The sequence below is a fragment of the Pleurodeles waltl genome, chromosome 7, assembly GCF_031143425.1.
Source record: "Pleurodeles waltl isolate 20211129_DDA chromosome 7, aPleWal1.hap1.20221129, whole genome shotgun sequence".
In the NCBI taxonomy this organism is placed as follows: Eukaryota; Metazoa; Chordata; class Amphibia; order Caudata; family Salamandridae; genus Pleurodeles; species Pleurodeles waltl.
Window position 1 is genome coordinate 863,195,252 of NC_090446.1, and position 144,179 is coordinate 863,339,430.

A 144,179-nucleotide genomic window follows, 5' to 3' on the forward strand; every position below is an offset into this window, starting at 1 on the left:
GACAATGTAAAAATGATGCCAATAATTGAAATAATGGGTGGAAGTTACGTGCATGTACCTTAGAGTAGGAGTAATATACTGCCATTTACTAATTGAGAGAAAAGCTAGGAAAGTGGTGCAAGAAGACAGAGAGATTTGTGAAACTTTCAAAATGTCTGTGGGAAGATTTGAATATTGTGGTTCCAGTTGATTTCTGGACCGAGTGCAATAGAAGTGTTGATTGGCCAGAGCGTGAACCTCCAAGAGATCCAGTAACAGATGCACCTTCTGAAGAGGTGATGAAAAAGTATTATAAGGTAATTGAATTCCTGAAGAACAAAGTGTTTCCGAAAAACATTGATTGGCAGAAACTTGACAGTACCACTTGGAAACTAAAGAGTTGATGCACGTGTATTATTAGAGGTTTTTGTGAGCTTTCAAGCAGGATAGTGGTACTGAAAACTTCGAGCCAAAAGATATGGGTCATTTTTTATTTAGTTTGTGAAAGGATTGAAGCCGACATTAGTGCAATGATCCTGCAGCATTTAATTTGGTGGCAGAAGAAGCCCATTAATGAGATCCAGCAGTATCTAGCAGTAGTGATGAAATTGCATTGAAGCAGCTAAAGTTGAGGGATAAGTTGATGGTGATGAAATTGAAGGCTGCGAGTAAAGGAAGTCAGAGTCCACAGATGAAGTGAATACAAGTGGAATGCAAGGAGTGCAACAGCAGGTTAACAATGTGGTTCAGTCTAGAGGTAGAGGACGTGGTGTTCATGTAAATCAGAGTGAAAACGTGGTCGATGTTCAGTCATTAAAGAAAATTAGTCCATGTCATGCTTATGGAAATTATGGTAATTGGTGGAGGGACTGTCCCTATAAGAATGTGAATAATTTGGTACAGAATGCTGGAGTTGCTCAGGCTCAAGGTAACAATCAGCTTCAAATTCAGAGAGTCCAAAGACCCCGAATTCCAAATGTACAAGTGTCCCCAGCACAACAAATGCAGGTACCACAAGCCCCGATGACACAGTAGCAGGTGATTATTCCTCAGCAAAATATGAATTAGATGGCAAAAGTAAAAAATAATCAATTGGCAAATGCAAATGTGAATCGGCTAGACTCACAATTTCCCTTAATCGATTTAAGTGATGAGGAATTCCTAGTAACATTTCATAGTGATAGTTCTGATGATGAAGATTGCATGTTAGCCTCATGGTTTGAAGTAGATCACCGTGGTGCCTATGTAAACGCAAAGGTTATGGGACATGATGTGCCATTCTTGGTTGACACCAGATCTACACGTTCCATTATCAGAAAAGAAGTGCCAGACTTGCCCCTATCAGGAAGAAGAATTCAGGTTGTAGGATTAGCAAAGAATCAGTTGACAAATTCAGTTATGACATGTTCCAGTAAAAATAGATAAATTTGAAGACAAACACCAATTTGTGATTTGGGATACATCTCCAGTAAATCTGTTAGGACATGACGTGTTGTGTGAGCTAAACTGTTCAGTTGGCTGCACACCCAAATGACTAGAAATACAAACAGATGAGGAAGAAGATGTCCCTTGTAAAATTGGAGAATAGTACCTACTTGTTTCTTTGTATCCAGTGATGACATGCAATGATTGCAAGAGATTTGCAAGAAACAGTTATTCCTGAGGTTTGGGATTTTCAGGAAAGGATATTGCTCTCATAAAAGGAGCCAGTCAAAATAACAGTGATGGCAAATGCAATTAATCCTATGATACCATGGGCCAGATGTAGGAAACACTTTGCGAGTCGCAAACGGCAAATTTTGCCGTTTGCGACTCGCAAATGCATGTTTCCTATGCAGAAATGCATTTTGCGAGTCGGGACCGACTCGCAAAATGCATTTCCGAATCGCAAATAGGAAGGGGTGTTCCCTTCCTATTTGCGAGTCGCAGTGGTATGCAACTCCATTTGCGACCGCGTACGTGGTCGCAAATGGAGTCGCAGTTACCATCCACTTCAAGTGGATGGTAACCCACTCGCAAATTGGAAGGGGTCCCCATGGGACCCCTTCCAGTTTGAGACTGGACCCCAGAATATTTTTTCAGGGCAGGGAGTGGTCCAAGGGACCACTCCCTGCCCTGAAAAAACCGAAACAAAAGGTTTTTTTTTTTTTTTAAATGCAGCTCGTTTTCCCTTAGGGAAAACGTGCTACATTTAAAAAAAAAAAAACTGCTTTATTGAAAAGCAGGTCGCTAACATGGAGGCCTGCTGACTACAGCAGGCCTCCATGTTAGCGAGTGCCTATACTCGCAATGGGGCCGCAATTTGCGACCCACCTCATGAATATTCATGAGGTGGTCATTGCGAGTCGCAGTCGGTGTCTGAGACACCGTACTGCATAGCAATTTGCGACTTGCAAATTGCGAGTCGCAGGGACTCGCAATTTGCAAGTCGCAAATTGCTATCTTCCTACATCTGGCCCCATATTCCCCCAGACACCCGAGATAGTTGCAAGTATAACACCCTTGATTGAGAGTCTGATCAAGGTGTTCTGAAGGAAATTTTGGGAAGCTCTTGTAATTCCATTATATTAGGATTGTGGAAGCCCAATGGAAAATACTGCATAGTTCAGGACTTGACAAATATGAACAAGATTGTCGCTCCATGTTGTCCTGTAATACCCAGCAGTCATTTTATTTCCGATTCCGTGTGAAGCAGAGTGGTTTACAGTCACCAACTTATGTCAGGTGTTCTTTTCTATTCCCTTGCAAGAGGAAAGCCAGTTCCTTTTTGCATTTAAATTTGGGAGTAGTATTTTAACATGGTGTCATACACCTCAGGGGTATACGGAATCACCATCAATCTTTAATCAGATTTTGAAAGAAGAACTTGTAGTCCCTTAAAAAGCCCTACCATTCAGTCTTGGTGCAGTATATTGATTACATTTTGGTTGCGTCAAATACTCGAGAAGCATGTAGAGATACCATAGCTCTCTTGATTTATTTAGGAGAAAAAAAGACATACAATTTCCCCACCAAAGTTGCAGTACTGTAAAAAGGTAGTCCTATACTTAGGCCACCACATAGAGAGAGGTGCGAGAAAGGTGCCCCAATAGAGAATTTCAGCAATCATGCACATGAATCTACCAGTTACTCAAAGGGATGTCAGAATGTTCTTGGGAATGGTTGGCTACTGGGCCAATGGATTCAGAATTTTTCCCTGTTGACCACGCCCTTACATAGATTAACACACAAGGAAGTGTCTGATTCTGTACCATTTGATGACGAATGCATGAAAGCCTTCACTGAGTTGAGAGGAAGCTTGTGTCAAGCCTCAGCATTGGGAATGCCTGATCACAATAAATGTTTTTCTTTGTTTTAGTGTGAGAAGGATGGATGTGCTCTCTGTGTTTTGACACAGTTACATGGAAATGGCAACAAGCTTGTGTCATATTTTTCAGCCACACTTGATCCTGTTGCTGCTATTTACACAGCTGTTTAAGAGCCGTGGCCACATTGAGCATCAGCATAGAGCAGTATGAAGGCATTGTTATGAGCCACCTGCTGAATGTTTTTATCCCCCATTCATTGGAATATTTGCTTACCCGCACAAAGACCTAATTCCTCACAAGTGCAGATTTGATCCTCTACAAGCAAGTAATTCTCTGTTCTTCTAACGCTAACTTTAAATGGTGTAATGTTTTGAATGTGTCTATTCTTTTGCCAGATCCTGTGGAAAGTGGAGGTAACCGCTGGGATGAGGTTGAGCATGACTGACTTGATGTGACTGAACTGTGCACCAAACCAAGACCCGATATTCAAGATGTCCCCTTGGATGAAAATGACTATGTCCTTTTCGTTGACGGCTCCTGTTTAAGAGATTCTGAAGGTGCCTTGAGAGCTGGTTATACAGCTTGCACAGTCTCATGTGTGATAGAAGCTTCTTGGCTTTGAGGAGTCTTTTCTATCCAAGTTGCTGAATTGATTGCTCTTACTAGAGCATGCTGTGTTTCTGAACAGCTCCAAGTGACCATACTCACAGATAGCCAATATGGGTTTGCTGTTGTTCATGACTTTGGACAGTTGTGGACCCAGAGAGGCTTCATGTGGTCTCAGAGAAGCTTAGTGAATGCTTCTGCATCACCTATCTGAAACGGTGACAAAGTTTATCAAATGCTGAAAGTATTACAGTTACCTGTGAATTCAAAATTTCTATATGACAGCTATTGATACTTGGGAAGAAGTCAAAAGATTGCAGGATGAAGTGACAGAAGAAAAGAAGCAGAGTTGGATTAGAGCAGGATGTGTCCAGAGGAATGAGGATGATGTTTGGGTTTCGAGTGAGGGTAAAGCAGTGTTGCCAAATTGCTAATTGTCCCTGATGGCAAGATACTACCATAGACAGGCTCACATTGGTAGAGACGCACTGATTAGAACATTCAGACAACCATGGCACAACAACAGATTTTAGATTAGTTGGAGAAGCAGTGTGTCACAGGTGTGTAACATATAAGCAGATTAATGTAGGAAAGCACACAGTCATATAGGCAGATCAGGAGGACCATTCAACCGCATGCACCTTGATTTCATTGAATTGCCAGTCTCCAATGGGCTGAGATATTTGTTAGTGGCTGTGTGTGGGTTCTCCAATTAGGTCGAGGCTTACCCAACTAGAATAAATGATAGCCTTAAAGTTGAAAAACTGATATTGAGGGAGTTGATATCCCAATTCGTTTTTCTGACTTCTTTGAAATCAGATTTTAGGAACTGATTTTAATAGTGAGATCCTTCAATTATTCTGTGCGCATTACAAGTTGAGCAAAGATTGCAGTTACAGATTAGAAGCTTCATGTCTGGTAGAGCACAAATAAATGGAACTCTGAAGCCTCAATTGGCAAACGTATGTGCATCTACAACACTGACATGGCCAGATGCATTGTATCTTATCCTGATCAGTATGCGCAGCACACCCGACAGAAAGACAGGCTTTTCGCCACATGAGATCATCATGGGATGAGCTACGAGATGGCCAGCAGTGCCTGTGAATGCTCTTGTGAACATTACGGATGACTTGGTTCTGGATTATTGCAAACTAGCTGATGTGGTTCACTCTTTGTCTCGCCCAGTTGGAGAAGCAGCTGCGTAATCGCAACAAGATCTTTGTCACAACGTGACTCCTGACACATGGGTGCTAGTGAAAAAGCATGTAAGAAAGTCATGCTTTGAGCCGCGTTAGAAAGGCCTGTACCAGATTGTTCTAGTAACAACAAAAGCTGTGAATTATGCTGGTCTTCCAAATTGGATCCAAGTGGCTGTTCCCAAAGAGTCGGTTACAGTGAGAGAAAGGGTCCAGGTTAGCCAAGCTGTGGAGACAGAACAAGTGGCTAATGCAGAGCATGCACAGTCTAGTGAAAATCTGAGTGTGTCAACAGCAGTTGAAGATACAGAAGGGTCGAGACAGAGCCGGACGACTCCTACTAGCTCAGATAACGTTGAAATCCCAGTCGTGCAAGAGAAAAGAGATGTTCATGGAGATCAGTGGCCTGAGAAAAGCCCAGAGACAGTGATAAAAGGGCCTCCTACTATTGCTGAAGTAACTGACGAATCAGATCAAAGTGACGGTGAAACTGAAGTTCGTGTGACAAGGAGATCAAAAAGAAAAAGACTGCCAAGTTTCAGGTACTCTGCTCCCGAATGGACTTACTTCACAACTGATGACTGGAGGAAGGAGTTTGTTGCCTTTTGTGTTAACAATTCGAACCCAGCTGAACATTTTGGAACTTATAATTGCTTTGGAACTGAACTTTTAAATTGCATTGCCTCTTGATGAACAGAGACACTATGGCCCTCATTATGACATTGGCGGTCTTTTCCCAAGACCGCCGATGCCATGGGCGCCAGAAGACTGCCAGTGCTGGTCGGTCTTCCGCCCCTCATAATATGGACACTGCCGGATTTCTGCCACAATTAGGGCGGAAATCTGGCAGTAGCAATGCTGGCGGGCGAGGCGCCTGGGTGGTGCTACCACCTGAACCTCCCCACCAGAAGGACGCCGCCAGCTGTATTATGGCCATTCATATGGCCTGGACGGCCTCCTCGCCGGACCAGGTAAGTCGGTCATCCATCAGGGGAGGGGGGTTGGAGTGTGGGGGGAGTTGTGTGTGAGTGTGTGGTGTCTGGGTGTGTGTATGAATGTGTGTGTGCGTGTGTGTTTGCGTCTGTGAGTGTTGTGGTGTATGCGTGGTTGTATGCATGTGAGTGAATGCGTGTATGAATGTTACAGTGAGTGCGTATCTGCATGTCAGTGTGTATGCGTGTGAGTATGTGTGAGTGAATGAGTGCATGGCTAAGTGTGAGTGAATGCGTGTATGGAAGTGGTGGTGCATGGGTGCATGCATCGTGCGTGTGTGCATGATTGCGGGGAGTGAGTGGGGTTTGGGGGGCACTGTGATTCTAGGGGGGAAGGGGTGCGCTGTAATTCTAGGGGGCTGGGGGTTGGGGAGGCGCTGCAATTCTAGGGGATGGGGGTTGGGGGGGCTGTAATTCTAGGGGGGTGGGGGGTTTAGGTGATTTCTGGGGGGAGTGAGGGAGCCTTCTACTGGTGACAGGGAAGGAATTCCCTGTCACTGATAGCCCTACCGCCATGGTTTTCGTGGCGGTGGTATCATCAATACTTCTATTCAAACTATGATTCAGTGTTTTCTTTCGTGCCTGTCTTGAAGCACCTGAGTAATATTGCTAAAGCAAAAAACATTGACATTGTGGGGGTGGGGGGTTGGGGGGGTTCTTTGAACCTACCTTGACATTTGGAACAGCATGTGCACACAAGAATAAATTTGACCTGCATACTTAGTTCAGTAGAAAAATAGTTCATTGGACACGTTGATGACAGAAGGAGGGCAATGAAAGCTAAAATAGAAAAGGGAGTAGTTTTACAAAATTTGGGAAAATATGCAACACATTCAGTGTCTGAGAGTCAAGGATTCTTAGCCTTAGATTGGCAACATGTAGGAAAATTATGAGTATATAGACCATAGTCAAACACAGACACACATTCAGCAACTAGTGAATGTAAACTTGTGTTTTGTTTTTAAACATACATAAACCCTTATGTTAAATGGACAGGATCCTGCGATATCACGTGTTTATTTTACATGTGTCTAGAAAACTTATAACAAACTGCCGAAAGGATGATATGAAACTTGCAACCTGGGAGCAGTTTTTTCACAAATGTGTCATGTGGACAGCATTAATGAACCATTCTGCGATGAGAAATCAAACCCCAGAGTCAAAAGAGGAGCAAGTACTTCAGAGATACTGGAAGATATATTTGGTGCCATAATTCCATCAGTGGGAATAATCTTGAATAATCTCAAGATTAGGAAATTGTCAACAATAGTAGATAAACTATCTACTGACACTGTAGAAGCTATGTGATTAATGGACATGGAGATGGTTGCTGTGAGATCAATGGTTTTGCAAAATCGTCTTGCATTAAACATCTTACTCGCGAAGGAGGGCGCAGTCTATAAAACATTACCTGTGCAACATTGTTGTACATACATACCTGATATTAGTTAGGAGATAAGAAAGTACATTGCAAACATGACTGACCTGAAGAGAGACCTGAAAGGTCTGACAGCCACACGTGCATTGGAAGCTATTGGAAGTGTTTTTTCAGGCATTTGAAAATGGTTTAGAGACACAGGAAAGAGGATATTAGGAACCATCTTGAGACCTCTATTGATTGTGGCTTTGTGTATTATAGGTACACTTGTATTTTACAAACTGTACATCATACTGAAGGAGAAAAAAGCAAAGAATAGGCAGATAAAAGAGGACATAGAAATGGAGAAAAGGAGAAGCATTTATTGTTGTAATCTCCAGAAAATGTAGACTTACCACAAACCTTATTGAAATAAGACATTGAAATTTTGAATTGTGTCATTGTAATGAGAATTTGGCCTTTTTGTAATGATGTGTTTCGCCATCAAAGGAGGGACTGATAGAACGTAACTTTTAGCTCTGTCTGTTGTGTCACTGAAATCATTGGACTGTGACAAGTGTAAGCTTATGGACGTAAATGAGAGAAAAACTCATGTAGAAAGCTATAATGATACATATCTTAAATGTGCAATTTGCCTGTATTTCGCAGTTCAACATGGGTGCCTTTTTGGTTAAATCACATGCTAGAAGGTTAAAGTTGATTTTAAAATGTAATTTTGGCTCTAAACTAGTAGTGTTTGTAGAAACTAATTTAGATTTCAGGGTTTCATGAAAGACTAAAGACTTTGAAATTATGTGCAAGTGAGAGAAATGCACTTCTTTGTTATACTTAATGTAATGCAATAACAAAGCTTTTCCATTTTATGAAATATTTTACTTACACTGATGAAATATTATTAATGATGACTTTTTAAGTTTGCTTATGATACATGTTTTATTAACAAATATAAATCAATTGCATTTTATAAATTTTCTTCTGTCAGCATAACTGAGGCCTACCGAGCTTGCATTTTACAGTCATGTAAAAGTGTTGAATTATTTTCTTCATAACGTGAAGTTGTCTTGCAGATTTTGTTACCATGAGAAGCAAAGTACCCCTTGTAAAAATTGTAATAAGTCTATTGTTTAACTTTAGGAGAACTGTACCCATCAGGCCTTGAGAGCCCGGTAATGCAGGAACATGGACTGAAATCATGTACCAATGTTACAACCCATTGGGGTCACATGGAAAATAAGATGTTTCCATGACAGACTTGGGAAAATGTTGTACTGTTGCACCCCAAAGTCTGATGACTGATTCTAATTGGATGATGCCCCTTCAATGTAAAGAGGTCTGACCCTAGACAAATCATAGGTTTGATAAGAATGTTTGCTGATGAAGATTCCCTTAATGCTGTATCTCTTGGAGAGGTATCTTCCTCTCTGCCATTTGCCCTTGCCTTTAGGAATGCCCTTTTAGATGCTTATTCTAGTTTTCTTATAGTTAGTGCCCTGTGGCCCGAATTATTCTTGTCCAAATTATTTTTGTCCTACTTGTATTTCTGTATTTTGCCCGCATGTGTCTCTCCCCACACTTGTATTTCCCTGATTTGGTTAGCTGTAGGGTTGACCTGTGCCCAGCCAAAGATTATTCACTTAATTGAATTTGAATTGACTAAATGATTGTGCAATATGACCCCCCCCCCCATGATTTCCATGTCTCAGATGCATCTACTGACGCTCTGTATCATTCTTCTTGAATGATTAGTTTTATTCATGTTAGTACGCTTAAATTTATATTGTGCCTTGGGCAACCCTTGGTGATTATGTATGTCCACAACTTGGTTTTGAGCATTATCTACTTGACTTTGAGCTTGTGTTTGTAATAAAGCTTTGAACTATATTCCTGATTAGAGCTTTCCTTCCGTGGCCACATTGGTCATGCTGTCTAAATTATTGGAGTGGTGCTGAAGTAATTGTGATGGTTTACCACACATGTTTCTGGGTCCAAAGGTCTGTCGACCTTGTTGTGCTTTTGATTCCTGCGAAGGATGAAAATGCATCCACAGTTCACACAAACAATCTGATTTACAGCAGATAAACTGTCATACATACATATGCAGACATGTACACACAAAAATTGAATCCCGTTCACACCATTTTAGGATAGCCACCAACATGACAGATTATGCCTGAAGAATTCCTACTCCCATCTCCACCACACTCCACCCCACTTGCAGCTGTTAGTCCCTTCATTAGTACAGCCCTCCCAATACGCCTCACTCCAGAACCGTTCCTCACTGTTAACCACCCACCTAATTCAGTATTCCTCCTGTGTGTCCCTTCTTCAGTGCTATCCACTGTAAACCCACATTGTGAAAACAAGTTTTCCCCAACAAGAAAGCTGTTGCCCAAGACCCCTAACAAATCTGAAGGCCAGCCCTCTTCTCATCCTAGAAGAGGAGTGTTCCAACCCTTTTGCTGGAGAAAATCACCAACTAGCTACAGAGTGGAAAATGGCAATATTTTAATTTGGGAATGTTCCCAAAAGTAGATGATTACAGGCTTTCCCAAATTTGCAAGATTAACCATTTCATATTACGCCTACTTTTCACTGATTACATTGAGACGTATTCCTGCTCATTTTCTTGCACTTATGCCAGAGAAATCTGCAGTAGTAAAGACATTTATGTGTTGACAGAAATTATTTTGTGAATTCCTGACACACGTGCAAGTCAGTTTTTTCAGCTGTACTTGTACATTTATACATGTCTTTGTGAATTAGGCCCTGGCGTTTAGTTGCCACGTCACAGATGTATCTGGTTTCTCATGTTGTATTCCACCTAAAAGCACCTGCTCTGTTTTGTACTATTCCCATCTACAATCTACTTTTGCCCTCATTTGGAGGTGGATGGGAAAGTGATGTCCACAAAAAAGTGGTAGATTCCCTCTCTGCCTACCACTCGGTTGGACCATCTCATTCAAATACATCATTTTCTCAATTGCAGAGCAGTTGTCGCAAGCTGGCATTGATGAAAATGTCCCCAGTGTAAAACTTATTTACAGTGACTGCTCCAAAGCTATTCTCAGTGGTGTCTTTCCTATCTTGCACCTACTTGTCATTTATGATGCTCCTGAACGCTTGATTCGCACTGGTAGTTGGTGTGGCCCGCTGGCACTCATTTTTGAGGATTACCTTTTATTTTTCCTGATCAGACATCGACCAAGAGCAATTGAGAGTAAAACATACAAAGGGGACGAAGGGGGAAGAGAAAGACGAAAATAAGTCACAAAGGGGAAGAACAGGAATCTCTAACAGTAAGATAAAGGGGCAGGGTGTATTTAGTGGTGCATTGAGGAGGCACAAGGTGGATTGAATTCTACACATTTGGCGCATCCATATTTAATTGCACCAACTGCTGGCTTCTGAGCAGAGCTTTGGGCACCAGCACTTATTATTTTACAAGTTAAACACTGATCCTAATGCAAATTAATTTAATCCTACCTCCGACATTTCATAATCACACATTACCCGATATTTGTACAATTAATTCTACAAATACATCTCTGAATACATATGAATATGTTTTTAAATTTGTTTCAACAAGAACCAGGTGAGTCCACTAATGTATTCCATGCATGCAATCCAGGAAGCCAGGCTTAGCCTGGCTTTGTATGGAGATTATTCAAACTCTGGTCATCAATGACCAGCATATTTCACCACAGGAAGGTTCAAGAACTAGTAAACACCTGAGTTGGTCTCACTGAGGTGACATTTGGCTTCACCTCTTCTAACAAGTAGAATGTGAAGTTGGTGGAATGTATAAATACAGAAATCATGCTCAAGGTTGAGCAAGGCAAAACAAGTTTAAGACAAGAGCAGAGGGTTTTGGTAGTGCAGGGCAATTTGTCACCTGAGACTCTGGCTTAGGACACGTGTACCACTAGTGTGAAAGGCTCACTATGAAAGAAATGAAGGACTTTTGAGTTTCGCAAAGGCAAGAGACCAAAGTTCAGGTGAGTGAGTAGGGTTGTCATCCGACATTAGTTAGAACACATTGAATTTCAAGTCTCTATTACACTACTTTTAAGGTGTGGGTATGGATAAACTGTAATCTCACATGCTAGGTTCTCTTCATAGATACTGGACCCATCATCAACAAGATCATCCTAAAGCAACTTAGAAGCTGAATGCCGGCCTTCACATTTTGACCTCATTAAATGCACACATTGGCACATGTGCCATTCCTATAATATTTACATTTGACGTCACAATTCAGTGTAGAAAACATTTTTGAGAATTTGTACTCCTACACACAGTCTAGACTATCTTTAAACTACATAGGCAGGTTTCAAATTTTTGGTCCTTCTATGACACAGATGGATAACATTCCACATGCATTCCAAATTAGATAACAAGCTCCACAAATTGGGATGGTTGAATATCAATGAAAAAGTTGTTTACCAGCATGTGTCAGACTCTGAGGTCACATAGACAGCCAAGCAACCTTTCAAAGTGGGGATTTGGGAGGATCTCTGGCCACCCAGTGATAGCCCACAGAAGTTAGAGATGCTTCATGCCACAGCTAGATGGCATCATCATGGCTAACCTCACTGCTGCAACCTGGTTCCCTAATCTTGACCGGCATGTCTGACGTCAAACGCTAATTACAAACTTCAGGTATATCACCACCTCCTTGAAATCTGGAGTTATGTCAGTATAAAAGGCTGAGCTTTATTACTTGTATGTGTGAGTGCTTGAGGTTAAACCTGAAGTTGTTCAGTTACATCTTTACAGATAACAGATCTGAAATGGGGGCATTAAGGCTGCAGACATCACACTGAAGATCCAACGAAGGTGCAAGACATCCATATGTCAACAAACCAGCACAGGATGCCAGCAGTAAGGAGCATCCTGATAATATAGGAAGATACAACCAATGCTGCCAAAGTTTTCTAAATTACCAGAGAGCTTGTACACAGAAACATTGAGTGAAGGTGTAAAACTTGCCGCAAGGAAGCTCTTCAAGCCACCAGAGTTATGCTTTTGGCTGTCATCACCATAGCCTCTTTTAATCGTAAACAAGCATCTGAGGTGCTGTAGACACCCATCACTGAGAGCTAAAGCTAAGGGCAGTGCTTTTATAAGAGAATAAGCAGACCTACAAGCTCTGCCATGACGATTATAAAAAAGGAATGGATGTTTTCAAATATAGCATTATCAGACTGTGAGGATTGTCTTGGAGACAGTGACCCATAAAGACCATCATGTTACCAGAAATTGTATGGGCTACCCACCACAGTTCTTTCAATGGAAATATAGAAATGCAGATACTCACTATTTAGAATACCCCTTTGTTGTTGAGAAGTGCCAGTACTCTCCTATTAAAAATATCGTAGGACTGCTGAGAAGTGCAGGTACTCTTCATTTCAAATTGGAGAAGTGCAGTTACTCAGTCCTGGACCGTACCTGCCCATTTAGAGCACTGGACTGGCCAGTCCGTTAAGTGTCTGCCGTCAGGGCTCACATTCTATCAGAAACACACAACTCGCCAAGGACTCCATAAGAGGTCGAATGATACACTAAAGAGCGATACGCATGAGGTGAGAGATAGAAGGCCGGAGTCAAATCTTACTTTATGTATATTTTAAAGAATGGGTAACAAAAGGTTTAGCAGGCAGCAGAGCTGTCAAGCTGGAGCTAAATACGGCACATGCCAAAAAAAATTCTTCATATTTGGAATCTGTGGGGCCTGTGTAAAATGCTGGCAAACTAGGAATGTGTGTAGTCACTGTTGTGCCTGCTTCCCTCTGGGTGATACCTAGGTCATGTCCCGGTCAGGAATTATCCACAGTAGATGGCACACAGCTACAAAGTCACACTTTGTTCAGCCACCAAAAGTTGTGAAAATTATGAAACTACCCATAATCACAGGACAGGGTAATCATAAAAACTGGGAGGTTATTGGCTATAGAGACGGGGGGGGGGGGGTCAAGAATATTTCCCTTCCTTCACCCAGGCGAGTGGGGGATGCAATACAACTGCGGCGATGATAGACGGCCCCTTCAGTTCTTCTCACAACAGGAGCGTGATGGATGTGCATGAATAACAGGAAGAACAACAGGTTAATCAGCAGAAGGTAGGATTTACTGGTTGTGGAAGTCAGTGAATATACTAGTGTTGATTGAAAAGATGCTGAGTGTGAACAAAGAGCTCCCATAACAGGTAGAATAAACAGAGATGGACAGCCACGTCAATACACAGAAGTATGCAGAAAGTACACTGCAAAGGTAGGCAGAAAGCTTCACGCAGAAACATATGTACATACAAAGACAAAATATATAGAAAGTAAAACATACAGACAAATACATATACAGGTTGACAGATAGGCCTGTAAATATCCAGATATTTTCATTGATACAGACATGCGTGCATATAAAGATGCATTCATGCATTGAGAGACAGGCACGTACATATATAGTGACAGACATATTTACAGAGCGGCAGACAGGTAAATAGACGAATACAGATCCAAATGCATACTAATACGTGGCATGCATACAAACAAACAGACAAATAAATGCATAACATCCTCAGATATATAGGCAAAGGGACAGAGTAATTCACAGAAACGAAACAAACAGATACAAGATATGGATGAAAAGATGGAAGAAAATTTATGTATTTTATATTACATACATATACGGATATTTATAAATGTGCGAGCCTGGTGCTTTTTTGTTCATGTGTTGTAGACGTACATGGGTGCGATGTATATACATTAGTAGGTGTGGTGTATGTAGATGTGGTGAGGATGTAAAGTATGTCTCAGCACACTTTATCACTTCCGCATTTGGTCAGAAGAGCAACAATCTCAGATATAATTAAAAGGAGCTGTCTCTGCTCTACATCCTCTTCTGTATGGACTCATTTCTCACTCAGTGAAATCACGATCCTTCATTGCCCAGACCCCATTACCATCCTGTCTCCAAAATGTGAAGCTCTGTCAGAGGGCCACTGACTCTGGCAGCCTCCCATTCCATACAGGAGAAATGAATGCTTTCTCATTGTCTTAGTTTCCACATGGGGGTGCATGTCTGTGACTTGCTAGCCCCTCTCCTCATCTACCTAAAATATTAGAATTGTGTTATTGTTCCAACTCTACTTCCCCTTTGTGAATGGAAGTGAAAATATTTTATCAGAGTTGGTAGTGGTCCCGTTTTCCTTTATTTTCCTTTAAGGAAAACAGGCTTCATTTCAATAAAAAAACAGCTTTATTTAAAAAGCAGTCACAGACATGTTGTTCTGCTGTCCCCAGCAGACCACCATCCATGGAAGTGCAGCCATTCCCAGTGGGGTCGCAAATTGGGACCTACCTCATGAATATTGATGAGGTAAGTCATTTGCGACCCAATTGGGAATCCCAAATATTGTCATTGACACTGTTGTACCTTTGGGTTTGGGACTCGCAAATGAATTGCAAATTGCAAGTCACAAAACATACCGTCCTACATCTGGTCCCAAATTACATGGATCACCTTTATTTCCAGATCAAATAGATTGGACTTGTAGTGGTGCAATATGGTACTCATCCATACTCGCTATTGTGTTTTTCAGGCAAGCTGACATAGCAACCATAGCCTCATAATTAGGGCCTGATTCAGAGTTTGCGGAGGGGGTAACTATATACCGTCCGCTGTATTACAATCACATTATCGCCTATGGAGATCGTAATAGGGAGGACGGGATATCTGTCACGTTAGTGACAGAATAACCCATCTGCCAAACTCTAAATCAGGCCCTTAGAGTTTGGCAGATGGGCTATTCCATCACAAATGTCACAATTTTGCTATAATGGATTTAAATTTTGCTGGTTCAGAACATGAATGTTGCAGCTCCACTTATAGCAACACTCCACCTTACCACTTTCTGAAATTCCATGTTGATGATTTTTTCTGGTGCACATCATTTAAAAAGTCTATTCAATTAATGTAGCTTTCAGAGATTGCAAGACAAAGGAGCAGTTGATCAGACTTTCCATCTTCCTGCTGGGGCCTCAAAGGTTCAGAAAAAAGTTGCACACCTAAGTAGCAGATAGGGGTGCTAGGTGCAGGGGCGGCAACTCCGTTATGGCAGAAGAGCATCGCCCTACTGCTTGAACCAACAGTTCAAAGCGTAAAACAAAATGTTAATAAAGCAATTAATAAAACTGCTTTATTATCATTTTATTGTACTTGTAGGAGCCACAGCCAAGTCTTGAGGGTGGGATTATCAGCAACTGGCGTGGCGGGCACAGGTCACTGCTAGTGCGCATGTTGGCTCTGTGGTTAGTAAATCGTGGGGAGCCAAGGCAGAGGGGTGGTGCGGGTGTGGGACAATATGGGACACCAAAGCATGTCATGTTCACTGCACCGTCCATAAACTGCAACTAAATTGTTTCTTAGGTGGACTACTACTACTATTGTCCAGTCAAACGCTGACTCCTGACAATCAGTGTGGGTATTGCCAACGACACCTCTGTACTATTCCGGAAACTTCCTTTTTAGGTTGGTAATATAAAGTCTAGAGACAGGCTGCATTTTAAAGTCTGACATAAAAAAAAACTAAAAAAATACATCATCTGGAAAAAGCAAATATTCTTAGAGAATTCAAGATAAATTAAAACATGTGAAAGTAAGTAGGGACTTCATCGCTGACATGGATTACCTTAAGGGCTTACAGTAATTTCTGAGGAATCGAAAGTTAAGGATGTGAATGCAAGACCGAGTAAAGGTCTGTTTGCAAACCAGTCATTAGTTACTGCAGGGTTTGAGACCTGACAAGACCCGCCCTACTTAAAGCCCTGGTCATCATGAATAGAACAAATCAGTACCTTCCATTTTGAGGCAGTACAACAGGAGGCAGAGGGTGTTTCCTTTCAAGGTCTGCTTTAAAATAGAAAGGAGCACGTCATCACTGCCGCCTTGGTCCTGATTTTGTAGGATCCTCAGAAGGGGAGGTGCACTGCAAAGAATAAACGGGCAGAATTGGAAATACATTACTGAAGGGTCAATTGCAGTTAAAATAGCTTAGCTCAACTTTTGGACTATATGATTGAGAACAAATAATACATTTAGGAGTATTCCATTAAGAATTGCTAACAATGAAAAAAAATGAATTGCTGGTAAAATAGGTAATTATAGCCCAGAAGTCCAAAATGCCCCACCACGTCCAAACATCCTGACTTATTTATCCTTATTGATTGTATCTATGTCCATGCCCATGTTTACTATTATTTAGTGCACCTGCTTGTTTGAAATTAAGTGACAATTGCAGCCAAAATAGAACTGTCATAGCACTTCAGCTGCAAAGTGCATTTTCTGCTGAACATTTCAAGTGAGTGCAGCACAAAATGGCTACCTGCAGGAAGCTGCGATCCCCAACCCTCCAAAATGACAGTATCAGAGCTATCAGCCTGGTGGTTCTTCCTTGTGGCCTGAAAATGCTTATGGCCTGATTTGTATATTATCGGTAACCATATTTCATCATCACGGAAGAGGCGTATGCTTACCTGCCAATATAATAGTCCATCTGCCGAATTTAGATGTGGGCAGACGCTAGATTGGCCATGGTAGAGATTGCTCGTCTCTGCCATAGCCACACATATGCAACGTCCCAAAGGTGTAAGGACTGTCAAAGAATTGGCTATACCACTGCCAACCTAATTTAGATGGCTGGACATTTAGCCGTTTTTCACTGCCTATCACTGCCAGGCAACCCTGGCTGTAAGGGACAGTAAGCAACTAAAAGTGCCATCTTCATCATGGGAGATAATTCCCATGGTGAAGGGGCATTTAAAAAAAAAAAAGAAAATACTGCTTCAAGATATTCTTATGGAAAATAAAAAACAAATATGTTTGAAGGACGGCTCTGTCATGCTAACAGTGCCATGCGTCAAATTTAAACCAGCATTAACAGGAACCCCCATGGAGGTGGTTCCTGCCAATGTTTTAGAAAAGCCATCTATAAATTTGGCTGGAGGGACTCCATCAGGTCAACAGAGTAACATACTCCACTGCCCCGACAGTGTTAAACCTGTCACCAATAGATAAATTATGCCTTTTGTCCTGAAGTTTGCAGCTATGCTGAAAGAAATGAAAGAGTGCCTGTGGTCTATAAATGGGAAAATAGACACTCTGATAACAAGAATGGATTACTTTGAGAATGCCTCAATAAACAAGACATGTGAGGCTGAAATGAGGATATCAGATGTAGAAGACCCTGCTTGTCAATCTGCAGACACCTTAGCCAACATGGTGCAAGAGATTGAAACTGTGAAACTGAAGAATTACTATTTTGAGGGTGCTCACACCATAATAACATCTATATCATGGGCATGTCAGAGGTTGAAGCTTCTAATATGGAGAAGCTTCTTAACTGCATGCTGGAACCACTGTTTGGTCATGAAGCCTTGTCCCAGGTATTCATTGTGGAATGTGCACACAGATCACTTGTGCCTAGGGCAGAGTCCATGGCCAATGTTTGCACGCCTGTTCAACTATAGGGACAGAGACACGGTGCTCCAACTAAATACAGTGATTTCAGACCTCCAGTACAATGGATCTAACATAGCATTCTATCCGGAATTCACATTGCTGGTCCCGAAAGCCAGATGTTTTCTGGAGATAAGGGGATGCTGCATAAGAGATCAGTCAGGCATTCCATGATATATCCCATCAAATAAAGAGCGAAGCATAACAGAAACGTTTTTTTTTTTAAAGTCCTAATGAATCAGCATTGCAGTTTTTTTAAACATACTTGAACCTCAACATGGAGCAAGATCGGGTTCCCGCAGTCCAACATCTACATAAGGAGACTAGTGAACCAAACCTACTGGTTCATGTGATGTTCTTTAGGTAATCGCCAGGCGCCCATTACTGGGCTATGTTCTTTTAGTTGCTAGGATGTACATGTATTATGCATGAAAGTATCTTAATGTGCAGGGAGTCCTCGAGATATGGCTGATTGACAAGTTGAATGCACTGCTACTGAGGCTTCTAATATTGCTTATCCACATTGAGTTCATAACATTTCAGTATTGTTTGGCTGCCTATCAACAGGTTCCTAAGTGATAGTGGCAAGGAGGTGTATGATTTAAAAGATTGTCTGTATGCATGAACTCAGTCGTGGTACATATGATACAAGATTCTCCCTGTGGCTGACCTAGGCATAGTGAGTAATATAGGCCCTCATTCTGACCTTGGCGGTCGGCGGAGAGGCGGCGGTCGGACCGCGAACAGACCGGCGGTATTAAAAATGGCATTCTGACCGCGGCGGTCACCGCCGCGACCGACCGCCACTTCCCCACTCCGACAGCCACGGCGGTCATGACCGACGGGCTGGAGTCTGCGCACTCCGGTCCGGCGGTCGACCCAAGACCGCCAACGGTATCATGACCCTGCTTACCGCTGCGGTTTCTGGCGGTCGGGAACCGCCATGCGAACCATGGCGGTAGGCACTATCGGGGCCAGGGAATTCCTTCCCTGGCACTGATAGGGGTCTCCCCCACCCCCCACTGCCCCCCCGAGTCCTCCCCCCACACCCTCCACCCCCCTGCCACCCCCCAGAGGTGGTACGAACCCCCTCCCCACCCCCACCCCGACATGCACATACACGCACCCCGACATGCACACACACCCAACATGCACATATACACACCCCCTACACACACACATACACAACTGGGACACATACCCGCACACATACATGCCGCCGAACTACACACATTGCCCATAGGCACAGCAGCACTCCCCGCCCGCATGCACGCACTCACACACCCCCTCTACACACTCACACGCACACCCCCATGCACGCACACATCACACAACACCCCCCCACCCCCTCCCCTCACGGACGATCAACTTACCTTGTGCGTTGGTCCTCCGGGAGGTGACAGGAGCCATGGGGAGGTGACCGCCAACAGAAGACCGCCAACAGAAGACCGCCACACAGAAATGTGGGTCGTAATTCTGTGGGCGGTGTTCTGCTGGCGTGGCGGTGGAGGTTGACCAGTCTCCACTTTCCCGCCGACCGCCAGTGTGGCTGCTGGCGGTTTTCCGGCGGAACGCTCCCAGCGGTCAGAATGCGCACAGCGGCATACCGCCGCGGTCGTCGGTCTTCACCGCGGCGGTAACTCGGCGGTCTTGCGAAAAGACCGCCAAGGTCAGAATGACCCCCATAGTGTTTTTCCACTTGGGAGGTCCCACATGTTGTCTTAGGTTTCAACGATCTATGTTTGTGTTATTACAGTTTGCGAGGAAGGCAGTGAAGTGAGTCACTGTGATGGTTCTTTCTTTGTTCTTCATTTGGGTGGGGTGGGGTTTATCACTGAGGTTTGGGGTAGGCCTGGTTGGTGGGAGGGGTTGGGCTGGTTATGGGATTTGAAACACAGATTTTGTGATTGTTTGAATGGCACTGGGAGGGCACACTACATCTGTATAAAGTGCACAGTGAGGATTTATTGTGGTACATTGGGAATCATATGACATCACAGAACAAGATTTGTTATTGCTACTATACCAACAATGGTAAATTGAAATAAAGGAGGTATTAGCAACCCTAGTAAAGCTCATCAAGTGCTCATGTACTTAGATCACCATACAGTAGATGTGGCTTTACTTGAGGAGACACATATATTGCCAGCATCACAGCCTACCTTTGTAGCAACCAGGAGTCATCATATGTACTTTTCCTTAAATTCAATTTATTCTAGGGAGGAAGCGACACATACGAAAATCAGTAACTTTTACTTGGCAGGAATGGTTTAGGGACACACAGGGATGGGTAGTCATAGTGGTGGTTTGGTTTTAATCACAGCTACTTGTAGTAGTTTATGGCCCTGATGTAGCAGAAGCTTTAGTGCTGGCCCTCATGTCACAGAAGTCATCTATATGTGACAGTTTATGCATTATGTTAGCCAAAGTACTAATGGTTTGATTGTAGAAAGATGCATTAGGAAGCCTTTTTAAATGTGCATTTGTTAAGACTAATGTTAGAAACCCTGGTGGTATTAAAGTTTAACTAAACGCTTGAAGGATTAAACTGATATCATGATATAGTTTAGGCATATGCATTGAAACAATATTGAATTTCTAGCGATTAATGACTTAACTACATGTGCATAAATAGAAAAATGTAGTTCCATGTTATACTGACTGAAATGTATTAACCGAGTTGTTTAGTTTCAAGTTACTGAAATCTGAATGCTAATGAAGAATTATTAATGGAGAATTAACAGCTGGAGTATTAAAATGTGTTTTATTTGATGTATTAATGTGCTGTAGTAATTCATTTGTAATAGCCTAAGTAAGGCCTACTAGGCCCTGTTTTTCATGATCGTGCAGAAAATGCTCAGTCATTTCCATAACATGAACTTTCTTTCAGACTTCTTTCCCATGAAAAGACTAGCGGCCATATGTACGAAAACATTTTCCCATTGACACAGAATGGGAAAAACCCTTTGCTACATCTGGCCCTAGATGTGGTAATAGACTTTTATTGTTTTTACACATAGAGGGTTGTACAAACTTGACCGTTAGTAAGGAAGATTATGGGCTGTGGACTACCAATTTAAACATTTGTTTCAATCTCGTGTGATGCTACATGGATGGACGCTGTTCTCTTGACAGACCTGGGAAGAAATGCAAATGTTGCAGCTTGGAGCTGTGTGATCGATTTCTATTGGATGATGTCCCTTTAATGTCAACTGAACTGTTGCTGTAAAAACAGTATTATGGGGTACAGGAGCACCATACACGTTTGATTTAATAGCAGTTGCAAACACCCACCCTCTTATACAAAACTACTGGGGTGACATATCTGCATGCCTATCACTGATGACAGAGACTGGCTTTGATCCGGACCCTTTACTGGCATTATTAGGTCACATGGCCAATGTCCCTCCATCAGTGCGTAGATACACAGCCATTGTGCCAAACAGGAAATAGCTAAACAGGAACTAGCCTTACAGTGGGGCAGTGGAATAAAACCCACAGTAAAAGCGTGGATTAATAGCTTGATCTATTCCGACACCACTAGTGAAGCGTATGCTACCCTACAGCCCCCTGTTTCATGACCTAAAGATATATGGCAACCTCTACGAGATTATATATTGACCCACACTACCAACTCACAAGATGGTTTCTCACTGAATACCGTTTCCTCTCAATTTCTATTAAATACCACGCCTGGCCACTCATTTACCATTGTGGAATATCCCACATCCTTGACTGTTGATATTGTAGATGCCTAGATCTATACTGTATATCTGCTGGCGGTGTCATTTATTTACCCATGCCCTTTTTCCCCTGGTATACTGATGATGTACCATTCAATTAATTATGGAAAGTTGTGTGATTTGTTCTGTGTTTTATTATTTGCAAATTAATAAATACATTTAAAAAAAAGGAAGTTGTTGGATACCCGTACATCGCTCCCAAAGGCTAGCAATGTGTTGGTCCATATTATGGTATTGTATAATTGTGTAAATTAGTACTTAGTATCCAGCAGTATCAGAATTCACATACTATTCAACAGCACATGATACGCGTTCCTGCATCCATCTGTGGTTTGTCTCACAATGCTATATGGAAAGGGTCTGAGATGTTAATATTCAGCTCAGGGCTCTTGCAGGTCACTCTAAGGAGGTGCTCACTTTGGATATACCTTCCCCTGTGCAGCAGTGTAAATACTTGAGCCTGAACTCTGCTAAACTTCATGATTCAGTATTTCGATCTGAGGTCAGATCCAGTATTTGTGAATATTTTAGGTTTAATGAGGGCTCTGTGTCTGAGGTGGAAACACTGTGGGGAGCATTCATGATATATATCTGGGGAATGTGCATATCTAAAGAGGTCGGTGTTTTCAGATCTTTACACACACAATTTGGTCAGTTGAATATAAGCCTGTCATGAAACTGTGTATCTCTTCAGCTGGGGTAATAGCATCTTGTCCAAATTACTAAACACTATGAAGGAGTTAGGGAACTGGCAAACTGCAAAGCCAGGGATTTTGAAGAGGGTGATCGGCCTGGCAAAATGCTGGAATGGATTGTGAAGGCCAGCTCTAGTTTTACTAAGGTACCAGGCATTTCCAGAGCTGACGGTTCAGTTACAACTATATCATTTGATATTTTGCGAATCTTTGGCCAGTACTACAAATGATTGTATGCATCTTGGTCATGCCTCTCATCAAGGGACATAGCTGGGTCCTTAAATGACGCTTTTGTACCCTTAGTTGATTGAGAGGTACGCAAGATACTCAATTACTCCTACACACTCAAGGACGTTAAAACTGTGATAGCTGGTCTCAATAGTGGTAAAACCTCGTGGGTGATGACCTCCTTGTGGAGTTCTAACAGGAGTTCTGTAATACTATAACTCCCACACTGCTAGAAGTATGTAACAAGGCTCTTGCTAATGGCAGGCTTCCTTTGTTGATGCTGGAGGCCATAATCACTGTACTTTTCAACCTGGGGAGTGATCCTTACCAGTGTAGGCCACTATCATTATTAAGAGTTGAGAAAATCTTAGGAAAAATCCTGGCTTTAATGGCCATCTTGCATGGAGTAGACCAGGGTTTACCAGCAGCAGCTGTCTTACTTGATGTATAACAGGCATGTGATGCACTGAAATGGTCATTTATGCAGGAAGTTCTCAACCACATGGACTAAGGGAAATATGTTTTAAACCTAGCAAACCCATTATACACTGATGCCCTCATTATGAGTGTGGCAGTCTTAAGACTGCTACACTCGCGGTGGCGGTCTTACTGCCCTAAAGACCGCGCATTACGAGTTCGGCGGTTTGGCCAAGCCAAACCGCCACAACACCGCAATCCCGCTAGTGTGGTCGCACCGGCGCAGCCATCTGCAAGCTCCTCCGGGCCGGCGGCATGCCTAAGACCGCCGGCCATATTACGAGGCAGCAAACCGCCAGGCTTTTTATGGCGGGTGCCCCACCAAGAAAAAACCCTGGTGGTAACGCACCCGGTGACAGGAATCCCCATTCCTGTCGCCGGCACACACATCCTCACAAATCCACGTATTTGCTTGCAGACACACACCCCCACTCGCCCATACACTTCCTGAGACACACCCCCACCCGACCATATGCATACATCCAAACACTCCCACCCAACTGCATGCATACATCCAGACACCTCCACTCAACCGCACGCATACATGCAAAAACACCCCACCCAATCGCATGCATACATACAGACACCCCCCACCACATGCATAAATATAGACAGCCCCACCCAACCGCACGCATACATACAGACACCCCCACCCAACCACACACAATCAGACACGCACCCCTACTCACTTGCACACAATCAGACACACATCCCCTCTCACTCGCACACAATCAGACATGCACCCCCACTCGCTCGCATACTCACCCCCTCCACATTCATACACACCCCCACCCCTAACCTCTGCATTCATACACACACACATCCAACCTCCGCATTCATGCACACCCCCACACCCACCCTCTGCATTCATGCACACCCAATGCCACACCGCTGTGCAATGACCACCATGCCATATTACTGCTTGTAATATGGCGGGCGTTCCTTCCGGCAAGGCAGTGCTGGTGGTGGAACTGCCTCTCACCCTCAGTCTGTCAGGCCATGGTGTCAGATTTCTGCCTATTTATGGGTGGAAATCCATAGGTGACACATAATATGGCAGTCTTTGGACCACCAACACTGGCAGTCTTTTGGCGCCCGCTTCGACGGCGGTCTTTGCAAGCGACCGCTGAAGTCGAAATGATGGCCTGAGTCTTCAGCCAATGTGAAAGTTAATAACCAATTTTCAGATGTGGTACCTATAAGCAAGAGCACCCAGCAGGGATTCCTTTTGTCCCACTCTGTATGTATGTATGTATGTCTGTATGCATATACGTACAAATATGGTATTTCTATAGCACAAACCTAGCCAAAAGACAGAGGACCATTGTACATGATCAAAGACAAGCATAAAGTGAATAAGTAAGAGAAGAGGAAGCAGGGTTGTGGATAGTTAATGCATTGTGATTTAAAGTGCTCTAAGGAGGTGAGGGTTCACCTCTGTCCCAAATTGAAGCAGCGTTGAGGCAGTCCTGATGGATTGATTTTGCCAATATAAACGTATTTACTAATACAAATTCTGACAGCATGCCACCTCTTTAAGTGTGGCAAAATGTGTTCCTTGGAGCGCGTTGTGGGCATTTCAGACCTATAGAAGTTGGTGAATACAATAGATTCACATGTATGTGGGTATTCCCAATCTTATGAAGCGTGTTCCCCAACAAAATAATGGGAAGTGATTTAGGTAGGTCAAGGACACGAACAACTCAGGGTGGAAAACGTCACGGAACACCACCAGAATTATTGGGAGTGCAGGGAAAGGGGGTTTCAAATGGGAAGATAGTGAAACAGTGCAAACACATTCATGGGTTACGAACCAGAATGTGGAAATGTGGACTTGTTACATTTGCTGTACGTGTAAATGGCTATGTATTAGAATACTTAACAAAATCTGTGACAGTTTCAGACAACTCAAATATTTGCCCATTTCAAGAAATCAGAAATGTGTGCCAAATGTAGGGTGAACCCTACGGGAACACATTTTAGGGCCATGTTAAGGTCAGTTATCTGTAGACCATTTTTATTTACTTCCATTTTGAACTGCACATGGGAAGTAGATGAAATGCTATGCCCCCTTCCATTACTACACCTACTTTATCCTTGGAGCTAGCACCAATATTTAGAATTACTGGACACAACAACATTTGTATTTCTGATCCTTGATGTCGTTCATATAAGGTGTCTCCTTATACATTTGTACAGACCAAGTTGAGGTTCACTTTTGACACAAGGGTAGCGTATCTTTCAAACTATTTGGCTGCTTGAGACAAAATCTAACTCCTTGAATGACTGAAGTGTACTTCTTTGACAATGAATACTTGGGCTGCTATATTTTAGATTTAGGAGCTATTTTAGCAGCCTTTATGTGATTGGTGGAGGGTGCTCCAAATTTAGACCACAGAATGAGGATATTGATACTTTATTATGCCACTGGTACAACACTGTATTTCATTCCAATGAACAGGACCAATTAGGATACCAGTGAAAAACTATGTTTTTCCTGCTGATACATGTACAAAGCTGTTTGTCAAGCTGAATGTCTGAATCCGCATAAATGATACTTCATAGAAGTAAAATTGAAAATACACTGAACCAGAAGCTGTCAAAGTAGATCCAAAAATACTTGAGAAATGCATTCTTTGAGGACGACAAAAATAGAATGTTAATTGTGGCAACTGGCTTGTCTGCTATCTGGGGCTTGTGGGATATCTTTCAAAACAAAGGAATGTAGAGCATTTAAAGATCTCAAAACTCCTGCAGACCATAATGGAACTATGTCTTCACTGCTGGGAAATTAAAGCTATATGTTGAATAAAACAAAGGACAAATGTTAACAGAAGTTTGTAATCAATATAATACTTTCACAACTTCAGTGGGGTGCGAATATTCTATGTTTGTGGGCCTTATCAGCTATGGGAAGCAATGGTGTGGGCGCGATGAAGTCAGAGTGTAAAGTGAGGAGTGCTGTGAAATTTAAGGATTTGTGTTTTAGGCATGGACTGATGGATCACATGGTCAACGGCAGAGATTTCCTTGCCATTAAAGTGATGTGCAATAGATGTGGAAAAAGAGGAAATCACAACAAATTCAGTCACAGCCCTATACAAGGAAAGAAAAGTAAAGAGATAAACAAGGTGTGTGATGAGGCTGTAATACAAGTTGGGTGTAATAGTGAAGGTATTCCCACGGTACACAGGAGAGATGGCCATCCAAATGATGTTCAATTCATGTTCCAAGTTGACAGTTAACTCCAGATATTTGTTTAATCAACAATTTAAGGGGATGTGAAGCTGAACAAGATGGGTATCAGACCCAATGATTATGGGGGTCATTCCGACTCCCGCCGGCGGCGGTAACCGCACGCCCGGCGGGAGCCGCCGAATGACCTCACCGCGGTCAAATTCTGGCTTTCCCGCTGGGCTGGCGGGCGACCGCCAGAAGTCCGCCCGCCGGCCCAGCGGGAAAGCACCTTCAACGAGGAAGCCGGCTCCGAATGGAGCCGGCGGAGTTGAAGGCGTGCGACGGGTGCAGTGGCACCCGTCGCGATTTTCAGTGTCTGCTTGGCAGACACTGAAAATCAATGTGGGGCCCTGTTAGGGGGCCCCTGCAGTGCCCATGCCAATGGCATGGGCAATGCAGGGGCCCCCTAGGGGCCCCACGACACCCGTTACCGCCATCCTGTTCCTGGCGGTGAAAACCGCCAGGAACAGGATGGCGGTAAGGGGGTCGGAATCCCCATGGCGGCGCTGCAAGCAGCGCCGCCGTGGAGGATTCCCTGGGGCAGCGGGAAACCGGCGGGACAGAATGCCCATGGAAGCACCGCCAGCCTGTTGGCGGTGCTTCCGCGGTTGTTGGCAGGTCAGAATGACCCCCTATGTGTGGTAAATAAATGCTTCTTAAACATCGAGGAAGGAACCAAGTGTATCTTTGTTGGAGCACTCACAATGACCGTCTGGTTGTAACGACAATCGAATCTCCTGACTGTTCGCTAGGAGGAATGTTAGCTCTGCAATCATTCTAGTAAAGACACTTTTACATTATGTGAGACAGGAAATCTGGATGAAGGGATTTTTGCAGCATACTTGAAAATTAAAGGTAGGGAATAGTAGGTAAGGTGTTGTCTGTTTCAAAGGTGACACCATAATTGGATGGCCCCACCATTGGGAGATGGAAATGCTCATCAACCATAATTCCACTCCACAGGTTCAAGTACAATAAACTAAAGGAACTTGTGAGTATTTTGAAAAACGACTACCTGTTATTTTTTACCACAGGCTAGGATGTTTGAAGATCTATGTACATAAAATCAAGTCAAGTAAGGAGGCCAAACCGGTGGTGTCAAAGGTTAGGGTGTTGTCTGTAAGTGTATTTGATGCACTAAATCTGAACTATACACACTTTACATCTTAAGTATCATTATACCTATTGAAGTCAGAAGTAGTGGCAAAAACCACCAGTACAAAGATTTATTTTTGCATTAGCCTGAGGGCTGTCAGTACAGAGGCAGCAGTGGACAATTTTCTCCTACTGAATGTAACTGGGATGCATTTATTTCTAATCTTCACTACACTTGATCTAACCTCAGACTATTACTAGATCAAACTTCATGAGGATTCGTTATACAGTTTGTAGAAAACTTTTTTCAGAGAGAGGTTCAATTCTGATAGGGTACAAATTTAGGGGGTCATTCCGACTCCCACCGGCGGCGGTAACTGCACGCCCGGTGGGAGTCGCCGAATGACCGCACCGCGGTCAAATGACCACAGCGGCCATTCTGGCTTTCCCGCTGGGCTGGCGGGCGACCGCCAGAAGGCCGCCCGCCGGCCCAGCGGGAAAGCGCCTTCAACGAGGAAGCCGGCTCCGAATGGTGCCGGCGGAGTTGAAGGCGTGCGAATGGTGCAGTGGCACCCGTCGCGATTTTCAGTGTCTGCTTGGCAGACACTGAAAATCAATGTGGGGCCCTGTTAGGGGGCCCCTGCAGTGCCCATGCCATTGGCATGGGCACTGCAGGGGCCCCCAGGGGCCCCACGACACCCGTTACCGCCATCCTGTTCCTGGCTGTGAAAACCGCCAGGAACAGGATGGCGGTAAGGGGGTCGGAATCCCCATGGCGGTGCTGCAAGCAGTGCCGCCGTGGAGGATTCCCTGGGGCAGCGGGACACCGCCGGTTTCCCGTTTCTGACCGCGGCTGTACCGCCGCGGTCAGAATGCCCATGGAAGCACCGCCAGCCTGTTGGCGGTGCTTCCGCGGTCGTTGGCCCTGGCAGTCGGTGACCGCCAGGGTCAGAATGACCCCCTTAGTCTAGAGAAGTGGAGGATTATGTGAGAGAGAAAAATCGAAGTGCATGTGTGTTGCATCAGTAGAAATGTGCTCGATATCATCCAGAGTGCAATGTCATGGTTGAGCATTTGAACATAATGATTAAGAAGAGTATTCATTTAGCAATCGTGAACTAGATTCGAAGGCCAAACTACAGAGAAGATTTGGAGCTTACTGGATTGTTCCACATCAGACAATGGGCGGAATTCCTTTTGAACCAATATAGGGATAAACTCCCAGCAGCAAATTGGTGCATTGATGGATGGGTGGGTTGGCACAAGAAGTTCATCATAGTATCAGCAGGGATCAAATGAGGTCAATGAAGTGCGCAATTGAAAAAAGAGGAAAGATGTGATGATCACGCAGAAGGTTTTTCAGTGAAGGTGGAAATAAATACATCTGTGGGAACAAAGTAATAGTCATGATTCTCTCAACTGCTACCCGTGGTGGCTGTCCTGAGGTGTGGGAAACACAAATGATGATAATATTTGGAATATGAGCCATATTTCAGTGTGCTGTGGTTTGAGATGTTGTGTTAGGCGGAAAGATACAGTGGGTAAATGGGACTACAAAGTGGTGAACAGAGGTTACTGCTATGGCGAAGGAAGAGTATTGTACAACTTTGGTAGGGAAGAATAGTGTAAAAAGGATCAAAATACCTGTATACCTGAAAGACTATGGGCCTGATTTTGACTTTGGCAGGTGATGTTAGCATCATCGCCATGGCCATGGGATTGGTATTCTGCCCACCAAATTTAGAGAATTTTGAGAATTTATTATTAAGAATGTGGCAGGGATAGAGTGATTTATGAAAAAGAAATGAGACAAGAGAGACAGGAAAAGTGAGTCAAGTTAATTTTTTTAAAGGGGCCACCCGATGAATTATGCCACAATAGGGCTTAAAGCTCAAGAAGGCATCATCATACCAAGGACCTGCTGGAATACTTATTGTTTGTGAATGTTAGGCTCCAGAACTGGGACCATGGCGTTTTAAATATTGTCAGACATGTGGTATTACAGGGCATAGGTGGTGAAACAACAGTTAGCTTCTTTTTGAAGAAGGCCAAGTATGTGATTTGCGTTTTTTAAAATGTTTTTCTTTTTTGGGAGTGAAGAATGGGCCGTGATTTTGTACTGCATGTACTGTGTTTGATAGAAAAGAAAGGGGCCTTGGATTTGATGCAAGCTTGATCTAAGCTCTTGTTTTAAAGAGCGCGTTTGGGCTGAATTGGGGAGTTGTAGGCTTTTCTGTATGAAGTCAATCAGAGATTGCAGTCACTACTGTTGTTTTAATTTCTTCACAATATTCTTTTTAGTCATATGAATGAAATCTAAAAATGCCAACAAGCTTGAGGTTTGAGTTTATTATTTAACGTGAGGATTGTATTCGATGGGAAGAAATGTGTCTGTGGTCTTGAGTGTCTATGAGAATTTTCCAAGGTCAGTATTTCATTCAAGGCAAAGATGTTAGTGTGATGTAGGAATGTTTACGTGAGAACTGTAGTTCTGCAATTTCTTATTCAGCTAAGCGTGATGTTGCTGAGAATATGTTCCCAGTTGCAACAGTGAGAAAGTTCAATGGGTCCGGAAAACTGTGAGATGGTTCAACAGGTCATTGTCTTTAAACCAATGGTAGGGCTTAACTAGAGACAATCACATGCCAGGCTTGCCTAACATACCACCCAGCCACAAATCTACCAGCCAGCCTAGGACAATTTCTATGATGGAATATTTTCTATTTCCCTCGACCCATCCCGTTCCCCTATCACGCTCCTAACCCTATGTAAGATGTTTTTCTGCTGAATAAATGCTTGTCCTCCTGACATCTCATTTATTCCTGAAGTATTGGATACTTCAGAGATATGTATTAAATTATATTTTCCTTCAGATTATCCATCTAAACACTTCTATACGTAGGGTTTCCTGTCCTTTTTTCCTAGACTTTCAGTGGGCTTCCTCCAAACTATTGAGAGAGCGTAGCATTTATATTCAATATTAACATGAAATGTTTATGAACTAATGTATAATAATGCCACATAGAAATTGTATTAATGTACTTTTGCTAAAAACGTGCTTGAAATGTGCCCACGGGGAGTGGCAACCAATGTATACCATGACTAATGAAACTGACTAATAATAATGAAAATGAGATGTTAAAGTATGATTTTACACTAATATTAAAAGTTGTATGTTAAGGTTTTGCTAATAAATCAATAGGCTTTAGTTAGCATGAGTCGGGGCCTAGCTGCCCGGTTTTCATATTAAATGTGTTTTTCTAACGTGCAGTGTGCTGACTTGCTGGAGGACATGTACTCATACTTTTCCAAAGCTAAAGGATGAATGTAACCGTAGTAGATCCGTTCTCATGAAATTCGACTTGCTAGGAGAAACATTTTTGCTAAATGCAACACTGTAGACTAATAACAGGTACAAGGTCGCCTGAACCGGTACAGACAATGGACCTACTGACTGAAGATGCGAGAGGACCATGAGAGTATGAAATCATACCGGACATTCTGCCCACTGGAGATGTCAATCATAAGAACCAATAAACTACGTGAGAACTGTTATGGGGTGACAATTTTGATGAGATCATTGAAAAACTATTGGATGGAGATAGTGGGGTGCCAACCCTCACCAATCAAGAATTAGGGGACTGTACAACAGAAAAGGGATAAAAACCTTTGACACGAGGAGCCATTAGGAGAGATGCTATTGCGAACTTGTTATGACCCAGACACTTTGTCACTCTGCATAGAGACTTTGCTGTTTGGTTCTTCAAACCATCCTTGCCTTGCCTTGCCCGTTATATACTTTTCCTCCTTATGAGGGAAGTGTCCCCTTTTACCCGTCTTGCTGTGTTTCCCTGACTGATGGCGAATCAACTGATGTATTGAGGACGAAGACGGAATCTGAATACTGACCCATTACGGAGGGTAACTAATATGATAATGAAGTGTAATTGTCTGATTGCCTTTCCTTTCTAGGTACCAACTGCTTCTTTTGACAGGGACCCTAGTTAGATGTTTTTTTCCAAATTCATGTTATCAAATTGTTTTGCATGAAGCCCAACATGCCAGTGCTAATTTGAGGTTAGTTAGGGGGTTCACTGAATCGGACGCAAACAGACAAATGACTGGTTCAATGCTTTGTTGAATGATGCGCTAATGATACTCTGCTAAGGTTAACCTATGTTGACGTCGTGCTATGGTCTAATGTTTGTGATCTTTGCCTTATTGAAATCTTATTCGAGTTGCCATATTATGACAATGCTAATGTGTTTCATGGTTCTGAGACTAATAAACTTGCTAGTAGAATTGTAATCAATAGGGAATAAACTTCATATAATAGTACTAAACTGGTGTGGTTATTCATGACTGCAAGGTCATGGTGGTTCCTGAGTCTTATTGATGATGTTATTGACATATTGATTGACATGTTGATCAGTTATCTCGTCCTAAGGTGTCTTCAATCAGGGTCAAAAGATTCATTGGCCTAAAACGAGTCCCAGAGTGAATAAATTAATCAGAAAGGGACGTGTTAGCACTATCAATACTCGCTAATTTGTATGTGGTATCCAGGATATGTGGGATCTTATGATATGGCTGCAGTAAGCCAGGAACGAAGCAACCATTTATTCTACCTGCAAGCTAAGTGAGACGTGAGGCTGACAGAGGATAGTGCAATGTGTCTGATGCGTGTGATTTCTTACTGATTTACTAATACCTGCTGGAGTTCCCTTCGGGATGTGTGTGTAACATGCATACACTACTTACGGACTCTTTTGAGATTGAGGGTCTCCTCCCTTTAGGTCAAAGATCTGCACCAAGGAGCGTTTCACTGCTGTATGGCTGGCAGCCTTCTTCTGTTCAAATGTTATTGAAAATAGAGTGCTGCATGATAGGGAAAAATGTTGTTGTTAGATATCAGATGTGCGCCAAAACCAAATCCACTGTTCTTAGTGAAATTTGATTTAGATAGTTTCATTAGAAAAAAAGATGCAGTTCTATCTCAAGAGATTCCACCTAGAATTAAAGCACAATTAACTGATAGGCAAATTCACGCATGGAAAATACACTATTAGCATCAATGGCTCAAAGCAAAAGGCCGGAAAAGTCCTGAATAATTTAATAATTTTCAGGTGCGGTCGCTTTATATGTGTAATTAAACCAAAAATGGACATTTCTGAAAGATGTTTACAAATTACAGATTCGTTTTACTCCCTACTCCTTAGATTCCACCAGCACTTTCTTGCCTCCTAGTTGGGCTACCGCTTTCCAATAGAAACATGTACGTGCAAACACGTAGTTTGCATAGTTTGGAAAAAATAACCTATTCTCAAATTTTTCAATGTTACAGCCAGCAGAGAAACAGGGTTAACAATACGCAAACATCATCAGCAAGCAAAACTATTGTAATACAGAAAATGTATACATAAATGAAATACTGATAGTTCATAATATAAAAAAACGACATGGGCATGGCATATAAACAATAGATTAAAACAAGGCCACATAGGCAATGAATAATAGGTGGCTGCTATTTAGACAGCCGCTGGGTAAATAAATAGTTAACTTTCTCTGCTATATAACCGGTTGCTGGCTAGATAGTAGAGGTTATGCTGTCATGCAAACAAAACAGAAACTTCATTATTTACCTAACTGGTGGCTAACTATCAGAGATTATGAACTGTTTAGCTGACAGTCATGCAAACAGCAAACAAGCATTATTATTTACCCGGCCTGGGGCTAAATACAAGTTATTTGCTATTTGTCCAGCCCCTATGGAAATTGCCAGGAAACTTTACTATTTACTCGGCCACTGGTGAAATAGCAGACATTATGTACAAATTTACCACCGGTCAGGCAAATAGCAAATAAATTCATAGTTAACCCGGTTGCTGACTGAGTAGCAGATCTTATGTGCTGATTGATAAGATCCATTAAAATAGCAATCGCTTTTTATCCAGCTGCTGGTTTAATAGCAGAGAATATATAATATTTGGATGGTGATTAGCCAAATATCAAAGAAACATAAATATTTACACTACTGCTTTCTAATGAAGCTTAAATTATGAATGCTTACTCCTAGCACAGATTTCAATAGGCACGTAACACTAGGTAGAACTGCAAAGCGGGAATACAATTACCACCCATCTCTTTAAGCAAGTTAGTGCTAAAACTAGCTAAATTTCAATTTGAACATGAACAGCACTATATAAAGGTCGAATTAGCCATTAAAAGGAATATTTGAATGTTGCCAAGTTAATTTGTTACAGAATGCACCCCGATGTACCAAGGGTCAGGACACAGCAGCTTGAGAGGCCCATTATGGAGCTGTCACTTAATCCATAAAGATTCTGCTCCTTTATGTGTATCTGCACAGGTGGCAAATAATGAAGATGATTAGATACTTTGCAAGATTATGCGAAACTGTTTACTCTTTAAGAGTTATGTACTTGCTTTTACTCACAAAGTCAAAGCTTCATATTATGAACACCTCTTTTTCTGATATATATATATATATATATATATATATATATATATATATATATATATTTGAATAAAAACTATGGGGCATATTTACAAGCCCCTAGCGCCACCTTGCGCTGCCCTAGCATCATTTATTTTATGCTAAGGCAGCATTAAGGAGGCATTTCTCCTGCGCCGTATTTACAAAGTGGTGCAATGCTTGTATTGCACCACTTTGTAAACCCTGCTCCACATTATGCCTGAGCCAGGCATAATGTATGCAAGGCTGGTGTTCCGACGCAGGGATGCCCGAAAAAATGGCACAGTGAAATTTGCAATACTTCACTGCACCATTTTTTCCATCATTTTTAATTCCTCCTCAGAACAGGTGTTAAAATGACGCACCCATTTTAATACATTTTTGATGCTAGTGCAGCAAAGTGCCACAATACGGACAAAACTTTTGATCTCTTGTCCTAACAACCGCCATGTTGTGCCATATTTTAAATAAATAGGTGCAACCATGGTGTCATTATGTGGGGCAGGGGCAATGCAAGAAAAGTGGCGCATTGGGACCGATTAGCCACTTTCTTGTAAATATGCCCCCATGTACATAGCAGAATGTCAGTAAATGTTTTGTCTGATTCCTTCATAGGAAGGTATAAAATAAATGATGACTGGAATTCTTGAATTATTTGGCACTGCATCCCCATCCATTGTTATTTTGCACACCATGCCACTTCATTTTGGACCAAGCCATATGCAAATCAGCCTTAACCCTGTCCCAATGGGAGCAATCCAGCTCAAACTGCCAGGCCAGGTCCTACCTCAACCGGAACACAAGCAGGGTTCATCAACCAGGTATAGCTTGGCTCCATTGTCACAGTGTGTACAGGACCGGTGCCTGGGCATACCCACCCCACTTAGGATGACACACTAAAGTATACAAAAAGTGACGGAAGGAATGTTTGAATTAATCATAGACTAAATGACTGTACAATTGGTAATTATATCATCTTTCTAGCCTAATTCAAGTTGAGTAACAGGCATTAAGGGCAGTGGACCGAGGATATATCCTGCATATTCTGATTTCTAAATATGTAATTCTTAAAATGCAGCCTCTATGCATTGCTTTTACAAACCTGTTAAGGCAGTAGATATTCCAGGCCTATATGTATTGATTACCTCTTGTTAAATGCGTTATAGATTTTTAACAAGCTCTGTAGCACTGATTTCATACAACTCGTATTCAGACTACAGTCAACATGTATAGCCACATAGCTGCACTACAGTTTAGTTTATTTTCAATAGGCCACTTTATATGTCCCATAAACCAACTGCAAAGTGATTCTTCCACCTCTATGCAGGTGTTGTGGTATTTGTGGCATAACAAAGAATGTATTGGGGAAACCTAAAGAAACATTTAAAATGTTGGAATAATCATCACAAGAAGGTAAAGTTGAGGGAGAAAAGGAGTGTGGTTATTTCATTGATTATTTCATTGCCTACCCAAGATCAGAAAACGTAAGCTATGTGAATGGGTCAAAAGTACTATTAATGGCTTGGAAATGCTGTATCCAGTTTGTTATTCTGGCTATTATCATGCGTACCCCCATGAACTGGACAGTGACCGATGTCCTCTGGTTGTGCTCCCCTCTTCTGCTTTTCTGTTTGGTGGTGATCTGATGACTGGACAATTGTACCCATTCTAAGTGATATTGGATACTTGCCTTTCAAATCAGACCTTACTGTGACAGGTCCTTCCAGTAATATATTAATACGCAGTTTGGACCCCAAAAGTTTAACCTCTATTACTTTTGGTAGAAATATGAAGAACAAAAGAGACAGAAAGAGTAATTTTATTCATTGAATTTATTACAAATATTGTGAGAAATACAAACCTGTGAATAAGCAGAAACTCTTTGTTATCCCCATTCTTGTGTCCTATGGATTGATCATTCCACAGTTCCACTTTTATACTCATTTTCCAGAGAAGGGAAATGGATCCACGTCTAAGGTTTCATGACCAACCTGGGGTGTTTCTCTTTCAAACATATTTTTCTGGCTGTAGCTCAGACACAGCATTTGTGCAAGGTGATGCATTGCATCCGACCTCCATCTTGTGCCAGGCTAAAAAAGGGACATCCAAAAAAACTACTGCTCATGCATCATACATACAGGCACTCAACACACACATAGAATGTCATCTCAATGGTCTACAGTTACAATAAAGTAGAACTTTATCAGTGAGGGCAGTAGACTGCACTCCCTTTGACACAAAAAGGTCTAGTTAAGTCTAATAATGTGCAAAACACAAGAAAAATGGGGGCGGAGCAAAGATGGCACCGAGGACGGACGTGCCTTGAGTGAGCGCCCTCCCGGCCCCGAAAAGTATCCTGTCAGGAGATCCGCTTGTCTCCCAGCTGGCCCCTGAGTGGAGATAGAGGTGAGGTGGTGCTGCCGCTGGGACGACCGTGCAGAGGTCCCGGAGCCACCTAACAAGCGGCCTCCAGACAAGGCCTGCACCGCCCTGACTGCGGGACTGGTCCAAGGGTGCCAAAGGAGGCCCAGGAGTTGCCCGTCGTGCTTGATTGGCCCTCTGCCATCTCTCCAGCTGCCCCGGTGCCTAGTAGGCCACCTGAGAGGAAATAGAGGTGTGGTGGTGCTCCCACTGGGTTAGTAGCAGCGGGAGCGGACGTGCAGAGGCCCCCCAAGCCACCTCAGAAGGGGCCGGCCGATGAGGCCTGCACCACCCTGACAGCGGGCCGGTCCGAGGGCACCAAACATAGCCCAGGAGTTGGCGGATGGGCCTCCCAAGCGGCGAGGGCTCCGATTGGCCCTCGGCCTCTCTCTTCATCCGCCCCAGCATCCTCCCACACCTGGAAAGGGGGAGGGGAGATCGACAGGGGCAACAGAGCCCGACGATGCCACGAGGAGTACCATGATCCGGTGGGTGCCGTGGGCATGGCCTAGAGTTTCACTGGCGAGGTCACACCAGAAAAGGCGGAGGGGGTGCCAGAGGGGTCCCAGGTGGATACACGCAGTGGTGGGGCCACACTTTAACCCTCACCCTACCCATGCGAGGGGGGGCAAGAAGTCTGAGGTTATACACGGGGGTCGACAGCGATACCGAGCGATGAGGGAGGAGGGTGTGGTGGTCCCCCCATGCCACCCACGGACCCCCGGTCGAGGGGCTGCAACAGTGAGATGCAGACTGGCACCAATGGACCAAGGCGTCATAACGAACTTGGCCCTTGTGACCCATGATTGGCCCGTGGAGGAGTGGCAGACCCATGGAGGCAACAAGTGACTAGCAACAGAATCCGGTAGTGGAAGTATTTTGGTGGGGGACTGAAAAGTCTGCCCCCCCTGATCCCTGCCTGTTGCCTGGAAAGACTGAACTGTTGGAGGGGAGGCTTGCCTGGCTCCTGCTTGTAAGCAACATGGGGACCCCATTGGCGGCTATAGGGGATGTAACGCCTCCCCCGGGACTTCGCTGGGGGGAGCGCACCATGAAGGAGTGGGCCGGGGTCCAGGTATTCGTGGAGGACCGTCAGGGGAGGAGGTCATAGGCCATAAATACTAGGACAGCACGAGATAAGGAACCCAAGCCACCCAGACAGGGGTGTAGGGACCGGTATACGAGGGTGGTGCCCCCCCCGCCTCCGGTTGTGGACCCGCCCCCCAGCTGTACATGATAACGCTGCCCTTCTGTCGGCAATTCAATCCTCGAGGGAGGCTGTGGAGGGACGAGTGGGAGAAGATCGCTCAGAGGTATCCCTCCAGAACGTGGCAGAAAGGGTCACCTCAACGGAAATGCGGATATCAGATCTGGAAGGCATGGTCCAGAATCTCAGCAAGGAAATGGCCAAGATCTATCCTTAACAAAGATATTATGTGGCGGCTAGAGGACGCAGAAAACCGGGCCCACAGGAACAATCTGAGATTCGTGGGTTTCCCGGAAGGAACGGAAGGGAACAATGCGGGCTGGTTCCTGGAAACATGGCTGAAAAGTGTCTTGCTGACAGAGAAGTTTTCATCCTGCTTTGTGATTGAACATGCCCACTGGGCTTTAGGGGCTGCCGCCGAGGCCTATGATCTCCTGTTTCCTAAATAGTCAGGACAGAGACGTGATTCTGACAGAGGTCCGTAAGGTGGGTGAGGTGCAGTATGAGAACTTTAAAATCCTAATCTTTCCCGCTTACACCAGGGAGGTTCAGAGGCAGCGGCGCACGTTCGACTCACGTTTGACACGAAACTAAAAGTAATCTACCAAGAGAAAATGCTTTTCTTTCAATCCTGGAGGATGCATGGGAGTGGCTAGAGGAACGCCCTCAACTGTCTGGGAGATGTGGGAATGAGTCGAGCAGAAGACCCTGGCCTCCTCTGGCCTCAGGATGGCGAGACTGGTCGCGACCCAGGAGAAGGAAATGGAGGCAGCAGAGAGGAGATGGAGACACACCATGGGGACACGCCACACCATGGTGAGTGGTAGCAAGGTGTTTCATCCTCATGGGGGACCATGGGAGGTGGGGCGGGGTGGGGGTGAAGCAGTCTTTGTTGGGGGTTGTTTTTTGCCTGTTTATGTTGACTTTGGATACACCACAGACACGTAGGCATACTAGGTCTCGCCCACACGCTCAGGAGTAAGGAACGGGGGTCCCTCCCCCGGCTCACTGAGGACCCTCTTAGAGTACAATGGCTCCCACAAATGACATGGGTCCCCCCGAGTCAATATGCGGGCCTTTCCTGTGCTATTGTGGAATATAAACGGACTTGGGGACAGCATTAAATGAGTTCTGGTGTCTCAGTACATAAAGAGAATATACCCAGATGATGTGCTTTTACAGGAGACTCATCTCAAAGGCACCAGGTGTAAATTTTTGGGCAGAGGGCCCTTTGTTACTTCGGCACACACAGGCTACACATCTGGCTCCAGGGGGGTGGTGGTTTTAATCCGTAAATCCCCGCACTTCCATATCTCAAGACAGTGGATGGACCCAGCTGGAAGGTACGTGGGGGGTACAGGGACTTTGGGGTAGACTGAAAGTACTGTTTATAAGTGTATATGCCCCACCTAGACTTCAGGCTCCTGGTTTGGATAAGCTTGCAGAGATTTTTTTTGCAGTGGACTACTCGACCCACGAGGTGGGAGGTGACTTTAATGACGTCATGGATATGGAGCTAGATCGCTTAGGGTTATCTGGGGGACAGGGCTCAAATACTCCATTGTATTAATTTGCAGAAACATTGGATCTTTGGTGACGCGCCTACCCCACGGACAGGAAATACTCCTACTTTTCTGGGGCTCCTAAAGTATTTTATAGGCTGGATTACATTTTTGCCTCCACAGGGGGATTTGGAGGTGGTCCGCCAGGTGGACTATCTGGCCCGGGGTTTGTCGGACCACTCCCCCATGATGCTACAGATTGAGAAGTCAGAAGGGATTTCCCAAAAATAGCAGCTCGGGGTTTGGGACCTGCAGAACCATGAGGTGGTGCATGGGCTCCGAGTAGACACAGAACTATACTTCGGGGAAAATCTAGGGTCAATTGAGTCCTCGGTGATACTCTGGGAGGCGTATAAGACAATGATAAGGGACAGTGCGCAGAACTTAGTGGCATGGAAGAGGAAAAAGCCATCTGAAATGCTGGAAAAATACAAGGAGCAACTCCTAGAGACGGAGGGGGCCCTGGCACAGGTTCCAGCTCCTCCCGCTCTTCGTCGCTTGGACCTAACTAGAGCAGAACATAGAGCAGTGGCAGAGTCAGAAAGCAGAGCTCGACTGCGCAATGCCAGGTATAGGCTCAATGAAACGGGTGATAAGGTAGAGAAACTGGGTAGGAAAGAAATGATGCGAGGTGGGTGGATGAGATGGAGACCCAGCAGGGGGATTGGGCTTCCTTGAATACAGAAATTGCGGGGGCCTTCGCCGACTACTATCGGACTTTTTACCAGGCCCGCCAGCTGCAAGAGCCACACCACATAAGGGAATACATACAAGGCATTGTGGCCCCCACCTTGGATGCCGAGGACTGGCTGGCCTTAGAAGGGTATGTTACCTTAGAAGAGGTTAAATCGGCCATAGCAGGGCTGCGCTCACAGAACGCTCCAAACCCTAATGGGTTCCCAGCGGAGCATTTAAAAAACCTGAGTGATCTGGTAGCCCCTATCTCCTGCCGATGTTCCAGGAAACAAAAAGCCAGTGCACACTCCCCTCGGATTTAAGGATGGCAGAAATAGTGGTTATTCATAAAGAGGCTGACCTAGAAAGTCCTGTGCATCCTATATGCTGATATCCCTCCTTAATGTAGAGGTAAAAATGCTGGCCATGGTACTAGCAACACGCCTTCAGGGAGTTGTTACCCCTTTAGTTCACAGGGACCAATCTGGCTTCATGCCGGGACGGTCCACGAGGTGTAACCTGAGGTGTACACATAACTGGATGCGCAGCTCGGACCCACACATATTTTTGTCCCTAGATGCTGAAAAAGCATTTGATGTGGTACAGTGGCCTTTACCTGAAATGTACTTTAGAGAGGTTTGGGGTGGGCCCCAGGTATGGGGAATGGGTGTGGCTTCTCTACTGTAATCCGGTGGCAGTGGTCAGGGTGAACGGGACTCTCTCAACCGAGTTTCCTATCGCAAGAGGCACCAGACAGGGTTGTCCCTTGCCCCCCTTGCTATTTTCCCTCACCATAGAACCACTAGCATGTAAGATTCTCATCCAACCCCAGATATATGGGTTCAAGCTGACAGAAGAGGGAATGGAGGAAAAACGTATCTCCTTATAAGCAGATGATATCCTCCTCTACATAGCGAAACCCCTAGATTCTCTGACTTGACTCTTCCAGATTTTTGCGAGTACAGGAGCGTTTCTGGGTACCAGATTAACTGGGATAAGTTATTGCTATGCTCCCCCAGGAGGACACGGTTCTCCACTCCCTTCCAGGTCAACTAAAATATTCAAATACCTTGGCATCTTTCTGACACATGGCGTACCTCTGTCATGCCTGGAATTTAGGGAGGGTGACTAAAATGTACAGGGCCGATATGGAGCGTTGGGGGAGCCTCACACTTACCCTGACGGGTAGGATGGCCATGTTTAAAATGACCCCCCTACCAAATGTATTATATGCCCTACAAAACATGTATTACCGGATCCCACAGGGGGCTTTCCCCACCCTAGAGCAGGATGTGCGGGCCTTTTTATGGGAAAAGAGACACCCAGGCATTGCGCTCAAAATCCTGCAATGTAATCAATACAGTGGGGGCCTGTTGCTGCCGGACGTGGAAGCATATTATTGGGTTGCGCATCTGATCAACATTATTAATGACTGGAAGTTTGCCCCCAGTGACCACCCTACTTTTAGGTTGGAGAGAATGCAGTGGGAGGGGAGACTGTGTCTGGGGGTAGGGAAGTGTGGCAGCTACTGCCCGCTACACAGGTGGCTCTTGGAGCCTTGGCTAGGGCAACCAAGGTGCTGGGTTGGATGCGCAGACCCACCAGGATGACCCCCCTGGGGGAAGGTGGCTGGCTGTTAGAAATTGGAAACCTGACTGGATTTGAGGCGTGGGGTCACATATGAATCTCCAATACAGGAGATGTGTTGGAGAGGGGGAATCTTATGCCTTTGAAGCACTGAGGGACGCCTATGGGCTCAGCGAGATGCAGTTCCTCTACTATGCTCGACTGAGGCATGCTTGGAGGGCGGAGGGCCACTCTGGGATGTAAATACCAGAATATGCCCCACTGGCAGGTAGATTGTTGACAGAACAGTTAACAGTGAAACTGGACCTACAGTAGAGACGTGGAGGGGAGGGATCGATGGCTTCATGATGGCAGAAAAGGTAACATACACAAACAGTGGCTGTCCGAGAAAGTTTGAAAGGATATGGAGTGCTTGGTTGACGCATCATTCACTATCTCTGTAAAGAGACAAAGGCCCTCATTATGAACACGGCGGGAAAAACCGCACCGCCGGCGGTGGCGGAAACTACCGCCAACAGTCAGGCGGTCTGGGCCGCCAAATAATTAAGCATATGAAAAACAGGGAGCCTGAAAAACACCCACGCCCAGCAGAGGAGTGTCGAAAACGACAGAAGAGGCTGCCCACAGTCCGACGGAAAGGCCCTACCCGCCGAACAACTAATGAAGCACTACACCGCCGCCATTTCCGGGGGCGGGGAACCACCGCCAGGCAAAGCGTGGTGGAAATGAACCAAATAAAGGAAACACTCAGCGGAGGCTCACACAACACACCGAAGCAGACATGGAGAGAGAGTTGCAAATCATGCCAGTGCTGCTCCTTGCCATATACCTCCACGACCGAGACCGCCGGCAAAGACGACGACGGTAAGTACCTCAACCTACTAAACAAGGGAAGAAAGGGCACAGTTACATACCTGCCCCCTCCACCCACCCTGCAAAGCACCCACCACCTCTCACAACATCACAAGCCATACACACCTGAGCAAGAGGTACTTACCGAACATAAGCCAAAGACAACCTGCCCAAAGTACCCACATGTGCACAACACCCCGCCACAATGAAACGAGAAACCACGGATCCAGAGTGTGCCAACACTGGCAACACAAACTTTAATAAAGCTCCAGGAGCAACAGATTGTCCACATTAGGCCAATGGCCAGTCCATAGCAAAAAGGCGGATGGGCCCAAATGGCCAACTTGACTCCCACATGTGCGCATGGCACTCCACCATAAAGGGGCATCAATAGGGCAGCCAGGCACCTCAGGGAATAGGGGCAGGGGGTGGCAGGGGAGGGGACTTACATCTGGGAGCGGGGCTTGGGCTTACGTTTGGGAGGTAGAGGGGGTTTGGGTTTAGCCTTGGAAGGTGGGGGAGCGGGCTTGGACTGGGGGGCAGCAGATATACCTTGGCCAGAATGGGGCCTCTTGCTCACAAGGGAAGGTGCACAGTAATGTGAAGGGAGGATGGGCGTACTTGGACATGGGAGGAGTGGACAGGGCAAGGAGGTGTGCACGTTTAGGGATGAGACGGGGTGGGCCAGTGGGTTCAAAAAGGTCTACACAGGATAGGAAAAGTTTCTTAGGGGCAGTCGGGGTGGACCTGGAGGAAGGTATAGGAGTGGAGGTAGATAGAGTGGTCGTAACAGGTGTAGGTGTGCGTGACGTGGACACATGTGACTGTACAGTATGCTGAGGTGTGGTGGATGTGTGTTGGGTGGGTGTCTGGGAACGTTTGAGTGTCTGAACGTGTGCTTGGGATGGGTGAAGGGAGTGGGGTGCTGGAAGGGGTAGAGGTGCTGGGAGGGGGGACGGAAAGACCAGGAACACTGCCTGCCGTCAAAGAGGAGGCCAGAGCCTGAAAAGATCTCTGTAGGCCAGACACGGCAACGTGAATGCTATCCAGGTATGCATTGGTTTGCTGCATCTGGGATGCTAGCCCCTGGATGGCATTCACAATGGTTGTCTGCCCTACAGAGATGGTCCTTAGGAGGTCAAAAGCCTCCTCTGTGAGGGCAGCAGGGCTGACTGGGTCAGGGGATGAGGTGCCTGGGGCGAAGAAGACGCCCACCCTTCTGGGTGAGTAGGCACGGGCAACTGGGTGGGGTGCAACTGGGAGGGCGGTGAAGGTATGGGGGGTGGCAGAAGATGACAAAGAATGGGTGGGCCCACTAGGGTCCGCCACCACCAGGGAGGTCCCATCGGAGTAGGTATCAGAGTCACTACCTCCAGTGGTAGTTGCCTCCCCCGTGGTACTCCCTTCGCCCTCCAACCCACTGGTCCCCTTGGCGTCGCTCGACTCTGCCTCCTTGGAACCGTGGGCCACTGCATCCCCACTCGCCGGTGCCACTGCTCCCTCGCCAGATGATGCCGATGTACACAGACAAAAGAAGAGTACAGGGGTGGGGAGACAAAACAGGAGAAAAATCCGTAAATAGCTGAATGGATGTACATAACTGGTTCACACATAATCCCACCCAGCAAATATACCGACATGCAGCACATACAGCTATACTCATGGCTATGCCCCTGACTAGTGGCCACAACCCTGGTATACATCCATCTCCAACATTACAGAAGGCCCTGGAGAACTGCAGACCTGCCCCTTATCATCTAACTGCCCTTGGGGGCCATTATGCTGAATGACATCAGTCAGAGACCCTGCCACTAGACAGCATCCATATTACAGCACCCTCAGACATCCATCAAGGAGGCATACAATGGTCTTGGTACTCACCCCCTTGTGTCTGCTGTGCAGCCTTCAAGTGGCCATCCAAGTCTGGATATGCCAGTGCCAGAATGCAGCGCATTAGGGGGGGTCAGGGCCCGAGGGGCACCCCTTCCTCATTGGCCTCGCAGCTGGGCCTCACAGGTCTTCCCCAGCTGGGCCTCGCAGGTCTTCCTCGCCCAGCGCCGTAGGTCCTCCCACCACTCCCTGCAGTGGGTGCACTGCCGGATGTAGACCCCCAGGGTCCGCACCGCCCTGGCGATGGCGTGCAGAGCCCCCTCTTCTGATGGGCACTGACCTGTAGTAGACACACAGGAAAGAAACACTGAGGTCAAAATAAGCACATGTGATACCGCTGGCTGTACATCCCCTATGGGACAGACACTTAAAACAGCATTACAGCACCTCACTCACGCAGATTGTCATGCTTTAAATGGCTGTGCAGTTACAAATCATGCACACATGTTTACAGGCATCCACCACCATCACACACATCTATGCACCCCAATCCGCCTATTCACCTGCACCTCCGGTTGACCATGTAGCTTGGCATACAGGGGTAGGATCCGGTCCACCAGCTTGTACAGCTCCTCCGTGGTGAAGGCCGGGGCCCTTTCCCCTGTCGCTTGTGCCATTTCCAGGACCAGAGTCAGGACACAGCAGCACACTCAGTGGAGTACCTGCATGCACGGAATCCAGGAGTCAAGTGAAGCTGGGGTGATGAAATAGCGTACGCTCCACGATGGTGTGCACCGTCACTGCCGGCGGAGATCAAGATAGGCCCATATTTCCCATTGACAACCATGTTAACCAATGAATTATTGCACGGCGGTGAACACCGCCTTATGCCATTAGGCCAACTGCTAGCGGTATGAGGTCACTTCCACTGCTACATATCTGGATGACAGGGGGCTGACATTTTGCAAACAGCTACGCAGTTATTATTTGGTCATTGGCCCCATGCTGGCCCTATGGACCCCAGCCCTCAAACGCATGGTCAAAAGAAAATTTACTCACCACAACAGTCCAGATTTATCAGTTAGGACATGTCACTACAGTTTAACATCCTACAATGCTTATGTGTCACCTACTTGTATGACAGCAGTGTTCTGTACACAACATGTTGTGCAAATGAATTTGTGTATCTCACATGTGTCCTCTACTCCTCCTAGGTACGGACCCATGTGGCGACAGAGGGCCCCATCTGTGAACAGACCACTTGTTGATTTGGAGACCATGGTGGAACGTCACATCATTATCAATTACAGACTCACTTGTGCTACTATTCATGAACTTTGTGCATTACTGGATCCAGCAATGAGACCGGCTAATCGGAATCAGTATGCCATTTCTACCGAAGTGCAAGTGCTCTCTGTACTCCATTTTCTGGCCACAGGCTTGTTTCAGGTGACTGTGGTCATGGGTGCAGGCTTTTCACAGCCAGTGTTTTGCCTCATCCTGTCCAGATTCCTGGATGCATTTGTACAACACCTGCAGTCATTTGTGAGGTTTCCCCAAAGTGCTGAACTACCTGCCATCAAGTCATACTTTTATGCTTTTGCAAACATTCCCCATGTGATAGGTGCCATCAATGGCACTCACAGAGCTCTCATCCCCGCAAGAGTAAGTGAACAGGTGTACAGAAACAGGAAGAACTTTCACTCTATGAACATTCAATTGGTGTGTACTGCAGACCAGTACATCTCACATGTGAATGCCATGTTCCCTGGACCAGTCCATGATTCATTTGTGCTGAGGAACAGCAGTGTGCCAGACATGATGGAGCAACTACAAGGGGACAGAGGATGGATCATAGGTGAGTGTGGCTAACAATTTTACTGCACGTTTCTGACAGCCAGGCTGTCTGCAACTGAGGGTAGTTAGTTACAGTCATGTTTTTCCCACTTTTACAGGGGATTCTGGCTACCCCAACATGCTTTGGCTACTGACACCTGAGGGACCGTTTGAGTGCCTGTTGTTGGACTGTACGGGTAGAGGTGCTGGTCTCCTGTGTGTCCTTAGATAGTTGACCCAGTCCAGTTGCTGCTGCTGATGTTGATGGCTGGTCTGTATCGTGGTCTGTGGTAAGGGCTTCCTGGTTTGTGGGGGTCTCAGGCTGGGTTGGGAAGTGGTGCAGCAGTGCCCCTGCAATGGCGGCCATGGTGGCATTGAGCTGTTTCCACTGCTCCATGGTCTCTTGGTGGTGTGCTATCTGCAGCCTTTGATTCTGCTCCAGGGTAGCCACGATCTGGCCCATCCTGTCCTGGGCATGGTGGTATGCTCCCAGGACCTCAGAGATCACCTCCTGGGCTGCAGCATCCATCCTTTGGCCTCCCCCCCTGGGCCACTGATGCCCTGCACTGGGCCTCGCCCCCTATGCCTGTGTCCCCTGCACAGGTTTGGCGGAACCACTTGTACTGGGGCCATCGTCATCCTGCCTGTTGGTCAGTGGTGACTGTGGCCTCTGTCCTTGTGTTCCACCAGTCTGTGGCCTGGATACACTGGAGTGGGGTCATTTGGCCAGAGCTGATGTTGGTGGCTGGGTGGTAGGGGTTTCAGTGGTGTCCTGGGTGGGGCTGCTGGATGGTGACTGTCCAGGGCTGTGTGATGGGCCAGGGTATTCCTCACTGTCCATACTACCCTCACAGGTGTCCTGAGTGGTGCCTCTGTCTCCATGTGGGGTGCTGGAACTCCTTTCCGTCAGGGTGGCATGGGTGGTGGTGCCTGTGGGGGGGGAATGGACATGTATGTTACATTTACAGAATCGGATGGGGTGCACAGGGCAGGACTATTTTGTGCAGGCTTTCCACTGTTGGGCCATGCAGGGACCTATTGTGGGGTTGTCATTGCATTTAGCATGGGATGTGAAGGTGCATTGTGGGAGGTGTAGTGCCATGGTGATTCCTTGCAAGGGTAGGTGGCTGTGCACAGAGGGGGGATGTGGGCCTGTTGGTGGGTTTGTGGGCATGCAGGGTGACTGGATGTAGTGATTGTGGCCTGAGTGGGGTAGTGGTACTGGTGGTAGTTTGAGGGGTGTGCAGGTGCATGCATTACAGGTGTGGTGGATATGGGGTAATTGTAGATGACGTACCCGAGTCCATTCCTCCAGTTAGTCCAGTGAGGCCCTCAGGGTGCAGGATGGCCAGTACCTTTTCCTCCCAGTCAGTGTAGTCGGGTGTTGGTGGGGGTCCTCCCCCTGTCTTCTGGACCACAATGTTGTGCCTGGATGCCATGGACCTCACCTTCCCACGCAGGTCGTTCCATCTCTTGCGGATGTCGTCCCTTGTGCGTGGATGGTTTCCCACTGCATTGACCTTGTGGACTACTGTCTACCATAACTCCATCTTCCTGGCGATAGGTGTGTGCTGGACCTGTGCCCCGAATATTTGTGGCTCGACCTTGAGTATCTCGTCCACCATTGTTCTTAGCTCCCTTTCTGTGAAGCGTGGGTGCTTAGGGGGTGCCATGGTGTGTGTTGTGGGAGGTGTGTTGTGTGGATATTGGTGAGGGTGCTGTTGTGTGGTTGGAGGTGTGAGTTGTGTGCTGTTGCATTCAGCGTCTGCTTGTAGTGTTGTCAGTCTGGCTTCTCCTATTGGCGATGCAAAGGATTGTGGGGTGTGTCTGCGCATGTTTTATAGTGTGGTGGATGTACGTCAGGTGTGTGGGTTTCAGACTTGCCAATGCGTGCATTTCTTGCTGTTGGGCCCCATTGCTGGCTGTGGCGGTTTGTACCGCCATTGGTCGTTCGGCATCCACTGACCGCCGTGGTGATTTGTGCATCATTATTTGGAGGGCGGGGATTTGTGTGCTCGGCGGTGGCAGGGTGGGATGTGCAGCTTTTTCGCCGACAAGGCCCTGGCGGTGGCTGGTGATAGCAGAAATGTTGGCGGATTCTGTTTTTGGCATCTTTATATGGCGGGTTTCTGTTCACCGCCAATGGGGGTATTATGTTCACGGCGGGCGACATTGTTTACCGCCATGTTCATAATGACCCCCAAAGTCTGGGATTCCTCTGGGGCTCACAGAGGTCTGTAATCCAGGAAAGGACGGGAGGAGGTGGGAATGGGACTCATGCGCAGGAGAACGGAAACTACATAAAGAACTTTTTAAGGATATGTCAGAATGTCTGTGGGGTTTTGGGGGAGACGGAGGGGTTGACAGTTGTTCCGTTTTTGCTACCTTTGGTGCCTAAGTACAGTGCGTTTCTGTATGTATTTTTTAGATCTGGTATGCACCAGCTGAAAAAATTAATAAAAAGAGTTTAAAAAAAAATAATGTGCAAAAGACATATGCTGCCACCACTTGCTGAGTCTATAGTCACTAAGCTAGTGCCATTGGTTCTCCAAATTATCTTGCTGGACCACACGGGTCCTCAGAATCCTCCAGACTCTCCCCTTTGCCAGGTTCTAAAAGCTTATCTGGTCCATCCATCTCTCTCTGTATAACAGTTTAGAGCCCTCTTCTGACCCTCAGAGATTGTCAGATCATTCTGTAAATACTCAGTTTAGTTCTACAAGTTTTACCCCTAAAGCTCATATGCTACTATTTGCAAAAACTGATTATAGTTATGTCAATTTAAGAATGTTTCCAGCTCTCTTTGTCAGCACACTTTCAGAAGGCACTCAAACCATCTGGAACTTTCTTTTTGTCAGAGCCCCCTCGTCAATCCTGAGAACACTGACTACATTTCAGTGCCATCTCTTATGACTCTTGAAGCCCCTCAGTTATCTTTTTTAATGTATTTTTTGGACCATCCTTAGCTGACTCTCAAAGCCATTTATATAGTCCTTGATCCCCTTTGCTGATCTTGGCATTCAGACCTCCCTCCTGCACCATCAGCCCCAGGTCCATGTACTCATGATCTTCTTACTTAGGGCTCTCCTTTGTCTGGTCCTTCTGGACCTGGCCTTCTGGTGCTTGCTCAACCGCTCTTTATTTTGCATCCCTCTTAGGTCTGGTCCACCTAGGTATTTTACTTCTGTTCTTAATAACTTATTGAGCTGCAGTCGTTTTCTCCCCAAAGGATGACAAATACAGTATAACATTGTACGCTGCATAAAATACAAAGGTAAAGAGCTTTCTGCAATTGTCATAAATGCCTGTCAGGAACACCGTCCCTGCACTGCTTCAAAAATTAAAAAGACATTTTCAGATGCTTGGTAAACCTCAGCGCTTGGAGGTCCTCAAATAAAAACTTAGCCCAACAATGTAAAATAAAAGTAATTCCCATTGTGAACTGCACATGTCAATGACCCAAGGCTTTCTGCAGCTGATGGAGCTACCTTAGCTACTTCTTCATGCAACAATTCGGTTTGCTGTCACCATAATCCCTATAGCTAACAGTATGCATAGAATAATTGGATAACAAGCTTCACCCTTATGACCAGGTAGAGTAGGAAAATGCTTAGATCACATGGTAAAATAAATGTATTAGCCTTGGTCCTTCTTGGTATTTCAAGGCAAAACAGGACATGATCTGGCATGCAATAACTGAGAAGGGAGTAGCCTTCTAAATATATATATATATATATATATATATATATATATATATATATATATATATATATATCATGCCCTAGTTAGAAAATCTTCATTCAGCAAATCTATGCCGTTTGTCTGGTCTGAAGAAGAGAGCAGGAGGCAGGTGTGTGTTAAATGTCCACAATTAATATTTTAACTGGGGTATTCAAATCGCAATGAGGTGTAGGAATATTTCCCTTCATGCACATCTTTGACATGGGATGAGGTTGAACTGCTGGAAAGAGGAATTTGAGTACTTGAACTAATTAAAAGTTATTTGAAAAAACAAAGTCAATGAAAGGGTACAAAAAGGGATTTAGGAGCTGAAAAGTATGTAGGAATAACTGATAATGAGAATGAGTGAGGGAAAGAAGAAAATGAAAGCACATTTCTTTTTTAGCAATGAAAAACAACATCCTCATGATTGCGTACATCACCAGGAGGCCTAATTGTGGGTCTTTCAAATGCTCTTCTAAGCTTCCAGACCTTCCCTTGCGTGCATATCCTGACTTCCATCAATTTGGACGCTATTTGCAAATTACCATCCATTCCCAATCTATGCCGGGTTTTGTGGAAGCCAGTTTGCTCATGCTTAGAACTCCATTATCTAGAATTCCCTGCTCACTGTTTCATCTCCACATCTGCAGCCCAAGGATGGGTGGAGGAATTCAGAACACCTGTGGCTGGCTGCTGCTAACCTGTTCACGCCTGATGCATGTGATTACTGTGAGCCCTTTTAAGACTCAGCTCCCTTCAGCCCAGTGTTGTTCATTGTAGCTGTGTTCAGGTGAGATGACCCTTGTTTACTGACGTTTCTGAGCCATAATGTTTCCTTTTTTCTGTTCCAGAACCTTAGTTATTCCTCCTTTATTTCCTGAGCATTTGTTATTCTTATTTCCTGAGTTTTTGAGCCATAGTGTTTCCTTGTTCCTGTTCATGAGCTGCAGTTATTCCTTGTTCCTGACCTGTAGCAAATCCTTATTTCTGAACTAGCACTCCCCGCAGTGCTACCTTGCCTTCTGAGCCTTAGCAAATCCTTGTTCCTGAATTAGATCTCCTTGCAGCGCTTCTTGACTCCTGAGCCTCAGCTATTCCTTGTTCCTTGTACTATTTCTGCCTCCGTTGTTTCCTGGTGTCCTTGTTTCCATGATTCCTGCACCAGCCTTCCTTGTGCTGCTTTGAAGCCTCCCCTTCTGTATTTTCCTTTTCCCAGTCTTTGCCTTTCCTTCCATTTCTTTGTTACAGTTCCTTATTTGCTGTTTTCCTACTGTCTTACTTCTAGTTCCCTTGTATGTTTTTTAATTGGTTTCAGCCAAGTGCTTTCCCTTCTTGCCTGTTAAGTACTCCTCCTTGGTAGCTCCTTGTCTATCATGGTTGTATTTAGTTCTACACCCTTGCTGTTACCGCCTTGGATGCTCCTGTTTGATCGCCAGGATACATGGACTCAGCTGCCAACCTAGGTGGTGTAAGTACTATCTATCAGTTACTTTTATAACATCACCATAGGGGTCAGCTCCATAGATCCTGCCTTTGCAAGTATATCCAATATATAAGTGTTAGCAGTCAGAATCTGTAACAATAGTGGGTGAGGAACTTACTGAGCTTCAGTCTTACCATGTAGAGCTCCTGAGTGCTTTACCCCACATTCCCTTTATTGTTTATGCAGTTGTATTTATGTATCTAAATCTATCTATATATCAAAACAAAACCCTTGCCAAGCTACAAAATAATTAAAGCCATTTACCACTCCAGGTACAGTATTACAGCTCTGGACTGGTAATATACCTTCCAAGTCAACCTCGAATGAGTAAAAGCAAACCCTGACACGTGTTCTGCTCTCATTAGAGCTCTTCAGAGCGGTTTTGTTTTTTTCCAGACACAAGGGAGCACCCAGAATAAGTCAAAACCCTTCCAGGGCTAGAGTGATGCATAAATTATGCAAAAAAGAAAAGAGAACACTAGGTAGCTGGAGAGCAGCTCCAGTAAGGAGCATCCTGCAACACCAGTGACACTCTAGATTTGCTCACCTCAAATGTCTGTTTATCTAGCAAATATTTTAAGCATAGGTTCATCACAGTGCTATCCACGCTGAGCTAGATAGGGACAAAGTCCCCTGCCATTTGTACAGCAAAGTCTTTAAACATAGGATTGACACAGTGTCATCCTTGCTGAGCTGCAAAATGACAAAAGCTATTTACCACTCCAGGCACAGTATTACAGCTTCGGACTGGTAAAATACCATCCAAGCCAACCTGGAATGAGTAAAAGCAACCCCTGACACGTGTTTCGCTCTCAATCCTATGCTTAAAGACTACCACACCCGGGGCTATGTCCTGATGGCCCTGGGGACTGCCCCCCTTCCCCCAGACCGGCTCCTGCTATGTCCCGCGAGTGCCCACCTCCTGGGCATAGCTGTTTACTGTGGCTGGGCTGCAGCGCTGCAGCAAAGCCAAGCCACAGCAAACACTTCAGGCTTTGACAGCGGGACCTTTAAAGCAGGTCCCCCTGTCAAAATCCAACGTTTTGTCTCTGTCCTCTGCATGCGTGCAGGGGACAGAGATGAAATACTTCATAAAGCACGGACCTCCGTGCTTGCTGAAGCATTGGCACTGCCTTAAGGCTTCCCCCCGCAGTGGCAGGTAGCCCATAAGGTGTTGAGGGCTCCCTTGCAGTCCCACATAGCCCATTAAGGGTGTTTTATTTTAAAAAAAACTAAGAAATAAATGTATATAATAATATATATAGGGACTGCAGGGGAGCCCCTAAGGCTTTCCCCGTGGTGCCAGATAGCACATAAAGGGCTTTTAATTCTTTTTTTTTAGGTACATAATAGGAAAGCCCATAAAGGGCTAGAAAAAAAGAATACAAAATAATAAATCCTCATAGCTCAGTTTGAAGGTCTGTGAGCTTCAAACTGAGCTATTGGAGTTCAAGTCCAGCTGGCTTCATTTTCGTTTTTTTAAAGTAAAAAATAAAATATAATCTTTTAAAGGAAATACATTTTTTTATTTTAAATTGCAAGGTTGGGTGCTTATAGGGGATTGGGCTCAAACCAAAGGTTACAGGGACCTTATAGTTAGGAAATAGAATAAACAAATGTAGAAATTCACTGAAATTCAAAACAAAGGTTACAAGGATGTTATATTCATGTGAATACCTCAGTTAGTAGTGTATGGGTGAGTGAGTGGGTGTGTCAGTGGCTGTTTGAATGAATGTCTGTATATCACTACTTTTATCGATCTCTGAATAAGTATGTGAGTAGATGTGTGTGTGTGTGAGAATACAAGATTTTGTATCAGCAAATGAGTGGGTGTATGACTGTTTGAGTGAATGATGTCATCCGTGATGTCATCCGTGATGTCATGAGTGATGTCACTGACTATGTCATGAGTGATGTAATATGTGAGGTCATAAGCAGAGCACTATGGGAGCGCAAGATATAATTAGCTCAGGTAACTATGACTGCTGATTTTCTACGGTTTTGTATGAGTAAATTCAGAACCTAACAATAATGTCCATGCACCCTTTGTTTTTTTCAGTGAATTTCTATGGTTTTTTAAAATTCTATTTCCTAACTATAACATCTCTGTCACCATTTATACCACATTGCCTCTTGAATGCCTGTTCTTTCTGTGCTTTCTCTCTCTTATTCCATTGAATAGAGCTTCTCTGTTGGATCCCTTCTTTCCTCTGACTCTCTGTGTGATCTTGGGCACCTCTATACCAGTATTCTGTCCTCTTTGTCTTCTGTTCCACGTGTCTAGCCAGCAACCCCCGACAATTCCTTACAACTTCAGAGGTTAAAACCAACATTCGAAAAGCATCCTTATTAGCCAGTAAGGAAGAGGGGCAGGTGGTAGAGAGGTGCACATGGATCCATAAAAATACTTATTTACATTTCCTGCTTTATGGCTTTAAAAGGAAAACATGTAGGGCTCCTTTTCAACTGTGATATTGCATCAAAATGGTGGCAATCTCTGATACATGTGAAACAAACATAGTGCAAAATATTTTCTTTACATAATTAATCTCCCTACCATATGCTTGATAAAGCATAGAAGAAGGCTGTTGAACCCGGACATTAGCTGATGGTCTCTCCAGATGTTGATGTGCCCTGTTTTACACCCTGATGTGCCACCTGAATGAGAAGCTGCAGCTTAGCAGAGGAGTCTTACAAACTGTTAACCTCTATGGTGGGGACCTAACATGAAAGAGCCATTGGAAATGTAATTGTGTACTGCATTTTAAATCTACAAATGCATGCTTCCCCGATCCTCTCTGGATGATCCTGATATCTTTTGAAGTTAGAAACTAAAAATAGGCCAGAGTTACAGATTGCAAAAAAAGGTGTCCCAGAACATCTAGGGCATCGGGTCACCCTAGTGGTAGGCCAAGTAGAAACTGAATAGGCCTTTTGAGGTTGAGAGTTGAGCGAGGTTCGTCAACTATATTCCACGCCCAACTCCACGTGGACGGACTCCAAGGAAAGGACTTAGATTGAAATTAATTCTCCTGTCCTAAGATCAGAAGAAGACTCAATAAAGCACTCAAGACATGATCTGTTAGCCATCAAAGAATGTTTTTGTGAGCTGCAGGATTTTGGACTCGCTCTGAGCTGACGAGGTTTGGAAAATGCACAATGGGAGGGAATCGTGAACTCATTACAAAGCAACAAATGCCTAAGGGATTTGCACAAGAAGGGCCACTTATGAGTACATGAATCTCATCAATTAGACAAACAAACTAGTATGGTAAACCCCACCCATGCTGTAGGAAAGAGTAGTGTTTGCATAGCTACCCATAGATCCCGGTGTGAGGCAGCCAACAGCCAACATAATAGAAGTTAAACTGGCAATGAGATAAAAATATGTATTAACCAAGTGAAGTGTATTACACATAGTTAGTGTGTTAAGGGTGCATTGTGCAAAAATGAAGGAATCATGTAAAACATGCTTGAGAGCTCTGTGTTATTTTAGTATTTGGAGGTTCTGTTGTACGTTGGCAACAGCTCTACTTGCAGCTGTTCTTGATGGAGGTAATCTAGATCATCCTTTAGAACAGAATTGTAGAATACGTTATTTCCAACACGTTCTTATCTTTTTTAAGGACCGAATACCATTATCAGTCATACGCAATGTGTGTTGTTAGATTCAATTTCCCTAATGTATATTGCAGGTTCCTCTTGTAAGCATGCAGTACAACCTTGATTAGGTCACGTTTGTATTCACCCGAAGACTTTAGATCTTAAAGAAAGGCTGTTGTTTATTTTGTCCATAATGTGCTGCACAGGTGTAGGTTTTACACAAGCTATCTGCTCTCAGTCAGAAAGTTGATTTCAGAAGCTATGCAGAAGGTATCCTTCACTAAGAGTGCATATTTTTGATTCTTCAGCAGTTCTGATAAAGAATAACTGAAAACAGCTATTTAAGGGAATGATGTGCTGTCCATCCTATGAAACTCTAAAACTCAAAAGGTAGATTTACCCTTAATTGCTTTAGCCAAGACTTAGCATAGCGCTCACAAAATAGTTTTAGGGTGTTAGAAAGTCATAAACTCACTAAAATGTTAGAAATGTTCATCTTTACGTTGACCAGCTTTGTTTTTTGCGTTGATTTTTGTATTCTGTGTGGCTATCATTCATGTTTTATGCAACAGACTGAGGATTTTAAAATAAACATTTTAAGTTACATGCCCCCATTCCTTAGTGCTATCTTTAAGTGCGTTATTCATAAACGAAAGATTGGATTGCCACTGTGTCACCGAAGTCATTTAACAGGACTGATAGTATCAAGAAAACCATGCCTACACAGGATTGGTCAGGCAGCTCATGTTAGGGTTGCAGTCCAACTAGCGTTCTAATTCAGTGTTGGTAAATTGAAGTCAGTCCTTACATCGGCGTGTTAGAAATCTGACTGCTGCAACTCTGGGGACCCCTAGATTTCATTATCACCTATCGCAGATGTAAAGACATGGGCATGACAGAATGGCCTTTGTAGTAGCTTCTAATGTAGGAACTGGTGAGACAGCAATTATCTTCTTACCCTGTGTCATGAGTCTTTATTTTATTATTGTCCTCCTGGAAAGGGGAGATTTTCAGGTTTCACCACACCCCTTTCGTGTGACCCATGTATATGTGTGAACAAAAAGATAAAACCGAGTATGACGTCCTTTGCACAGTGATGAATTCCGGAGTCCTAGTTGCCACTTGCATGCCCGGTGCTCGATGCAGCTCACAGAACACACCAATGGGCAAACACATGCGTGTAGATGCTGGGGTGGTCCAGGCAGCATGGAGGCTTAACCACATGCTGAGTGTGGTGTCCAACAACATGCTTCCTGGGATTGTGAGGAGCACTCCTTCACCTGGACATATTCAAACTATGGAAAGCTCTCAGCATGGGCACAGTTCTCGGCACAGGTGAGACATAAACTAAGTACAAACCCTATTTTTGGTGGGTGGCATATCCACTGTGATTTTCAGTAATCCACTTCCCATTTCGGTAGACATGAAGCCTCTACCTCAGCAAACAAGAAACATCCACTCATGCATTTTCACTGCAAAAGCTTCTTCTTACAATGAATTATATCATCGTAATATCTGGTACCGCCTGTCACCTTGAGCCCCTTGCAAAAGCAATGTATATGGGAACTTCGGATCCAAATGAACCACAATTTACACCCCCGTCCCCTGCCCTTCAGGAAAAGTTAATTAGAGCTTGATGGGAGGCTCAGCTCAGTCGGTACCCTGCAACAAAATCAACTGTTCCTTTTGGTGGAAGAGAAGCAATGAGGAGGATCAGATTGTGTGGAGGGTTCAGCCACAACACTGCACTTAGACTGGGATGCCGGATGGAAATGGAAAGCAGATAAGAAATGCCTGACATTAATACTGAGGGCTGTCATGGGTAAAAGAGTTACAAACTAATGCTTGGTTGCACTGCTTCATCAACGCTTTCAGGCCTGGCACTTCACAGATTATTTAAGGCTGCATCACAGCATGAAATTACCACCTTACCTTCTTCCCACCAGTCAAAGTGTTTCCTCAGCAGAAACAATACAATATACTAAAGCCAGAATATATCTTACTAATGGTAAAAGTATTGGTAAAATTGAGTTGTGCTTGTCACTGACTGGGCTACGGGACTCACAGCGCCACTGTCACCTTTGTAAACAATAGGACTAAAATAATTATTTTTCTCCACTAAACAATCTAGGCATATTAGTATTCACACTGGCACTAAGTTGTGGAAGTCGACATAGTATGAATATGGAAACTGGGTTGCAGTCATACCCTGTGGTAGTATCCTTTCTATGCTGCTGGTTGTATCCCAGTCCACACCTGACTAGAGGAAAATGTAACTAAATATACCCATAACTAAATCTACTCATGGTACACATAACTACTGCAAGAGAAAATCAATACTCCATTCAGATCACTTCACGCTCTGGTTCATAAATAGTTCGTTTTAAAGAGCACCAGAAAGTGACTGATCTTAGACAGTGGGTGATAGTGGGTGATGATGCCTGAGAACACAATTCTCTGAAGATAAGATGGAAAACAGGTACTCCAGCCCTTTTATCGTTGATTGGTGGGTTGTTCCTGAGGCTGTCTAAGGATTTAACCTTCTAGAAAGATGCCTGTTGCCAGACATGCAGTATTTAGAATATACCTGTAGTAGGGCTCCTGGGCAGTCTCCAATCCTTGCAGGTACAAATCGTAAGTCTCGTCTGGACCGGATAGAACTACTTCTGCTGTTCCATCAACAACCCTGAGAGTGGAAAAAAGACATCCATTGTACAATTTTACAATGAACTTCTGCTTACAGTGAAGTGGGGAGATGTAATATGTGACGCCATTGACAATGTCATGTGCGATGTCTTTCATGTAGAAAGCCAGAAGCAGTTCAATTAACTCGCAATTATGTCTGCATAGCTATACATAACTAGAGAATCACAGTATTCCTTTAGGATATAAGTCATATCTATATTGTTCCTTCATCTGTTTTATTGTAGGGGATGTTTTATGTTTTTAAAGTTGGTTAGTCATTGTTCTTAAAAGACTGCTAATTTAATATTTTCTCAGTGCATTTATGGGTTGTAGGCCACAGGACGTAGTATTTCTCCTTGCCCTGTGTTTGCTGATCCTCCACAAGTGCCTGCTGGGCACAGGAAGAGCACAGACAGAGCATAGGTAGAGCAGATATTGCTCATAATAAAAAAAGGTATAGGCTTTGGCAACACCCTGAGCCAGAAACCTCTTCCATTGGTAGCTGCCGGGAATTGTTGCGACCAGTGAGCACAGAGCATGGGCTTCAACAAAAACAGTGCTTGCTACTTGATCCCCAAGTTCCACCATCAATGGCTCCAGTGCACCGTGGTCATATCTAGCAGGGAGAGTGCATGATCTTCAGACATGCCCTGCACATGCTGCACCTACTCCCAGAGACCGCACGGACACAGTGCATCACCTAGGGCCATGCTCTGCAACTATGTCTCAATGCCCCCCTCCCTCAGGCTGTTGCTGTGCCCAACAGTCATATAATAGAGCCTTCAGGAGCAATAAGTGCCTTCTAACTCTATCACCAGCGCCAGTTTCCCTGATCCCACTGCCTACTACCTCTTCGCCATGTCTGCTGGGTATTTCCCACTGCGTTTCAGAGTGGCAAATGGGACATAACCTTCAACCACACTCTGCTCCCACTGCCAAAATGACCAGACACATTGTGCACTGCCTGTAAGCAATCTTAATACGTTCTGCACACAGATGTTAGTGATTCGCCACACCGTGAGTCCATTACTTCTACCCTAAGCACCTGCTAGAACAAGTTTTAGCTGTTTGTAGCAGTTGCTGGAAATGGAGGCCTTCAGTCGTGACCTGGCCTCAGTATCCTGACCTCTGCACCACTAGGACACAGCCTGTCGCCCTGCCCAGTATGTGCCTAGTACCATGTCACAAGTTCCAGCTAGGCATGACAAGCAGTCTTACTCAACACTTGTTACACACATAGGGTCCTATTCATAAAGGTAAATTTCCAAGTGTAGATTTACACCTAAGTGTAGACTTGCATGTCTCCTCCACATTCATCTATAGTAGAGCCATCTAAAACTGAATTTGCAGTGTAAAGTTACTTGTAGATGTAGATCTCATCAATATATGGTATGGTATAAGTAAAAAAATTAAACCAAGCAAAAAAAAGCGTTATTATTTCCTAAAAAAAATAAAAATATTTTAATGTAATACAAAAATGTAACTTACATTAAAATAATTATTATTAACCTCAAATTAATCAAATAAAATGTTACAGCACATTAGCTCATCAAATTAAATGCTTTACAGATAATTTAACACTTAATATATACTAATTTAATGTACAAATATTTTTAAACAACATTTTTTAAAAATACAATGCTCACTAGCATGTTAATATTAGATTCATATTTAGTATAATTTGATAGACTGAAGTGGAATCAATTGCCCTGAAGCGAATGGAGGCGAGGATCCTATGTGAACGCCCTAAAGCATCCTCAATCAATATTTGTAAAGCGCGGCTAATCACCCATGACGGTCTCAGGGCCTGGGAGGGAAGGGAGGGCCTCATCTGAAGAGCCATATCTTGAGGTTCTTCCTGAAGATGGTGAGCAACAGGCTTTTGTCTGACGTGCAGGGGGAGGTTGTTCCAGCTGTATGCTGCAGTGTAGGTGAAGGTTCATTCTCCGGCAGTGATTTTGCGGATGTGAGGGATGGTGGCCAGGGCCATCTGGGTGGAGCGGAGGGATCTGGTGAAGTGTGGAAGGAGACGCGGAGGTTCAGGTAGGCTGGTCCTCCATTGTGTATGACCTTGTATGTGTGGGTGAGAAGCTTGAAGGTGATTCTCTTCTCGACCGGTAGCCAGTGGAGGATCCTCAGGTGTTGGGAGACGAGGTGAGGGATGTCCAGAATGAGTCTGGTGGCAGCGTTCTGGATGAGTTGTAGTTTTTTGATGTTCCTAGTTGAGGTGCCCGCATAGAGGGCGCTGCCGTAGTCGAGCTTGCTAGTGACTATGGTGTGGGTGACTGTCCTGCGACAGTCTGCTGGGATCCATCTGAAGATATTCTGAAGTTTGCGGAGTGTGTGCCAGCAGGAGGAGTCAACAGAGTTTACCTGGCGGATCATGGATAGGGAGGAGTTGAGGATGATTCCTAAGTTGTGGATGTGCTCAGTCGGTGCAGGGAGGGCGCTGAGGGATGTGGGCCACTGGGAGTCGCTCCAAGCTGAGGTGGCGTTTCCGAAGATGATGAGCTCAGTCTTGTCAGGAGACTCTCAGATCATCTAGCAAAAGGCAGAGGCAGAAGCAGCCAGAGGAGCTGGGAAGGGCAGCAGACGCTGACCAGGAGGTCAGTGCAGTTGCCCTCTCACAGTGCTGCGGCTGCCATTAAGAAGGAGAAGGGCGGAGGGGAGTGGTCAGCTGAGAAGCGGGAGGGCAGAAAAAGGTTCTTTGCAGGGGGAGGGGGGCAGAGGAAAGAGGGGAGAAAGGAAAAAATGAATAAAAGGGAAAAACAAGAGAAAAAGGCAGAAAAAGCAAGACTGAAAGAGCGACAGAGAGAAATAAATGATTACTTATGATGGCCACTAGACCACCAGGGATGACGTGCAGGACGAGCCTGCGGGTGGAGGAGGGCCTCGAACTGAGAGTCAGAAGACTCTCAGTTTGTCCCAGCAAAAGGCAGAGGCAGCAGCAGCCAGAGGAGCTGGGGAGGGCAGAAAACACTGACCAGGAGGTCAGTGCAGTTGCCTCAGGGGATGAGCTGATCTTCTCTGTCAAAGACTGCATTAGGGATGATGTCAAACCACCCTAGACAGCCTTGCCTATACTCATTCACACAAGCCATGAACCCAACATAACAGTGTGGTGCTCACATTGCAGGTTCGACATGGGGTGAGCTTTCTTGCCACTGGGTGAATATACCATCATACATTTTTTCATTAATCCCACACCACGGCCTGTCCTCATCTGTATTGCTCACACTAAAAAAACACGTCTACTGTTGTTGTTATAACCTATTTTGTTTTTCCTTTTTTTAATATTACGATATAAAAACTTAGGATTTTGTAATGTTACACATTAGTACGGCACCATTATTTGCTGTTGATAAGGTGACATTGCATTGTCTCTATAATAATTTGTTGACACCGCTTTATAACTGTATACAGGGGCAATACCCTAATGCTTCTGATGTTTTGGTGTATTGTGCTTTGGAATGTGGAAGCTAAAAAAACTCAATAAACCCTGTTAAAAATAATATTTAGTGAATTTAAGTAAAAGTTATGTTTTAATTAATTTATAGTTTAAAAACGTTTTAACGTTTTTACACTAAAACAAATATATAAACACACATATATATTCACTGTAGAAGTCAAAATAATTTAATTATTTTAAAATTATTTCCTATGGGGTGTGATTTTAAGTCCCTCCCTCCATTCATTTCTATCAGAATGTTTTGCAGTACTTGAGAATGGCAATGTTTAGAGATAAAATTACTCCATGGTTGGGCTGGACTGCATTTATGATTGTTTTGAAGCCTTTTAACTGCTAGTAACTTTAGAAATGTAGTGTGTACATAGCAACAGTCTTACTCATTTGTAGATGAATATATGTCCTTCCCTAAACCACTCCTTACCCCATCTAAACCTCTTCTATTTTGTAGAATGTATTCCCCATTTTTCAACCGCTTCCCCTGTCCTGCCCACATTTACTTCCAATTAATTAACTTACATGTGTGGCAGTCTCCCCTTAGAAAATATAGGAGAGGAAATCTTTCCACCAGTAAGTTTGGGAATTACATTTTGTAGTAAGTTAGTAAAAATTATCTGGCTCACCCCCAGAAACAGAGCTTTTTATAATGAATTTAACATTGGAAATCAACAGAAATCGCACAGTCAGCACGAGGTGAGTACATGTAACATTACATTGTGAAATTACAGTTCAGCATTATAAAACGAGTGAGCAGGAAGAGTTTTGAAGGTCAACCGTGGCCAGAAACAATGGGGTGGAGGTGAAGGCTCGGAGGGATACAGGTGCCAGGGTAGCCATGGTGATGGCCAAACTGGTTTTCTCAGACCAGATCTTAAATGAGGAAGTGCACACAATTTGTAATGCTGGCAATGTAACAAAGTCACACCATATGGCTGTTGTTGACTTTGAGTGGGGAGAAGTTACTGGCCCAAAGAAAGTCACTGTGTCCTCTGCCATCCCAGTAGTGTCTGCTGGGCAATGAGCTTAAAACCTCTGCTTGAGAAGAGAGGGAAATAAGAACCAATGCAGCAATGCGGGGTCTTCCTGAATTGGTATGTGTAATCTCCAGAGCACAGAGGGCCCAGAGGGAGAGTCCAGGAGTCCTGGAGCTTGAAACAAATGCCCACGCTCATAGAGCAAGGAGACTGGGCAGTAAGGTTGACAATCCTCCTTCCAAAGGTCCACAGGGCCAGAAGTAGCCCAACCCTCAGGAGAAGGCCTGCTACCTGAAAAGGACTCTGCTGCCCTGGGTGACCCGGAGCGAAAGGATACCAGTGGTACCCATAAGGTATACTAAGAGGAAGGTCTCCTGTACAGTGAGGCAAGGGATTCCAAACCGGGGGCAACCAGAAGGTTGGTGATGCCAAGCAGGACAGGAAGTTCCTCCTTAACATGTCCTATGATGTCACCTTTGCTGGACACCTGGGACACACCAAGACCTGGGAGATGCTGGTCAATCACTTTTACTGAATCCAGATATCTGAGAAGCTCAAGCAGTTTTAGAACTCGTGTCAACTGCCAGGCCAGTGGCAAGGTGGGGGCATGCCAAAGGCTCCTCTGATACCACTTCCAGTGGTGGGGACTCCCTTTGAGATGGATGGGTTTGGCATTGTTGGGCCCCTAGACAGCCCCAACAACCTCAGGGAATAGGTTTACCTTGGTGGTAGTTGACCATGCCACCAGATATTCAGAGACTATTTCGTTTAGGATATTCATTGCCCCTGCAGTGGCTAGAACCCTCCTGGGTATTTTCACCAGGTTTGGCTCCCCTAAGGAGGTAATCTCAGATAGAGGCACACATTTTATGTCAGCCTATCTGAAGGGTATGTGGAATGAATGTGGTGTGACTTACAAGCTCACCACCCCCTACCATCCTCAAGGTAATGAGATAGTTGAACGATTCAACAAGACCAAAAAAGGCATAATCTTGGGGCTACCTGAGAAACTCAGGAGGAGATGGGATTTCCTTCTCCCATGCCTGCTATTCACCTACGGGGAGGTCCCTCAAGAAGGAGATGGTGTTAGTTCCTTTGCACTGCTCCTTAGACACCGTATAAAGGCTCCACTAAGCTTAGTTAGGGAGGGTTGAGACAGACCCCTCAAGGAACCAAAGAACGAAATAGCAGTCTTTGTGAATGGCCTTCTCTCTAGGAAGGCAGGTTATATGAAGAAGGTGAATAAGAACCTGATGGCCCGCCAGGAACTTGCAAAGCACTGGTATGACCAGTAGTCCTCCAGGGTCGAGCACCAACCTGGACAGTTAATGTGGATCTTGGAGCCTGTGGCACCCAGAGTACTGAAGGACAAGAGGACTGGGCCATCCCCATCATAGAGAAAAATGGGAAAGTCACCTGCTTTGTAGACTTGGGCACCCTGGAGCCCGCACTGGGTCATTAGTGTGAGTAGGCTCAAGTTGCACAATGACAGGTCAGACATCACAATGCTGATGGTGACTGATGGAGGAGAAAAGGAAAAGAGTGTCCCCCATTCTAGACCTCTTATCCTCCAATGCCCAAGACAGAAGTGGGGAAGAAGTAATTGTCTACTTCACCTTGACAGAGCAGCAACAAAGTTGTTGCTATCAGTTATTGAGGTGGTGGTTTGATGGACTGTTATCTGTGACCCCCAGGTCTGACAACATGTTGTATCCATGATGTGGACACTGGTGACAGCTTGCCTGTCAAGAACAAAACACACAGGTTATCTGACCAGGTCAAGGCCAGCACCAAGGCTGAGGTTGCCAAGAGGTTGGAGTTGGGGGTGATTGAGCGCCCCAGTAGTCAATGGGCCAGCCAGGTGGTACTGGTGCCCAAACACAGTCCTAAAGGAGGGAAGCCTGAGATGACGTTCTGATGCTTCCCTATTCCAAGAGCTGATGAGCTCATTGATAGGTTGGATGCTGCGAAATATCTGAGTATGTTTGTCCTGACATCAGGTTATTAACAGATAGCTCTCACCCCAGCTAAGGAGAGATCAACTTTTTCCACACCTGAAGGCCACTTTCAATTTTAAGTGATGACCTTTGGGTTGAAAAATGCACCTGCCACCTTACAGAGGTTGGCGAATTGAGTTCTTTCAGGTCTGGAGAGTTTCAGTGCAGCTTATCTTAATGATATAGCTGTAGTTAGCCACACCTAGGAGGATCATTTGGTCCACCTCAAAGAAGTGCTTCAGGCCTTGCAGCAGGCAGGCCTATCTATCAAGGCATGCACATGCCAGATAGGACAGGGTTCTGTAGTGTACTTGGGCCACCAAGTAGGTGAAGGCCATGCACAACCTCTTCAACCCAAGATCCAGACAATTTTGGTGTGTGAAGATCCTAGGTCTCAGACCCCCGTCTTTATTGGTCTGACTAGGAACTACAGGAGATTTGTTAACGGTTATGGTACCATAATGGCACCACTAACTGAACTTGCCTCCAAGAAGCAACCAGAAAAGTCATATGGACTGAGCAGTGTCAAAAGGTTTTGATACCCTCAAAGAAGCTCTGTGCTCAGCACCTGTCCTGAAGGCACCTGACATCAGTAAGAAATTCATTGTTCAGACAGGTGCTTCTGAATATGAGGTAAGGGCAGTGTTGTCACATCTAAATGATTTCGGCCAGGATTAGCCAGTAGCTTTCATTAACACGGGACGTCTCCCCAGTGAAGTCTTGGAGTCACATTGAGATGGAAACCTTTGCTGTGGTTTGGTCCCTGAAGAAACTGAGACTGTACTTGTTTGGGACTCACTTCAGAGTTCAAACTGACCACAGGCCACTGATATAAGAAAAGGGAACCTCAAATTATTGAGGTGGCCCATTTCCCTACAGGCTATGGACTTTACAGTAGAACACAGACCTGGGGCTTATGATGTCAATGCAGATGGCCTTTTCAGGTCCGTACACTTAGATGATGAGGACTACTAGATAAAGGTTAACTCTGACTTCTACCAGCACAGAGAGGAGTTTGAGGAATTTCGACCCTGTGACCAGGACCATCTTACCCCATTTGTGAACTGAGGGATAGAGGAATATAGGAAGACCCTTGTTGATCGCATCACCTCCATGGCATCTTTGAGCATCTTGAGCATCCTTCATACCTTGCATCAGGGACATTTCCATAGGAAACCATTGGAAATTGGATAGAGTGCCTCGAACTACCTGGAGACTGCTTCATCTGTGGAGGTAACATTTTCTGAGGACCTTGCTGATCCCCCTGACTGGCTTCCTACTGGAGTTGGTCACCTAAAATGACCCAAAGTGACCGCAATACAACTAGCCCAACTTTTTGATGAAAACATTTCTAAGTGTCAAATTCGATTTCCTGTATGTGATCAACTTCGGGACTGGATCGATTCAATACTTACAGAAAGGTTACGAACTGAGCACAGTTGTGAAAAGGTATGGTTTCAATGAAGGCAGCATGACTTTGCCAGAGAATCCTGTTTGGAACAATCTCCTCTGGGTTGTGACAGGCTGTATAGAGAAATATTTGTTGTTCTACTTGAGCAAGATACTAGCATGTTAGAAGCCCTTGCACGACGTTGCCCTTCAGATTAACAAGGGGCCCTTCACAGGAGGAAAGCCTATTGCAAAGTCTTCAAGCCTATCCTGTAGGATAAGGGAAAACACAGCAAATGAGCACCTGGTGCCATTTTGTGGAGTTAATTGTCCTAGCTTACATCATCATTAATGAAGACAATGGCATTCTTTTAAACAAATCTATAAATAAATGTGTTGTAGCACCAAGGTGGGCCCCCTTAAAAAGCTGGCATAAGATGGTGCTCCTCTCTGTGTCCTAGTTAGCAATTCAAGCTGCTTGAATCCAGGCTTCAGGGATCAGCAGAAAAGGCCTAACAATATCCCATATCATAGGCTAATGAAAACTTCATGAGCTCATGATCAGATCACTCTGTGACGAGGTGTCACTGATTAACACTCGCCCTTGGCACTTCAGGGTTTAAACCTGAAGTGCCCAGGTCAAAGTCAATGGGTGACGCTTCCCTCATCACCCGGGCCTTGAGGCACCTTTGCTGAGCCAAGGAGGTCACGCCCACAGAAGCTGTGACCTCTTCAGCCCAGCAAAGGTCAGCTCAGGCAGCCAGGAGTCTGCGCAAATCGCCCATGTCTGCTCCTGGCTGCCTAACCTGAACATGAAGAGTGTCTGTCAGGCTGACCTTTGTTCAGCCTGACTCGCACTCTTTATGAGGGGCAAAAGGTGGAGGGGCATGGCCCCTCCACCCTAAAGGATGGGCCGCGCCTGGAACAAAGTATATTGGGTGGAAGAAGAGCCGTTTTATATGCAGTGTTATGGGGTTCAAAGCGGAATCATACTCACATTCCAAAAATTGAGGTATTCACTGCCTTCAGCTCCTGGTTTCTTGGATGAAACACATCTTGCACCTTTCCATCTGGAAAAAACTAAAATATTCCAACAATCAGTAAAGGAGAAAGATTTTTTTATTTCTGTTATAATTATAACCTCCTGTTTCTTAAGGCACTATCAGAGTTGGATGGACCTATGGAGAGACTGGGAGGATTCCTAACAGGCCAGCCAGACTGAGGCTGAGTCAGTCATACATTGGGCAGAAATCAACTAGACTACAACTGGACTAAAAGTGTTACACCTATTGATTTATCATTTTGGACCAGATGAATCATTGTGGAGGTCTCAAAAACTGGTTGCGAATAACAATCAGAATTGGATTTTGTGTGGCATTCCACATCATAGTGGGTTGTAATCCTACCTACCTAGTTAACATTCATTAAGTAGATCTCAAACTGTGACTCACTCCAGTTGGATACAATCACATGGATGGTGGCATGCAAGGGTCAACATAACATACTGCCTGTGACTGTGTTTAAATAAAGTTGTTTTTTTAAAGCAGCCTAATTTCCACAAAGTAAACAGGGCTGCTTTTTAAAAAAAAATTAGTTTTCTTTTTTAAAGTTTCTCTGGAAAGTAATAAGGCCTCAGCACTTAGGCCCATATTTATACTTTTTTAGCGCCGCATTTGCACCACTTTTTAACGCAAAAAAGTATTTTGTTTTTGCGCCGCTTTTGCATCAAAAGATGACGCAAATGTGGCGCTAAAAAAGTATGGATATGGGCCTTATTTCTTGCCACTTATTTATGACAGTCTACCGCATTGGGGCACTGTTGTCTATTGTTTAAGAGAGCACTGCGAAAGTGGGTGTAACAATACATTAAAAAAATACCAGGTTGCCCTGGACATTCTCATAGCTTCGGATCAGATGGAATTGTTGAAATTGCCACATGTATTTGAGAGTGATGGTTTGTAGGTATTGATGGCACTGATATTTGGAAACACTGTCTGGGGCTGTGGGTGGTGCAAGCTGCAGTGGCCTCCTTTGAAATGCTTGGTTACAAGCACTTATTCTTTTTTAACTAGTTAAGCACTGGGCAGTTTTCACATGGACTACTGTCTACTCCTCAGACAAAAATTACACAAATCAGAAAAAAAGTAAGGCCTCTAAAGTGGTGCTCAGTAAGTTTTCAATAGTTTTTAACTGGAATTCAGGTGACCCACCACTGATACATCCTAGTTTTTCATTGTTTTGGGACTCATCTGCTGGTAATCTTTAAGTCTAACACTTGATCACTGTTATCCAACAGCTTGTTTCTGTGCTCTGACCCTTAAAACTTGTCAGAATTGCGTTCAAATCAGATTGGCACATGTAACTTTACTATAAAGCATTTTATATAGTACAGTATAGCCACTGCATAGAAAGTTAAATGCCACTTGTGGACTGCAGAACCAATAGTGCCATCCACTACACTGCCAGTGAAACACACCTTTAGACCTACCCTGTGCAGCCTGACAGCAGTACAGTTAATCCCTATCCCATAGACCTGTCAAAACCACCCTTTTGACAGGTAGGAAACCTAATTATAAATATTAAATAATTGACCCTTCAACACAGCTTGCTGCGCACAAGGTAGGATACATAGGGGGTCATTCTGACCTCGGCGGTAAAAGGCCCTTACCGCCGGTCAGAAGTCCGCCATACTACCGCCGCGGCCGCGGTCGACCGCCACGGTCATTCTGACCACCAACTGTGAAACTGCCAAAAATTCGACATCCAAGGAAGGCCGCCACATCAGCGGGCCGCGGAAAACTGGAGATGACCAAACCTCCACCGTCACGCCAACACAAACACGCCCATGCCATTCTGACCCACGAATCCACGCGGCGGTCTTTCAACCGCGGTATTCCATTGGCGGTACACACCGCCGCGCTCAAAATACACACACAGCTCCTAAACACTGCCACATTGGACAATTTGAAATACGCACACCTGACACACATACAAACAACGCTCCCACACATCCAATCAACTATAAAACACACACCCACATCACCCACAAACCCCCACTAGTTGGAAATCGGAGCGAAGGCGAGAGCGAGAGCGAGAGATAGCGATAGCGAGCACAGCATTAGAAAACCCCAACACACACAGGAACACAACTTCATCACCCACACCACATCTACGCACACATCACCACATATCACCACGCACATCACCACAAACACCACCCCACACCTCATCCACACCACCCCATGGCACCCCAAAGACACCCAAGGTTTTCGGACCAAGAACTCCGGGTCATGGTTGAGGAAATCATGAGGGTTGAGCCCCAGCTCTTCGGCACACAGGTGCAGCACACCACCATAGCAAGGAAGGCTGAACTATGGCAAAGGATCGTAGACAGGATCAACGCTGTGGGACAGCATCCCAGAAATCGGGAAGATATAAGAAAGCGATGGAACGACCTACGGGGGAAGGTGCGCTCGATGATCTCCAGGCACAACATCGCTGTGCAGAAGTCTGGCGGCGGACCCCCACCCACCCCACCCCAATTCACAGCATGGGAGCAAGAGGTGGTAAACATCCTGCATCCTGATGGCCTCGCTGGAGTACAAGGAGGAATGGACTCTGGTAAGTAGAATCTCAACCACTTCACCCCCCCCCCCCCAAACACCAGCATGCCAACCCCCCCCCTCACCCCCAATCTCACCCCCAGCACATAACCTCCCTGCCAATGTCTCACCAGCACAACCCACCCTAAACAACACCAACCCCTGAATGCCAACACAAACCATAGACAGCCACCACCAAAGCATGACCATTGCACATACCCATACACCCCCCCAAACCCTCACAACACCTCCCACAAGGGAATGCCAGCACTGGGGGACAAGGGCACCCAAAATGCACGCCATGGCACACACAGAAACAATAACCATACTCCTTTACCCCTGCAGGGCCCGAACGACAACACACCGCCACGGAGGGTCCAGAGATGTCCATCCCACCCCCAGAACAGGCCCCCAGCGAGGACAGCAGCTCTGTCGACCTAGAACCTGACGACCAGCCCGGACCATCGGGGACCTCTGGACAGTCGGTTCCCCACACACAGGCCACAGCAGACCCAAACCCCCCTGGGAACACCAGCACAGCTCCCACCCAGCGGGCCCATGCCTCTGTCCCGCGGACGCGTCAATCAGCGGTGTGTCCGCCACTACAGGGCACCCAGGCTGACCCAACACCCCAACAACAACAGGGACCTGGGGGCAGTGGTAGTGGGCACACCGTCCAGGGGACAGAGGCCCGGGGAAACAGGGCAACTGGGAGGGCTGCTGTGCGACAGGGGGGGGAGGACAGGCCCAGGGAACCGACTCTCCAAGAGGCCCTCACCACCATCATGGGAGCGTATCATCACTCCCAGGAGACGATGGCGACGGTACTGGCCAGGTTCACCGAGATCCAGGCACAGCGGGAGGAACGGAACATGGGGTTCAGCAATGAACTCCGGGCCATCGCTACCGCAATGGGAACCATAGTCCAGGCCCTAAACCGCATTGAAACCACATTGCGGGACCATGTGGCACCGCAAAGGGCCCCTGTCACTAGCCAGGAACAGCCTACCACCTCCGCCGGCGCTAGTGGTCAGGAGGCCCCCACAGAACGACGGGCCACCAGAACCCCACCTCCTGCTGAAGAACAACCACCCCGCAAGAGGAACCTGAGATCTCAAAGGAAGACAGAGTAGGATGCCAGGACCCCCGCCAGTCTAATATCCCCCCGGATGTCATTCCACTGTCCCACAGTGTCACCCTGTCCAACCTTGAACTGCCCCTGCTCCATCCTTCCACTGCCATATGAACAATGCACCTGTGCGACCGAGAACTGGACTCTGCCATGGACATAACTCCACCCTCACCCTTCACCGTTTAATATCATGTACCAAAATATAGCACTAAAAATAAATCACTCATTGCACATAAATCATTCTGGAGTCAGCCTGTATTATTTACAAATGTATAACACATTACTTATCAATAATGTTCTGTTATATATGTGTGGACAACATACCGATGTCAATAAGCATTAGTCCATGGGCTAACCAGGCAGAAGTCACGCAGTGGGTCATACAGCACTGAAAAGGGAAGGGAAAAGTAAACTTCAGGTTAAAAGAACTGGGGGGCAATACACAAAGTAAAGATGCAGGGGGCATTCACTAAATGGTAAATGGCGTGGGAGATTCCTACCTGTGTGCTACTGAAAATACTGTAGGATAACTCTGTCCCTGTTGTCTGGGTCGTCCTCTTCGTCTTCCTCCTCTTCACTCTCCGCAGGCTCCACAGCTGCTTCAACACCACCATCTGGACCATCCTCCTGCAGGAAGGGCACCTGACGTCGCAATGCCAGATTGTGAAGCATACAGCAGGCCACGATGATCTGGCACACCTTCTTTGGTGAGTACATCAGGGATCCCCCTGTCATATGTAGGCACCTAAACCTGGCCTTCAGGAGGCCAAAGGTTCTTTCAATGACCCTCCTAGTTCGCCCATGGGCCTCATTGTACCGTTCCTCTGCCCTGGTCCGGGGATTCCTCACTGGGGTCAATAGCCAAGGCAGGTTGGGGTAACCAGAGTCACCAATTAGCCACACACGTTGTCTCTGTAGCTGTTCCATCACATAAGGGATGCTGCTATTTCGCATCACATACGCGTCATGCACTGACCCAGGGAACATGGCATTCACATGGGAGATGTACTGGTCAGCCAAACAGACCACCTGGACGTTCATCGAATGGTAACTTTTCCTGTTTCTGTACACCTGCTCATCGTCTTTTGGGGGTACTAAAGCCACATGGGTCCCATCAATGGCACCAATTATGTTGGGGATATGTCCAAGGGCATAAAAATCACCCTTCACAGTGGCCAAATCAACCTCCTCAGGGAATACAATGTAGCGCCGCATGTGTTTCGTCAGGGCAGACAACACTCTAGACAAGATTTTTGAAAACATAGGCTGAGACATTCCAGATGACATGGCCACTGTTGTCTGGAATGAGCCACTTGCCAAAAAATGGAGGACTGACAGAACCTGCACTAGAGGGGGAATTCCTGTGGGTTGGCGGATGGGGGACATCAGGTCTGGCTCCAGCTGGGCACACAGTTCATGTATAGTGGCTCGGTCAAGCCGGTATCGTAGTATGATGTGGCGTTCTTCCATTGTCGACAGGTCCACCAGCGGGCGGTACACGCGAGGATTCATCCTTCTCCTCGCAAGTCCCAGCGGACGGTGCTTAGGAAGGACAACATGGAGCACAGAGTCAAGCAAGTCACAGGTACGTTCACCACTGCATGCACAGTACACGATAAGGTATGGATGGCTATGTTTGGATGTGTGGCAATGCAAGGCCTAGGCCTGTGTGACGCAGTTGAAATTAAGCCATGTGCGCCCTTGAAATGGCGGCTGCCTGACCGGTGAAGTGGGACAATGGGATGTGAGGTCAATGCGCTGGCGTGGCACACCGTGGCGGTAGGCGGTCGAAGACCGCTATACGAACCCGCATTGGTTAACATTGAACCCTATGGGATTCAGGAGCCAATGACAATGTGCGCCGGCGGTCGCGGTACGCACCGCCGCGGTACGCACCGCCGCGGCCGTGACCGCCATTTTCTATCTGCCTAATCACTCGATACCTGATCATCCACAGGAGAGGACCTATACTGCAAGTGCTGCTGTGACCTCGGTCTGGAAGTGACAATGGCTGCTGCGACTGGGGAAAGGGCCCCTGCCTTCACGTCTGAAGAGTTGGAGAAACTAGTGGATGGGGTCCTCCCCCAGTATGCGCTACTCTACGGTCCTCCAGACCAACAGGTGAGTACACTGAGTGCACATTGAATGGGTTATGGCTGTGTGGAGTGGGGTGGATGTAAGTTGTTGGGGTGGGGAGAAAATGAGGACTGCAACGCACGACAGATGAGAGAATGGGCCACATGGCAAGGTTGGGGAGGGGGGGGCATGTACTCCAAACATGCCGAAAATTCACGTTTTCTCTTTCCCACCCTGTACATGTCTAACAGGTGAGCGCCCATCAGAAAATCGACATTTGGCGTGCCATCGCCAAGGAAGTCCGGGCCCTGGGGGTCTACACCAGACGGGGCACACACTGCCGCAAGAGGTGGGAGGACATCCGCCGCGGAACCCGAAAGACCGCTGAGTCACTGCTGGGGATGGCCTCCCGACCTAGGAGGGGTGCCAGTCGTACCCTGACCCCCCTGATGTCCCGGATCCTGGTGGTGGCCTACCCTGATTTGGATGGGCGCTTGAGGACATCACAGCAGACACAAGGGGGTGAGTACCTGCGCATTCTGCTATCCTTAAGCGCAGTTGAGGCGTCTGGGTGGGGGAGGAGGGCCGTGGGTGACACTACGCCAGGGCGCTTTCTCTAGTGTAGTCCCCTCCCTTAGACATGGCCCTGTGCCCCCGCCCCCCACCTCTGTAGGGTGCCAAGTACAGCTATCCATGGTCCTGCATCACCCATGTGCGCGTCTGTTGTCCCTAGACCTGTTGGCCTAGTCAGAAGTACTGAGTAGTGTACCCCAATTTCGCGGCTTAGTGCATGAGGCACCTGTGTCTGTCCTCTCCGCCAACGGTATTGACAAGGCATACACTCAACTTTGTATTATTTCTCCCCCCACCCTTATTCTTTGTCTTCTTGTGCATCAGCATCATCAGGCGGAGGAGAATTGGCGTCGGAGCACGAGGGAGCTGCAAGTCACAATGCCCCGGTGGGCACTGGAACAGACACCGAGGGCACCAGTGATCCGGAGGGCGAGGGGAGCACCACAACGGGGACCGGTGAAGACACCAGCGACACGGACACGTCCTCGTTTGGGAGCTCCCTAGCGGGGGCGGCAACATCCGGGCCCCCCACCTCCACTGGTACAGCCGCCACCCAGCGCTCCAGCTCCGCCCTCCCAGCAGCCCCTCAGCCTTCGCTCCGTGCCCGCTCGCCCAGGAAGGCGGGCGTCTCCTTCGCCCAGGCACCTCAGCCCCTGCCCCAGTTACCCCTGCTGCCCTCAGTGCGGAGCTCATTGACCTCGTGAGGACGCTCATTGTTGGGCAGACTACCCTTTTGAATGCCATCCAGGGGGTGGAAAGGGAGGTGCATCGGAGCAATGCCTACCTGGAGGGCATTCATTCGGGTCAGGCTGCCCATCAACGATCGTTCACTGCTCTGGCCTCAGCACTGACGGCAGCCATTGTCCCTGTCTCCAGCCTCCCTCTTCTAACTGCCTCCACCCTTTCTCTGTCTCCTGTCCCTCAGCCTATCCCATCCACACCATCAGACCAGCCTGCACACACCTCAACACCCAAGGCCAGATCATCCAGACACAAGCACCACAGGACACACAAGCATTCACCCCAGCAACACCCAGATGCAGACATTCCAACAGTCACTACCACCTCTGTGTCCCCCTCCTCCTCGTCTCCCTCCTCCCTCCCTGTGACGTCTACACTCACACCTGCATGCACACCACCATCAGCCAGTGCTTCCATCACCAGCACACCCTCCACTACAGTCCTCACACGTGCAGTCACCACCCCCACTGCCATCTACACGTCCCCTGTGTCCTCTCCCACTGTGTCTGTCACCCCCTCTTCCAAGACACATAAACGCAGGCAGACACCCAAACAACAGCCAACCACCTCACGACAGCCTACGCCTCAGTCACCTGCACCCAAAGACAGCACACCTGACTCTCCTACAACCACATCCTCTTCCTCCACTTCCATCACCACTACTCCTACCCTTTACCTTGGCCCTAAGAAATGTTACCTCTCTAATCTTAACCTCTTTCCCTCCCCTGACCCACCCCCTCCATCGGTTAAGAGTCCCAAGAGCACCTCAGCCACCACCAGCCCAGCTTCGAGGGTCCAAGTGGTGCATGGCTTCTGGAGTCCACCCTTTGACGGCAGTGACACTTCACTGAGCAGCAAGGGGACATCCAGCCCACCCCCAGGCAAGAGGACACGTAAAGTGAAGGGCCGCCGTGAGAGGACTGAGACGGCTGCCCCCAAGGAGCCAACAACGGCCACTTCACCTGCCACAACAGCCAGGGGAGGCAAGGGCCCGAGAGCCCCATCTAAGGAGCGAAAGGGCAGCAGGGCGGAGAGGTCAGGAGCGCGGAGCTGGAGGGCCCCGCAAGCCCCATCCCGCCTGCAAGGGACGACAGCAAAGGGCCCAGGACTCCGTCCCCGAAGGGGCCTGCCACTGCACATTCGGAGGGCGAGTGATCAGGGTGTCCAGCCCAGGTCTGGCTCCCTAGACTTCCTGGAAGAGGACCGCTGAAGAGGGCCCCGCCGTGCAGAAGAGCACCGCTGAAGATGGCCCCGCCGTGAAGACAGGCACCGCTGAAGAGGGCCCCGCCGTGCAGAAGAGCACCGCTGAACAGGGCCCCGCCGTGAAGACAGGCACCGCTGAAGAGGGCCCCGCCGTGCAGAAGAGCACCGCTGAAGAGGGCCCCGCCGTGAAGACAGGCACCGCTGAAGAGGGCCCCGCCGTGCACAAGATCACCGCTGAACAGGGCCCCGCCGTGAAGACAGGCACCGCTGAAGAGGGCCCCGCCGTGCAGAAGAGCACCGCTGAACAGGGCCCCGCCGTGAAGACAGGCACCGCTGAACAGGGCCCCGCCGTGCAGAAGAGCACCGCTGAACAGGGCCCCGCCGTGAAGACAGGCACCGCTGAAGAGGGCCCCGCCGTCTCAAGCACCGCTCCGCTGGGCCCCGCCGTCTCAAGCACCGCTCCGGTGGGCCCCGCCGTCTCAAGCACCGCTCCGGTGGGCCCCGCCGTCTCAAGCACCGCTCCGCTGGGCCCCTCCTGTCAAGCACCGCTCCGCTGGGCCCTTCCTGTCAAGCACCGCTCCGCTGGGCCCCTCCTGTCAAGCACCGCTCCGCTGGGCCCCTCCTGTCAAGCACCGCTCCGCTGGGCCCCTCCTGTCAAGCACCGCTCCGCTGGGCCCTTCATCTCAAGCACCGCTCCGCTGGGCCCCGCCGTCTCAAGCACCGCTCCGCTGGGCCCTTCCTGTCAAGCACCGCTCCGCTGGGCCCCGCCGTCTCAAGCACCGCTCCGCTGGGCCCCGCCGTCTCAAGCACCGCTCTGCTGGGCCCCGCCGTCTCAAGCACCGCTCCGCTGGGCCCCGCCGTCTCAAGCACCGCTCCGCTGGGCCCCTCCTGTCAAGCACCGCTCCGCTGGGCCCTTCCTGTCAAGCACCGCTCCGCTGGGCCCCTCCTGTCAAGCACTGCTCCGCTGGGCCCCACCTGTCAAGCACCGCTCCGCTGGGCCCTTCCTGTCAAGCACCGCTCCGCTGGGCCCTTCCTGTCAAGCACTGCTCTGCTGGGCCCTTCATCTCAAGCACCGCTCCGCTGGGCCCCGCCGTCTCAAGCACCGCTCCGCTGGGCCCTTCCTGTCAAGCACCGCTCCGCTGGGCCCGCCGTCTTAAGCACCGCTCCGCTGGGCCCCGCCGTCTCAAGCACCGCTCCGCTGGGCCCCGCCGTCTCAAGCACCGCTCCGCTGGGCCCTTCCTGTCAAGCACTCCCCAGGATATGGCAGTGGGCATGGTGGCCCCTTCGTGGGTCTTGCGTCGTGGACTCATGTGGCTGAGGTGCCCCCCCTTCGCTTTCCCCTGAGGTGCCTGTAGTTTTGTCATCAGATGCCCCTGCAGTGTTCTCTCCAAAGGACTCAGGTCTCGTGTGTGGGCTTTGACCTTGTGTTGCTACACTTTGGCCCACGGACAAATCGTTACTACGTAAAATGTGCAGGTCTGATTTCTGCAGTTGTCCACTGCTGTGTATATTGACTTTATAAATGTAAATATTCTGGCTAGTTGACCAATACTTATCGGAGGCTATTTTGGACATAAATATTTATTGACAATTTTTATATGTCATTGCATTTTTTACGGGGGTTTGGTTGGTGTCACTGTGACTTGTTGCTCTGCATTGGTGTGTACATATTGGGGGGGGGGGTTGCATATGTGTGTGCCCGTAACCTTTCGTCCTCCCCCCTCCCGTGTGTCGTAGGTGCTGTACTCACCGTTGACGTCTGCGCCGGAGTTCGTACTCGTGGTAGATGAGCAGGTAGACGAGAGCAGGTATGATGTTCAATTCGGGTTCCATGCTGTCCTCCGTACTCGTGGAGTGCGTAGAGGTGAGCGTTTTCACATTCGTAGTCTGTTTCCGCCGTGTTTTTATCGGCGGGGCTCCCGCCCCGGAAAAGGTGGCGGATTGGTGGGTCATGATAGTGTGGGCGGTACATTGTCTGCCGCCTGGCTGTTGGCGGTGACCGCCGCGCTGTTTGTCGGTCCCGCCGTGGCGGTCGGAGTGTTAAAGTGGCGGGCTGTGTTGGCGGTTCCCGCCAGGGTCAGAATTCCATTTTTTGGACCGCCGGCCTGTTGGCGGTTTGGCCGCCGCTTTATCACCGACCGCCAGGGTTAGAATCACCCCCATAATCTTTAAGAGTGGAAGATATGTGACATTAGAAACTGCATGCTTTCCCAGTGACTAGGCCCTAAACGACTTTGCAATTTGTCAGGTTGCAGCTGGCACATAGGAAAAGTCAAAGTATAGAATATACATTTTAATCTATAACTTATTACTTTTATCAGCTACAGACTAAAATTGAAGTCATATTTTTATATGTAATAGAAATCCAATCTAATAATAAAGACAGATTTTGTATCAAATATATGGAAAATGTAACTTTTAGAAAGCTACCTTTACCCTGCCTGAAGCTGACGGAGGCTAATTTGCATTAGGTCTCCAGCAACTGCTTAGCCTGTCCTTGGCTGAAATTAAATGTGAAAGAGATGTGAAAACTGCTCTGAGAGCAGGACAAATGGCCTGGGGGTGGGAGGTGTTTTCTTCCCCCGACAGGAATACGAGTGGGGTTGGGCCCAGGAACTTCATTATCTTGGAAGGGACCTACCCTGTTCCAAGCAAATTTTAGGGGATACTTGGAAAGGCCCCAACTTTTGTCTCCCTAGTCAGGCTGGCACTAAACCCAGTGGGAGGAAGGCTACCCCTAAACAAGGGTTTGAGTGACCACAGAGGAGGGGACTGTTCATTACCCTATCCAGACCTTTGGGTGGGCAAACAGGCTATGCATAAGGAAAGAAGTGTTTACCCATCTTGGATTTTGAGAGTGCGAGGCACTGTGGGAATATTTTGCAGTAGAACAAATGGGTAAAGTTGCCCTCAGAAACTTTTAAATCATTGGTTAGGGAATGCCCAAGAGTCTCCCACACTCACAGGCAGTGCCAGATAAAACTCTGTGGAGGCAGTCGAAATTTCGGGGGCCCCCTCGCAAATTATCTCCTAATACTTTTTTAGTTTTACCAACCAACAATTTTAATAAACCAATTTTATTACACAAAACGAAGGAAGATGAGCTTTAAAGAGACAAACTGTTATGTGAATCTGATATCTATGGTCTAGGTACTTTAAGTTGTTAATGGGTACATTGCATTAATATAGTATTTTCTCTATAGAGTCTTTCATGTAAAGTTTTTGTTTCTTTGAGTTGATTCTTTTTTTTCTATCTTTTGGGAACAATTTAAGAAAGCTTGATTGTAATTTTCTTTGAAATCAAATCAATAAGATTTTGATCCGTTGTTGCGGGCCCCTAAACGGAGTGGGGTCCTACTTTGCCTAGTAGGTAATTCAGCACTGCCCTCAGGAGGGTAAACCTGACAAAGCTAAAGCCTGTCCTAGCCTTCCATAGAACAATTCAGGATGGACATGTGGAAGAACTTAAGAGGCATAGGCCTGCTGTCTGTGACCTGTGAGGAGCTCGAAGGAGTGTAGCTGTGTAAATTGTAAATTATTGCAAATTAGCACTTGTATAGCGCACTACTCACCCGTTAGGGTCTCAAGGCGCTGTACTCATACCGCTATGGAACCCCTCCTGGCTTTTCCCTGTGAGGCACCCACTCCTGAGCACCCCCAGGGTGAAGCCAGGCATCCAAGCGCTGTTGGGGCCGTTGTGGAGATTAAGCAAGCTATTGCCCAGAGTTGCAGAGTGGGACCCATGAATTAGATTAGGCACCGAGGCGAGAATTATCTGGTCAAGGGGAATTGAGCCCAAGACCTGCCGAAGCGGGACTTGAACCCTGGTCTTGAGCCAGATCTCTGCTTCAGGGTCTGCCGCTCTAACCATTGAGCCACACTTCTCCACTTGTGGCTGTGTCCCCTTGCACCTCTGACTAAGAAGTTGACTCTATGGGTCAGTTGGCTAATCTCTTGTGTGGCTACAGGGACACAATTAACTGCACAATGCTGTTTTCCTACAATTCTCAGCTGACCAGTGCAACTGGAACTTAAATTGGAATTTACCAATGGCCTCTCCCTGTCACTCTGACATTCTTTAGGTGCCCTCCTCAGGTCCTGTGGGAGTTAGAAGTGTACTCATATGGTTGCTTGGACACCACAAAAAAGTTTTGAAACTTTTAAAATCTTTTATTCCAGAGCTTCAGAGCCAAGGGGACCTACTGTGAAAAGTAAAAGTCCAGCATTTCCACGGCATTGGATTGAATTTCAAATTTGTCTCCCTGAAAGACTCCAGCATCCCTAAAAACATGACAAAATCCCTTTCTGTTTTAGGACTTAGAAACATTTTCTAGCAACACCTTCAAAAGCTTTAGAGGGTCAGCAAAACCAACCTGCTGCATTTATCAAACCAGCAGTCACAGAATGGTGGCTACAATTACAGATTTGTCCCTTGGAGAAACAACTTTTCCTTCAAGAAAATGACAAAAGTCCCTTTTTGGATTAGGACGTTGAAACATTTTCAAACTGTTTGAGACCTTTTACCAGGATAAACCACTTGGTGTTTCCAAGCAGGGCTCCATCGTGTCAGCCTCAAAACACTTCTAGATCCCAGTCTGTAGATTCATTGGTGCTTTTTGTGCACTGTTTTCACTTAAATTTTAAAAAATGTGTATCTCTGGATTCCCTATTGGATTTTTGTAGCTTTGGACTTCAAGACTCATACATGTTTTCTAACTATTTTAAAAATGGTTGTAGAATTGAACTGTGTTTTGTGTGACTTTTTCTACTGTGTATGAGTTTGCAAAACAATCGTAGCTTCTGCAGAATGACAGATTTGTTATTGCCTTTTTATCTTTTTTTATCTGTTTAATTGCTGATGTACTATTTTTATCGTACATAGTCGCTAATATACAAATATTGTACAATGCCAGCTTATGTGGCTGTATTCATATATGTAATTTAAAAAAAATACACAATAAAATATCTACCTATCTCCTATGTTTGCACTGGTTGCATACTTTATATGTTGCCTTTGATTTAAGCCTGACACCTTTGTGTCATGTACTAGGGATAGAGCATATTTTTATTTTATTTAATTTAGGTGATATTTAGCAAGCAGTGGCCTTATCCTTTGAGGTGGACACTTATCCACCCCAAATAATATTTCACCTTCCTACATTAGGGTATTGATTCGCAATTTGGAAGTGATGCCAACAGTTTGCCTCTTCCAAATTGCTAATCAGTAACGATTAGGGATCTCATTCTAGGAATCTATAAAGCTTTACTAACTCCTATAATGTGATTTGTAAGTTGGCAATACCTAATTTGTGGTAGCGAATACACAATTTCTGTGAATGGAGTGCTTGCAATTGCAGAATAGATTGGTACATCTTGCCCATTATTATTGCCACTTTGGAATCATTTGCCATATAAATACATTTGCATGTGACATCCATCGTTTATACTTTGTTATAGGATTACATTTCTAACAATAACGTTCCTTCAGTCTTATATTCCTTTGGTTACCTGAATGAAGCTGGCTGTTAGGAGACATTCTTTATCCTCAACACTTGATGTAGTTGCTTGAAAAATGTTTTCTATTACCTGCAAGGTAAATGGTGAAGGCGTGTAAGCTATGAGCGAATGCAATCTAGGCTGTCTCATTAAAAGTGGTATATTTCATGCTACTCCCACTGTTTCTGATAGACTCAAAACCTGCCTCACAGGTTACTTACTATCCTGCTAATAACACCGTAGGTCCAAATATGCATCTGTCTTTAATTTTGATGAACTGTATGTAAGTATTGTGAACCCAGCGACAAAGCAACAGAGTGATGTGCATTAATGGGGATAGTTGAGAGGGGGAGAGGATGCTGGTGCTGGAATGTGGGAAACGGGGGATGTGGAGAGGTAGAAGGGGTGTCGTGGTGCAGACATCAGGTGCAACGGCAGGAGGGAGAGTCCTGGAGAGATCATGTATCAGTCTCGTTGGGATGTTAGAGCAACAAACGTCCTCTGACATTACAATTGGTCCAGCAACAGGACTTATCAACCATTTCAGACATAGGAGATTCATAGAAATGCCACAGATCTGGTACATTTCAGTCAAACAGTCTGCCTGCTGGAATGGACAAAGGGAATCAGATGTATTATTCCATATTAGTCTGGAATTAAGGGGATAGCCTGGATTCCACTCATAACACCCGATAACTCTGGTCCCTCCTCCACATAGGAGGTACTGATGCTCCTTCTGTCAGTAACTCCGGGGGTCGGGAGCCAGAGATACAAAGCGAAACTCCTGGGCATTCAAATGAGGTCCTGAGTGTTCTTTGAACAGTAAAATCTTGACTTTCTTTTGCAGAGGGGTAGACCCTGTGCTTTCCAAATTTCGGCAGGGGTAGAATTCTATAACCCAGCTGCCTAGAGCCCCAACCATGGGTTGATAGATTTTATACCCTTTGCATCCACCTTGTGTTCACGTTTGATCCTATGTCATCCCATACAGTTCCTTGGAATTTTAAACGTATCTCTCAAAAGGTAAATTTTTAGCTAAACGTCCTCAGAATTGTAGTGTTCAGATTTATAAACAGGCCTTTATCTGTTTATAGAAACAATCAAATTTTGATCCATTCACAATTCATCATTATCTTTTATAGTGATATAGCATAAAGGATTCGTAATTTTCCCAAATCACACCAAACTTGTTAATTTTATTTTTGTACATTTTCAAAGCAGGTCACTAATTGCCTCGACTTTAAACGTATGTGTTACTTACCTGCTTCATAATTATGAAACGGATATTTCACTACACGCTACATTTAGTTTCATGGACCATACAATCAAATACAGTGGACATAAGGTGCATAAGAGATCAAATGTTTACCTCCACAAGATGGTCAAATCTTTCAGCCCTGGGAACACATTGAAGTCCCTAATATTCCCCATAATGGCCCATCCTTCATAAAAAAAGTAAATCTCTCGCCAGGGCACAATAGTTTTGAAAGACAGCAATGTTCAAATCCAATGTCAGAGTAAGAAACAAATTCCACCCTTATCATTTTTGTTACCAGAGAAGCCTGATGTACACTAGGTGACTTTTGCTGTGTGTCATTTTCACTAATGTATTTAGGGCCACCATTTAAAAAACATACTATTATTATGGGCTCTTTAAAGTTTGGAAACAGCAGAAAAAGTCTTGATTTGGGTCTTCTCATCACTTCGAGTTTCGATCTAAAAATTGGGAAGGCATGGAATCGTTGTGGCCTCAGAGAGATCATGTCATTCAGCTACATGAGCAGTTAAGTAGGCATGTCTATATATATATATCTATATAAATATATATCTATATATATATATAGATATATATATATATATATATATATATTGTTAGAAATAGTGTATGTGGTCGGCAGTCAGGTTACCCCTGTCCAAGCAAGGACCCTCACTCTAGTCAGGGCAATGGAGAAAGACATTCCCTACTTACCCCCTTGGTAGCTTGGCACAAGCAGTCAGGCTTATCTCAGAAGCAATGTGTCAAGTATTTGTACCAATACACACAGTAATAAAGTGAAAGCACTACAAAATGGACACCACACCAGTTTAGAAAAATAGGCAATATTTATCTAAATCAAACAAGACCAAAATGACAAAAATCCACCAGACACAAGTTAAAATATGAATTTTCAAAAGAATAATGCCATCATTACAACATTGGCTGTAAATCCCGCTTACTGCCGTGCAGAAGACCGCCTACACACCGCCGCGGCCGCGGAATTCCGCCACAGCTATAATGACCCACAGTTCGGAATCCCCCAAAATCTAGACACCCACACAAGTCCGCCACACCAAAGGTCAGTGATAAACTGGCGAAAACAAAACCTCCACCATCACGCCAACAGAAATATGCCCACAGTATCACGACCCACGAATCCACGTGGCGGTCTTTCAACTGTGGTATTCCATTGGCGGTACACACCGCTGCGCTCAAAATACACACACATCTCCAAAACACAGCCACATTGGACAATTCGAAACACACACACTTGATACACATATACACACCACTCCCACACACCCAATACAATATAAAACACACACCCACATCACCCACAAACCCTTACGACAACAATTCACGAATTAAAGCCAGAGAGAGACAGCACCAGCAAGAACACTAGCATCCACAGGCATGCAACACCATCACCCACAGAACTTCCACGCACCTCACACAACACACCACTACATATCAGCACACTCATCACCCCACACTGCACCCCACACATCACCTACACCACCCCATGGCACGGCAAAGACACCCCAGGTTCTCGGAGGAGGAGTTCAGGGTCATGGTGGAGGAAATCGTCCAGGTAGAGCCACAACTATTCGGATCACAGGTGCAGCACACCTCCATTGCTAGGAAGATGGAGCTATGGCGAAGAATAGTGGACAGGGTCAACGCAGTGGGACAACACCCAAGAAATCGGGAGGACATCAGGAAGAGGTGGAACGACCTAAGGGGGAAGGTGTGTTCCGTGTCTCAAGACACCACCTGGCGGTACAGCGGACTGGCGGCGGACTCCCACCTCCTCCCCCACAACTAATAACATGGGAGGAGCAGGTCTTGGCGATTCTGCATCCTGAGGGCCTCGCAGAAGTAGGTGGAGGAATGGACTCTGGTAAGACAAATCTTAACTATTACATCCCCCTCCCTACCTGCATGCCAGCACATACCCCCACATACCCCCACCCTCACCCTCACCCCCAGCACTCCTACTCCTCACAAATGTCTCAACATCACAAACCACCCATCCCAACACCAAGCCCTGCATGCAACAACAAAGCATGGACACCCATCACTAAAGCATGCCCACTGCTCATATCCAAAAAAAAACCTAAACCATCATCACACAGGCCCCCACACAGGAATGCAAGCACTGGGGTACACGGTCACCCACCCATTGCACACCATGCCACACACAGATGTACTAACCATACTTTTATACCCCTGCAGAACCCCTACCCAACGTCACTGGACAGGAGGGTCCACACATGTCCACACCACCAACAGAAGAGGCCCACAGTGATGACAGCACCTCTGTCCATCTGGATCTAGATGACAAGCCCGGCCCATCGGTGACCTCGGGACAGTCGGTTCCCATCACACAGTCACAGGCCACTACAGAGCTTCCCCCTCTGGAAACACCAGCACAGCACCCACCCAGCGGGCCCATACCTCCGTCCCCAGGACACGTCAATCAGCTGTGTGTCCACCACTACAGGGAACCCAGGCTAACCCACCCCAACAACAATAGGGACCTGGGGGCAGTGGTAGTGGGCACACAGTCCAGGGGACGGAGGCCCAGGAACACAGGGGAACTGGGAGGGCTGCTGTGCGACAGGGGTCGGACAGGCAAAGGGAACCCACTCTCCACGAGGCCCTCTCCTCCATCATGGGAGCCTACCACCACTCCCAGGAGACGATGGCAACGGTACTGACCAAGTTTCAGGAGAACCAGCGCCTGCGGGAGGAACAGTATATGGGCTTCAGGGAGGAACTCAGAACCATCAACTCCACTCTGGGCACCATCGTAGGGGTGCTGAAGGAAGTACTCAACACCAGGAGGGACACTGTGGCACAACAAGGGGCCCCTGACACTAGCCTGGACGATGAACTGCCCACCACCTCCGCCGGCGCTAGTGGACAGGACACCCCACCACAGGACCACCACACCAGCACCCCACCCCCTGCAGAGGGAGAACCACCTCGCAAACGGTCCCTGAGATCCAGCAACAAGACAGAGAACGATGCCAAGACCCCCGCCAAGAAATGAGACCACCCTGATTGTCATCCTACTGTCTGACTTTGTCACCCTGTCCATACTTAAACTGCCCCAGCTCCACTTCCTATGCCCCTTTGGACAATGCACCTGTGAGACTAATAGACTGGACTCTGCCATGGACATTCCTCCACCATCACCCCTCAACATTTTACTACCCCCTCCAATATAGAGCACTTAAATAAACACACTTAAAGCACAAAACAATCTGGAGTCTGTCTGTGATTTCGAAGTAGTGTATTAGCAATTACAGTGGCAAAATGTTCAATCAAATGTAATGTCAACATACCTATGTCACCCAGCTCTAGTCCATGAGGAATCAAAGCAGATGTCACACAGTGGGACCCACATCTGTGAAATCGTAAGGGAAATTGAAAACTCAGTGACCATACACTGGGTGAAAACGACAGACAGTAGAGAGGCAGTAGTGTTTAAGTACATGTAGTAGGCAGGTCTGTACTCTTACCTGTGTCTCAGTGGAAATGTTGCTGGATCACTGGGTCCCTGTTGTCTTCTTCCTCTGCTTCCTCGTCTTCACTGTCCACAGGCTCCACAGCTGCCACAATACCGCCATCTGGACCATCCTCCTGCAGAAAAGGCACCAGTCGTTGCAAAGCCAAGTTGTGAAGCATACAGCAGGCCACGATGATCTGGCACACTTTCTTTGGAGACTAGAGTAGGGATCCACCTGTCACATGGAGGCACCGGAACCTGGCCTTCAGGAGGCCGAAGGTCCACTTAATCACCCTCCTAGTTCGCCCATGGGCCTCATTGTAGAGTTCCTCTGCCCTTGTCCTGGGATTCCTCACTGGGGTCAGTAGCCATGACAGGTTGGGGTAACCAGAGTCACCTGCAAATGGTGAGGGACAACTGTTAGACACACACTAACCTGGAGGGATATCCCCAGACAACCATTTCCACTGACTAGCTTCCAGGTGCTCACCTAATAGCCACACACGGTGCCTCTGGAGTTGACCCATCACATAAGGGATGCTGCTATTCCGCAGGATGTAGGCGTCATGCACTGAGCCAGGGAACATGGCATTCACATGGGAGATGTACTGGTCTGCCAAACATACCATCTGTACATTCATCGAATGATAACTCTTCCGGATTCTGTACACCTGTTCACTCCTGTGGGGGGGGACCAAAGCCACATGGGTCCCATCAATGGCACCTATAATGTTGGGGATATGTCCCAGGGCATAGAAATCACCTTTCACTGTAGGCAAATCCTCCACCTGAGGGAAAACGATGTAGCTCCGCATGTGTTTCAGAAGGGCAGACAACACTCTGGACAACACGTTGGAAAACATAGGCTGGGACATCCCTGATGCTATGGCCAGTGTTGTTTGAAATGACCCACTTGCAAGGAAATGGAGCAATGACAGCACCTGCACTTGAGGGGGGATTCCTGTGGGATGGCGGATAGCTGACATCAGGCCTGGCTCCAACTGGGTACACAGTTCCTGGATTGTGGCATGGTCAAGCCTGTATGTTATAATCACATGTCTTTCCTCCATTGTCGACAGGTCCACCAACGTTCGGTACACCGGAGGATGCCGCCATCTCCTCACATGTCCCAGCGGACGGTGCCTATGAAGGACAACAGCGAGCACAGAGTCAAACAACTCAGAGGTACGTACCCACAGCTTACACAGAACACCATTCATACTTAAAAAGTGGCTTGTATGTGTGTTGAGTCTATTCCTAGGTGAGTGTGATGCAGTTGAAAATGAAGCCATTTGGGCCCCTGAAATGGCAGCTGTCTGACCTCTAAAGTGGGACAATTGGATGTGAGGTAACTGCTCTGGCGTTGTACACCGTCGCGGTAGGCAGTCGAAGACCGCAGCGCAATGCTGCATTGGTTAACATTGGACCCTATGGGTCCCAGGAGCCAATGAAGATGTACGCCGGCGGTGACGGTACGCACCGCCGCTGACATGACTGCCATTTTCTATCTGTTAAATCACTCGATACCTGATCTTCGACAGGAGAGAACCTACACTGCAAGTGCTGCTATGACCTTGGTCTGGAAGAGACAATGGCTCGAGTGTCTGGGGAAAGGGCCCCTGCCTTCACATCGGAGGAGTTGGAGAAACTCATGGCCGGGGTCCTCCCCCAGTACACGCTACTCTACGGTCCTCCAGACAAACAGGTAAGTACACTGGGAGCATGATGTATGGGCTATGCCTGTGTGGAGAGGGCTGGATGTAAGAAGGAAGGGGGGAGAGTGCGGCATGCATGAAACGACGGTGAATGCATGTGCCACATGGGAAGGGTAGGGATGGGGGCCAATCACTTTGACAGTGCAGTTGGTAATAAGTTTCTCTTTCCTCTGTACAATTCATGTAGGTCAGCACCCACTAGAAAAAACATATTTGGCGTGCCATCGCCAAAGACGTCCGGACCCTGGTGGTCTACCACAGATGGAGCACCCACTGCCGGAAAAGATGGGAGGACATTCGCCGCTGGAGCAGGAAGACGGCGGAGGCTCAGCTGGAGATGGCCTCCCAACGTGGGAGTGGTGCCCGTCGCACCATGACCCCCCTGATGTTCAGGATCCTGGCGATGGCCTACCCGGAGTTGGATGGGTGCCTGTGGGCATCACAGCAGCCACAAGGGGGTGAGTACACTCTCATTCTGCTGACTTTGCGCGCAGTGGAGGGGTCTGGGTGGGGAAGGTGGTCTGTGGGTTTCCCTAGGCTAGGGCGAGTTCCGTAGGCAAGTTCCCTCCATTAGGCAGCCTATGTGGCACCCCACCCCACCTCTGTAGAGTGCCAAGTACACCTAGTCATGCCCCTGTGTCATCTGTGTGCAGATGTCGTCCATTGCCTTGTAGGCCATTTCCCAGGGATTGAAGAGTGGACCCCAAGTGCGTGGCGTAGTGCAGGGGGCTTCTGTGTCTGTCGTGCCCGCCAACGGTAGCGGTAATGCATGCACTCAACATGTTTTTCTTCTGTCACCCCCCCCCTTTTTGTGGTCTCCCTGTTCTTGTGTGCATTAGCATCATCAGGCGGAGGAGCAGTGGCACCGGAGCACCAGGGGGCTGCATCCCACATGGCCATGGAGGGCCACACTACAGACTCGGAGTTCACCGGTGGGACGGAGGGCGAGGGGAGCTCCACTGTGGGGACAGGAGCTGAGACCAGTGACACAGACTCGTCCTCTGATAGGAGCTCCCTTGTGACGACAACATCTGTGCCCCCCCCCCATCTACAGGTACAGCCGCCACCCCCCTTCCAGCACCGCCCTCCCAGCAGCCCCTCAGCCTTCACCCCGTGCCCGCTCACCCGGGAGGGTGGGCATCACCTTCGCCCCAGACACCTCAGGCCCTGCCCCTGTCACCCCTGCTGCCCTCAGTGAGGAGGCCATTGACCTCCTCAGGTCCCTCACTGTTGGGCAGTCTACCATTTTGAATGCCATCCAGGGTGTAGAAAGGCAGTTGCAACAAACCAATGCATTCCTGGAGGGCATTCATTCTGGTCAGACGGCCCTTCAGCGAGCTTTTCAGACTCTGGCCTCAGCACTGATGGCAGCCATTGTCCCTGTGTCTAAACTCCTCCCTCCAACTTCCTCCACCCAGACCCAATCCCCTGTACCTCAGCCTATCCCAAGCACACCTACAGACCAGCATGCACACACGTCAACACACAAGGGAAGCTCAGGCAAAGATAAGCACCACACATCCCACAGGCACTCACGCAAGCATCACACACATGCAGACACACCAACATCCACTGCCTCCACTGTGACCCCCTCCTCCTCGTCTCCCTCCTTCCTCCCTGTCTCGTCTACACTCACACCTGCATGCACTACCTCTACAGCCACTACGTCCCTCTCCAGCACACCCACCACCACACCCCGCTCATGTACAGTCACCACCCCCACTACCGTTCACACGTCCCCTGTGTCCTCTCCCACTGTATCTGTGACGCCCCCTCCCAAGGTACACAAACGCAGGCACACACCCACCCAACAGCCACCCACCTCACGACAGCCTCCAGCGCATGCACCTTCATCCAAAGTCAGCAAACGTACACCTCCTACAACCACCACCTTTTCCTCCACTCCCAAACCCCCTCCAGCTACCCGTCCAAGTGTTTCAAAAAGACTTTTCCTGTCCAACCTTGACCTCTTTCCAACACCTCCCCCACCCCGTCCGTCTCCTAGGTCCTGAACTAGCACCTCAGCCACAACATCTCCGGGACCAGTGGTTCCTGTAGTCACCGGAATCTGGAGTGCACCAGCCACCAGGGCAGCCAGTGTGGCACGGAGCCACAACACAGACAGTCCCCCACCTGTGAAGCATCAGAAGTTGGCCAGTGCCCGGCGGGAGAGGGGGAAGACTCCAGCCACCAAAGCCGCTCCCAGGGGTCCCGGTGTGAGTGTGGAGTCAGCTGTGACACCTTCCAAGGTGGGGAAGGCCCACAAGAAACCCAGAAAGTCTGGGAAGAGCAGCACGGCGGAGATGACAGCCATCATCCCCGCTGCCCAGGAGGCCACCGCCAGCACCAGCCCAGCTGCCCAGGAGGCCACCGCCAGCACAAGCCCCGCTGGGCCATGAAGGACCGCCAGCACAAGCCCCACTGGGCCATGAAAGACCGCTGAACAGGGCACCGCCGCCTCAAGCACTGCTGAACAGGGCACCGCCGCCTCAAGCACCGCTGAACAGGGCACCGCCATCTCAAGCACAGCTGAACAAGGCACCGGCGTCTCAAGCACCGCTGGCCCATGAGCGGCAAGGACACTGACGCTACTGAGTCTGTCACGGGGTGAATGACGCACTCTAGGCACCATGCCCCCTCCAGAACCAGTGGAGACTGTCGTCCACTACCTCTGTCCTTAGCAGGATGAAGCACTCTGGGCAAAAGGCCCCCTCCAGAACCAGTGGAGACTGTCATCCACTTGAGACACTGCGGCTTTGCACTCCCCAGGATGAAACAGTGGGCAAGCCACCCACTGTAGAGACTTGAGAGACTGTGGCTTTGCACTCCCCAGGATGGAACAGTGGGCAACCCACCCACTGTAGAGACTTGAGAGACTGTGGCTTTGCACTCCCCAGGATGGAACAGTGGCAAGTCATTCACTGTAGAGACTTGAGAGACTGTGGCTTTGCACTCCCCAGGATGGAGCAGTGGGCAACCCACCCACTGTAGAGACTTGAGAGACTGTGGCTTTGCACTCCCCAGGATGGAACAGTGGGCAAGCCACCCACTGTAGAGACTTGAGAGACTGTGGCTTTCCACTCCCCAGGATGGAACAGTGGGCAACCCACCCAATGTAGAGACTTGAGATACTGTGGCTTTGCACTCCCCAGGATTGTACAGTGGGCATGTGGCCCCCTCGTGGATTTGGCGTCGTGCACTCAAGCGGCTGAGGTGCCCCCCCCTTTCCCTCCCCCTGAGGTGCCTGTTTAGTTGCTGTCTGATGCCCCTGCAGTGTTCTCTCCGTCATGGTCGGGGATCTTGTGTGGGCCTCGTCCATACCGTGTGGTCCCAGTGTTCCACGGACTTAATTGAAGCAGTACCTGGACTACTATGCTTGGTACATATTTTGTAAATGGTGTATATATATATACATATATATATATATGTCAGCCTACTTGATTTTAATATATTACAATGGTTACCCTCATTTTCTATAGTCTTTGCATTCTTCCGGGGGCTTTGGGGGGTGTAATTGGGATGTATTAATATGCATTAGTGTGTGTGTTGTAGTGGGTGGGGGTGGGGGTGTTTGCGTGTTGCTTGTGTGTGTCCCTGTTTTTTGCCTCCCCCGTCCCCTGTGTCGTAGGTGCAGTACTCACCGTGGTCTTCGCCGCCGGCGTTCGTGCTCCTGGTAGAGGAGCAGGAAGACTATCGCAGGTAGAATTTGGAGTTCCGGGTCCATGGTGTCCTCGTTCCTCTTGGGGTGTGTAGAGGTGAGCGTTTTCCTTCGGAATTCCTGTTTCCGCCGTGTTTTTATCCGCGGTGAATCCGCCCCGGAGAAGGTGGCGGATTGGCCTGTCATAATAGTTTGGGCGATACATTGTCCTCCGCCTGTCTGTTGGCGGTGACCGCCGCGCTGTTTGTTTGTACCGCTGTGCCGGTCGGAGTGTTAAAGTGGCTGTCTTTGTTGGCGGTTTCCGCCACGGTCGTAATTGCAAAAAGATTTCCGTCTGCCTGTTGGCGGTCTTACCGCCGCTTTATCACCATCCGCCAGGGTTGTAATGACCACCTAAGAGTCTTAGGGCCAGATGTAGTAAGCCGTTTGCATGTCGCAAACTGCAAAAATCGCAGTTTGCGGCATGCAAACGGCCGAACGCGATGCTCATTCCCAAATTGCGAGTTGGTACCGACTCGCAATTTGGGAATGCGACTCGCAAATAAGAAGGGGTGTTCCCTTCCTATTTGCGACCGCATCGCAATTCAGAGTTGCAAACCAACTCGCAGTTACCGCCAGTTTCACACTGGTGGTAACTCATTTGCAAAAGGGAAGGGGTCCCCATGGGGTGAATGTCGAAAAAAATATTTTTTCAGAGGTCCTATGGACCACTGCCTACGCTGAAAAAAACGAAACCAAATGGTTTTGGTTTACTTTTCATTTTGCAACTCGTTTTCCTTTAAGGAAAACGGGCTGAAAAATGAAAAAAAAAAACTGCTTTATTTATAAAGCAGTCACAGACATGGAGGTCTGCTGACCACAGCAGGCCACCATCCCTGTGAGTGCAGGGACTTGCTATGGGGTCGCAAAATGCGACCCACTTAATGAATATTGATGAGGTGGGTCTTTGCGACCCCATAGCGAGTCGCAGAAGGTGTCTGAGACACCATTCTGCATCCGATTTTCCTACATCTGGCCATTACTCCCTAGAAAACAATGATTTTGCAGAAAGTACCTGGTTAGTGTAAAACATAAAGCCGCAAGGGGGAGCGTGCATCGAAGAAAGCAGTGGTGTGTCAATTCCTTCCTCGCAAAAGAGGCCGTGCGTCATTTCTTCTCGGGTTGGCGATGTGTCGTTTTTCTCCCTCCCAAGATTTCCGGACAAGGCACCTCGGATCCACGCAGAGTCGGGTTGATATTGACGCCCAAGGACGATGCGTGGAAAATCCTGTTGCACGGTGTTAGAAAACTGCACTTTGTGGGGTTTGCATCGTTATCAGCAGCTGTATGAGGGTGTTGCATGTCATTTCTCCAGCCGCGATGCGCCGATCTCCCAGCCTCGATGCAGGTGGAGCGTTGTTTATCAGCCGCATTGCAGGTGGTGCGCCAAAGATTTCCCCAGACGGTGTTCTGTGCGTGGATTTTCAGCTCTTGTCTGCCAACTTCACCTTTCAAGTGCCCAGGGACTGGATAGGAAACCATTTGGCAGGGCAGGAGTCTCAGCAGAGAGTCCAGATGTTAGCAGAGGAAGTCTTTGATGGACTTCAAAACAGGAGGCAAAATGAACTCAAGCCCTTGAAAAGTCTTCACAAGCATACCACAAAGTCCAGTCTTTGTCACCTTTCACAGGCAGAAGCAGCAACTGCAGGATAGCCCAACAAAGCACAATCACAGACAGGGGCGGCACTCCTCCTCAGCTCTTCAGTTCTTCTCCTTGGCAGAGGTTCCTCTTGGTTCCAGAAGTGATCTGATTTCCAGGGGTTTTGGGTCCAATATTTATACCCCTTTCTGCCTTTGAAGTAGGCCTACTTCAAAGGAAAGTCTCTATTGTTCACCAGATCCTGCCTTGCCAAGGCCGACTCCAGACATACGCCAGGGGGTTGGAGACTGCATTGTGTGAGGGCAGGCACAGCCCTTTCAGGTGTGAGTGACCACTCATCCCTCCCTTCCTATCACATATGGCTGTACTGCCATTTGTTAAATTTTGTTTTGACCAATGACTTTGTGTTTCACCACTGCACATATTAGTTGCTCAATGTTCACCAGTAGCACATGGTATGTTTTGTTCAGTTGAGCCGCCTATGGGCTTTGACATGGCATTAGCCATTACTTTCTGTATTCAGTTTAGCCGCCTATGGGCTTTGACATTGCATTAGTCATTCTGCCTATTGGCTTTGACATGGCATTAGCCATTACTTTCTGTATTCAGTTTAGCCGCCTATGGGCTTTGACATTGCATTAGCCATTACATTCTGTATTCTGCCTATTGGCTTTGACATGCTGTAGCCAGCCTAGCCGCCTATTGGCTTTGACATTGCATTCCTATTGGCTTTGACATGATGTATTCAGTTTAGCTGCCTATTGACTTTGACATGCTATTAGATATTCTGCCTATTGGCTTTGACATGATATTATATATTGCATTTTGTATTCAGCTTAACTGCCTATTGGCTTTGACATGATCAGCTCAGCTGCCTATTGGCTTTGCTGCCTATTGGCTTTGACATGATATTATACATTGCATTTTATATTCAGCTCAGCTGCCTATTGGCTTTGACATGATATTATACATTGCATTTTATATTCAGCTTAGCTGCCTATGGGCTTTGACATGATATAAGACATTGCATTTTGTATTCAGCTTAGATGCTTATTGGCTAGGACATGACACTAGACATTGCATTTGATACTTAGGTTAGCTGCCTATTGCCTTTAACGTGGAGTTAGACGTTGCTTATTGGCTTTGACATGACACTAGACATTGCATTTGATATTTAGGTTAGCTGCCCATTGCCTTTAACGTGGAGTTAGACATTGCAGTTGAGAATCCAAGCTGTATTTTTCCAAGCTGTGTTTTTGCACCAGAGAACCAAGATGTTTTTCTCGCAGTAGACTAGACATGATAAGAGAGAGTACATGGGTGTTGTTTTCTTCGCTTGAGCTTGGGAACAGGAGTAGTCTTGGAGACCTGGCCAGTCTCCAAAAGGCTTGCTCAGTTTCCCAGGTCTGAGAGGAGGGGGCACACCTTTGTAACGAATGTAACAGGCTGCAGAGAGTCAGATTCGAATCTGCCGGACCTCGTGCTGGAGCTTGGTGCCAGCTGCCAGCAATCCCGTGTGGGTAGATGAATCTCTTTCTCGCGGCTGACAGGGGTCATCAGCTTGCAGACCTTAGAAAGATGAAGTTGTAAATAGTTCCCACATGGTGAAGTATTTGTTTTGCTTTGCATTCAATATCTTATAAATATAACCTGCTGTGTATATTGCAAACTGATATATTTTGTTTGATTAACGCGGACTTGAAAGCTACTAATTCGTCATACATAAAAATTGGGGTTGGGGAAGAATTAACAACAATAAAAGTCTTCTTTGACCTCAGAAGTGCATTTCTGGTGTTTTATGTATGTGCTTAAAAACTAGATAAGAGGAAAGCACTACAATTGGTACCAGGAGTGGGGTGTCGGTCATTAAGAGGTGATTAAGAGGGTGTTGACGAGTTGGTAGATTTCTAAGTGCACACTTTAAAAGTGTAATTGTTTTTGTTGTTTGGAGAATTACAGAAATTGTTTTTTTTGGAGAATCACAGTAGCACGGCAGACCATGTCTGAGAATGCATGTGTTGGTAAACTGCCCGATGGTGCTAAGAAAAACTGTGAATTGTTTTCTGTTTGGAGAATTACAGAAGCACAGCAGACCATTTTTGAAAATGCATGTGTAGCTAAAATGCCTGTAGTGTTTTGAGAAATAATTTCTGTTGTACATATGTAGAAAAAGTGTCTTTTGGAAGTAATGATGACAGAAAGGTCTGGATACATTTATCTGCTTACAGAGAAATGCAGGAGAAATGTAGGAAGTTGGAACATGAAAATATGAATTTACGTGAGCAAATTAGCCAGGATACAACAATTCAAAATAATGCTGAAAGTTATAAAAATGAAGAATCTTTCTTTTCCCATTCCAGTAATGAGGGGGTTAAGACAGCTCCGAGCTGCACTGAGTTTTCGTGTGAGCCAGGGTTGGGACGAAAGAGACCAGAATGTGATTTACGAGTTACTGTTGCAAAATGCACAAGTAAAACGAAGGATTTTAGAGCAAGACACCCCGAGTTTCATTAGCTTGTTTGATTTTTGGAAAAAGAATAGCTCTCATTTGAGTGAAATCCTAACACTTTTGTATATGGTCACTGTGAAAAATTATATGCAGCTGCGCGCTTGTGATTTGGCAAATGAAATAATGCAGACTTTAGGTTTCTGCGCAGTGCAAGAAGGAAATACTTATGTACATGTAACTCAAGAACAAGGAAAGAAAATAGTGCCCCTAGCTAGAATCATACAATGGATCTGGTACTTGCAAGACAGGGCTAGAGTACCACAGATAAAAGAGTTACCAATGAAATTGTGTGCACTATTTGAATTCGTGTCTACTGAAGATAAAAAGCATGTTTGTTTTACTAATGATTCATTGACTGAAATGTTTTTTTCTGGCACAGGAGAAGGAATGGAGTTGTATAATGTGTGTCAGATTTTAAAGCAAGAGCTACGTGAGATGTGTCATTTTTACGCTGATTTTTGGTTCATTGCTAATGTTTTAGCACCTAACTGGTTCAGTTACCTTGCAGATGTTAATGAGAAAAATTCAGAGAGAGAAGTGTTCACCCAGAATTCTGCCTTAGTGAGGATGGCTAAGTGGGTGCCCCAGAAATGTGAACAGCTGAGAGAAAAAGCCACTTACAGGTGGGCAGAGATGAGAGAGATGCACATTCCCCTAGTTTTGATAAAAACTGTGCAGCACGCACAAAAGCAATCTGTCATGCAAGCAGTCACAGAGCAGTTGGGGAGAGGAAAGTTACCAGAACAGAAATGGCAAATTGATCAGGTTTTAGGGAGAGTGATTGCTGCAGATTACCAAGGAAAAATCGAAATTATGCTGATACCTAGAAAAGAATCTGATTCATTCATACAAATTGGAGACAGAATGGCCCAACTTGGCAAAAATGCAGTGAATGGAGGTTTGGTAAAGAATGAGTCTGCCCCAGCCCTTCTGACAGTGCAAGAAAAGGGAAGCTGTGGTGCAGCAGATAAAAACCCCAGTGCGGATGTGTGGGCTGAAGCCCCAAGTGACCCTCCAAGACCTGCAGAAATTATACCAAAGGGCCCCAAAAACGTCCTGCTGATTATAAAACAGGGAAAGAAAGAGGAAGGGTGCAGTTTAAATGAAAAATGTTATTTGCAAGAAAAGTCATACTTGTTTCTTTTGCAGATCCTACCACGTTTCGCCACTGTCCCTGAGTGTGCTGTGTGGTCCCCCTTCCGGTGTGTGCGTGTGGGGTCGGGGAAGCGACCGAATCCCCAACCTGAGCCTGGCTGAGTAAAGTGCCAGCACCATGGATCCATTTTGCGCAAACTGCGCCTTCAGTTCAAGTTCAACTTGTTTGATTGCATTCTTCCACTGGAACTAAGCTGTGATTTTTTTTTTTTCCCTTCTCGTATGGAACTCTGACTTTTGCTTACCTTCCAGAAAACCTTTCAGGTGGACCGTGCATCTTTACATGAGTAGAACTCATGCCACATCAAATTGCTAACACTGTTGAATTAGAGACTCATTCAGAGTATAAAAATTGCCCAGTCTTTTCTATGTAGATGTATCTGATGTGAAAGGTTATGAAATTAATGTGTTAATTCACTTCTATTGCTTTACAGGGATTGCTTTGATCATTCAAATGTGACTTGCTGATAATGTTTTTTTTGTGCTGATGTTTTTGTTTTTGTTTGAAACAAGAGATATGTGAAACAAAAATTCATTGGTCAAAGGGCGGAATGTACTGCCATTTGTTAAATTTTGTTTTGACCAATGACTTTGTGTTTCACCACTGCGCATATTAGTTGCTCAATGTTCACCAGTAGCACATGGTATGTTTTGTTCAGTTGAGCCGCCTATGGGCTTTGACATGGCATTAGCCATTACTTTCTGTATTCAGTTTAGCCGCCTATGGGCTTTGACATTGCATTAGTCATTCTGCCTATTGGCTTTGACATGGCATTAGCCATTACTTTCTGTATTCAGTTTAGCCGCCTATGGGCTTTGACATTGCATTAGCCATTACATTCTGTATTCTGCCTATTGGCTTTGACATGCTGTATCCAGTCTAGCTGCCTATTGGCTTTGACATTGCATTCCTATTGGCTTTGACATGATGTATTCAGTTTAGCTGCCTATTGACTTTGACATGCTATTAGATATTCTGCCTATTGGCTTTGACATGATATTATATATTGCATTTTGTATTCAGCTTAACTGCCTATTGGCTTTGACATGATCAGCTCAGCTGCCTATTGGCTTTGCTGCCTATTGGCTTTGACATGATATTATACATTGCATTTTATATTCAGCTCAGCTGCCTATTGGCTTTGACATGATATTATACATTGCATTTTATATTCAGCTTAGCTGCCTATGGGCTTTGACATGATATAAGACATTGCATTTTGTATTCAGCTTAGATGCTTATTGGCTTTGACATGACACTAGACATTGCATTTGATACTTAGGTTAGCTGCCTATTGCCTTTAACGTGGAGTTAGACATTGCTTATTGGCTTTGACATGACACTAGACATTGCATTTGATATTTAGGTTAGCTGCCCATTGCCTTTAACGTGGAGTTAGACATTGCAGTTCAGAATCCAAGCTGTATTTTTCCAAGCTGTGTTTTTGCACCAGAGAACCAAGATGTTTTTCTCACAGTAGACTCGACATGATAAGAGAGAGTACATGGGTGTTGTTTTCTTCGCTTGAGCTTGGGAACAGGAGTAGTCTTGGAAACCTGGCCAGTCTCCAAAAGGCTTGCTCAGTTTCCCAGGTCTGAGAGGAGGGGGCACACCTTTGTAACGAATGTAACAGGCTGCAGAGAGTCAGATTCAAATCTGCCGGACCTCGTGCTGGAGCTTGGCGCCAGCTGCCAGCAATCCCGTGTGGGTAGATGAATCTCTTTCTCGCGGCTGACAGGGGTCATCAGCTTGCAGACCTTAGAAAGATGAAGCTGTAAATAGTTCCCACACGGTGAAGTATTTGTTTTGCTTTGCATTCAATATCTTATAAATATAACCTGCTGTGTATATTGCAAACTGATATATTTTGTTTGCTTAACGAGGACTTGAAAGCTACTAATTCGTCATACATAAAAATTGGGGTTGGGGAAGAATTAACAACAATAAAAGTCTTCTTTGACCTCAGAAGTGCATTTCTGGTGTTTTATGTATGTGCTTAAAAACTAGATAAGAGGAAAGCACTACAATGGCTCATCAGGATATGCAGGCTACACCCCAGCTCCATTTGTGTCACTGTCTCGAGGAGAGGTGGAAACAGTCTGACCGTCAAACTGACCCAGGCAGGGAATCCACAAACAGGCAGAGTGACAGAATGGTTTAAGCAAGAAAATGCCTAATTTCTAAAAGTTGCATTTTCAAACTAACAATTTAAAACCCAAGTTCACTAAAAGATGTATTTAAATTGTGAGTTCAGGAACCCTAAACTCCACATATTTCTATCTGCTCTCAAAGGGAATCTGCACTTTAACAATATTTAAAGGAAGCCCCCATGTTAACCTATGAGAGAGAGATTTGCAACAATGAAGACTGCATTTAGCAGTATTTCACTGTTAGGACATGTACCACACGTCAGTACATGTCCCCCTTTAACATGCACTGCACCCTGCCCATGGGGCTACCTAGGGCCTACCTTAGTGGTGCCTTACATGTAATAAAAGGTAAGGTTTAGGCCTGGCAAGTGGGTACACTTGTCAAGTCGAATTGGCAGTTTAAAACTGCACACACAGACACTGCAGTTGCAGGTATGAACCATGTTTACACGGCTACTTATGTGGGTGGCACAACCAGTGCTACAGGGCCACTAGTAGCATTTGATTTACATGCCCTGGGCACCTCTAGTGAACTGTACTAGGGACTTACTAGTAAGTCAAATATGCCAATCTTAAATAAGCCAATTTGCACATACATTTTCCATAGAAGCACTTGCACGTTAGCACTGGTTAGCAGTGGTAAAGTGCCCAGAGTATCAAAAGAGTCCAGCAAACATCAACAACCTGGGGAGCAGAGGCAAAACGTTAGGTGAGACCACGCCAAGGATGCCTAATCTAACATATATACACATTTTAACTTAAAAAACCAAAGGTTACAGGGACACTATAGCTAGGCTCACATTTTAAACGTACAAAACCATAGAAATTCACCTGTTATAGTTAGAGTTATTTCAAGTAACTATAACGCGTCCCCTAAGGTAACTCACGCCTCCACGATGCACAGTTGTCTCATCAACAACTTCAGAGCAAATGTTACATTGATATTATCAATGATGTTATAGTAGAGGTCATCAGTGATGATATATATGAGGTAATTAGCAGTGCATGGCGAGGGAATTACTATACAATAATCCAACCAACAACGTGCGTGGTGGAGGTTGGCTGCAGGGCCTAGTCTGTGGCAAAGGCCCTGCGGCCAACCCTGTATAATCACCCAAGCCAGCGTCACGCACAACCTTGACAAGAAAGAAAGCACTTGTCACAGTCACTTCACGAGATATTGCGTTCGAAAAGACAAGGATGCAAACACCTCCATCAAGGATTACATTTTACTTTTCAAGGTAGAAATGCAGAGAAAAAACACTTGCTTTGCCTTGACTATGTGCTAGAAATTAGGATGATTAGTACCTTACAGAAGTGGACCTTTAACTTGGGCACCTGCTTTGTTTATATCTGTAACTGCTTCTTGTTGAGGTTTAATTACTGTGAAATGAGTATTGTGACAGAATTAATCCTGTCCTGCGTATTTATCCAAGAAAAGGCCACCATTTTGTCCAAAATGTCTACCCAACTGAATGACTTTTTACTGTTACTTGTTATCTTGCTGGGTATACATATAGTGCATCTCCTATACTACAGCTGCATAAAGGACGGCGAGAAAATGTCTCCATTGACCTTGTGTGTCTGTAACTTTGTCAATGTGATTGTTCCTTGAGCCTCTTTATCTGACAAATTTCAAGGTTGAACTGCAGATCCACCTTGACATTTTTTTTTCATTCTTTTGAGGATCGCGGGGGGAGCCTCAAGGCCCCTATAGTTTCAGCTGTCTCCTGTCTCCTGCGGGAGCAGACATTGCTCCTGCAAATAGGGTGCTGCTTTAAATAGCAGCTCCCTGCTGCGGGAACAATGTTTTCATCGCTTTCATTGCATGTTTGCATACAGGGAAAGAGATGAAAACTCCGCTGTCAGCAAGTGGAAGCTGTTTGACAGCTCCTGCTTTCTTAAAGCAGAATTATGCTTGCTTTTGCTTGGTGGGAGCTCTCAGCAAACACCTATCTCCTGAGCTTCGGAGAGGTGGTGGTCCCTGAGGTGAGGGGGATCACATAGTACCCCCCATTGTCTCTAATAATAAACAAAATGTGCAAAGCACAAGGTTACTCCAAACACAGAGTGTTCCCGAGCTGGGACGGAAACAGCAGCCACCTCCAGAACCTAAACCAGAAAACTCTACAACTGCCTTAAAAAACAAGTCTCAAGTTTCTTGCAAAAAGATAGCCTCAGAACTTTCCTGTATTAGTCAGTAGGCAGGGAGTTCCAGAATTTAGACACCAGAAAGCAAAGGAGCGTCCACCTAGACGTGCTCTTGTAATCTTGGAGATGACTACTCAAGAGACTCAGGCAGATCTAAGATATCTATTCAGACCATATCTTTATACCAAAGAGCGCAAATAGTGGGAGCCTTTCCCATTTAAAATTCTGTGACAGAGCACATCGCTTCAAAGGGAACTCTCTTATGTATAGGGAGCCAGGGTAACCTACTAAGAGCCATCCCAATAAGAGCCTATCTGGGGATGTTCAGCAGGAGGCTTGTCACCACATTTTGTACTCTCTGGAGTTTGGCCAATCTACCTTGAGACACACCCAGAAACAAAACAGTGCAGAAGTCCAGCCTTGCGAGGACTAGGGTCTGGACTACAGCTTTCCTGGATTCCACAGAAGGAATCCTAAAATTTTTCTCAACACTTTAAAAATGCCAAAACTGCTAAACAGGAGATCTGGCCATCAAAGGATAAATTTGCATCAAACCAGATACCAATAATTTTCATTTTTGACTGAGGCACTGGTATAGGCCCTACTACATCAGGCCACCATTCAGAGGGCCAACTAACAGTACCTCAGTCTTGCCACCGTTGACCTTAAGGCAGCTCTGAGACATCTATTCTACAAGATCTACCAGGCAGGACTTAAACAAGGAAGTGGATTCTCCACCATCCTGGTAGAGGGTGATAACAAGCTGTGTGTCATAAGTGTGTGATATGGTCTTAAATCCATAACGCTCTGACATCAGCGATGTGAGAAAGTAGCCTCCTTCTAGCCTTGCTACCCACACTTTTGGCCTGTTTGTGAGTATATGCCAGGGTGTTTTCACTGTCTCACTGGGATCCTGCTAGCCAGGGCCCAGTGCTCATAGTGAAAACCCTATGTTGTCAGTATGTTTGTTATGTGTCACTGGGACCCTGCTAGCCAGGACCCCAGTGCTCATAAGTTTGTGGCCTATATGTATGTGTTCCCTGTGTGATGCCTAACTGTCTCACTGAGGCTCTGCTAACCAGAACCTCAGTGGTTATGCTCACTCTGCTTTCCAAATTGTCACTAACAGGCTAGTGACCAATTGTACCAATTCACATTGGCATACTGGTACACCCATATAATTCCCTAGTATATGGTACTGAGGTACCCAGTGTATTGGGGTTCCAGGAGATCCCTATGGGCTGCAGCATTTCTTTTGCCACCCATAGGGAGATCTGACAATTCTTACACAGGCCTACCAGTGCAGCCTGAGTGAAATAACGTCCACGTTATTTCACAGCCATTTACCACTGCACTTAAGTAACTTATAAGTCACCTATATGTCTAACCTTCACCTGGTGATGGTTGGGTGCAAAGTTACTTAGTGTGTGGGCACCCTGGCACTAGCCAAGGTGCCCCCACATTGTTCAGGGCAAATTCCCCGGACTTTGTGAGTGCGGGGACACCATTACACGTGTGCACTATACATACCTATGTATAGCGTCACAATGGTAACTCCAAACATGGCCATGTAACATGTCTAAGATCATGGAATTGTCTCTCCAATGCCATTCTGGCATTGGGGAGACAATTCCATGATCCCCCGGGTCTCTAGCACAGAACCCTGGTACTGCCAAACTACCTTTTCCGGGGTTTCACTGCTGCTGCTGCTGCCAACCCCTCAGACAGGTTTCTGCCCTCGTGGGGTCCAGCCAGGCCTGGCACAGGAAGGCAGAACAAAGGACTTCCTCAGAGAGAGGGTGTTACACCTTCTCCCTTTGGAAATAGGTGTCAGGGCTGGGGAGGAGTAGCCTGCCCCAGCCTCTGGAAATGCTTTGATGGGCACAGATGGCGCCCATCTCTGCATAAGCCAGTCTACACTGGTTCAGGAATCCCCCAGCCCTGCTCTGGCACGAAACTGGACAAAGGAAAGGGGAGCGACCACTCCCCTGACATGCACCTCCCAGGGGAGGTGCCCAGAGCTCCTCCAGCGTGCCCCAGACCTCTGCCATCTTGTATTCAGAGGTGTGTTGGCACACTGGACTGCTCTGAGTGGCCAGGGCCAGCAGGTGACGTCAGAGACTCCTTCTGATAGGCTCTTACCTTTCTTACTAGCCTATCCTCCTTCCTAGGTAGCCAAACCTCCTTTTCTGGCTATTTAGGGTCTCTGCTTTGGGGAATTCTTCAGATACTGAATGCAAGAGCTCACCAGAGTTCCTCTGCATCTCCCTCTTCACCTTCTGCCAAACGATCGACCGCTGACTGCTCAGGACGCCTGCAAAACCGCAACAAATTAGCAAAGATGACTACTGCAACCTTGTATCGCTTCATCCTGCCGACTTTCTCGCCTGTTTCCTGGTGGTGCATGCTCCGGGGGTAGCCTGCCTCCTTCTTGCACCAGGAGCTCTGAAGAAATCTCCGGTGGGTCGACGGAATCTTCCCCCTGCAACCGCAGGCAACAAAAGACTGCATCACCGGTCCTCTGGGTCCCCTCTCAGCACGACGAGCATGGCCCCTGGAACTCAGCAACTCTGTCCAAGTGACTCCCACAGTCCAGTGACTCTTCAGTCCAAGTTTGGTGGAGGTAAGTCCTTGCTCCCCACGCTAGACTGCATTGCTGGGTACCGCGTGATTTGCAGCTGCTCCGGCTCCTGTGCACTCTTCCAGGATTTCCTTTGTGCACAGCCAAGCCTGGGTCCCCGACACTCTAACCTGCAGTGCACAACCTTCTGAGTTGTCCTCTGGCGTCGTGGGACTCCCTTTTCTGACTTCAGTCAGACTCCGGTTCACTCCTCTTCCAAGTGCCTGTTCTGGTACTTCTGCGGGTGCTACCTGCTTCTGTGAGGGGTCCCTGTCTTGCTGGGCACCCCCTCTGTCTCCTCCTCCAAGTGGCGACATCCTGGTCCCTCCTGGGCCACAGCAGCATCCAAAAACCCTAACCGCGACCCTTGCAGCTAGCAAGGCTTGTTTGTGGTCTTTCTGCGTGGGAACACCTCTGCAAGCTTCTTCACGACGTGGGACATCCATCCTCTAAAGGGGAAGTTCCTAGTCCTCTTCGTTCTTGCAGAACACCAAGCTTCTTCCACCTGGTGGTAGCTTCCTTGCATCCTCAGCTTGCATTTTCTGGGCATCTGCCCACTCTCGACACTGTCGCAACTCTTGGACTTGGTCCCCTTGTCTTACAGGTACTCAGGTCCAGAAACCCACGTTGTTGCTTTGCTGGTGTTCTGTGCTCTCTGGGGGTTGTAGGTGCACTTTACACCTACCTTACAGGGTCTTGGGGTGGGCTATTTTTCTAACCCTCACTGTTTTCTTACAGTTCCAGCGACCCTCTACAAGCTCACATAGGTTTGGGGTCCATTTGTGGTTCGCATTCCACTTTTGGAGTATATGGTTTGTGTTGCCCCTATACCTATGTGCTCCTATTGCAATCTACTGTAACTTTACACTGCTTGCATTACTTCCTTTTGCTATTACTGAATATTTTTGGTATTGTGTACATATATCTTGTGTATATTTGGCATCCTCATACTGAGGGTACTCACTGAGATACTTTTGGCATATTGTCATAAAAATAAAGTACCTTTATTTTTAGTATATCTGTGTATTGTGTTTTCTTATGATATTGTGCATGTGACACCAGTGGTATAGTAGGAGCTTTGCATGTCGCCTAGTTCAGCCTAAGCTGCTCTGCTATAGCTACCTTCTATCAGCCTAAGCTGCTAGAAACACCTCTTCTACACTAATAAGGGATAACTGGACCTGGCACAAGGTGTAAGTACCTCTGGTACCCACTGTAAGCCAGGCCAGCCTCCTACAAGCGATGGTAGGCATACACAGGTTAATTTGTAGGCATACACAAGTTAAACAAAGTAGGGTGCAATGCTGAGCCTTGTGGCACCCCCTGCTGCAGTGGCACTGCCTCAAAAACAACTGGGTTTTTAACCACCTGGAAGGTGCGATCCTGGAGGAAGGAAGCTAGCCACAGCAGAGCCCACTCCCCAACTCCATACATCCACAGCTGTTCCTGCACCGTAATGTTTGAAACGGTGTCAAAAGCATCACTTAAGTCCAACATAGACAGTGCAGCAGTTTCCCCCCCCATCCGCTAACTGTCTCAGGGGCTCACCTGCTAACAACAGGACTGATTCTTTACTCTGAGCCTCTAGCTGAGGAGGAAAGCCTGATTGTGATTCATAGAGTAACCCCTGTCGTTCAACAAACTTTATCAATTGATTGTTCACATGCTTTTCAGCCACCTTGGAAAAAAAAGAAAGCAGAGAGATAGGCCTCAGATTTTCCAGTTTTTCAGAATCAAGAGAGGGTTTTTTTTAACAACGGGCACGACACAGTGGGCTGTTTCCAACTCGTAGCAACCTGCCCTCCTGTGAAGGACAAAATGAGAGAGCCACATACCCCTGGAAGAATTGAGTCCTTGCCTCTTTGTAAAATCTTAGCTGGAGCCGGATCATTGGGGGAACCTGATTTCACCCGCCCCCATAGAGCACCTACTTGATCAAGATCAGGAGCCCTGAACTCAGATAATCTTGCCTTAATCTGCCTAGCTTTAAACCATACATCAAGCCAGGGAGCTCCAGTCACCTCCTCAGGGAATGAGTCATAAATATTGAGATTAGAAATAAGGGCTATTTGGGAGGACAGTACCTTTACAATAAAAAAAGGTCTTGTGAAGTATTCTGTGCTTGCTCGATTTTATTGCTGTAAAAAAGAGAACATGTTTTCCTGATCTGCTAATGATAACCTCTGAAAGCTATCCAATAGGTAGCTTGCTACTGCTGATTATAATTGCAACACCAACATTGCTCGAGGAGTTTACAAGACTTTCTTTGGGTCCAAAGTTATTCATTGAACCATTCGGCTGATGGCGTAAGCTGTTTCGCCGTGTGACATGTCATTGGAGCGAGAGGGTCCAACACACCCGTAATCCAATTATCTAGTTGAGTATTTGCCTCATCGGAGAGAATCGGGAGATTTGATGCTAGGCCTTCCATAAAAGCCACCAGAGTGACCCTCCTCCAGTTGCATGCCTTGTTCTTTCTACCTACATTTACTCTCATTGAGATGCTAGGGATTGGAATCTGAAAAGGTATAACAAAATAGTCAGACCAATAAAGAGTGATGGGAGCCTCAACCACCACCCCAGCCCAACTAGCAAAAATTGGGTCTAAGCATGACCCATTTTGTGAGTGGGTAAGTGGACCAATTGGACACAATAAAAAGCTTCCAGATCTTCTCCCAGTGCAAACTGCAGATTAGGATCCCCTAGCACAAAAAAATGGAAATTACGTAATATAAAAAATTAGGTAGAGTATCTACTAGTGCAGTCACAAAATTTGACGCCAACCATGGTGGGCGATAGAACAAAAAGCCAGCTATAGAAAAACTCTCCAATAAGTTCAGAGATATATTGAATGGTCGGGGAAGATGGCAGTCCTGAGGGTGTGGGGGGGGCCACATGCCTTTTCCCCCAATTGTCTATATTGGTTTCCCCTGGGAGGTGGCAGTCCCCAGGGCACGGGGGGCTGCCACCCCTCCCATCTACATAATAGTTGATTGCCCTGGGAAAGTGGTGGTCTCCGGAGTAAGGGGTGCTGCGTGGGCCACCGCATTTTTGTACAAGGCTTTGAGCTGGGGAGGTGGTGGTCCTCAGGGTGCTGGGGGCCGCCTGCCCCACCCCTCGTATTATAATACACTTGCCCCAGGGAGGTGGTGGTCCCCAGGACTTTAGTAAGCCCTAGGAGGGGGGCCTGCTCCCCTTCTATATTTTATAAATGCCCCTGGGGCTAAATGAAAAGCAAGTGCGGGAGACCGTGCTTGATTCTTTTTTTAAACAAATCACTGCAAAATTCATGAATCCTTGCAATTTTCGATGCAATTATTTTTTAACAAAACTGCTTTTTAGTCCTGGGGAGTGCCTGGGGGAACCCTGGATCAAGGCTAAGGAGGTTTTCTTTTTTATTTCTTAATTTATAAGACTCAGCTGCAGCCAAGTCTCAAAATTGCTGCCAACACTTCCTAGTTGAAGTGTTGGCATCTAATCAGATTTCTGCACAAAATCAGTATTCACAAATTTGTTGCAACTCTAAATAGACAAATTTGGGTTTCCCTTAATTTTTCGTAAACTACTGAACAGATTTACACCAAATAAAAAAGCACAATCTGTGTACAAAAATCTCGCTTCCTGCCAAACACTTTTTTAGAAACAAATTTGTGAAGCTACATCAAACGGTGCTAAAGATATAGGCAAGTCAAGAAATGCTTTTTCAATGGGAATGTGGAAACTATGTCCTAACTAGAACTACCTACTGGCGACTACTAGTAAGTTTTATATATATATATATATATATATATATATATATATATATATATATCAACGTACATATATATTTATGTTTTTATCTTCTTTTATTTATTCATTGTTTAGGTGTTACATTGACTGTCACATCACTGTTTGGGGTGGATACGGTTGTTTCTAATAAACCAACAAAGGAAGCATCTGCAGCAATATTTCTTCTTAAGGGTGAGGGCTTCAGAGCCTTGTATGATGTCATAGCTGCTGCAACAAAAATGTATAGTTGTTACCAACTACCTAGATCAGCTAGTCCCGCAGACACCGCCAGATTCATGGTAAAAAAAAGTTACTTCGTCAAATCACATAGTTATTTTTCTATTTTTGATTGGCAGTTGTCGCAAATCCGACAACGTCGCCTAACAGTCAAGATATCAAAACATTTTGTCCCCAGTTTTTCCTTCTTTGAAAACTTTGCTGGACATATTTTCATCAGTACACAAAAGGATAATAAGGAGGACCACGCAGCCTTACCTCATCCAGGTTTGCTGATAGTTCAACAGTTATAGGAACTGGTGTGATAAAATACTTATGGGCAGCAACTTAGGGTTTCAGCACAAGGGGCTTCATTAACAGCCCCACTTTATCAGCTCCATCGGGGATGGTTGCCACTAAGTAGTTCATTGAAACATTTGTGGGTCCTTTGGCTTTGATCAGAGATTCTTGTCTCCAAAGGAGAAGCTCATAATAGGACCTCTTGCAGTGGGAGGGAGGAGATGGGCTGGAGAATTACACGTATGGAGTGAAGATGGCTGAATGGATGGAGAGATGGATGGATGGAGGAATAAAAGGGGATGGAGAGAAGGTGGAAATAAGATTGGATGGATGGATGGAACAAACAAGAGGATGATGGATGGGTGCAGAGATGGGTGAATGGAGAGGAAGATGTGTGAAGAGAATAATGGATAGATGGAGATAAAATACAGAGTGATGGACAAAAGGAGGTAGGAAAAGGGGATGATAATGAGATGAACGGATTGCTGAATGGATAAAAAGAAAGGAAAATGGCAAAGAAGGATAGAGGGAAGGAAGGATAGACAAACGAGGATGAGAGAAAAAAGGTGTGGAAAAGGGCAGAAAGAAGGACTGATAGGTGGCTGCAGAAATGAAAGATGGAGAGGAGGTTGAAGGGATGGAGAGAAGGATGATGGTGGTGGTTGGAGAGAATGATAACTGAAGAGGATGAATTGTTGGAGAGTAAATATAGAGTGATGGATGGAAAGAACAAATGTAGGACCGATGACTGGAGTAGTGAATAGGTGTCAAGCAGGAAAAGGAGATGATAGATAAAAAGGAAGAAAGGAATAAAAAGAAGTATGGAGAGAAGCAAGGATGGAAAAAGATAGAGTGAGAAAGAGTTCTGTTGGTAAAAACAGAAAGATTGAAAGGAAAATAGAACAGAAAGAAGTGTAAGAAGGAAGGAAAGTTATATGGAAAAATAGAAAAAAGGTTGGAGCTAACGAAGGACAAAAGACTGAAAGAAGGATAGAGAGGAGGAGATAAATGGAAGAATTTCCGAATTCTCTCATGCTGAGCAACCTTCTGATACTGTCAGGTTCGCTTGCTTCACCCGTTCAGTCAGTGCTATTTGAGATATGGGGCCAGATGTATCATTCTTCACAATAGCGATTACCTAATTGCAATTTTTAGCAAATCACAATTAAGTAATCGCTACTGGAATGTATGAATTTCTAGGAGTTTCATCCTGCGAATTGCAAGGGCTCGCAACTGGACCTACCTCATTAATATTCATGAGGTAGGTTGCAATTTGCGAGCCATCGCTAATGGCTACAATCACAGGGATAGTGGCCTGCTGGGCTCAGCAGACCACCATGTCTGTGATTGCTTTTCAATAAAGCAATCTTTTTTTTATTTTTTTAAATGCAGCCCGTTTTTCTTAAAGGAAAACAGGATGTGTTTAAACATGAAAAATGAAAGTTTTCTTTCCATTTTTTAAGAGTAGGCAGTGGTCCATGTTTGATACATCTGGCCCTTAGTTCTAAGTGTACGTGGAGTCAATTTATTTTCGGGCTACTTCCTTATTCACAACTGTTTGTGTCACCCTATTGACCCCCACAATGGTACTTCAAAAAACTCTTCAGGGTCGACCCAATATGGAGCAATAAAACTTTACAAAAGTTTTGTCAAATGGAAAAAAAGGTTATCAAAAATTCAAATGAATCCATTTTGGTGGGGGAAAATTGTAACTATTAGCACAAAGTCACTTGGATTGCAAGTTACAGAGGAGTTCCATGGGGAAAGCGGTCAAAGGGTGAGCTCCTTTATAAGGTCATGGAACTCTAAGGTGACTTCCAATATCCTTTTAACATATGGTTAGAGAGTACTGTGTTCCTGATGATATATTTGCACACCATTACCCTTTCGCAGAAAAGCTAACATTCTTAGTTTCTTACATATGAATGAACATTGTTAGAAATATGTAGCATACACATGGAATCTGTTGTGTAAAATTAAATCCATCAACTCACAGCTAGTAATTTATTTTAAAACATATGTAGTTCAAGGTACGTTCCTTTAAAAATAGCTATATTTTACATGTGGTAGAACGTTGGCATAAATGGCTCATTTTTGCAAAGGATGGTTCATTTCAAGAAAACGTTTCTGAAACGTTCGTTGGTCTTTTCAGCTGTAATTCTGCTTTGTGTCCTGCCTTTCACACTTGCACGCTACTGGGTCACTACAATTGAGCAGCAATGGAATTTTCAATTACAAGACAGTAGTGATGTAACAAGATACGTAGACAGAAAACTTTTTATGGAAATTGTTCTGACAGATTGAGGGGTTCCCTGAGATACAATTATACATGTAAAGTTAAACCCTGACTCACTGTACTCCGGGTTTCAAATCAATACGGGTGACTTTGAGTGTTTCTTATGCTATATACATTAGGATCATATGTAGGTAACGTACCTTAATGGTCAAACGGTCAATGACTACAGAAAAAGATAACCTATCTCAGGAACTTATTGGTTTTTGCCCCTCTCAGGTGCACCTCTGCAAACTACAAATCCCCATAGCCCCAGAGTCCTGCTTTATGTCTCACATTTCCAACACAGCTCTTTCCTTGAGAGACTCTTCCCTCTTGCATGAGCTTCCATCTCAGTCTGAGTCCAGTTGTTGCCTTCATCTGGTATGAGGTGTGAATTTCCAATACTTTCCATTTTTCCCACCTCTTAGAAATGGGGTCTTTGGTCGGCAGTCAGAATACCCCCTGTCCAAGCAAGGACCCTCTCTCTAGTCAGGGTAAGTCACACACACTCCAAATTATCCTGTGCCCACCCTCTCGTAGCTTGGAACTGAGCAGTCAGGCTTAACTTAGAAGGCAATGTGTAAAGTATTTGTGCAATAAATCATACAATAACACCATATAGCACCACACAAATACAACACACAGTGTTTAGAAAACAATTTAATATTTAACTGGATAAATGCAGGTCAAAACGATCAAAGATGCAATAAGTAAATGTAGAGATATCACTGAAAAGTGATATAAAGTGTCTTAAGTCTTTTAACAGCAAACAAAGTCTCTTTGAAGCACAAAGTATCTGGTTTGCATGAAAAATCTCCACAAAGAACCGGAGGAGAAGCGTGGAAACAAAGGGGTGTGCGTTGATTTCTCGGGCCGCACACAATGATGCGTCGTTTAGTTACCACGCAGGGACGGCTGTGCGTCGATTTCCGGCGCTCAGTTGTGGATCCTTTTCGGGTTGTGGGGTTTTCAGATGCCCCGGGAGCAGTGCATGGAGGATGAAGGGCCAGATGTAGCAAAGGGTTTTTCCCATTCTGTGTCAATGGGAAAATGTGTTCGTACATATGGCCCGAAGTCACAGGAGCTGCGTCGATCCGGGGGCGTTGTGTCGAAATTTTCTACTGCACGGCAGGTGCTGCATCGATTTCTCTCTGGAAGTCAGGCTGCTTCGTTTCAGCTCGGCTATGCATTGATCCAGTGGACCGAGCGTCGAATTTCCGGTCGCTACTCTGGCGATGTGGCGATCTTCTCGTTGCGAAGTCAGGATGCGTAGTTCCGGTTCAGTGTGCGGTGAAATTTTCACTGCGGTGCGGGCTGTGCATCGTTTCTGGCAGGCTGTGCATTGGATTTTGCCGCACAAGTAGTCCTTCTTGAAGAGATAAAGTCTTTTTGGTCCTGAGACTTCAGGGAACAGGAGGCAAGCTCTATCCAAGCCCTTGAAGAGCACTTCTTCACCTCAGCACCAGCCCAGGAAGACCCATTCAAAATGGAGATGTATGCAAGTGGTGAGGCTGAGTATCCTGTGTTTGGGTGTGTCTGAGAGAATGCACAGGGAGCTGTCAACTAAACCCAGCCAGACGTGGATTGTAAGGCACAGAAAGATTTAAGTGCAGAGAAATGCTCACTTTCTCAATTTCTAAAATAGTAATATTAAATCCAACTTCACCAGTCAGCAGGATTTAATGTCACCATTCTGGCCATACTAAATATGACCTTCCTACTCCTTTCAAATCAGCAGCTACCACTCAAACAATATATGAGGGCCTCACAGCAGTGTAAAAACGAATTTAAGAGTTTTACACTACCAGGGCATGTAAACTACATAGGTACATGTCCTGCCTTTTGTCTACACAGCACCCTGCTCTATGGGTTACCTAGAGCATACCTTAGGGGTGTCTTATATGTAGAAAAAGGGGTGTTTTAGGCTTGGCAAGTACTTTTAAATGCTAAGTCGAATTGGCAGTGAAACTGCACACACAGGCCTGAGACAAGGTTAAGAGGCTACTTAAGTGGGTGGCACAATCAGTGCTGCAGGCCCACTAGTAGCACTTAATCTACAGGCCCTGGGCACGCATAGTGCACTCTACTCGGTACTTATGAGTAAATTAAATAGTCTAATTGGGTGTGATCCAATGTTACCATGTTTAAAGGGAGAGAGCATATGCATGTTAGCACTGGTTAGCAGTGGTAAAGTGTGCAGAGTCTTAAAACCAGCAAAAACAGTGTCCAAAAAGTGGAGGGAGGAAGGCAAAAGGTTATTGGTGACCTCTTTAAGGCTGTCAGGTCTAACACCACCCTTCTGGACCAAGGACAGTTCTTGGGACCTTCAACTGTTTTTGCTTATCCCCTTGGCTCACTTAATCCTACTTCATTACTCATGTTAGAGCTAGTGATTAGGTCTCCCTACCTGTGCCCGTCTATGCACAACGCAGTCCTCTTTCCTACCAAGAGTGTTAATCAACTGTATTGCGCTTATACCACATCACCTCACCTCTTTCACATCTCTGGCAACCCACATCCCTAAAATCTCCCCTCAAATGTATCCCAGTTCAACTTTCATATTACTGCCCAAGTCTACTGTTATCCTTGTTTGGCCAACTCTTTCCCAGGGCCCACCTTGCTCCTCACTTCTCTTGTGCCCTTAATGTATAGTATAACTCTGCTCCACCTCCAGCGCTCTGGTGCTTTCTACTAGGTTCACACTATATCATATATCAATCCACAAACATCTTCTTAGGGCAGGCTTTCTAGGATGTGATGAGTTCAAGAAGACCTAATCAGGATACAAAAACAGTCTTTAATCTCTTCCTGAAGTGAAGATGGTGTGTCTCCAGGCCTCAGTCACAGGACAATCATAGAGACTACGCTATTTCTACTGCTCAATACAATCGATATTTCACTTAGAGGATTTTATGTGGCATAAAATGTTAGCATGTGCCTTAAAACGGAGCTTCTCCTGTTCTGCTCGGATTAAGTTTCAACAAATATAAGGCTCCCAGGGCCCAGCATGTGCAGCCCAAAGTACAATAGAAGGCAAACAAACCATTCACTCTCCCAGTGGTCTTTTTAATTATGCGGGCACTAGGCCCACATACTAATGAAATGACAGCACAGACTCCAGTTGTACGGGATAGGTTACTGGCCCTGGACACGTGTGCCCGACCCCTTTTATTGGCAGGGTAACCTGACTGGTGATACCTATGATGGGTAGGTGTGGGGTGGGTGTTAGTGCAGCATCAGGGGAGGGGCTGCATCGTTACATGTCCAGCACAACACTAAATTCCTTCCAAAATCCAAGCCCAAGGACAACAATTCCAACCTGTGGAAACAAAACAAAATACACTTGACACTACTGAGTCTATGGGTCTCTACAGTCAAATAGCAGGATAGCAATGAATGTACAGACTGATGACACTGGCGGCAATTGGACATCTTTGCTCACCTTCTTAATTTAACCTGTGTAAGACAGGGCATAAACACAAGTTCAAAGAAATCCAAAACCTTCTGGCTGCATGCCGGCTGGAGTTATGACCATCATGTGGAGCTGGTCTGATCTGCTGATGCTCCAGATGTTCGTGGTTGGTGTCAACAGTTCAAAATAGGTTCATCAGGAGCATTGTTCCTTGACTCATTGAGGACTGAGACAGTCTGCAACCTCTTGAAGTCTCTGATCTGAAGCCCACTACATCCTGTCATCCATCAGTGGGGCAATGTCTGGTCCATCTCTTGCTTATAGAGGCCTCTTGTATGGAATTCCATGGGACTGCATGTGGTCTGCGCTGGGGCTGCCTGTGTGCCACATCTGGGCTGCTGCAAGACCACCAAGGAGACACTGCCTAGTCACTCATGCAACCGCAGGGGTAGACGGGTAGTGGTCAAGATGTCTTTTCTTAACTGGGATCAGAATGCAGGCAGGGCGAGCAGGTAGTCGTTGAGTGAGTGATTCTTTATATGGTCATTGGTAGCCCCTAAGTACAAAGATGATGTTGGACTCCACTCTGGTTGTTCTAAGCTCTGTGGGTGGTAGTTGTGCCAGGCATTTCTTCCTCAGTTGTCAACAACTTGGAGTGATGGTGGACAGGTGCTTGCATCCTTTCTTTGGAGAGGCATCTGCATCCTTTAGCCTGAATGTTTTGGGTTGCTGAGCCACCAGTTACTGTGTCTGAATGGTTAGAAGCGTGGGGCAGAGACTCGACTTGCAATGCTTGTGGCTTACTCTTCTTTTTCCTACTGTACTGTTGCTAAGTTGTCCTCCTTTCAACTCAGTGGCTTTTTCGTGTGGATACATGTGCTCCGTCAGCAGCTCGAGTCTTTTCGAGTGTGCCTTCCAGGTTGGCCACTCTTGATCTTCCTCCTTCTGGACTTGGTCATTCATCAGATTTCCTACTGTCAACTGGCTGGTCACACTTCCTTCTCCTCTTTCTCCTTGGTGCTTCAGTATGCACCTTCACTTCGAATAATGTTATTGATACGTCACATTGCTCAATTCTCCTCTCCATCTTCTGGGTGCAGCGGTGTTCAGCTACTTTGGAACCGGTCAACAGGGTCTCTCTGTGGTCAACTGTCTCTGTAGTCCAGTCACTAGCTTTGGATGGTGGGCCTAGTCTTTGAAATTGTCAGGGCAGTCGCTGTTCCAATTCTCCTCATTTTCTCTGGTGCTGGGTGGCATTTGCCCATGTGTTGTATGTCTCCTCTTTCAGGACCTTCTTGGAGCTTCCACTCTGTGGGAAGCCTTGCTTCTGCCTCCTCTTCTCTGGGTGGCACAGTGCGTGTGCCTTTAGGTTTTGCTGCCATTAGGCATGGTTGGTAAGGACACAGTGTGCCTTGCTGGTGTGGGTCAATGGGGTCCTGGGGTCTGGACCACAGTTGCAGCATTGCATGCGTCTGTCCACCCTCTGGTCTGGTCTTGCTTTCTTTGAGCATCCCACTGGCTGGGGCCATTTCTACCTGGCAAGCGTGGATGGTCACGGTGGTGTCTCTTGGGTCCTTAGGGGCATATTTGTTCTCTGTTTGCACCGAACTAGCATCATTTTTTTAACTCTAATTTGGTGCAAAACTAACTCCAAATTTATACTTTGGTGCTAGACCCGTCTAGCGCCAAATTTTTGAATTTTAATTTTTGGGAAGTGGAGACCTACTTTGCTTTAATGAGATGCAAGGTAGGCGTTCTCGTGCAAAAAATGACTCTATGGCCTTAACGCCATATTTAGGGGCATATTTATACTCTGGGGCATATTTATACTCTGTTTTCACCGAATTAGCATCATTTTTTTACTCTAATTCGCTGCAAAACTACCTCCATATTTATACTTTGGTGATAGACCCGTCTAGCACCAAGGCCCTGATTTATACTTGTTTTTGCACCGCATTAACATAATTTTTTTTTACTCAAAAGTGGCACAAACGTACAAAATATTGGCCCTTATTTATACTCTTTGGTTCAAAACTGCACTAACTCCGTTTTGCACCAAAATGTTTTGCACCGGCTTGCACCATTTCTGTGCACCAGCTGGGCACCATATTTATGGAATGGTGCAAGCTGGTGCAAAAGATAGGATAGAGTAAAAACAAAAATTCTTTAGTCGGTTGGGGCTGGCAGTATAGAAGAGGGTTTAGCACCCAAAAATGACTTTAGGCAGGTTAGAGTAAAAAAAAAATGACTCTCACCAGATTAGCGTTATTTTATGGTGCTAAACCTACCATGCCACATGACTCCTGCCTCTAAGGCAGGAGTCATGCCCACCACCCCAATGGCCAGCACAGAGGACAAGGGTCCCCTGGGCATGGCCATTGCACCCTGTGCCATGTATAGGGTCCCATTTAAGGCCCCCCTATGGCACTTTCAAAAATAAAATGCAATCTTACCTGTACTTACCTGGGATGGGTTCCTCCATCCTCTGCAGTCCCTCTGTTGTGGGTGGGGGTGCCCCTGGGGCCTGAGGAGGGCACCTGTGGGCTTATTCCATGGTGTTCCACCATGGTAATAGGCCCACAGGTCCCCTACTGCCTGCCCTGACCCAGGCTTTAAAAAGTGGGGCAAAGCAAGCTTTGCACCATTATTTGACTCCTCCTCCCCCCCTTGCACCATTTTTGCATGGGAGTATAAATATGGCGTTAATGCCATATAGTCATTTTTTGCACGGGAACCCTTACCTTGCATCTCATTAAGGCAAGGTAGGTTTCCACTTCCAAAAAATGACTTTAACTCCATAAATTTGGCGCTAGACGGGTCTAGCACCAAAGTATAGATATGGAGTTAGTTTTGCACCGAATTAGAGTAAAAGAAATGGCGCTAATTCAGTGCAAACAGAGTATAAATATGCCCCTTAGCGTAAAAAAACGACTCTAACCTGGTTAGAGTCATTTATTTTGACTCTAGCCTGCCTAACGTCAGTTTTTTTTTTACGCTACCCTTTGCACCATTCCATAAATATGGTGCCCAGCTGGTGCTAAAAAATGGTGCAAGCCGGTGCAAAACGTTTTGGTGCAAAACTGCGTTAGTGCACTTTTGCACCAAAAAGTATAAATAAGGCCCTAAGGGCCAGATGTAGGTAAGTTAAAAATTGCGACTTGCAATTTGCGAGTCATAGCGACTCGCAAATTGCAACTCGCAATACGAGATGCAGAAAGGTGTCTCAGACACCTTCTGCGACTCGTTATGGGGTCGCAAAGACCCACCTCATGAATATTTATGAGGTGGGTCGCAGTTTGCGACCCCATAGCGAGTCTAGGCACTCACAGGGATGGTGGCCTGCTGGAGACAGCAGGCCACCATGTCTGTGACTGCTTTTAAATAAAGCAGTTTTTTTTTTTTTTTTGGAGCCTGTTTTCCTTAAAGGAAAACGAGCTGCAAAAAGAAAAAAATACTGAAACCATTCAGTTTCGTTTTTTTCAGAGTAGGCAGTGGTCCATAGGACTACTGCCTGCTCTGAAAAATATTTTTTGTGGCATTCACAAATGGGAAGGGGTCCCCTGGGGACCCCTTCCCTTTTGCGAATGAGTTACCATCCACTTCAAGTGGATGGTAACTGCGAGTTGGTTTGCAACTGCTTTCGCGGTCACAAAGCAACTCAACATCGCGATGCGGTCGCAAATAGGAAGGGAACACCCCTTCCTATTTGCGAGTCAGAATCACATTTTGCGAGTCGGTACCGACTCGCAAAATGTGACTCTGCATCGCGTAAGGCCTTTTGCACCTCGCAAACTGCGTTTTTTGCCGTTTGCGAGGCGCAAAAGGCTTCCTACATCTGGCCCTCAGTCTCTTTAGTGGATGGCACTCAGTGGGTGACTTCCTCAGATGATTCCACTTCTCCATCATGCAGATGTAGATTCAGGGTGCTTTTCTCCCTTGTGCTGCTCAGTTTTTCCAATCCTTTTTTCATCTCTAGTGGATTGTGCTTCAAGCAAATTTGTGGTAAGGCTGGTGAGGACTGTTTGGTGCTGTGGCGCTTCAATGACACAGCATCCATGCTATGCCGTTAATTAGTGTCTGACCGCCCTCTTGTGGTTGCACCACACGCAGAGTTGTTTCTGTTCGGGCCATGACCTAGCTGGGCTGTGCCTCTCTCTCCTCTTGAACTCCTTTGGGGTCTTAGCTGGCCGCTTGTAAGGCGAAACTGTGATTGTCTGCTCCCCACTTGCTGCGGTTCTGCCTCTATGTGGGAGAATTGCTCAGTCCTTGCTTCTGTATCCTCCTACCTACTGGTTGGTAGCAGTAGGGACAGTTGGACTGTGATGCTTTCAATTGTTGCTGCCCCATGGAATTTGTGTCAACAGTCTTTATTTTGTTTCTCTTTATGGCCCCCAGCTGTGGGCACTATGGTTTTGGGCAGTAGGTGTGCACTTTGCAGGGCTCACCCTCTTCCTATACCCCTGGTATGGGCAGGTGATGGTGTACATCGGAGAAAGTACAGCTCATTTCTTGCTGCTCCTATCTTGCGCATGGCTGCCATCCTACTGTCTATGCCAATGAGGCTGCCTGTGCCACCTGCAGGGGCAGTAACACACCTGGCAGATTTATATGGAAGAGCCATGTTGAGGCTGGGTGGCTGGTGCACTGCAGAATCTCAAGTGAGCACATACAGCAGGTAGTATTGGTGGTGTGCACAGCGCTCCATGCGCATGTGACGGGTTTTCTGCCTTGAGCTCACCACAGAAGGTGGGAGTCACTCCTGCCGGCTATGCAGAATATCCAAGCGAAAGCGCAGCCTGTGCCTTGCAGATTAGGTGATCCAACATGACCTCCTCTTACAGCATGGGCCTGGCAGTGTCCAGGTGCCTCATACCATGAGGGTGCACTTTGCTAGTTGCATCACCATGCCACCTTCCTAAACTCCCCCCCCCGAGACCTCAGCTGCGAGTAGATGCACTGGTTCTCAATAACCCTCGACGGGTCCACATTCTGCTATGTTGGTGGTCCACTATGGCCTTACTGATGACTACTGTATCACCTTGTGGAGCCATGACACATTCTTTACCTGCTTCCCACCGGTAGTACTGCTTCCTCTTGGCAGTGCTGAAGTGATTCAAGGTGTTCTGTCGAGGTTCTAGGTGTCTTCCATCACGTAGGACATCACTGTGTACAACCACTGCAGGCAGTTTAAAATTAGGTGGCGAGCTATTGGTGGGTTACAGTTTTCCTACCGTCCTTGTCACCATTGTGATGTGGGCCCTAGCCTCACATACCAATGAAATGATGGACACAAACACCATATGTAAGGGGTGTGTAACAGACACGGGGGATGTGCACCCGACACCTCTTATTGGCAAGGTCACAAGACTAGTGATACCTATGATGGATGGATGGGTGTGGGTGTTAGTGCAGCCTCGGGGGATGGGCTGCTGCTGCTACGTATCCAGCAGGACACTACAGTCTGCGGGCTTTGTGGCATGTAGCCCTCGGGAGGGGACATGGAGTCATCTGAATGGGGGTGCCAGTCCACGTCCCACTCAGTTGTGAGAGAACTCCCCACAATACACCTACGTGCCGGTTCCGTGAGTTCTATTTTTTACTTTCCTTATTTTTTAAGGACGTTGGGCTTGCACTCGAAATGGCCCAGTCTTGAGTTAAAGAGGAGCTCCTGATGCAGGAATAGCCTTGGAAACTTGTGAGTGAGCAAGGGTGGACGGGAAGGCTGTGCAGAGAAAACACTTTGCAATTAAGTTTTTCAGTCTGCTTGGCAGTAAAAACATAAATCATTTGTCATTTTATTCCAGTACTCCCAATATTGAGCAATGCACCTGGAGGTTGCCAAGCACAGACAGTTTATGCACTAAAACATTATAATTTTATCTTGTGTTGTTTTAATGTATTTCTGCTTGCCTTGCTGCATACTTGGTATTAGTTTGTTTCTAGCTATTAAGCTAACGATTTTTTAGAGGGAGAAACTTAAAGTAAATATACAAACTTAAAATCAAACTTCCAATATTGCCACTCTGTCACTCATGTTATCTCAGTGTGTGAGTTCTGTGTCATTTCCTCCGTACACTCATGGATGTGCTATACTAATGGTTGTTTCCACTCTATAAAATGTAAAATAGCAGCTGGTCAAAACGTAATCCCATTAAAACTGAAATAATTAATTTTCATATTGGTTTTAGAAGTGTGGCATTTTTCTCTGTGAGAACCTGTCCTAACCCTTAATCCTTCACTAAAACATGTTTGCTTCCATTTTCAATGAAACACTATCACTAGCTCATCAGTTTGCTGTTTGTTAGTATCAGTCTTTACTACATAAGACTTTGTAATGATTGTTTCTGGATTTTAACTTTAGCAATGTCTGGCGTTACTTTGTGCCACCTAGATTATTTACAATATTTTTCATCTATTGTTTATTTATGGTGGAGGCTTTTTCAACGAGCAGCCCGTGAGTTACTGGTAGTTCTCCAGCTACCTGTTAATAGGTCTCAGCTGTGCAGTCCAGCCTATTAAATTAGAAGTTTTTGCTGGGTTGCAATATTATACTTATCCCAAAAAACTAAAAGCCTATCGTCCAGATAAAAATGGATGTATTTTCAGAATTGATATGCCGATGTTTTGAGAGAAATCGATATTCAAATATATATTTAAAGCTGATATTTGAGTGATAAATCATGCAGTATTGGGGAGACGTATTACTGATATTACCTAGGTGCTAGAGGCATTGCCGCTATGGCTGACATTTATAACCCATACACAGGCATTACCAATTGATACAGGGTTTTATAAATTACTGCTAGCAACCCTGCCTTATCCACTGAGGTGAACACTATTGTTAATCTTGCATGATGCAGCCAGCAATGTAATCATGTCTGGTTTTGTCAATATTACAAAACAATTAATTTTAGTAGCTTGAATGAATTTCATTGAACATAGGTAGCTCTTATTACAGAAAAGTTGGAGACCCCTGGTCTAGTGCTCTGGCAGCTTCTCTACTGCTTCAGAGCAGCAAGGAGGAGTGATTGAAAGTAGGGGTTAGTCAAGTACAGTAAGGATGTGGCACCGTCTGTGGCTTGAAATGAGATGATTGGTTAGGGCATTTTAAAAGGTGCCTGCTGAGAATTTCAAGAGGACATAGAAAATGGGATTTTGTGACTGGATTGGGATCGGTAAGCAACAGGAGATCGATTGAACTTTATAAATGGGATTCGATGGGGCTTTCCAGAAAGTTGTGTGGAGTGAGATTTCAAGTAGGGAGATGAGCTGACCTTTTAGAGGAGGGAGTTACTAGGATTTGAATGGAATTGTGGTTTTCAAAAGGGGTATACAATCTGTTTTGAAAGTTACCTGGTTTGGTTGTTTTTAAAGATGTTCGATCAGGCTTTACAGAGGATTCATGAATTAGGCTTTGCAGAGTGAGTTAGAGAGGTTTTCTGGATGGAAAACTTGTAGCTGTGCCTGGATGCGTCTTTGCAGCTGTGATATGGATGGGGCTTGCAGTGGGGGTCTTCCTGGGGTTGTCGAGAGTTTGTCATGATGGAGTTTTGCTGAAAGAGTACGGTGGAGCTTTTGTACAGAATATTTAGACTGGATTTCAGAAATGGTGTGTGATGAGAGATTTGCATCGCTGTGACAATATAGCTTTCTGCAGTGGCTTTGCATAGTAGTCTGGAAATAGATGCTGGTTGTGGCTTTAAAGAAAACACCACAATGGTACTTTGCAGAGGTGTTTTGGATGGGCACTTCACAGAGGGTTTTCACATTGGGTTTTTAACAGAGTGGGTGGTGCTTTAAAAAGGAGTTCTGAATGGGGTATAAGCAGGGGCCTAAATGATGTCTTTCAGAGCAGTGTCTGGATGAGGCTTGGTAAATGATGCTTCAATAGTGCTTTATAGAAGGGGGCCTAGGTACTGCTTTTATAGGTGGGATCTGTGTGATGCCATGAGGAGAGTCGGGCTTTGCAGAGGGAGGGCTGTACTGGGCTTATAGATGATGTCTAGTTGAAAGCTCTGTATAGTAAGTCTGGGTGTAAATTTGCAGAGTACTCAGCATAGGATATTGTAAGGATAGGTAAAGATGATGATTTCCAGAGAAGGTATGGATGGGCCTTTGATGAGAGGACCTGGATGGGGCTTTGTCCCAGTGCAATTCCCAATGTCCTGACGATTTAGTAAGCCTTATCTTTGTCTCAGTTTGACCTTTTGGAGGTTTGAAGGGGGCTTGACCCCGAACATTCTGCTCAGGAAGTGATTGGCATAAAAAAAGTTTGAAGACCACTACTCTACAGTCATAGGAAAATCCATTCTTCAATGCCAGTTGATTCACAACCACTGGAATCACCTTATAATGGAAACCAATACCTTGTCATCAGGCTGAATGCACTTTCCTAAAAATGAAGTTTCTGCTAAGCCTACCACAGCCTGGTGTCTCTCGAAGGGCAGAACGGGGTCTGGGCGGGTCCCTGCAAATAACTAATGGACATGAAAAAAGACTCATCCTCAGTTTCTTTTTACCATTCTAAGGCACTAACTGGTGTTTGATTTATTTTGGGATTAACCTCTAGATAAAGTGATTGTGCAAATCGGTTATCAGAGACCTCTATTGTGAACGGCTCTGTTGTGCTACACGAGGTGGGACAATCAAAGTACTCTCCCTGTCAAACAAGACGCGTACATCACCCCAAAGACTCCTTGACGTCACACAATAAATTAACAATGAGCAATTAGAAAGGTTTCTCCTCTCTCCTTCTTTCCATCACCTGTTGGACAATGCCGGACTGTCTGCCATCACCTCGAAGCAAGGCCTTCTTCTCTGGGCTGTCGCTGCCACACACCAGCAGTGCCACGTTGTACCCAGAGGCCACCGGCTCGAGCAGAGACCGCACCAGATCTGAGAACACTTTGTCCTGCAAAAAGTATAGAATACATTCAGAAGTGATTAAGTGTTCTCTTGGCCTACATGCAGGACCTGCCCCCCTTCCCAGATGCGAATTCCGCACTCTGAGAATCTGCCAGTATGCTAGAATATTCGTGTAAGCAATTCTGTTACCAAGGGAAGAGCAGGTTTATGGGCATTCTAGGGTGTGTGCACCAGTAAAAGTTTGTGAACACCCACAATTGTGCTAATTTGCAGGTATCTACCAATATTTTGTAGACAGTTTCTCCTGGCCATTCCCTGAGTATTGTGTTTTCATTGTGGTAAAACATACAAACGATCATTATAATAAAAAATGTTCTTTGGGAAAAAGAGAAAACATACCTTTGGGCCATCTACCTTTGCAACCATGATAATTACAACATGCAAGAAAATGGCAGACCTGGTTTCTTTATTATTAAAATACATTTTGTGGCCGGAGCCACCGGAAAGAGTCCCGTCTTCCCAGACCTTAATAGGAATATGTGTACGTTTGTTCTACACAGAAGGGCTGTTCGTGGGCAGTAGAGGCAGTAGGAGGTAGAGCGTTTCCCCCTTCTGGGGGACAGTAAGACTCCCTTCAGGGTGAAAGACGCAGCAGGCTTACCTTCTGCTACATAATTCAGCAGTCTTAGAGCACATGGACTGACAGTGCAGGAGCTTAGGGCTCATGAACAAACACGAGGAGCTTGAGGTTTGTGAGCAGAGGGTAGAGCTTGATGCATATGTACAGACAGTATCTAGACGTTAGTAGCATATGGATAGAGTAAGCATCGTGAGGCATGGAGTCAAGCAGTGTGAGGAGCTTAGGGGTACATGGACAGAGTGAGCATCCTCAGGTGTACAGTCAAGCAGTGTGAGGAGCTTAGGGGTACATGGACGGATGAGCATCCTCAGGTGTACAGTCAAGCAGTGTGAGGAGCTTAGGGGTACATGGACAGAGTGAGCATCCTCAGGTGTACAGTCAAGCAGTGTGAGGAGCTTAGGGGTACATGGACAGAGTGAGCATCCTCAGGTGTACAGTCAAGCAGTGTGAGGAGCTTAGGGGTACATGGACAGAGTGAGCATCCTCAGGTGTACAGTCAAGTAGTGTGAGCAGGTTAGGGGTACATGGACAGAGTGAGCATGCTGAGATAAACAGACAAGCAGTGTGAGCAGCGTATGGGTACATGGACAGAGAGAGCACCATGAGGTATGCAGTCAAGCAGTGTGAGGAGCTTTGAGGTACATGGAGAGAGTGAGTATGGTGAGGTGTACAGACAAGCAGCGTGAGCAGCTTATGGAAAAATTGACAGAGTGAGCATCCTTAGGCGTACAGTCAAGCAGTGTGAGTCCGTTAGGGGTGCATGGCCAGGGTGAGAAACTGAGGACGTAAGGTTAGATGGCATGCTGTGCTTGGGGCACAATGGCAGAGAGTGGGAGGAACATGATCCACATGGGCAGATAGTAAGAAGAACTGGAGGCATTTGAGCAGATAACATAAAAAGCTTTGTGCAGATGGACGCACAGTGGAAGCTGTGCTGGCCACATTTACGAACAGAGGGAGGAACTTGAAAAGCCATGGAATACTTTGTTCTGTACACTTAGTCAGTAAGTCATTTGACAAGAACATTGAGGTGCGGGTTCCAATAAGTCAATGTCACTCAGTGTGTGCCCCTCAGAAGATGTCCACTGCTACGTGCTTGATTAGCAAACTTACAGACAGTGACATAAACAGTTAGTAATGCTATTTTAAACACAATTTATAGTTATGTTAGCTTCTGTATTTTTCTGTTTGCAGAAGCATGTTGCAATAGATTGAGCGAGAAGTACAGCGGAAGCAGAAGGGGAAGCTATCACATTGGTGATCGGTTACAAAAATACTGATCAGCCTGATGCGTATCAGCTCTTTGTGAAAAATTTAAAAAACCGAGATGTTCCAACAGGTGCCTCTAAATGGTCTGACGACTTGGGAAGAGACACGTATATCGCTGACTTTGCTGCCACTTCATTATTCAAGTTCCAAACACTGCAAAGTGAAATTTTGAGATCGATGTGACTGTTGGGACAATGATCAAATACACAGAGGTTGGCAGGTTTAAGAGTTGATATAAAAAAATTGCTGTCAGTATTGCATCAAGCAGGAGTGGTTTAAAACAACATTATTCACAGAAATGATGACATCCATGAATTATTTTTCCAATGTCCCTGGGATTGGCACAGCATCTGTGAGCTTTCAATGTGAGCCACTGGACATTGTACAAGTTGAATTACTTAGACTGATTTCCATCTCAGCCCAATTCTTTTATTCTGCCAGCATGAAAATCTCTTTTCGTAATCACAATGTTTAATCAGCAATACACTATATTTATAGTACTTAAGGAGAGAGGTTCCAGCTAAAGGGGCAGCAGGTGCTTTAGACTTGTGGCAGCCTGGGGGAAGCCGGACTACATTACCCAGCAACGCGTGCAGTGGAGGCCGAAATGGCCTCACTAACACTAACAGGGATTTTTTGGCCCTGGGCGCAAGCCTGGGCCGAGACCGGGCGCATCTGCCCCTGTCTGCTACTGAACGAGGCCCAGCCGTACCCCCTTCTTGGCCCCCTAGTCTTGCTCTGTTTTTGCTTTGGCCCTTTTTAGGTCGAGCCTAGACAGGTGATCTGTTGTATGTACTATGTGGGGTTTAACTCCTCCCATTGGTTTGGATTTGTATACTCATTTGTCTTTTAGAAATCAGTGCTTGCCAGTGGGTAATTTGCCTTCCCGGTCTGACTTTTTTGCAAGTGATTCACACCCCTGGAGTGTCGCCCCAGGACTTGTTGGCATCCGCTTTTTACTAATTAATTTCTGTTCAGCGCCGCACCTGCGCGGTCATGTTACATGCCCCTTTTAAGGTGCACCCATTAGATCAGCAGTATGGCAACTTGTAAACAACTTTAGAGAGCGCACCTGTGACACCAGATGCACTCTCTGCAACCCCACGCTTTTTGAGCAGCCCTCGATCATTTCACTATGAGATGCGCTAACCCTAAATGGCGCCTGTGGCGAATTACGTAGTGTCTGTGAGCGCAGTGCTGATGGGGACCGGTGGGCTGGAGACCTGCTTCCCACAGAAGAAAGTGTTGGGTTCTGTTGTTCTGCTTTGTGGAACACTCACGAGTGCTGCTGGCATTGGTACACGGCAGTTCATTGGCGTTGACCCACTGAAGCCACTCTACTCGCCATGATACACTCTAGTGCTGCGGGCCCTTTGCAACTTTGGCATTGTCTGGCACCATATTCTGTGGCAAGATTCTGACACCAAAACATTCTTACATTTTTGTACTTAAAAAATACTTCTCCTGCATTCCGGTCCCCTCCTTTCCAAAAGCGGAGACGGCCGGCGTTTTGAGTTGAGAATTACCACAGCTTCCTTAAACGGGACAGCTGCCTCTCAGAACATCTTGTTTTTCAGCGCTTAACAGGCAAATCACTGTATACTCTCTAGAGGGAGCTCAATTTTTCAGTAAGGTCGAAGCTGTGACATCAACTTCCTCTTACATTCTCCCCTCCCACAAGCCCTTGCACTTCCTCTGCCCTAGTCCACATTGAAACTGGCCTGTTCCCACTTCAGTCTGCCTGTTATTTACTAATTGTGTCTCCCTGACTGATGGTGAGGCTTTCCTGGAGACCCCCACCACAGAGGCACTGCAAAAGGGCAGGCCTCAGACCCAGTGAGGCACACATGGCTGTCTGTAGCCTAGTGGGCGGCTCTGCAGACCCTGCGGGTAATATGAGCGAGCCACTGTGGGAGTGCTGGTTCTATCAGCTAATCCTCCAAGAAGTCAGCCAGTGTTGATATTTCTGCGTTTTGAGGGTTGTACAATCCCCTTGCTATATTTTGTTCACTTCACCTCTTCCTTGCTGGTCCGTGATTAATGTCTTTGAAACAGACAGCTTGCTGCAATTACTCCTACAGGGTGAAAGCGGTTCCCTAGCAGACACCTGGAATGCAGTTGGCACCTCAGGAAATACGCTCCTGTTTCTTGTTTTGTTTCAAGTCTGGGATACGGTGGGAGAGTCCTTCTAATACACTTTTTAATCAAAATACTTGATAAAATCAGTCTAATACATTAGATTGACTAGAAGTCATTTAGGGCCAGATGTACCAAAGGATTTTACCCATTCTGTGTCTATGGGAAAAAGCTTTCGTACATATGGCCCTTAGTATCAATCCTTTTGTTCCATCTGCATTTTCGGACACACATATTCAAATCAGTTTATCCACTTATATGTAGTGGAGCCAGATGTCTTCCATTCCCACGTAGCTCTTAAGGAGGAGAACTTTAAACACTTATCAGAAAATAAAGTCCGCTCTGGGACAGATTGAAAAAGGGCACTGGAGCAGTACATCAAAAGACATCCTTTCGCCAAACATATCACAACTGCACAGGCATTCTACTATGAAAGATATTGTTACTCTGCCAGGTACTGCACAAAACATATTTGAATCAAGCACCCTCTGCCTCATAAGGGGAGCAGCTTGACATAGCTGTGCATTACCCTCAGTGTCCTGAAATGTCCAGTTTTGTTTTGCAAAAGACCTTGGAGTTTACTTTTTTAACTGTTCTGTTATCCAACCATTGCGCCCCCACCCCTTTGTCCTAAGACTCCCACACCCCTCCCTGTTACCCACTATATTGCCAAAGCCAATGATAGCTCACCTACAGGCAACACCTATTGGCATGGCCAATTCTTGTTTTAAGTTGGCTTCGTGGCCCAGAAGTCTTGAGGAATTAGGGCAGTAAGCCACGTGCGATCCGTGTGGGATTGAACCATAAGGATCCTGCGGTCCTAAGTGGGTGGAGGCTGGAGGTCAGACCAAACCAAGTCAGGCACTTGCTCCATCGGAGTGGGTATTCGGGAACATGGGCTGTATTGGATTTATTCCACTCTTGCTACTGAACCTGTACTTTGGGTATCAAGCACACAGAAGGGTCCTTTTGAATTGGGTTGTTCTCGTTGTGAGAGCTGGGAGTTTATGAAGAGTTTCTATCTCTTTATTTCCTATCTAAACATTGTGGAAATTGTTGGGACCTGACGGAGGGATCCCCTGGATCAAACGTGTTAGACATATATTTTGGTACTAAGCTGTGGTGTGGGCAGTGGATGGAATTATTGGCTGATACAATTTGGCTGATGTAATTTGATTGCACAGCCAAGTAGGTAACAGGAAGTTTACCTTATTGGTTACTGGTCCTCCGGCTTTGATTAATTATTTAAAGTAAGGGCGCTACCAAGGTTGGTGGTGATGTATAATTATCATAATCTCAGCTAGTTCTATCACACGTTGCATATTTGTTTCTTTTGCATATATATGGAAAATGTCACTATCCAGTGTACATCTGTTTGTGGCATGTAGTGCTGCAGATTCACATGCTATGCGTAGCTCTTCCGACATCTAGTGTTGGGCTCGGAGTGTTACAAGTTGTTTTTCTTTGAAGAAGTCTTTTCAGAGTCACGGGATCGAGTGACTCCTCCTCTCGGTTACAGTGCGCATGGGCATCGACTCCATTGTTAGATTGTTTTCCCGCAAAGGGTGAAGGAAGAAGTGATAGAGTATAAGAATATAAAGAGATGTCCATGCAAGTGTAAATGTATCTACATATGTACAAATTATAAACTTAAATGACTACAAGCTTCTGGGTGGATGGAGGGTGCATGTGAATCTGCAGCACTACATGCCACAAACAGATGTACACTGGGTAAGTGACATTTTCCATTCGATGGCATGTGTAGCTGCAGATACACATGCTATGCATAGACTACAAAGCAGTTAGTCCTCCCAAAAAATAGCGGTGGCTAGCCAGTAGGAGTTGAAGTTGTTTGAAATAGTGTTCTTAAGACAGCTTGGCCTACAGTGGCCTGGTGCTGTGAGAAAACATCAACACAATAGTGTTTAGTAAAGGTATGACAAGTAGTCCATGTGGCAGCTTTGCATATATCATCCATTGGTATGTTTCCTAAAAATGCCATTGATACACCTTTCTTTCTTGTAGAATGTGCTCTAGGAGTGATCAAAAGTTGTCTTTTTGCCTTGATGTAGAATGTCTGTATGAATGTAACAATCCATTGTGCTCAGCCTTGTTTAGATATAGGATTGCCTTTATGTGGCTGTTGAAAAGGAACAAAAAGTTGTTTTGTTTTCCTAAAGTCTTTAGTTCTATCTATTTAATACATAAGAGCTCTTTTGAGATCTAGAATATGAAGAGCTCTTTCTGCAACTGAGTCTGGCTGTGGAAAGAAGACTGGCAATTCCACTGTTTGGGTTATGTGAAAAGAAGAAACTACTTTTGGTAGAAATTGTGGAATGGTCCTAAGTACGACTTTATGTTTGTGTACTTGGAAAAAAAGTTCCTCAATAGTGAAGGCTTGTATTTCACGAACTCTTCTTAATGAAGTAATAGCTACAAGGAAGGCAACCTTCCATGTTAAAAATTTAATTTGACAAGCGAGCATGGGTTCAAAAGGTGAGCCCATGAGTCTGGTAAGTGCGATATTTAGATTCCAAGAAGGAACAGGTGGTGTCCTAGGTGGAATAATGCATTTTAATCCTTCCATGAAAGCTTTAATAACAGAGACTCTGAATAGAGAAGTGTGTTGAATATTTTGTAAATATGCAGATATTGCAGTAAGGTGGATTTTGATGGATGAGAAAGCTAATTAGATTTTTGTACATTAACGAGGTACCATACAATATCTTGTCTATATGCTATGAGTGTATTTTTAGATTGACAGTAGTAAACAAATATTTTCCATTTGTTAACATAACATTGTCTGGTAGTAGGTTTATGTGCCTGGTTAAGCACTTCCATACATTCTGATGAAAGTTTTATGTAACCAAATTCTATGACTTCAGGAGTCAAATCGCTAAATTGAGAGAATTGGGGTTTGGGTGCCTGATTTGACCTTTGTTCTGTGTTAACAAATCTGGTCTGCTTGGAAGTTTGGAATGAGGTTCTACAGACAGGTCTAAGAGTGTTGTTTACCAGTGCTGGGGTGCCCTTGTTGGGGCTATGAGTATAATGGTAAGAGATGTTTGATGTAGTTTGCTGACCAGGAAGGGAAGGAGTGGGAGAGGGGGAAACGCATAAGCAAATATCCCTGACCAGTTGATCCATAGAGCATTGCCCTTGGATTGAGGATGTGGGTGTCTGGATGCAAAGTTTTGGCATTTTACTTTTTCGCCTGTTGCGAATAGGTTTATTTCTGGTGTTCCCCACTTTTGAAAATACTTTTGAAGTACTTGGGTGTGGATCTCCCATTCGTGAGTTTGTTGGTGATTTCTCCTCAGGAGATCTGCTAACTGATTGTGTATTCCTGGAATGTATTCTGCTAATAGATGAATGTGATTGTGATTTGCCCATTTCCATCTTGTTTGGGCTAGTATAGACAGTTGAGATGACTGTGTCCTGCCCTGTTTTTTGAGGTAATACATGGTCATCATGTTTTTTGTTTTTATCAGAACATTCTTCTGTTTGAGAAGGGCCTGAAACGCTTTTAGGGCAAGAAACACTGCCAATAACTCTAGGATGTTTATATGAAGTTGTTTCTGTTTGGGATCCCATTTCCCTTGAATGGTATGATTGTTGAGATGAGCTCCCCAACCTATCATTGATGCTTCTGTTGTTATTATGGTCTGAGGTACAGGGTCTTGAAATGACCGCTCCTTCATTAGATTGCTGAGATTCCACCACTGAAGGGACATATGCATATGGCGGCTCATCAACACTAGATATTGAAGCTGACTGTGTACCTGAGACCATTGTTGTGAGAGGCATTGTTGCAAAGGCCTCATGTTTCGTCTTGCATGTGGAACTATGGCTATGCAAGATGCCATCATCCCTAGAATTTTCATGATAAATCCTATAGTTTATTGTTGATTTGGTTGTATATGTGGGATGAGACTTTGGAAAGCTTGTATCCTTTGTGTATTTGGATATGCTAGGGCTTTTTGAGTATTTAGAATAGCACTTAGGTAAGGTTGTACCTGTGCTGGTTGAAGGCGTGACTTCTGATAATTTAGAGTGAACCCTAGTGTATGCAGGGTTTCTATTACATACTGAGTGTGTTGTTGGCATTGTATAAAACTGCTTGATTTTATTAGCCAATCGTCTAGATATGGAAAGAGGTTAATGTGTTGTTTGCTTAAGTAGGCTGCTACTACTGCTAGACATTTTGTGAACACTCTTGGAGCTGTTGTTGTGCCGAATGGCAAAACTTTGAACTGGTAATGTTTTCCTGCTATGACGAACCTGAGGTATTTTCTGTGAGCTGGATGGATGGGTATATGGAACTACGCATCTTTGAGGTCTTAAGCAGTCATGTAATCTTGCTTTTGCAGTAGTGGAATGACTTCCTGCAGAGTTACCATGTGAATATGTTCTGGCAGGATGTACAGATTGAGAGGTCTGAGGTCTAGGATAGATCTGAGAGTGCCATCTTTTTGGGGAATGAGGAAGTATAGTGAGTATACACCTGCTCCTTGTTGAGAATGTGGGACCAATTCCATTGCTTGTTTCAGTAGTAGGGATTGTACTCCCTGTTGTAACAGAACATTGTGTTTTGGGGACAATTTGTGGTAACGTGGTGGAATGTTTGGAGGGGTGGAGATTAACTCTAGGCAATAGCCATTGCGGATAATTGATAACACCCAATTGTCTGTGGTGATGTTTTGCCAATGAGAGTGGAATTGTTGTAGTCTTCCTCCCACAGGAGATGTGTGTGGTGGAGGGGTGGGAAAGAAGTCACTGATTTGATGGTGTAGTGGCTTGCTTTGAGGCTTGAAATTTGCCTCTGTTTCTGAAATATTGCCCTCTAGAGGACTCTCTAAAGCCCCCTCTTTGATATGGTGTCTGTTGTCCCTGCTTTGACTGGGAAGTAGAAGGTGGCTGTGGCTTAAATCGGCCTCTGAATTAGGGCCAGGGAAAGGAGCATCTATATGGTGTGGTATATAATGCTCCCATTGCCTTGGCAGTATCTGAGTCCTTTCTCAGTTTCTCTATGGTGGTATCCACCTCAAGCCCAATTAGATCTTGTTTTATCGAAAGGCATGTTAAGTACTGCCTGTTGATTTTCTGGTTTAAAACCATAAGAGCGTAACCATGCATGCCTTCGTATTGTAATGGCTGTATTTACACTCCTTGCGGCTGTATCAGCAGCATCCAAGGCAGACCTTATCTGATTATTACATATGGCCTGTCCTTCCTCTACGACCTGTTGTGCTCTCTTTTGATGTTCTTTTGGGAGGTGCTGTATGAAATCTTGCATCTCACCCCTGTGGGCTCTTTCATATCTGGCAAGGAGTGCTTGCGAATTTGCAATTCGCAATTGATTAGCCGCCTGCATGACTACTCTCTTGCCAGCTGCATTAAATTTCCTACTCTCCTTATCAGGTGGAGGTGCATCTCCTGATGATTGGCTGTTAGCTCTTTTCCTAGCCACACTCACCACTACCGAGGCTGGAGGAACTTGATGTGTGATGTAGTCTGGGTCTGTAGGAGCAGGTTTATGTTTTTTGTCAATTCTAGGAGTAATTACTCTACCTTCGACTGGCTCACTTAAAATTTGGTCAGCATGTTTGACCATTCCAGGCAACATTGGGAGACACTGGTATCTAGAGTGAGTGGAAGACAGAGTGTTGAGTAAAAAATCTTCTTCTAGGGGTTCAGAGCGTATAAGCACCCCATGGTAAGCAGCTGCCAGAGAAACTACCTGAGTGTAGGCAGTAGTGTCCTCTGGTTGAGAAGGTTTGGAGGGGTATAGATCAGGATCATTGTATCAAATGGGATCAGGGTCATACAGATCCCAAGGATCCACTGTATCTCCATGCGAGTATATTGAGTTTGTTGGAGAAGGCAATGGTGGTGGAATATGTTGAGGAGGTGACAAAGAAAGCTGTGGAGAGTGAGGAGGAGAAGTAGGGAGGGGTGCTGTCTTCTCCTTTTGTTTTTGATCCTTTGCTGGTGGTTGAGCAGAGTCTAATTCCTCTTGGAAGGCCAGATTTCTTTTAGTCTTTAAAGGAGGTGCAGTCAAAATTCTGCCAGTCTCTTTATGTATTTGGATTCTAGATTGTCTTTCATCCATAATGTCCAATATTGGCTGAATCTCAGTATCCTCATGATCAGGATTGTAAGATTCTTGCATCAGCTTCGAAATTTGTTTAAGTTTAGTCAAAAGTCCTTGTTCCTCTGTGTATGAGGCTTTTTTCGGTTCCGAAGTCTGAATCTTTTTCGGTCCCGAAAACGAAGTTGGCTGTTTCGGCTCCGAAGCAAGGCATCGAATCTTCGACTCCGAGAAGTGAGGACACTTACTGGAGTCCGAGGTGGAACTTCTGACCGACTTGCTTGACTCCAAAGTAGACGGAGGAGTGGCCCTTTTCGGCGCCGAACCCGAGGGTCGGTTGACTACAGTCTTTTTTTGGGCCGACCCATGGCCTTCCGGCAGTGGTGTACCCAAGGCCTTCTGTAGTTTTTTATGTATGGGAGTAGAGGCCGACGTACTCACATGCTGGCCAGCTGTGATGGGTCTATCTCCTTCGGATTCCTGCTCGGAATCAGTATCTCGAATAGAAACTGTTGTCTGCACCTGCTGTTCTTCCATGACGTCGAGATGTTCTGTGCTTTTCGACGCCATTTCCAATCTTCGGGTTCTACGATCTCTTAAGGTCTTCTTAGATCGAAACGATCGACAGGCCTCGCAATCTTCTTCTCGATGGTCAGGAGAAAGGCACAAATTACAAACCAGATGTTGGTCTGTATATGGGTACTTCACGTTGCACCAATGGCAGAATAGAAATGGAGTCCGATCCATACCGAACCAAGCGGTCGGCCCGAATACGCCCGAGTCGGGCGCACTCGCCCCGAAGGGTGAAATTTCGATTTCAACTGTACTACCGGTTCGATGCTAGACGGAAACGCGATTGAAACATTACCAATGATTAAATAGCTTCTCTAAGGTTTTCTGATTCAAAATCTCGGAGCAAGAGGAAACACATCCGAACCCGACAGCGGAAAGAAAACAATCTGACAATGAAGTTGATGCCCATGCGCACTGTAACCGAGAGGAGGACTCACTCGATCCCGTGACTCCGAAAAGACTTCTTCGAAGAAAAACAACTTGTAACACTCCGACCCCAACACTAGATGGGTAAGAGGAAAGACCTAGATAGTCAACCAATGCCTTCGCCACCTGTCAAGGATACTTCAATTGATAAGATGCTTCATAGGTCACTGGGAGTGCTCAGCACGGAGACAGAACTGACTGAACATTGTCTTTCTCTGTAGTCAGGGCTGTTTCCAGGGCTGAGTAACCCACCACCCCCCTGGAAGCTTGCTCCCCCTTATAGGTCTAGACACCACCATCTGAAGATCCCTTGTGAGTTGAAACTATTGATGTTGTGGTGCTCACCTGAGGGATAGTTGGTGCCAGTCCAACAAGAAAGCAAACAGGGCAGGTAAAGTGAGACTGGCAACTCCTCAAACTAGTGCAGCTCCTTTATCAAAATTGAGCAAATCCTTTGATCCTGTTGGGTCTTTGAATCAAATCAAATCAAATCATAAACATTTATAAAGTGCGCTACTCACCAGTGCGGGTCTCAAGGCGCTAGGGAGAAGGGGTTACTGCTGCTCGAAGAGCCAGGTCTTGAGTCGTCTTCGGAATGCGGGGTGGTCCTGGGTGGTTTGAGGTTGGTGGGGAGGGAGTTCCATGTCTTGGCCGCCAGGTAGGAGAAGGACCTCCCACCCGCCGTGGTGCGGCGGATGCGGGGGACGGCGGCGAGTGCGAGGTTGGCGGAGCGAAGATGACGGGTGGGTGTGTAGAAACTGAGGCGGCGGTTGAGGTATTCGGGTCCCTTGTTATGGAGGGCTTTGTGTGCGTGGGTGAGGAGACGGAAGGTGATCCTTTTGTTGACGGGAAGCCAGTGCAGGTGTCTCAGGTGGGCGGAGATGTGGCTGTTGCGGGGTATGTCGAGGATGAGGTGGGCAGAGGCGTTTGGAATTCGCTGCAGACGTTTCTGGAGTGTAGTGGTGGTTCCTGCGTATAAGGTGTTACCGTAGTCCAGTCGGCTCGTGACGAGGGCATGGGTCACGGTCTTTCTAGTGTCGGCGGGGATCCAACGGAAGATCTTTCGGAGCATGCGGAGGGTGAGGAAGCAGGAGGATGATACGGCATTGACTTGTTTGGTCATGGTGAGAAGTGGGTCCAGGATGAATCCGAGGTTGCGTGCATGGTCTGAGGGGGTCGGTGCAGTGCCAAGGGCCGTGGGCCACCAGGAGTCGTCCCAGGCGGTCGGAGTGTTTCCGAGGATGAGGACTTCCGTTTTGTCTGAGTTCAGTTTCAGACGGCTGAGTTTCATCCAGTCTGCGACATCTTTCATTCCATCTTGCAGGTTGGTCTTGGCGCAGGTGGGGTCCTTGGTGAGGGAAAGTATCAGCTGAGTGTCGTCGGCGTAGGAGGTGATGATGATGCTGTGTTTGCGTACGATGTCGGCGAGGGGGCTCATGTAGACATTGAAGAGAGTCGGGCTGAGCGAGGAGCCTTGTGGGACGCCGCAGATGATCTCGCTGGGGTCTGAGCGGAAAGGTGGGAGGTAGACTCTTTGTGAGCGGTTGGAGAGGAAGGAGGTGATCCAGTCCAGAGCCTGTCCTTGGATCCAGATGGAGCAGAGGCGGGTTATTAGGGTGCGGTGGCAGACGGTGTCGAAGGCAGCCGAGAGGTCGAGGAGGATGGGGGCGACTGTTTCTCCGTTGTCCATCAGGGTTCTGATGTCGTCTGTGACTGAGATGAGGGCGGTTTCTGTACTGTGATTGGCTCGGAATCCGGACTGAGAGGGGTCGAGTAGGTTGTTGTCTTCAAGAAAGTTAGTAAGTTGCTTGTTGACGGTCTTCTCTATGACTTTGGCCGGGAAGGGGAGGAGCGAGATGGGGCGGAAGTTCTTCTGGTCGCTTGGGTCTGCCGCAGGTTTCTTCAGTAGGGCGTTGACTTCAGCGTGTTTCCAGCTCTCGGGGAAGGTAGCAGAAGAAAACGAGCTGTTGATGATGGTCTGGAGGTGCGGGGCGATGATGTCGTCGGCTTTGTTGAAGATGAAGTGTGGGCAGGGGTCCGAGGGGGCACCGGAGTGGATGGAGTTCATGGTTGCTTTGGTCTCTTCCGTGTTGATGTGAGTCCTGGCGTTGAGGGTGATGGCTGGGGTTGTAGGTTCTGTGGTGGTTGGCTGGGTCTGGTGTCCAAAGCTGTAGTGTAGGTCGGTGATCTTACGATGGAAGAAGGTGGCGAGGGAGTTGCAGAGGTCTTGTGAGGGCGTGATGGCGTTGGTGTTGGCGTTAGGGTTGGAGAGCTCTTTGATGATGTTGAAGAGTTCTCTGCTGTTGTGGCTGTTTTTGTCCAGTCTGTCTGTGAAGGAATTTCTTTTGGCGGCGCGGATCAGTTGGTGGTGTTCGCGGGTAGCGTTCTTGAGGGCAGTCATGTTATCTGCGGTGTGGTCCTTGCGCCAGGCTTTCTCGAGGGTGCAGCAGGTTTTCTTTGATTCCTTAAGGTTGTCCGTGAACCAGAGAGGTTTTTTGGTGTTTGTCTGTCTTGGGAGGCGTCTGAGGGGAGCGAGGTTGTCTGCGCAGTTGGTGATCCAATTCGTGAGGCTGAGGGCTGCGTCGTTGGGGTCGGAGGAGAAGGTGGGTTGGTTGTCGCTGAGAGTGGAGAGAAGCTGTTCCTCGGGGATTTTGTTCCACTGTCGGCGTGGGATGGGTTGTGTGCGGAGGTGGCGAGTCTCGCGTCAGAAGGTAAAGTGGACACATCTGTGGTCGGTCCAGTGTATAGCGGAGGAGTGGCTGAAGGATACGTGGTTGCTGGCGGAGAAGATGGGGTCGAGCGTGTGTCCGGCGATGTGGGTGAGGGTGTTCACCAGTTGCTTGAGACCGAGGTTGGTGAGGTTGTCGAGCAGGGCGGTGGTGTTGGGGTCGTTGTTCTGTTCCAGGTGGAAGTTGAGGTCACCGAGGAGGATGTAGTCCGGTGAGGCAAGGGCGTGCGGGGAGATGAAGTCAGTGATAGAGTCGCTGAAGAGGGCGCGTGGTCCAGGGGGTCGGTAGATGAGAGTTCCTCTGAGGGTGGTCCTGGGGTCTGTGTGGATCTGGAAGTGCAGGTGTTCGGCGGCGAGTGGGGTGTCTTCGGTGGAGGTGGTGACGTTGATGGAGTCCTTGAAGACGATGGCGATTCCTCCACCTACTTGGTTGGTGCGGTCTCTCCTGGAAATCTTGTAGCCGTCGGGGATGGCTATGGCGATGTCGGGGGCCGAGGAGGCGTTCATCCAGGTCTCAGTGATGAAGGTGACGTCCGGTGCGGTGGAGTCCAGGAGGTCCCATAGTTCAGCGGCGCGCTTGTGGACGGAGCGTGCGTTGATCAGGATGCATTTGAGGTGGTTGTTTGTGCGTGGGCTGGCGGGCGTGGTAGTTTCGCAGTGGAAGGTGAGTTTGCAGGTGCGACATACGGAGTGTCTGTGGGTACGTTTCGGGTTGGCTTGGAAGCAGGTGCTGGAGCGCCCTGGGTTGAGGGCGTGGAGGGTGATGGGGTCGTAGCGGTGCTGCGGGGTTTGGGAGTGCTGGGGGCCAGGGGTCGTGGCGCTGAGCGCGGTCCAGGCGCAGACGGGCATGCCTTTGGTACGCCTTCGGTGCGCCAGTGGTGCGCCTGCTGCGCGCGGCCGCGCAGCGGCCGCCATAAGAGAGAAGAGGGGGGGAGGAGGGGTCAGCTGGGGGCGGGGGGGGGGGCGACAAATGGGAGCAGGGGGGCAGGGACGAGCAGGAGGTGGCGGCGGGAAAGCGGAGGGTGGGGGGTCAGGTAGAGGGGAGGGGAGAGAAGATAGGGGAGGGGGGTAAAGGCAGCGGGGAGTAAGCAAGAAAGATAGGAAGATAGTGGAGGGGGGTTACAGAGGTGGAGGGTATTGAGGAAATTCAGAGAGAAGAGTCAGGAGTAGAAGAACCGAAGAGAGAAGACCCAAGAAGAAGGTAAAGAAGAAGAGGAGCCAGGAGCAGAAGAACCGAAGAGTGAAGACCCAAGAAGAAGGTAAAGAAGAAGAGGAGCCAGGAGTCGGGAGCAGAAGAGAGAAGAGCCAAGAAGAAAGGTAAAGAAGAAGAGGAGCGGAGAGTCAAAGAAGAGGAGTCAGGCAGAAGAGGAGAGACCTGAGAAGCAGAGGATACGAAGAACACAGATGAAGAACACAGATGAAGAAAGAAGAAAGCACACGCAGGTCACGGTGCAGAAGAGAAGGAAGAAAAACAGATGAAATGCACAGAAGAAGAACACAGAAGAAGAGCACAGATGAAGACTACAGATGAAGAATACAGAAGAAGGACAAAGAAGAAGAGAGAACACGCAGGACGGGGTGCAGGGAAGAAAGAAGAGCACAGAAGAAGAACACAGATGAAGACAGAAGAAAGAACACGCAGGACGGGGTGCAGGGAAGAAAGAAGAACACAGATGAAGAATACAGATGGAGAGCACAGAGGAAGATCAAAGATGAAGAAAGAAGTAGGAAAGGAGGTGAGTAGCGCGGGGCAAGGCGAAGGGCTGGGCGGGGGGAGTACTTACTGTAGTTTCGCTGGACTTGCTTGGAGGTTTCAGGAGCCTGGGCTGGTGGAGCTGCAGCGGCAGGGGGAGCGACCTACCCTTGGGTCAAGGGTCGCTAACTCTGTCGCGCAGCGGCCGCCATAAGAGGGAGGAGGGGTCAGCTGGGGGCGGGGGATGGGAGGGGGGGGCGACGAATGGGAGCAGGGGGGGTGGGGGCGAGCAGGAGGTGGTGGCGGGAAAGCGGAGGGTGGGGGGGTCAGGTAGAGGGGAGGGGAGATAGGGGAGGGGGGTAAAGGTAGCGGGGAGTAAGGAAGAAAGATAGGAAGATAGGGGAGGGGGGGTTAAAGGTGGCGGGGACTAAGGAAGAAAGATAGGAAGATAGGGGAGGGGGTTACAGAGGTGGAGGGGAGTGAGGAAGGTCAGAGAGAAGAGTCAGGAGTAGAAGAACCGAAGAGAGAAGAGCCAAGAAGAAGGTAAAGAAGAAGAGGAGCCAGGAGCAGAAGAACCGAAGAGAGAAAAGCCAAGAAGAAGGAAAAGAAGAAGAGGAGCCAGGAGCAGAAGAACCGAAGAGAGAAGAGCCAAGAAGGAGGTAAAGAAGAAGAGGAGCCAGGAGTCGGGAGCAGAAGAGCAGAAGAGAGAAGAGCCAAGAAGAAAGGTAAAGAAGAAGAGGAGCGGAGAGTCAAGGAAGAGGAGTCAGGCAGAAGAGGAGAGACCTGAGAAGCAGAGGATACGAAGAACACAGATGAAGAACACAGATGAAGAAAGAAGAAAGAACACGCAGGTCGCGGTGCAGAAGAGAAGGAAGAAACACAGATGAAATACACAGAAGAAGAGCACAGAAGAAGAACACAGAAGAAGAGCACAGATGAAGACTACAGATGAAGAACACAGAAGAAGGACAAAGAAGAAGAGAGAACACGCAGGACGGGGTGCAGGGAAGAAAGAAGAGCACAGAAGAAGAACACAGATGAAGACAGAAGAAAGAACATGCAGGACTGGGTGCAGGGAAGAAAGAAGAACACAGATGAAGAATACAGATGGAGAGCACAGAGGAAGATCAAAGATGAAGAAAGAAGCAGGAGAGGAGGTGAGTAGCGCGGGGCAGGGCGAGGGGCTGGGCGGGGGGAGTACTTACTGTAGTTTTGCAGGACTTGCTTGGAGGTTTCAGGAGCCTGGGCTGGTGGAGCTGCAGCAGCAGGGGGAGCGACCTACCCTTGGTGCAATATGATGATGTTTGTTCATCAAAATCAGGGTGCAGTGATCAAATTAATATCAAGGACCTGCTCTGAGCAAACTTAGGGCCAGATGTATAAAAAAAATTACATTAGCAAAGGTGCGAATCACAAAATTCTACTGTTTGCGAATGCAATATCGCCTTTCATGATTTATTAAAGGAATTTGCAGTGCAATTTTATTTTAATCAATCACTAAAATAGCGATTTCTTAAAATTGCGACTCTATTTAGGGAATCGCAAATTGCGATTCTCTAAATAGGAAATCGCAAATAGGTAATTCCTATTTGCGATTTCCAAAGCACATGTATCAAGCATTTCCTCACTGCGAATTGGGCATTTAGGAAATGCAATTACCACCAAATCCAATTTGGTGGAAACCATGTGCAATTTTTAAAAATGCATTATAAATGCATTTTTTAAAATTACATGTAGTGCACACATGCCCCTAGGGCATGTGTGCTCTTCACATGTCCGCAAATATTTTTTGGGGTGCATCAAAGGGGGCCTTAGGCCCCCAGCACCTTGGGGTTTGCATTAGCTAATTTGCGAATTCCTGTTAGGAATTCGCAATAGGTAATGCAAAACCATTTGTACCTAGGGGCCTACCGGCCCATGGGGATGAATGGAGTCCCATTCCCCAATTGCAATTCGGTAATAGCAATTGCGAATTTTAAGAAATCACTATTACCGAAACACAATTTTCACACATCCCATTTTGCATTTCTTAAATAGCGATTTCTTAAAATTCCCTATTTAACAAATGCAAACTCGAGCTTAATTCATCTGGCCCTTAGTCCTTTAGTGGCCCGTCTTGATGATATAGAAAATAAATTGGCAGTGGTACAAATGCCCTGCTTCGAGACAAACTTAACCCCCTGTTTGTCCGACTTGAAGCCATTGAGAGTGATTTCTTCCACACAAAGGGTGCAGGTGCCCATTTTGAGGCAGGCATCATGATTGGTGACAAAGGCAGCAGGGCTGACAGCAGGGCTATTTATAATAGTTTGGCCAGAAATTTCCAAGCCAATACTAACACAGTGGCAGCGAATCCTGCCAAGTGTGTAAGAGCCTCCACTGCAATCTATCCCCAGACAATATCTGCTCTAATAGGCTGTGTTGTTTCTCCCCCTTCTCCATTGCCCCATCAGGACCCCATGAATCACAATCAAGTAGGGGGCATAGTAAGAGACCCTTGCATAGGGACAATATATGTTTAGATAATAGAGTTGGGAAACGCAGGCAGCCTAGGATTAATCTTCCTCCAGCATCATGCCCATATGTTATAATTTTAAGTAGAGTACCAAAGTTTGATGGTGAACAGAAAGGGTTTTATGATGTGCTCTTCAACAAAACACTGGACTGGCTGTAAAGCAGTGATTTTCCCCTGTTACAGGCTCCTAACACTTTGGGGGTCATTCTGACCCTGGCGGTAAAATCCGCCAGGGCTAACGACCGCGGGAGCACCGCCAACAGGCTGGCGGTGCTCCCTTGGGCATTCTGACCGCCCGCTGCCCTGGGGAGTCCTCCGCCGCCATGGGGATTCCGACCCCCATACCGCCATCCTGTTCCTGGTGGTTTTGGCCGCCAGGCACAGGATGGCGGTATGGGGTGTCGTGGGGCCCCTGGGGGCCCCTGCAGTGCCCATGCCAATGGCATGGGCACTGCAGGGGCCCCCGTAACAGGGCCCCACCAAGATTTTCAGTGTCTGCCATGCAGACACTGAAAATCGCGACGGGTGCAACTGCACCCGTCGCACCCCTTCCACTCCGCCGGCTCCATTCGGAGCCGGCATCCTCATGGAAGGGTGTTTCCCGCTGGGCTGGCGGGCGGCCTTCTGGCGGTCGCCCGCCAGCCCAGCGGGAAACCCAGAATACCCGCGGCGGTCTTTTGACCGCGCAGCGGTATTCTGGCGGTCCCAGCCAGGCCGCCGGCTTCCGCCGCCGGCCGGGGTCAGAATGACCCCCTTTGTTTGTTCGACGAGTAACATGGCTGGGATTTGGTAGGGTCGACCGTGAGGGAATCTGTCTTGTTTGTTAGGGCCATCAGTGTGCATGAGCCAAATTGTGGAATTGTGGTATTTCTATAGATCTGTGTCAACCCCATCGGTCACTATCAGTGGCAGCGCCCTATACACACTGTAGCGCAATAACCGCCACAATTCTGACAATGTATCCCATGCGCCAGTCTTTAAATCAGACTGTTTTGTCTTCCAGTGGGACTACAGTTAAGTGCTGACAATCTCACCTGTCCTGTGTTTGGACTGAAAACTCCGTCAAATGTGAAGCTGTGTTCCTGAAAGAAAAATACATCGTTGGTTCCTTTTCTCACAGAAGAGATGATCCACTTGTGAAAACTGTACTAAACTCACTCGTTTACAAAACATAAGGTATTCTCTGTTCCAATGATATTCAGTTCGTTATGGCAAAACCTAATTTCTCTCTATTTTTTCAGACTTTGTAAATTTGAATGGATTTTAGTATCAAACATAATAGGAAAGCGTATGTATGTTTGCTCTTGAAATAAAAAATAATTCACCAATAGGAAATACCTAGCTGAACAGTAGTAAATGTTGAGAATGCTTCTCTGATTGTGACAGCATCAGGTTTTCATGGAACAGTAAAAAAAGCATTGGCAAATCCAATAGGTGGTTCTCTTTTGGCTGTGTCAGCTTTTTTTACATGTGGCATAGCAGTTGAGCTGCTACGCACATGACTTTGAACTAAAAAGGCTTGATATGGGTAAACAGCAGCAATGGATGAAATCAGTATAAATTCCAGCATATCTGTGATACCAATGTCAGTGCTACAGATGAGGTGGGAAATGTTGCCTTTCTATATCAATTCCCACTCAGTCACTACAATCCCATTTGACTGAATAACGCAATTTGCAGTAGCAAGTTGGTGCAGTACGGTATTTGTAACTGCCTGCTCATAATACAAAGACTGTCTAGAAGCAAACCTGCTGACAGTACTTCAAATTAAGTACTTCAGTCTCCTCCAGACAGCCAAACCCAGGGAATGCATCCTGTAATGAGGGGGGAGCCAGTGGTCTCCTTTATTCCATTTATTGATAATTCACATGGTTTCTCATGCTTTTATTTTATGCAATGTTGATAAAGATAGAAACGGTTAATTACTGTGAATTGATTTAATAAAACTCAGTTAAGGCGTGTGCACATTTTAAGTGTTTTCAGTATAGTTACAATATATACAAGAAATGGTGCTGTAGCAGGGAATCCTCATGTACAGACTGTGATAAAAGGAAAAGAAATTCCATATTCTAAAAGGATTGAGATTAAAGAGCAGGTTTAATGGATATACAGGACCCACGACTATACCAGCACCGGCAAGCTCCTGGAAAGGCAGGCAAGTGACCGTCCCTGAGTTCCAGAACCCTACAGTGACCGATGCAATAAAAGTTCCAGAAAACAACACCAACAACATTTAACAAGCACTGAAACAACCAAAGAAATATGTTATATATAAATGTAGAACACTACATCACCTCCTTCCCTTCAAGCAAAAACCTAAACAATAACAAATCTACCCTATATAAAATGTAGTCATGAAGTTTAATAGGCAAATTAATAACACATGATCTGAGAGTGGATACAGGTTCAAGTCCAGTTTCAATAGAGCCAGAACAGGAAACACCGTTTTCTCTGGTTAGATTACTTTGCCCTGAATTTCTAATATTAGTATCTCAAATATCAGTTGACAACATGGAGTTTTCAGTGTCCCTATTGGAATACATGTTCCTGAAAACATGAACTTGTTGATTACATAGAGGAATAACACTGTCTCTATTCTACCATCATTTCCTTCCAAAGGAACAGAAGCCTTAGTAGCCTTTACGACCTTCACAGGTAAGGAATACCTGGACTCACCCTCACATACTCCTAAATGTTTTTTTAATTAACACCCAATAATTCACATTGATATCAACATTCTTAACATTTTTCCTACTGTCATAGTAATTGTTTTGCATTAATTGTTTTTCAAGTACTCTACATCTTGTAGAAAAATTGAAATTGTTGTTTTTGATCTGCATTTACTCTGAATACCTCTTGCATCTATACTGGTGTAAGCTTTGTTCTTGGATCTCTCCCTCTAAGAAGTTTAAAAGGAATAACTCCAGTTGTAGAATGAGGAGTTGTTAAATACCCCCAGAATTTATCTTGTAAAAACTGTGATACATCAATATTAGCCGCTAAGGCAGTCTGCAATCTTTCAGTATGCGATTAGTCCTTTTAACTAAACCATTAGAAGAGGGGCTGTACAAAGCTACTTGTGAATGTTTAATGCTATGTAAGTTCATGAAGTAATTCATTTGTTTATAAAAAAAAATGCATGATATTTCAGTGAAAATGGTACTAAATGAGCCTTCTAGCCTAAATATTTTGTCAAGAAAAGAAACTACTGTGTCAGAATGTGTGACTTAAACAAAAGAGTAGTAAATCCATTTTGAGAAATAATCTACAGCAACAATAAGATTTTTTTTATCCCGTGGCAAAAGATTGAAAGGTCCAGAGAAATCCAAAGCTATTTCCTCCCAATGTTTTTCAGGAAAAGGAATCGGACACAAAGGCTTAGTACTTGTTTTTGAATGTTTGTCAGAAACAATACACTCAGGGCATCTATCAATATAGTTAGAAACCTGTTTGTCTAACTCCGGACACCAATATGCGAACCTTAATTTTTTTAAAGTTGCTGAAACCCCCATATGACCCTCGTGGGCAATTCCAAAAATGTTCCTCCTGAGTTCAGCGGGTGGAACAACTACATCGCCCCCTCAAAGAAATGTTATTTTCACAAGATACTTCCTTAGCCACTTGCTCAAAGCATCTGAGTTTATCAATTAATTTTTTTCAGATGGCCAACTTGTTCTTAAAAAATGTTAACACCTTAAATTACACTTACCTCCAACCATGGCTGTCACCTATTCATCCTTAGTAACATGACCATTGGCGGCAGCTAGCACATCCACTAAAGCTATAACATACTCAACATTCAACGTTTCCTCATAAGGTAGTGGTATACAAGGTAAACAATCAGCCCAAATATTCCTGTCACCTTAAATATATTTAACTACCAAGTCATACTCCTGAGGTTTAGACAATAAACAAACAAAATGTGCAGATGCTTTGCCTAATCCATCATCATTCAACAAAAAGACAAGAGGTGTGTGATCTGTATACAATTCACAAGAGGTACCCTGGATGTAAGTTTTGAATTTCTGTACCGCCCACACACGCGCCAAAGCTTCCCCCTCTGTGGTACTATAATTGGTCTCAGCATCAGTAATAGTTCTGGAAGCAAATGTTACAGTGTTCTTGTAGCCCTCAAGCCACTGCCCAAACACTACCCCAAGACCTTTTAAACTAGCATCCACCATAATGCTTGTAAAGCTGGAGCGGTGAGCACCATTTTTTTTTATATCCTCAAAAACAATGTTGATTTCACTATTCCACTCAAACTTGTTACCTTTCTTAAGAAGAGATCTCAAAGGCGTTACTGCTAAAGCATAGCCTGGCACAAATCTGGCATAGTACTCGCACAGTCCTTAAATGAACATAAAACATCTTTACCTGCAGGAGGAGAAGCATTTTTGAATGCTTCCAAATTGCTGAATCTAGATTTTATCCAATCTCCCGAAATGGTATGGCCTAAGTATTCCACTTCACTTACCATCAGTTTGTATTTGCTGGATTTGACAGTCATATCTCTATTTTGTAATGTCTGCAACACTCTTTCCAGAACCTGCATATGCTCATTTTGGGTTTCAGCAAAAATCAAGATGTCATCTTGAAATGCCTAAACATGAGGCATATCACAAAACAAGTCATCCATCATTTTCTGGAAGACGGTTGCCACGGACGCAAATCTAAAGAGCAACCGTAAATATTTGAATGCCCCAAGTGGGTTGACAAATGTGGTTTGGGTCACAGAAACTTCGCTCAAAGGAATCTGGTCATATGCAGATAAAATTTTGAACGCCCAATCATTGCAATCATCTCTTGTATGTGTGTAAGGGGATGACAATCCACAAAGATATT